General features: G+C 35.7%; 1 protein-coding gene across 3 annotated transcripts; it reads right to left on the reverse strand.

Moving 5' to 3' along the window:
* Positions 1–33,165: 33,165 nt before the first annotated feature.
* On the reverse strand, positions 33,166–88,327 carry LOC111056676. 3 transcript variants are annotated; one of them, XM_022344065.2, is made up of 7 exons: positions 88,148–88,325; positions 87,255–87,389; positions 82,239–82,278; positions 78,251–78,376; positions 62,928–62,997; positions 51,629–51,774; positions 33,166–33,592 (listed from the first exon to the last, which is right to left on the reverse strand). In XM_022344065.2, exons 2-7 carry the CDS (start codon positions 87,363–87,365, stop codon positions 33,531–33,533), a joined length of 555 nt encoding a protein of 184 aa, XP_022199757.1. In that variant the 5' UTR covers positions 87,366–87,389; positions 88,148–88,325; the 3' UTR covers positions 33,166–33,530. The 3 variants fall into 3 exon arrangements, with proteins under 3 accessions (XP_022199757.1, XP_039288743.1, XP_039288744.1); XM_039432809.1 differs by having other exon boundaries at positions 33,236–33,592; positions 51,602–51,774; positions 88,148–88,327; XM_039432810.1 differs by having other exon boundaries at positions 33,236–33,592; positions 51,602–51,774; positions 88,228–88,314.
* Between the last annotated feature and the right edge of the window lie 16,741 nt (positions 88,328–105,068).

Raw genomic sequence — 105,068 nt, forward strand, 5'->3', positions numbered from 1 at the left:
TCTCTCAACAGACAACAGAAGCTGAAGAAATTAGTCGCATTTCTATCACCTCACAATAAACATCAATTCAACTACCATTTATGTTTGGAGAGATCGATTTTGAATTTATTTTTCTATCATCCGGTCACTCTCTGTACCTATTCTTCGAGATGTTCCATGAATACTGCAATGTTTGAAAAAAATATCTCTAAGGGCCGTTTGCACAGTCAAAGCTTAAACTGGATTGATCAGCTGGTGGCTTAAACTCAAAATTAAACACATCATAACAAACGAAACTTGATACGGATTTAATCCAGTTTAAAATGAAATTTAGTTTAAACTGTCACTGTGCAAACCGCCCTTAATTTGGTAACTCAACTACAGCTATCATAATCTTTTTCACTTGCACACACTTTCTTTCTCAAGTTTTCAACAGAGTATGGAAACTTTTTTCTTTCCTTGCCCTATTACCATAGGTAAGAAAATTATTGCTTTCCGAAAAAATTAAGATATCCCAATTTCTAAATTTCTATACGTTTCAAGGTCCTCTGAGTCCAAAAAAGTGGTTTTTCGGTATTGGTCTGTATGTGTGTGTGTGTGTTGTGTGTGTGTGTGTGTGTGTGTGTGTGTGTGTGTGTGTGTGTTTGAGTGTATGTGCGTCTGTGTACACGAAATCTATCTCCTAATCAACAGAATGACTTGAAATTTGGAACTTAAGGTCCTTCCCCTATAAGGATCTAACAAGAACAATTTCGATCAAATGCAATTCAAGATGGCGGCTAAAATGGCAAAAATGATGCCAAAAACAGGGTTTTTCGCGATTTTCTCGAAAACGGCTCCAACGATTTAGATCAAATTTATACCTAGAATAGTCATTGATAAGCTCTATCAACTGTCACAAGTCTCATATCTGTAAAAATTCCAGGAGCATCAATTCACATAAAGGCAAGGAAAGTTGTGTGAGTGCGCCACACCAGATTTTTTTGATCAGCTGCTACTTGAGGGACCGAAAATCCTTTCTGAAAGAGCTTCAGCGATTTTTCCCAGAGTTGAGACCTGTTCCAAAATATTTTTTTATCGCAAACGTACTCTACTCCTGATTAATTAAAAAAATGTTAGAGGCGTTTTCGAGATCCGTCAGACATATACGCAAACTCACATATTAAAACATAAATTGTTCGCTTAGTATAATTGACTTCAATGATTATGATTTCATTCAATGAGAGCTCATTTCAGATAATAATAGCAATGGGTATAAAAAGCGAAAATGTCAAACTTAATTGAAATCGAAACAAATAACAGCTGGCATGAAAAGCAAAATTGGCAATTTTAATTATTTTGAAATCGAAACAGTGAATAAATAAATAAATAAATACAATTTTATTGTCAGCCAGCCAAAAAAGCACAAGACAAAGTCACACAAATAGAGCATGAAATAAACAGTCACACATTAAGAGACACATTAATTGTAACTATTTCATTCCTATTTAGATTACATTTCCAAATATTACAAATAACAAAGACAATATTACAAAATTAAGCAGCTGGTTCATACGTGCTAACGATAAGAATTAAGGTATGATGATTCTGCTCTCGTAAAATTCACTTAATTTATAAAAAGGATTTTTGCTAGTTAATCGTGCATCTTTAATTTGAACAGTTTTAGGGGTGTTTGTTGGAGGTGTAGCGGTAACTTATTATACATCTTTTGCCCACTGTTTCAAAACTGTTTAAAGATTTAGACAATCTTTGGTATTGAATATAGATGTGTCTATTGTTTCTGGTATTAACAGAGTGAACAGTATTTCTTAATTGATAACGATGCAGATTCTCCTTGGTGTATAACAAAACAATATATGTACTGATTTATTACTGTCAGAATTTTATTATTTATGAATAAATGCCTACAGTGGTCTAAATAAGATGATTTCGTGATTATTCGCACGGCTTTTTTTGTAGCAGGAGATCTATCTCTTAGCTATCTCCAGCAGGAGTAGCTATTATCTTATCTCCATCTGATCCAATGTAAACAATTATAGTAAGATTCACATCAATGTGTCAGCATTATTAATGAGGTATACTGACAGTATTAAGAGAATATCAACGAACTGTTATGCATATTCTCCAATAATTTTATCGAAAGCTACCTTCTATTTTCTTTGGTAACACAACTAATGTTTGGGAATAGGCTAATTGATTCATGGGAAAAGCGCCTTACTTCTATGGAAGATATTTTTACAATAGGAAAAGCAACAATAGCTATTTGGCCGTTTTAATAAAATAATAGCCTAACTTCTTTATTCGTCAAGTTAAATTCTGGCCGAATTTCCTCATTCTTTGCACACAGATTCCACAACGGACACTTCTGAAGTCTTAAAAATACCCTCCATTCATCATACTGAATAATTAAAATTTCATCGAAATTGTTTAAGCTGACAGATATACAAACAAAATTAGTCTTGATAGAATAGGATCAATTGATAGAACTCTCGTCATAAAAGTTTGTTTTATGAAACATAAAAATTATCTATACTCCCAGGAATAGAAATGAAAATATTTATTCTTATATTCATATTCTAATATTTCTAAATCTGATTACCCTTTTAAAAATTATTCAACACGACATGTTTTGCCTATAAATAATGCCATTATCAAGTGAATAGAAAATGAATAATAATACAATATTCTCAGGAATAGCTCTGATTGAAGTAGCAATGCCCAATCAATTTTTCCGCGATAATAAATTAATGCATTTTAATCTTCAACTTGGTGCCAACCTAATAAAGTCAACTCAACTTAATGCCAACCTGGCAAAATTATTAATTTTGTTACCAGTTAACAACTGTTTCAAAGAGGTACTCTCTCTAGATTATAGTTCTATATTAACATATGGTATGGACATTTCAATCATAATTAAGAGATTGGGAGAAGAAGAATATACATGCTGAAAGACGAACTTTAAACCCTTAAAAACCACCCTTAGAGTTAAAATATCGCCAAAAGATTCCTTGGTGAGCACCTAGGACTTATAAGGAAGCTATATTCCAAGTTTTGTTGCAATCCGTCCAGTAGTTTTCCAGAAATCGTGATCAGTGAATCAGTGAGATAAGAATTTTATAAGTATAGATAACAGAACATGTCATTGCACCAATAAATATTAGCGAAAATAATTCTGTATGTAAATAATTTCACGAGATATCATGTCCGCATACAGGACCATCAGAAAAGAGGAAAATATCTTAAAAACAAATACAATATACTATGTTTTGGAAATTGATTTTCAAATCAAAATAAAATAGAAACAACCCTCGAGAATATTTTTTCAAACAGATTCAATAGGATATTTTATAAGATCCCATAATACTAACCAATTGAATTGAATATACTATATTCAATTCTATTTATATACTATATTCAATAGTCGGTTTTATTGTTTCACTGGAAAAATTTAGACTTATAGAACTTAAATAAATGTATAAATTATAAGAGTAGATTATATTATAGGGTAGAGTGGGGCAAAACCGACTGTGCGGGTCAAACCAATACCTACTATTACTTCAGGCCCCACAACTGATCTCTAATAAACTATGACGTCATCACATGTAGATCCATGATCTACTGGCGGCAAGCAAGCGAAATAAGAGCGCTGATGCTTGTTATCACATCTGATATGGTAATCAACAAAATTGGAATTACAAATTCAATTTTCACAGTCTTCCATTTAAATGAATATGGTTTGTTCATCATTCTTCTAATATTCGTTAGTGAAAAGTAATAATGAATTTGGGATTTTGAATCATGGAATACTGTTGTGTAATTAATTAACGCGGGAATTATAACAAGACTTCAAAAGTTTCCGTACGGTATTTTCTTTTTCGAAAGATGAAACTTTGAAACGAAAATGGATACGAGCGATAATAAGAAAGAACTTCAATATTATACAAAACAACGGTTTACATGAAGCGTAGAAGAACAGTGTAAATAGAGTGTGAATTTAATTAAGGCGTGAAAGAACAGTGTAAATAAAGTGTGAAATAACAGTGTAATATTAGAGTGAGCAAGAACAGTGTAAATAAAGTGTGTGAAAGAGCTTTTCAACTAATAAATTAAAAAGTAAATGCAAAGTGTTGGAAGTATCCATAACATCATAATATTAAAGGTTTTACCTAACTAAAAAACATTCCTGTGGGCTTCTTGTACCACAGATTTATTGTGATCAAGTTTGTGGGAGCCTCTTTCTTAAAAAAGAGTTAAGCCTACATATAATTTGGTTTATCTTTGATTTACCTCTCCTTCGATTCTGATACAGGATATTATTAAGTATTTTTGGTTAAGATGAATTTATCAATAGCTCTATCACTGAATCGAGTAGACCTATGTCTATCAAACTGAAAGTATGGATACATTATTGCATTTGTGGAATAAAGTGTTTTTGTTTAAATAAAATTTCTATTTAATTAAATTCAAATGTCTTTAATCTGAAATTTAGATAGGATTCCATCCAATAAAAAAACGATACAGTAACAAAAGTTACATTTTATAAGCTAGTAGAAACTACTATGATCTAGGAAGAATTAATTTACATGTTATGACGTCATTAATTAGTTGTGGGGCCTGAAGTAATAGTAGGTTTTGGTCTAACCGACCCCCGCGATTTCTCCTGGTTGGCACAACTGACAAACGTGTATGAGCAGCACTGGCGAGCAACAGCTCTAGCTATTTCACATAATACAGGCGAACCTCTCTATAACGAACCTCTATTTGACGAAATACTCTACACAACGAATTCTTACCTGGTCCCATGACATTTTGGAGATTTTGGAGATTTAACTCTATTTAACGAATTTCGGTCATCTCAACAACAAAAGTTTTCTCTACTTCAACATACAAACTGTAGTGTGTATTGGAAGCAGGCGATCATTTTCAAGGAATTGTTTAGTTTCAGCAAAAAGGTCAATAAACTAAAAATAATGGCAATCCAGGTAGGAAGAAGATGAGTGGAGGACAGTCAATAGAGGTTGAAAGACATGTCGGAAATTGAATGCAAGTTACACTAAATTGGATTTCAAGAACTTGTTATTTGTAGGCCAGGCAGGTGAACGACTGGACTTTCTAAATCTTGCTTTTGTCACACATTTCAATTCTTTGAACTGACTAAGATGATGATGGTTGTGACGAACTTGAGAAGAAGAATCCGTCAGATCAAGAAGTTCTAGAAGCTATCAAAATTATCAGGCAAAGATTAAATCTGAAAAATAGTGTACCAGCCTTTTTATGTTCGACTGTTTGAATAGATGTGAGTCGTTTATTGGACATGATGTTTTATTCAAATGCAAAATTCAACCGAAAATTACTCACTTTCTCAAATAAAACATTAAAGAATAGGGAAGTTAAGTTATTGAAGTATTTATAGTGAAGTTATTGACAAAATTACCGTATTTTTCGTTAAATGTAATACAGTAGTACGGTAGTGTAAAAAGTACTGAAAAATCATTGGTGAAGGAAGTTGAAAAATATTGTTACGGAGTATATACTTTGATTAAACTCCACTAATAGTACAAATCAGGCTCTCTAGAAATAAATTGGTGAGTTTACTTACCTATTACATTCTATGAATATTCAAAAAACAACTTTTTTCGTATTTTAAACAGCCTGAATTTTCAAATTTCCATATTAATATTGGAGTAATAGGTACCCTACCTACGTTCGCGATGATATATTTTATGTACCATATTCATTTTATTTTCGCCACACTGCACAGAAAGCAGCTGTTTTCCAGTCCCTACGTAGATCTGAGAGACATTGATTGCAGACGACTCTCGTCTGACGTCAGAACAGCCTAGGCCTAGGCCGGAAAGAGTACCCTTTCCAGCCGCTAACATGGATGGAACTGAGAAAAGTGATCAAAAAACAACTGATCAAAAAACTTTTCATTATTTGTGTCCATTATTCAATAATTGAAACATTTATGATAATATCATGTTATTGTCATTTGAAAGAATAAAAAAGTATAAACTCAACCTCCCACATAACTGAACATCATCTTTTAGGTTATTTAGACAAATCAGAATGAAAAATGAAACTACTTGAACAATTTCCTGATATTCGGATTACCTCAGATTTGCTAGAGCTATCACCTTTCACTTCTGCTTTCGGAAGTGCTTAGTAAACAACTATTCTAATATATATAATGTTTATTTTTGTGTGTGGCGAAAAATAGCGTTCACACCACGGGCAAAAAATTTTTTCCGGCCTTTAAATCTTTAGGTCTACGGCCTCGGACTTGGAAACCGATTTCGAGCCGGAAAAATCTCATTTTCTGCTCTAGGTGCGGAATATACTATTACCGCCGTGATACCATATTATTACAAGATCCATAGGATCGTGGCAGTTTTTTTGACAGAACAACCGCTCAATAACGAATACCTTTCAGCAGCGAATTTTTTCTTGGGATAATCGACTTCGTTATAAAGAGGTTTGACTGTATTTTCAAACTTGTCTTGTGTTATATGATAGAAATAACCATATGTGGGAGTAATTCTTATTTGAAAAATACGGAATGTGAAAGACTCAAATCTCATTCAAATTGCGCTGGAGTTTTGCCATCTTTTCGAATCATAATGAGCGGTCTCAATTATTGACTAGCTATTGAAGAGTATTGAAAACTTATTGAAGATTTGAAACCTATTGACATTACTTATTTATCTCAAGTTGGTTTCCTATTAACGAACCTCTAAATATAGATGATTTCTCTTATGTTTGAGTTGTTGAATATTCTGAAAAGTTATAATAATAATTATACAGAATAGCTCTGTATATTGATCATGGAGATCAATGTATTACATATTCACCATTGTACAATGATTATGTCAAGTCGCTTATTTCTTGAGTTCAATTCAGCTTCAAAATCGATGGAGAACAATAATGAAATATCAAGCTGAAGAGAATTCAATGAAACAATGAATTCTGCTAGGTTTCTTGCAATTTTCTGTAGACGTTGACAGAATCCAAGTTCAGGGCAGTGGACTATGAATGATAGTTGTTATTAATATCTACAAATAGATCTTTGAATTCTGTGCATAAAAATACTGATAGCTTGAAGTGTGGTAAGTACGCCAATAAAAGACCAAATGAGTCAACAAGATAAGATTTAATAATAATAAAATAATAATAGGCAGATGGCCACATACAAAAACAATTGTAGGTAGATTGAGTCGAAAGATCTTGGGATAATTACAACATGTGATGAAAAACGTTAGAGAAATACAAAATTTAAATGAAATTAGGTCAATGACATTAATGACCATTGAAGCCTGACAATAATCGAAAAGGTAATATTAATGATACCTGAATTGCGAATATAAATTGAGTGCTATAATGAAAAGTTATTGCTGCAAATTTCAATCTTAATGATTTACAGAAGGAATAATAATAAATGACAATAAGCTATAGATAGTGCTCAACAAATAGAATACATTAAAATATAGGCGGCATAGGCCTTCAGTAAATTAAATGTCAAGTTAGACATCAATTGACAAAAGGAATAATAATAAATGACAATAAGCTGTAGATAGTGCTCAACAAATAGAATACATTAAAATATAGGCGGCATAGGCCTTCAGTAAATTAAATGTCAAGTTAGACATCAATTGAACAATTAACAGGCGTCGGTGGCTTCAGTGAATTGAATGTCAAGATAGACATCAATAGAACAATTAATAAGCGTCGGTGGCCTCAGTGAATTGAATGTCAAGATAGACATCAATAGATAATTAATAGGCGTCAGTGGCCTTAAAATATCACTTGTACAGCCAAGGGTAGCTGTCAAATCCAATGAAAATAGTTGTTAATATTGAGTACAATTATATAGGCGGCATAGGCCTTCAGTGATTTGAATGTCAAGATAGACATCAACAAAACAATTAATAGGCGTCAGTGGCCTCAGAATATCACTTGTAAAGCCAAGGGTAGCTGTCAAATCCAATGAAAATAGTTGTTAATATTGAGTACAATTATATAGGCGGCATAGGCCTTCAGTGATTTGAATGTCAAGATAGACATCAACAAAACAATTAATAGGCGTCAGTGGCCTCAGAATATCACTTGTAAAGCCAAGGGTAGCTGTCAAATCCAATGAAAATAGTTGTTAATATTGAGTACAATTATATAGGCGGCATAGGCCTTTAGTGATTTGAATGTCAAGATAGACATCAACAAAACAATTAATAGGCGTCAGTGGCCTCAATGAATTGAATGACAAGATAGACATCAATAGAACAATTAATAGGCGTCGGTGGCCTCAATGAATTGAATGTCAAGATAGACATCAATAAAACAATTATGTAATACATACGTAAATGAAAATTGAATAGAACGATTTACGTAACCTGAATAAAATTTTGAAGAGGAGATGCAGCCAGGCAGACAGGCAAGGAATCCGCAATACCCAAAGGAACAGGACATCAGCAAGCGACGATGTGATCTGGCCATGCGATGACAAGAATGGAAGCGTCCACCACAGCAGGCAAATCCCCCAGTGGAAATGTAAGCAGGAGCATGTAGAATTCCAAACGAATAATCCGACTTTCAAGTTGTGGAATTTTTAGATTGATTTCCATACGGTAGAGATGATGAACTTGAAAGTTTGAGTTACACGAGGTGAAGCCAATTGTTAGACGAATGGCAATTGAAGCCCACACGATGTTGTGAACTTGACAAAGTTTATCAGCATAAATATGCGAAGAAATCGATGAATAATTGAATCACAATTGAAGAATAGAATAAACGAATTAATTTGAAAGAATAATTCACTTTAAAAACGTTCCGTAGATCAGATAAATAGCGATAAACGCCCACATGAGGTTGCAATTTTGACAAAGTTTATCAGAGTAAATAAGTGAAGAAATCGATGAATAATTGAATCACAATTGAAGAATAGAATAAACGAATTAATTTGAAGGGGTAATTCACACTTTAAAAATGTTCTGTAGATCAGATAAATAGCGATAAACGCCCACACGAGGTTGCAATTTTGACAAAGTTTATCAGAGTATATCAATAGTGCTATCAATAAAGATGATGAGAGAGCATGCAGTCTCATATGAATGATAGGATGAGGGTGATAACGATAACTGCCAGCAAAAAACTTCGAAAATAAGGGGTAAGAAGAATAAGATGAATTTGAATGTGCGAATAAAGAAAAATGAATGTGTAAAAAGTGATATTTTTCATAAAGATAGAAATATTAGCGAAAATTATGGCTGCTGATTAGAAATTCAGTTATTCTGATTCTCTCTCAGAAGCATCGTTATTGTGCGCTTGAAACTTAAATTAATGGGCCATCAGAAAACACGTCCACCCCACAGCCAAGTCCATTCAACAATCTTGGCATGTGGTTAAGGGGGGAAAAATATGCATTAACTGTTCTACACCTCTGTACTGCGAATAGGGAATGTCATATTCGCCTGAGAGTGGGCACGGCGAATGCAATTCTTCCCAGGAGATAAGAAGAATCAAACCTCATTCGTTAGTATCTTACAGAGAAGAATTAAAGATGATACCTCTCTCCTGTGCTTAAGAGCATCAACTTCGAACAATGATTTTAGTCGACGTGTAGGAAAACCCCTCTCACAGGAATGCCCGAATATTTTGAAGAAAAGGAATCTTGGAAATTTTTTTTGCATTCTCTCAAGTTTTATTACATCTGATCCAGACCGGCGCTGCATACTCAAGCTGGCTTCGAATCAAAGACTTGAACAAGTATAAAATGGGCTCCCACCTCACGAAGCTTGAGCATGTTCCAAAAACAAAGCCCGTCATCTGATTGCACATTGATAACAGGTGTTCAATATGCTTATCAAAATCCATATGAGCATCCATAATTACTCCCAGATCCCTATACTCTTGCGAATGGTCCAACATAATTTCACCAATATTGTAGTTATAATAGAAAGGTTTCCTCTGTCTGGTAAACTACACCACCTTACATTTTGCCACATTCAGTGTGAGTCTTGATTCCAAACACCACTTCTGCAGTGCATCAATATCTTTTTGAAGCAATGAACAGTCATCAACAGACCTAAGCTGTCTAAATATCTTGGTATCGTCTGCAAACATGAGGCACTCCGAGCTATTAAGCACACTAGGAAGGTCATTCACATATAACAAAAATAACAAGGGACCAAGATTGGAACCCTGTGGTACCCCTGAAGTGCAACAGTGGGGCTCGAATTGACAATGATTGAAGCGAACAAATTGAACTCTATTTGAAAGGTAACTCCTCAAAAAGACCAAAGCACCCTCATCAAACCCGAGACACTCCATTCTATCGAGTAGAATACCGTGATCCAAAGTATAAAAGGCCTTAGAGAAGTCCATATATATCACATCAACACGACCCCCAACATCCAAAACCCCGACACCTTGTCAACAAATTCTAGAAGGTTCGTTACTGTTGAAAGACCAGGAAGGAAACCGTGTTGGGATTGAACAATCTTGGGTTGTACATATGAAAATATTTGCTTGTAGAGGATCCTCTCAAAAATCTTTGCAAAAACATTCAAAATTGCAATTGGTTAATCACTCGCGAAAGACCTGTTTCCAGACTTGAACACTGGTGTCACCCGTGAGCACTTCCTGACCCCCGGAAATTCAGATTTATGAACGCACAAATTGAAAATGTAATTCATTGGGCCACACAAAAGTTCCCAGCAACCCTTGACAACAAAATCGGGTAATTTATCAGGGCCTCCAGTAGCACGAGAGTTGAGCAACTTAATTGCATCAACCACATCCTCCCATGAGATGTAGGTGAGACTGAAGGGATCACAAGGAGTCTGTCCGGCAATCCTCCCAGAGTCCACCAAGGACTCAGCATCCATTGCTGAAGCATTGGACGAAAACTGATCAGCAAAAGCATTAGCAGTATCAGCACCCTTGTATATCCCATCATTATGCTTGATAAATTCTCCGTTTAGATGAGAGAAACGCTTGTTGTTCACATATTTCCAGAACTCCCTTAGGTCACAACCAACCCTCTCTTCAACAGATCTTACATAGCTCGAGTAGGCTGTTGCTATCTTAGCTTTGACTCGGGATCGCACAAGTTTGAACTGCTCATCATAGTACCTGGAGTAGCTCCGCTTCCTACTCAACCTATTTTTAAGCTTTAGATCACTCACTATGTCCCGAGAGAACCAAGGAGGGTATTTTGAGTGCTTGTATTGACTGACCACAGGAACATTAGCATCCAAACACATATATAGGATCTTATAAAATTCCTCTACAGCAATTTCAACCTCCTGACTATTATAAACAGGATCCCAGGACATGGAACTCAGAGTGCGATAGATATTCAAGAAGTCAGCACGCTTAAAGTTATAGTTTGCCACACCTGCATCCGACCGACAACTCCCCTTCGCCCTCTCTGGCAGAGAAAGCGATATAGAAAGAGCCAGGTGATGGGCATCCTCGTTCACCAATGGCAGTTCGTCTCTCACGATTCTCAACGGTAAGAGATATTTGCCAATACAAGATCATATGTTCTATTGTTATGGTTTGAGACAGCATTATAGGATACCAAGTCGAAAAATCCCATAAAAGTCGCCAATGACCTAGCAATTGCAGTTCCAGTCTCCAGCCGATAATTCATATAGCATATTTCCCTTATATTATAGTCGCCCAACAGAATACATTTATCAAGACCCAATAAACGAGCAGAGGATTCAATGAATTCAAAATAATCTTCATAATCTGCAAGCCAGAAGCTGGTGGAATGTACAACACAATAAAAAAAATAGCTTGGTTAAATCACCCGACCGGTCACATCAAAAAATCTGATAACGGGAATCGAACAGCTCAGAATTCCCAATGCTTCCACAGAGCCACGTCTCAGTAAGAGCAATGATATCATAATCACATATACTCAGAGACACATAAAAATCATTGACTTTGGTGTGCAAGCCCCTCACGTTCTGATAATATATATGAAATTCAGAAGCACTAGTCATGGCATGGAAGATATGAATATTGAACGACAGGAATGATGATGAGAGGAGTTGATGAAAAATTGTGACTTATATAATGATGAAATACAATATAATATAGAAATAAAAATTAATTATTATTACACCACCAGCCGCGCCTAGCAGCTCACAAAATGCATTATAAGTCCTTGATAATCACCACACTACTCCAGACTGCAAACATGACAAATTATTTTCATCAAGACACCCAGATCTTCTCCATTTTTAAAATATAGAAATAAACACATTAAAATAAGAGCATTAATAGTGGGTAATTGGGTAACCATGAGTTGAAATTGATAAATGCAAATGAATCAACTATAATAGCTATTATTAAGTTAAACAGTATTGCAAGAGAAAAAATATATTGATTTGAATAGCCATCTTATAACCTTACTATGATAGAATAAAGTTTACTTCACTATCATAGTGATAATTTACAGTAGAAATCTAGATTCAATTAAATCACAGAATAAAGAACTGAGTACATAAAGACCTATTATTGAATGACTAACCAATTAAGCATAGGCATCCAATTGAGCATGATACAAGGCTTCTCAATTACCCAACATCCCCTTAGGAGAATGCTCTTCATACTTAAGAAAAAAAACTGAAAATTTCACAAGTAAGAAACCCATCAGACTGCTATGGCATGATAATAATCCACAAAATTGAAAATGCGGCTTCCTAATCTAGATTATGGGTGGACGCTATTTTAGAGAATTGATAAACGTCGACTTTTTGATGAAAATTTATCATTAATCTAGCCAACTTGCGAAGAATTAGACACATACTCATACGTACTACTCCTTCACACTTATCTAAAAAAAAAAATGTCAATGCTCTTTGCAACTCGTATTATTTTCCTCGTACATAAAAATAATTAATGCAGTTGAAGAAATAATTGAACAGTAGATAATGGCTCAAGCAGCAACGTAAACTCATTCACATACATAGTTCAAATGATCCGTTTTCAGAAAAAAAAGATGAGCTTTTAAACAGTGTTATCAGTACGATTAGTGCACTTATCAGAGTTATTCATATCGGTGTCAACTGACTGGGAATTACACAAATCCTCATCAGAGTTGATAGTGTAGATTGTATCACCTTCTTTTCTCCTTATCTTCATCTTGCCAGCGTTATCGACCCAAACATATCGGAAGTCCTTATCTCGCTGTAGCTTCTTGGCCTTGGCAAACAGCACACTCAGCTTCTCAGTGAGCGACCTATTGATGTAGACGGGCGTCGCCTCCCCTGCTATGCCAATGTGTTGAGTATTTAGATTGCGTTTGATTCTGCGTTTCTGAAGCAAGGCTTCCGCGTCACCTCTGTGCACAAATTTCACAATTATTCCAGCAGAGGGACGGTTATTCCTTTTTTTGAGTCTGTGACACGCATCAATGGATTGCCTTGAAATATCCAAACCCACAGATTCACATACATTAATAACAGCACCTGTCACATCTTCGTTAGGAATGGAAGGAGTGCCAGAAACCTCTAGAGTATTCCTTCTTGAGTACTGTTCAAGATTATCCACCTGCAATGGAACATCATCCAGTCTTCTACAAAGAATCTTGTTTTCACTCGTCAGTTCATCAATAATCCTTTTCTGGCCTTGGATAAGTTCAGCCTGCTCGGACAAGGACTGATAGTTTTTATCTATTTTCGCAGTGCACTCACGAATGGAACGAGGAATATCCTCTTGTAATTTCCGATTACTTGTGATAATGTGAGTTTTTAGTCCATCTAGTGAAGTATGCAAAGTTTCTCGCGTAATAAAAGAGCTATCTCCCATGTTAATAGTACAACTACTTTGTACCGGTGTTGAATCACTTTTGCTACATTCCACCCTGAATTTATCAAGACAAATATTACACTTCCATCCTGCAGGTCACCTCTTCAAGTTTCACACACTTTCCATGGAAGTAGGAGTTACATTGCCCACAAACGATCTTATCCCTACTATTCCTATTCACTGACAGCTCACAAACATCACATGTATTCATACTTGCTTAGAGTAGGATAGAATGAAACTCAAAAGCTCGCAGGTCCTATTAAAACTCTTTAAACCTTGAATATAATGCAAATCGACCACGTAAACAAATGAGGCGCGGCTGAAGGACAGTAGAATGTCAGTCCATTGCTTGCAGGATTTCACAGAATACCGATAACATTTGAGCACAACACAAATCAACTGCTTCCTTCAGCGGCTGAGTGCTAACTCATCTGAGCGCTAATTTTTGATTTCCTTACTGGTATTCTTCAATATCTTCAAGACAGCAGCAGTAAAAATTGTTAACTATCAGCTACTTGAACCCATGGTGGTTTATTATGGTGAAAATATACATCTATCACTGAGCTAAAGCCGTGGTCAGAACCCCAATTATTTTGCGAGCCGGACGGCCTCAACTTTTTGCAAATTCATTCCCAAGCTAGGGATGATAGCAACAATACTGGTAGACCCAAAAAGTATCATCATAAAAATGGCACCTCGAAGGCATGATGAAAATGCTTACCTACTCAACTATACTATCAATCCTGAATAAAATCATTAATAAAACTGAAAGCAGCAAGAAGTATAATCAGAAGTTAATCCAACAAAGTATATTTGATGATTTATTGCAAGTTGCTGGCTTACATTATTAAGCTGCTCATTAATTTGAAATCTTCCAAGCTGCATGAATACAGACAAACTGTATCACTCGAGATTGATAAAATAATTCTCAATGATAGAGGAAAGTTGTATGGAAATTTCCATGATATTTATCATAAAATTATCGATCTAGATTTAAAAATCTTAATATTGTATGCTGACCAGGGATATAGGCTTTTTTAAATATAAGATTTTTATTGATATTAAGGAAGATAAGACCCTACATGAAATTTTAAAAACTACATTAATAGTGATTCTCCCTATGTTTGCTGCCATATCTGAATCACATTGATGGTCTTTATATCTGTATTTTATGTTCATGACACTTGACGTTCTTAGCACTACACAATTTTTGTCCAAAATAGGCACTGTCAATATGTTCATTTCCGTATTCCTTACAGTCCAGTTATATACTTGGTGATTTATTCGAAGTATCCCATATCATCTCATCATCATGAGCAAGTCTCCAGCTAACTCACAGATTTCCTACTTGAGCGACCATCCCCAAAACCCTCCAAACATGACCTCAGCAGATCAGCACCCTCAGGGCAATGTAACAGAGACACCACGGGAGAGAGAAGGATGCAGTGTATGCTCAGCCAATTTCCACCCCCAGAACTTAGCACAACTGTCTTCTACTGGGATCGAGAATGCTGCTGATGCCTTGGTTACAGATGAGAGTCCAGCTGGTGAAGACGTGAGAGTTAGGGCGCCCAGCATGTCGCCGACTGCACTGCAGATTGCCCCAGATGCAGAGGAGGTAGCAAAAGAGCCCATTGCCCGGTCGCCGCCCGATGCATCCAGCCAACTGCCATCACCAATCTAGAAAAGTGCAATATCACATTAGATCCCTCAGTTGGTCATGTTACCTATTATAGGATGAATATCACCCCCAGCGAATTTAAACTCATGCTCAACCAAGCCATGGCAGGGCTGATGAAAGAAATAAGGGAAGAGATAAAAGGAAGCCAGGATAAAGTGACAGAAAATATCAAAATTGTCAAAGAAGATATCAAAACTGTCCAAGGAGGTGTTGAAAAGATGGAAGAGAAAGTTGATGAAAAATTTTCTGAATTCCAAGACGAGACGAAAAATAGGATGAACATTAGAATAGGCATGCAATCTACTGCCATAAACGACCTAGAAACTCACATTCATGATGTCAGTTAAACGATCAGCTGTATGAAGTGCCCAAAGAAATTGAAAAGCAAGTAGGCATATTGGGTAAGGAGCTGGGTACTTCTATCATGAGAAAGTAATGGAGAAGGTATTAGAAACTAAACACGAGATGTAATTAAAGATGGAGGAAAATACTAAGAAAGTGAAGAGAATAACTGAAGAGCAAAGTGACATGCAGACACGTATAGCAAACATATCAGATGGAGCAATTAAATCAAGGAAGAGATACAATACATAAGAGAATGCCATAGGTGGACTATATGCTATATGATGAAATGAACGAGAGTAAAAAAGATATGAACAGTAAGTGGGCCACAAATGTGGAAAGAGTCTCCAGAATAGAGACATGTGTGGAAAATATCACAGCTGGCCAAATACATTGTACACCGACCGAGCTAACAGGTGGAGTTCATCTTCTCCAAAGCCTTGGAAAATTTGATTACTCAAACCGGCACATGCAACCCAGGCCATTTGTGGATCTGATAAGAGCTGTTCAGGAGTTGGTACCTACCCCTTGGTTAGTATGGCACTTCCGCTTGTCCAGTCTTCTACTCGGTGAGCCGCTGATGTTTTTTCAGAGCCAGATGCAGGATCTTAAGAGCCTAGATGACTTCCTCTCTCAGTTCTTGCAACAGAATTGGAGCAAGCATAAACAGTTGGATGCACTATCAGAGATTATTTCATGCACTTATGATAGTAGAAGTGGACAATCTTATACTGAGTTTGTGACAAATTTAATGTATGAAAACTCTCAGTTGGACGAATCTCTAGCCAACTCATCGCTGGCTCACATATTATTTGAAAAACTTCCTTTTCATGTTTGCATGACATTAGCTGTGTCACCTATCTCCAGTTGCAAAGAGTTAATAGAACTTTTCCATTGCATTCAATCAGTTACTCCTGAGCCAAATCACATAAATGATTGAGCGAGAAACTTTAATCATTCTCAACAAAATCATAATAATGAAAATCATATAGAAAATGGCAGAGCAAATGCACCGAATGTTTGATATGCTGGAAACACAAGTAGAGGTCAGACATTTGATTATAATTACAGAAATAGGTTTCAATATAAAAACAGTAAACAGTATTTCAAAGGAGCAAATTATGAAATTATGATAGCAGAGATCGTTTGAATAGAAATAATAAACAGGATGTAAATTCCAGAAAACAGGACGAACATAATCAAAATCACAATAAAGTAAACACATCAGATACAGTGGCACATGCAATAAAAACAAATCAACACCAACATGCAACAAACCAACAACCAGAATGAATCCACTACCGCAACAGCCCACCACCAAATAAAGTAATCAAACATGCATCAAAACCAGCCCCCAAAAAGCAACCCATATTAAGCCTACTATTCCCTCCCGAAGATCTACCACTAGCAACCATCCCACTACCAAAAACAATCTATAGCATTAACACAGATATAATTAAGGAGTTGCCAATAATAAAATCAGAGAATGATGTACCACATTCATTCACTGAACCTGTGCACCAACGGTCAATTCCCCCACAGCATCCAAAGTTTAAGCAGCCATATGCCCCACCTACGCCCAAGCATTGTTGGATCCACCTGCGGCACATTGCAGCCAAAGAGCAAACCGCCACCAAGGAAAGCAGAGCGTGTGACTGGCAGGACGACATCAGATTGGAACATAGGATCCAACACAGGAAGGCCAATAGGAGGGAGCAATGAGGAATGCCCCGCAAAGGAGGATATTGTCCCTATGCCCGGTTCAAACACCACAAGAAAGATGCACAGGAACCAGATGGCAGTTGGAGGGCAGCATGCAGAGAAGACGAACAACACCAGAATGTAGTGAGAAAGGGGACTAACATGCACCCAAAGCATACACAGTATAAATGCAAGCAGCTTACCGTTGTGACTGCAACATGCTTAAAATCAATGGAAAATTAATAACAGATTCGGGCCTAGATAATGATGAAAGGAATTATTATTTGAAATTGATGGAGGATGGAATGTGTGCAATAAAATTGAGAAAAATAGGGAGTTGTTTATTGATGGTGAAAGTAATTGTTTGTTGTTTACTGAGAGGTTGTGTTGTGGAGAGTGTGATAGATATTTTGATCTACTGTATTGTGATTATTAGTATGGCTGTGACATGGATTGAAGAATGTGTTATTTATATAATGAGGAATGAGGGCATGCCGTATATGGAGAATATTAAATTCTGGAATTTACAAAAATACATTGACACCCAGGAAAGTTTAAGATGCACAAAGTGGAGATCCCAAGTTATCCCAGATATTAGAGCTAATGGAAAACCAGTCATCTGAACTACCAGATTATCTACAGCAGTATACATGTTATCAAAGTTCAAATGTCTATAACCTTCGGCCGTATTATCACTCTACTTAGAGATAAGGAATGTAAACAAAAATATCGTACCCGTACTGGCAAAACTCACCAAGTCAAAAACTACAGTTTTGAGTTATAGGCACATAACACTTGGTGAGTTTTGCCTGACTACCAAACAGCAAATATTGCTCACCATTTCCTGAAATTTAGGGAATAAATCAATAATGTTATCACTATCCATTAATAATTAGTTTGTGGGAAGCAAAACTCACAAAATATGCTTAGTGAATTATTATGCTTGATGAAGCTCTGTATTCATGAGGATGAAAACTTATTAATGATGGTTAGTGAAAATTGCTAGGCGATTCCTTGAAAACTAAAGGACTTTGGTGAATTTTGCCAGACAAGAAAAATGTGTCTAGCAGCTTAGTGAGATCTAATAAAGTGGAAAAATAGAAATAGTAATAAAAGATATGACTTGGTGAGTTCTGCCTACTCAAAGAACTACATTTTTTTAACCTATCGAAATACATTACTGAAAATGAGCATTTCTGTAGTTTGTGAGTTTTGCCAGAACGGGGACGATATTATGATTGAATTGCCTACTATCACCACCAGATAGGGAGAATACATACCCATTTCGGGCACAGCAAAACATTTATGTTCAACCGACGAGTTACTCACTTCAATCAGCTACATCAACACCTGATACATGAGAAATAGAAAATTAAGAAGCCATCTATACACTCTTCATCATTTTCAAACCCATTAAATAAAATTTTTTTTAATTAAAAGCTAGCTTACCTAACAAATAAGAAATCACAAGATGGCGACAGATGGGAGCAATAGGAATCCAATAGAGCCGATTGTTCACCATCATTGTCATGAACACCAACATCAAGTGCCAAATAGATCATGACATTCCCAGACCCACCATTTTTTAAATATTCAAGTGTCATAAGTGTGAAGAATATTATAAGAATTATATTATCACTATTTTATATATTATAGCAATATAATTGAATTGTTCCCTAAGCTGTATCAAGCCAAGCTTCAATGTGCTATGATGATTAGGAATCTCTTGGAGATTAACAACCAAAGACTAGATGTTAAGATTATTTATTATATGAAAAGGCTATAAAGCCCAAAATTAATTAGGATGGAAAAGTTTAAATATACAAATTACGTTTTGAAAGTTGCAATGGAAAAGTTGATGTTTTTTACAAGCCTGAGAATTATTGTGTTGTTAGGTTGGCAATGTTTTTTGAACCAACATTTAAAATACTTGAGGCACATCACCGCATGGAACATCGTTGGGGGGAAGGATTGTTTTAAAAATGTTATTATGTTTGTCTGTTGTGGAGGAGATTATTTGTATTGAAATATTGTATGTAGTAGGAGGTTAGCTGATATATGGCTTAAATATTTGAGTTGAATTTATTTGTTGTTATTCTTATTGTTGAACTTTCAGAAGACAAATTCCTCACTAACTTTTATCAACACGCTTTGTAATTTGTATGATTCCTGATCCAAAACCACTAGAATCGTAAAACTATATATTTCCATATAATTATTTTGTATCAGAAATCAAGGGGCAAATTATGTGACAAACCATTTGACATAATAAAATAATTCAGAAAAAACAAACTATCTTAGATAGAATTATGAAACTGAAAGAACAGTTAGCCTAGTCAAGGTAGCATTCTAATAAAATTGAATCTTCTTTTTGATAAGAAGCAGTTGTACTATTGATAAAGAGATGAGAGAACCATGGAAAATATAATTATGCACCAGTATGAATTCTTTGCCAGGAGTAAAATATCATAAAACAACTTAGTTTATTTATGGACAGATCATAAAATATTCGCATGTTTTGAGGTTAAAATTCTTGTTGTGATTTAGCATGTTACATGATCTCAGATCATCTGACAATTTATTGATTTATCATGCGAGCAAATCAGCTGACTGACCACTCAACTATTATGAATCAAATATATTTTATTTAGATAATTATTAAATATTAATATTTGTTCAATAAAGGTTGAGATAATGGAAAAGCAATGATTATAATATTATTTTGAATATCTAAAATGTATGAAAAAACAAGAGTGTGCAAAGCTCACATAAAAAGTAAATGTATTCATTATTATATTAGCATATTTATATTGAGTTTCATCTAATTGGAATGCTCACGGTCTATTATATAATTCATTCAAGTAAAGAAGAACTTGGTATTCCTGGCGTGGTCCATGATCAAGCTTCCATTTGTCTTTATGCGGATGATTCAAATATAATTTTCTCTGGGAAATCAGTTGAGGAGGTGGAGCTCTCATCCGCTATATGCCTATCTGCGATTAATGATTACCTGAATGGCTATAATCTTGTCCTGAATACAAGCAAATCTATGGTTGTTCCATTTTCAACAAGACAGAGTAAGAACCAGTCAGTGTGTCCAAATGTAGCTATATAGATCATCTCTTCATCTCACTTCCCAAAAACGTCTTTGTTCACTCTTCAATACTAAAGACAGACATAACTGATCACTACATCACAACTCAAATAAAAACTACTATAAGAAAATAAACTGGCCAAATATAACAGATTCCCTTAAAAACAAAACCTGGCAAAGAGTATTAGAATCAACTGAGGTAGATACTGCTTCTATCAATTTCAATAGCATTATACTGGAAATATTGGAGGAAAATACAACAATTCATGTTTACAAAGCAAAAAGCAGAAAGTTGAAGCCTTGGATTATGGGTGTTCTTCTGTCATCCATACGCCGCCGTGACAAACTAGCTAAAGAGGCCAGAGCAAACCAACAAAATGTGTTACTCAATTCAAAATATAAACGATATAGAGATACATTGAAGTCATCAATCAAACGCGTGGAATTTGATTATTAAGAAATTGAAATACAAGAATCAAATGGGGACCCTAGGAAATTCTGGGACATTGTTAACGATGTTGCGGGACGGCCTACAGGCAAATCTAAATTTCCCTTGAATGCTTTTGAGGGAGATAGTAACACTGCACTCCCCTCTTCCGAAGATATAAAACAAATAAAACAAATAGGTAATGAGTTTATTAGGTATTATGTATCAGTCGGTCGCAGGCTGGCTGAGGCTCTCGACCCCGCCGGTCCACTTGTGGTGGACGATGCTGACCACACCGCTGATTCTCTGTTCCGGCTGCGACCAGTTACATGGCAGGAGCTTATTGAGGTGTTAGGGAGCATTAAAAGCAACTCTGCGCCGGGCTGGGATAATATACCATCAAAATTTATTAAAAACAATATTGCCACTTTGATTACTCTCTTGCTTCATATAGTTAACCTCAGCTTCAACACAAATAAATTTCCAAAACCATGTAAGCCAAAGTGGTACCAATCTATAAATCAGGTCAAAAAAACTTAACGTCTAATTGCAGACCGATTTCACTGCTTTGCACCTTATCTAAGATCATTGAAAAATGTGTTAAATTACAGCTTGCTGATTACTTGGAGCGTGAGAAAATAATATCAGATCTCCAGTTCGGTTTTAGAAAGGACAGGAGCACGTCTTATGCATTTTTTGAGTTTTCTAAAAACACAGCTAAGGAGATTGGAGATAGGAGACGTGTCCTGGTTACTTTCCTGGACCTAGATGAAGCATTCAACTTCATAGATCGACATAAGTTAATTACAAGATTGCATTACATAGGTGTTAAATCGTTGGAGTGGTTCATAAGCTACCTGGAGAACCACATCCAATACGTTTGTATGAATGGCATTAACAGTGAAAAGGCTAGAATCGACTATGGAGTGGTTCAGGGAAGTACACTGGGGCCACTTTTGTTCCTGATATACATCAATAATTTGGAGAAGGTTTCTACGGGTGGCAGGTTGTTCCTTTTCGCTGATGACGCGGCGGTTGACGTGTCGTCCGGCTGCACGTGGGATGAAGCTTACGAACAGGCAGAAGCAGACTTGGTCAAAATCAAACGCTGGTTGGAGCAGAATACCTTAACATTAAATATAGAAAAAACCAAGCATCTGCCAATATTTTTTAGAATTGACAGTGACCCTGCTCCGAGACGGCTGGCCCTCCACTCCTGTGGTGACCTGCAGTCGGTGGACTGCGGCTGCAATGTCATAGAGCGTGTGGAACAATACAAATATTTAGGTGTAATAATTGATCATAAATTATCCTGGGTTCCACACATTCAGGGAGTTAAGAACAGGCTTAGAAAACTGATTTACGCCTTTTCGCAGCTTGGAGGGGTGCTGACTGTGGGTCAGTGTAGGACAGTTTACTTTGCCTACGTGCAGTCGTGCAGTCGTTGCTCAGGTATTATTGAGGTGGTAGGGAGCATTAAAAGCAACTCTGCGCCGGGCTAGGATAATATACCATCAAAATTTATTAAAAACAATATTGCCACTTTGATTACTCTCTTGCTTCATATAGTTAACCTCAGCTTCAACACAAATAAATTTCCAAAACCATGTAGTCTAAGCCAAAGTGGTACCAATCTATAAATCAGGTCAAAAAAACTTAACGTCTAATTGCAGACCGACTTCACTGCTTTGCACCTTATCTAAGATCATTGAAAAATGTGTTAAATTACAGCTTGCTGATTACTTGGAGCGTGAGAAAATAATATCAGGTCTCCAGTTCGGTTTTAGAAAGGACAGGAGCACGTCTCATGCATTTTTTGAGTTTTCTAAAAACACAGCTAAGGAGATTGGAGATAGGAGACGTGTCCTGGCTACTTTCCTGGACCTAGCTGAAGCATTCAACTTCATAGATCGACATAAGTTAATTACAAGATTGCATTACATAGGTGTTAAATCGTTGGAGTGATTCATAAGCTACCTGGAGAACCACATCCAATACGTTTGTATAAATGGCATTAACAGTGAAAAGGCTAGAATCGACTATGGAGTGGTTCAGGGAAGTACACTGTGGCCGCTTTTGTTCCTGATATACATCAATAATTTGGAGAAGGTTTCTACGGGTGGCAGGTTGTTCCTTTTCGCTGATGACGCGGCGGTGGTGTCGTCCGGCTGCACGTGGGATGAAGCTTACGAACAGGCAGAAGCAGACTTGGTCAAAATCAAACGCTGGTTGGAGCAGAATACCTTAACATTAAATATAGAAAAAACCAAGCATCTGCCAATATTTTTTAGAATTGACAGTGACCCTGCTCCGAGACGGCTGGCCCTCCACTCCTGTGGTGACCTGCAGTCGGTGGAGGTGATGACCTGTCCTGGCGTGGGAGGGAGTCTCGGCCGCCGCGTTGCATCCACTAGCTGTCACACAGAGATCACTCATCAAAATAATTCTAAATAAAAATATCCGATTTCCTACTGAACAACTCTACACCGAATTTCCTGTTTTTCACATGAGACAAATCTACATTAAAACTCTTCTTATTTCTATCAAATCGTACAGAACAGAAATTTTTACACAGCTAAACCATAACTACCCCACTAGACATATGCTGAATTTTGGATTTAATACACCTGGAGCTACCTTTACATCGGTCAATAACAACCCATTTCGTATTGCTCACCTACTTCATTGCAATCTTCCAATCACAATAAAAGAGGCTGAGGGATGCAGTGTTGCTAACTACAAAAATAAGATAGTCACATGGTGGCTTGGTATTGGTCGGGAGGCATCAGACGCCCTCATGAACTCGCTTTATATGTAGATTTTGATTCAAACTCTGTTAACTCTGATACTGTGATGCAGCACTCTGAACATTATAATAAGTAATTTGAAAACTTTAGGAGATAGGTACTCCAACATAATACTAAGTCTTCGATAAAAGAAACCCACGACATCATGCTCTGTTTATTAAAAAAAGAAACTATTGATGATTTATATTTATTTTTCTTTATATAACATATTTCAGATATTGTAATAGTTGAGTGAGAATAATATTAAGGTAGAATTCTGCAGAATTTTCTATTTTACAGTAAGTTATTATAGATAGGAATTCTTCCCCCACACACGGACCAATAGTCTATGTGGGGGAATATTTATTTCCTGAAAATATTTATTATTGAATTGTAATGTAAATGTTTTATTGATGTATTTTTTTGATGGAAATAAATTGATTTGAATTGAATTTTTAAAAAAGCTTTAATTCCCATTTTAATGTAATTTAATCTATATTCTTTCTGTTTTTAAAAGTTATTCTAAAGTTCCTATAGTAATCTGTGATATTAATTTTTGCAAATTCATTTGAAGAGTCCCTAAAATTCTAATAGTGAGGTCTCATTTATGATTTCGTCACGCGTGAAGGATCCAGCCAGCACGAAATATTCTACGGCCAAATATAATTATTTCGGATACCAAAACCGAAACAAAGGTCTACGTAAGTTTTTCATACATATAAAAGGGGATCCCTGCTATTCTACGAAAATTATACAGCGTATAAATTCATCAATTTGGGGAAAAGTCATGACTATAGATTCAAGGGTACCAAATTATAATAAATTATTTTTATTTCAATAAGTCAAATTTAATTTGACTTACCCTGTACTTAGCTGAAAGGTCTATTTCCTTAGGCAAACCCTCACCCTGGAATCTTTTATTAGAAATTTTATTTGATTATCAAATTGTAATTTTGTACTAGCCTACTTGGCCTATTTTGTTTTGCATATCTTATGACCCTTTCCAAGGGCTATCACCTACCTCAATTCAATCAATTTGATATTATCACAATCCCATACAGTATCTATTATTTGCAGATTCAATTATATTATCATTTAATATTTAGCCATTATCAGTTTTTAACTATATTTTGTATAATTTGTTTATCTATCAATTCGATTTTTTGCCATTTGGTTATTTCTTCTACAATATATTTATATTATCTATTCACCTCTCTGGATTTATTTCATTACACCTCCAGGTTCATTCTTTCTCAACTGACTCATATCGATCGTGCAAGACACGACCTGCTTTGCAGTAGTCATATATTGTTGAGTATCATAAATAGTATTAGAACATTATTTCTTTTGGTGTTAGATAGTAGTTGATATTCATATCAAGTAATAAAATATTTTATTGGAGATATCCTCCCGAAGCAAATAAGATCGACTGCTGTCAACCTACCACATCGAGGTGTTTTGGATACAGCATCAACAACCAGTTAATGCCTCAAGGAGAGATAATTGATCGCATAGACAGCATCAAAATATTAAACTCGGTACTCGAAGCATTTACTATTTCGGTTTGGCACATTGCAATCTTACAACCCATATTATTTGTCAGAGACCCGGTTCGCATGGATTTGCCATTTTGTTTGTTGTCTTATGCGGTCAAATATCTCTTTCAACTGTAAAACAGGTATTAGAATTCAAGTATACTGGTTATTATTTGGAGAGTGAACTCACTCAGAAGTTTAAATCTCTGTCTGATCCTAGCGACAGCATTGATCACTGCCGCAGCAGGTTGCAGCATTTTGGAGAGGAAACTCGTATAGGCTCCATAGTGAGTGGGTAAGAATATTGTGGTATTATTATTTCATCAGAGGCAAATATATAAATTCCCCGAGTTTCAATTGCTATATATCGACTGAAACTAGCTGGGCTCGTACAAGTCAAAATACGACTTGAGAATACTCTATCTGAAGAGTGGGGAGGGTGTGTTATGGCTAGATACTTTGACAATGAATGTGAAGTAGGCTATATGGTAAAGACTGCAAACCTACCTGAGTTCAGATTTCTCATTTTTGTACATGCAAATCAAACTAAATTTATTTATTGGGTGAATGATTTGAGAAGTCTTGCTGTCATTTAGAAAAATATTATATGCTGCGCTAAGGTGTGATAATGAATTTTCCTTTTCTAACATTGATAGCTTTCAACACATAGAGATAGAATATTGATAAGAATTTGTCCGAAATAATAAAATTGTAGAATGGATTCAGGAGTCAGCTTATCAAAAAATTGATCTGATGTAATACAGATAAACTAGCAGCTCTGGCTGATGGCATGTGCCATGTCAATTGAATTTTTGTTATTGCTTTGGGATTGTAATTGTGCTTTTTGTTATGATTATCAAAATATACCAAATGTACCCCCTCCCGACAATACCACTACTCAATCCAATCAATTCATCTCTCTGCGATATTTTTTTTTCTTCTTTTTTTAATGAATTTGAGGTTGACCTTGACTTGTTGGGTGACCTTGGGGTGTTACTTTGTAATAAAGGGGGAGTTTGACGCAGGATGCACCAAACTCCCCCTTTCACTCTGCTTATTCCCGCTAGTGAGTCTACTTTCCAAACAAAAGAAAAAAAAATTGGTGATTGATGTTAATTCATAATATAGTCTAGTATATGAACTTCTATTATTGAAGACAGTTTCTTTTGAAATGAACATTTGTTTTCATGTATTGTAATTCTGAGACCAAATTAAGGTTTAATTCCTGCATTCATTCATATTGTTTCCTGAACTGGACGATATGGATGTCAACAATATTTGGCTCAATGAATAGGGTGCAATGTGTAAGACAGCGCACAAAAAAATTGACGATTTTCAGACAAGTTTATTCCGTGCAGAGGCGAAGACAACTGGCCACTAAAATCGTGTGATATGACCCGCTTATACGCTAAACTCCTTCTTGTGAGGCTATACCAAGTCACAGGTCTATTGACCTGTGAAGTTTTCACCTTGTAGAAATAAAAAAAACACCAATAAGCCTTCGACCATCGATGCTTAAGTCAACTCTACCGAAGCCGTCTATGAGATTCAGCCCCATTTCTGTGCCAAATTTATGAAAATTTTGACTTTGAGGATTTCCGCCATCCCGCAAAGCTGAGAGGGTCATCCGAACTTCTATAATATCATTCCATGAATATTAACATTATTGGCCGGTTTCCGAGCTCGAGATTTAGTCAAGTTCTAGACTTTAAACAGCTGAAATCAGAAAATTGGATTTCTGAGACAGGGCTTAGTCGCATTTTTTATGATAATATTTATTTTCTTGTTTCTATAATTGGAAACTTTTTTCCTTGATGAAATGAAACATTCCTAAAAAATTCAAAATAGCTGAAACTTTACACTACTTTTCTCTTTATTTTATTTTGTGTTCAATTTCTAAGTTTTTTGAAATATCTTTTAAACGTGGACTGAATTAGACTGCAACTATACGCCCTGTTTCGGAAAGCCAATTTTCTGACTCCAGCTGTTTAAAGACTAGAACTTAGCTAAATCCCGAGCTCGGAAACCGGCTTTTAGGGCTATTACATCATTAATTTGTTCCGGCTTTTAGGGCCCGATTCCGAGCTCGGGATTTAGCTGGGTTTTCGACTTTAAACAGATGGAGTCAAAAAATTGGCTCTCTGAAATGGGGCATAATTGTAGTTCACGTTTAAATTGAATTTCGAAAAACTGAAAAATTGAACACAAAATAAAATAAAGAGAAAATAGTGTAAGGTTTCAGTAATTTTGAATTATTCGGGAATGTCTGATTTCATCAAGGGTAAACGTTTCCAATTGAAGAAATAAAAAAGTATCATAAAAACTATAACTATGTACGCCCAGTTTTGGAAAGCCAATTTTCTGTCTCGAACTGTTTAAAGTCTAGAATTTAAGTTTAAAGTCTAGCTAAATCCCGAGCTTGGTAACCGGCCCTAATAGGTCTTCTAAACAAGGAAAATATTGTCAATATCTCATGAAAAACTCGTTTAATTTAATTTCATAGATATTGAGTGCTCAATGAAAATCTCTATTATATTATAAGACTAGCCGTCAGGCTCGCTTCGCTCGCCATATCCGTGTAGCCAGGGGGCTCCGCCCCCTGGACCCCCGACTGGATCGTCCAAGAATGAGATCAGCAGGCTCGCTTCGCTCGCCTGCACTTTTCATTTGAGCATATTTATCATATGTTAGGACATCCAGTCGGGGGTCCAGACTAAACGTCTGGCTAAACGGATATGGCGAGCGAAGCGAGCCTGACGGCTAGTAATATAATATTCCAGGATTGAAGTAGCAGTGCTCAATCAATTTTTCCGCGATAAATGCATTTAAATCTTCAACTTGGTGCCAACCTAACAAAGTCAAATCAACTTAATGCCAACCTGACAAAATATTAATTTAGTTACCAGTTAACAACTGTTTCGAAGAGGTACTCTATCTAGATTATAGTTCTATAGTAACATATGATATGGAAATTTCAATTATAATTAAGAGATTGGGAGAAGAAGAATATACATGCTAAAAGACGAACTTTAAACCCTTAAAAACAACCCTTAGGCCCATGTTATACGGACAGAAAAAACGCGACAGATTTTTCGCCACGTAGACGCCAAGCCTACCGAGCAATGGACGTCACTGTGTGCAAGTTATACGAACGTTTTATCTGTCGCGTCGGACCCTGTAAACCAAGCGTCAGCGTCGACAACGCGACCGGACCGGTAAAATTGGCAGAAAAAACGCGATAGAAATGACGCGAGTACTGTTATACGGGCAGCTTTTACGCGGCAGATCCGTGCTTCTCTTATCTTAGTGTAATTACCAATCTTTCTACTGGTTGAATACTCTGCTTCATATTGGTCTCCTTTTTTTGGATTTCCCCACACACAAGGCCAAGCAGCTCATCAAAGGAAGAAACAGACATCCTGTAGTATTGAAAAAACTTGTCTTCGTACTGCCTGTGTAGTGCGAATGTAGTGTGAAATGTCCCAGTAGTCAATCGGCTACTTAACACAGGGTGTGTGCTCCAACGCCTCTTCTTCCTTTTTGTACCATCAACGTAAATTACCATTAACTGGTGAAAACCTACACAACCTATTCGCACTGCATCCATATTTTGTGCTGTAGCAGACTACAAGAGACACTGATCGGGAGTGGATATTGGCTCCCTCGGAGCCTGCCGCGGCGTTATTGCTGCTCGTATAACAGCACTGAATTGTTAGTTCAGCGTCGGCGTTTTATCTGTCGCGTTTTTTCTGTCCGTATAACAAGGCCCTTAGAGTTAAAATATTGCCAAAAGATTTCTTAGTGCGCCTCTAAATGGCCAACTGAACATACCTACCAAATTTGAACGTTTTTGGTCCGGTAGATTTTTAGTTATGCGAGTGAGTGAGTGAGTGAGTGAGTGAGTGAGTCAGTCAGTCAGTCAGTCAGTCAGTGAGTGCCATTTCGCTTTTATATATATAGATGAATGTATGAGAATGTAATTTTAAAAAGTACCTACAATCTTTTATCAATATAATATTCTATTTCGAGATAGATTAATATGATTTATTACTAGCAGGTAACCCTTGCTGCGCAAGGGTTTGATTGGAAATTTGACGTACTGAAATCTGGAAGAATATTCGAAATAGGCATTCAGCCATCCTCGGTAAATTGAAAGTCTAATCTATACGCAATGTTTCAAGTTAATCAGTTTAGTAGTTGAGATGTGATGATGCGCGTTTCTTGAATTTTCCATTCCGTACGTGTATAAGCCAGTTTTTCCCTCTATTATTATAGACTTGCAGGTAACCCATGTTCTCCGAAAGGGTCTTATCAAAAACTTGAACTGGAAACTTGAAGAATTTGAAATAGGTCAATAACCATCCTCGGTGAATTGAAAATCTTCATATGCAAGATTTCAAGTTGATAAGTTAAATAGTTCAAACGTGATGATGTCATTCATGAGTTTCCTATTAGTCCAGTCAATATAGAAATAAAAAAGGGGGTGTGCTTGCAATTTATATTGTGGTTCTGATTTTCCAATATATTATTTGGTTACATGAGAGAAGCTCAGAACCAATTTCTTGATGCAAAATTTCCTAGTGCTAGATACAGAGTAGCCCAAAAACCTCGTATTTTCGGCTCATTTTCCAGTTTTAAGCTATTTCTGCCAAATCTCGTGATCGGACAGAACAATTTGCTCTTGTCTTTTTTTGAGATCATAGAATTTCGAATAAAATGAGATCATTTAGAGCTCTTTGTCTCCAATGGGAACTGAGTTATGATTTTTCAAAAATGAGTAAAATTTGAAGGAAAAATCAATTTTGATGAATTTCAGTTTTTGATCAACAATATCTTCCGATTGTTAACGTTTAGATGTATTATTCAAAATCCCTCTGGGCGTATTTTTGTGCTCTACAATCTGAAGATCAGGGAGAGCGCTCTATCTCAAATAGATTTCCAGGTACACCTGACAACAATGCTCCTTGTATTGTGAAAAACACCCAATTTTCAGCTTCAACCATCATCACCATTTTCCTCACATTGATATTCCGCACAATGACATAGGTTAATAAGATCATGTTCTATGAGAATCACCCGTTAGATGCACTTCATTTCAGTATTTCCAAGTGGAGAGGCACGCTTATAAGGACACCTCAAGGATCAAAATTTCAAACACTTATATAACTTTTGGCACAATGCTCAGATTTAATCGTACTACACTTTAATCTTCTCGGCTCGTCAAGGCGGTCCAGAATCTTGCATCATAAGTCAAATTCGGTCGAAAAATGAGAAATTTATGGTTGAGTGTACTTGAGCCTATATTCCAATACACAAAAAATGGCCGATTTCTATATTCAAAGTATCTCTGTAACCTCTTATTATAAAAATCATTACCTGATCTTGAAATGTGCGATAGCATTTTTTCTTCCATCTGCTGTAAACCATTCATGGAAAAATTTGTTCGTGAAGTGAGATTTGATTGTTGAAAAAAGTTAGGAAATTGTGGATATTTTTCTCATATTAACAGTTATGGCAGTTCTATGATATGCCAGAGTGATCCAAGATGGATTCTAGGCAGCTCAGCTTGTAGAGGATGAATTTATCTACAATTTGGAATCAATCGTGAGTCTTTATAATGTATCAGACTCGTTTTAGAATCTCTTGATCAACAGTAAAATCACGAATAAAATTTAAAAACTGGATTCGCCATTTTCGAAATTATTATTCATTAGAATGGGTAGAGGGGGACAATTTAACATTCTCACTAGATTCGGAAATTTTATCAGAAGTATTTCACAAGACATGCAGCTTTGAATATAGAAATTGGCCATTTTTTGTGTATTTGAATATGGGCTCAAGTACACTCAAAAATAAATTTCTCATTTTTCGACCGAATTTGTCTTTTCATGCATTATTTTGGACCGCCGTGACGAGCCGAGAAGATTGAAGTGTAGTACGATGGAATCTGAGCATTGTCTCGAAAGTTATAAGTGTTTGAAATGTTGATCCTTGAGGTGTCCTTAAGCGCACCTCTCCACTAGGAAATACTAAAATGAAGTGCATCTAGCGAGTGATTCTCATAGAACATGATCTCATGATCTTATGTCATTGTGCGAAATATCAATGTGAAGACAATGTAGTTGATGATGATGGTTGAAGCTGAGAAGCATTGTTGTCAAGTGTACCTGGAGATCTATTTGAGATAGAGCGCTCTTCCTGATCTCAGATTATGGAGCACAAAAATACGCCCAGAGGGATTTTGAATTGTACATCTAAATGTTAACAATCGGAAGATATTGTTGTTCAAAAACTGAAATTTATCGAAATTGATTTTTCCTTCAAATTTTACTCATTTTTGAAAAATCATAACTCAGTTCTCATTGGAGATGAAGAGTTCCAAATGATCTCATTCTATTCAAAATTTCATGATTTCAACAAAAGGCAAGAACAAATTTTTCTGTCCGATTACGAGATTTGGCAGGAATAGTTGAAAACTGGAAAATGAGCCGAAAATACGTGGTTTTTGAGCCACTCTGTATCTAGCACAAGGAAATTTTGCATGGAGAAATTGGTTTTGAACTTGTCTTATGTACCCAAATAATATATTAAAGAATCAGAACTACAATATAAATTGCATGCACCAATGTATATATAGTGACTGGACTATATACAGTATAGCCCTACATGTATAAGCCGATTCTTTCCTTTACTATATTATAGATAATAATAATATCCTGGATATTCTACATTTTGCCATTGAAAGTATTTACTGAGATAATCTACATATAGCCTACTGACCCACCCTCTATCCGGTTATCATTGGTATCAAAAAATGTGAAATTATCAACATCCAATAAATTTAATATTCAAGCATTATTTCGACTGTACTTGAAAATCGACTTATATGAGTCGATACATATGGTATGTTCAAAAATTTGGTGTGGCGCACTCACACAACAAATTTCCTTGCCGTTATGAAAATTGATCACCTGACGCTAGTTTCACGCGCATCTCAAATCTACTATTCTAAGATCTGAGCCAGCTGGTAACAGTACTTTAACGCTGGAGACACACGAGGTCTGCTATCTCTTCATAGTGAATGATTTAATAGAATCAACAGTTTTTGCCAACAGTTTGCAATTGAAGTATTAACATGTTCTCGAATTTCGAGCTTATTTTAAATTTTAGATGAAAATGTCACTGAACATTAATTGTAGAAATTTTCATGCTTAGTCTCTCCCATTGGAATTTTTCGTTGAAATTGTATCTGAAGCCTGATAATTTGGAATCTAAAATCTAAATTTGATCAAAATCGTTGGGGCCGTTTCTGGTAAAATCGCGAAAGACCCTGTTTTTGACAACATTTTCGCCATTTTATCCGCCATCTTGAATTGCATTAGATCGAAATTGTTCGTGTTGGATCCTTATATTGTATATAAGGACCTTAAGTTCCAAATTTCAAGTCATTCTGTTAATTGGGAGATGAGATATCGCGTACACAGACGCATACACTCCTTTATGCATGGTAATAGGGCAAGGAAAGTAAAAATGACAAATGAACGAAAGGGAACCAATGTGTAGTGAGATCCAAATTTTGGAATCAGCAACTGACAAAAAATATTTGTTCAATTATTATAAGTCATTATAATGCAAAACTCCCATATATGTCCCAAATCATTTGGAAAAATATTTTATATTTGAAATTATCAGTTTTCATTATTCTCCTTTTATGAATGGATATAAAGAATTCAGATATCCACATAGTTTAGTATTATAAGTGTTTAAAGATAGTAAATGAAATGATAAATATTATGAAAAAATTCAATCATATTAAATCATTTTATTCATTATAACACAGGAGAGGTTCAACACATTATATTTTCATAACATTCAGCTTTAACGAGTTTATTCAAGGAGATTAAGACACACAACACGATATTGCATAGCAGTGAAATATTTGAAGAGATAAGATTGAATTTCGATTTGATTATTCGCTAAAAAAATCCCACACAAAAAAGTATTCGAGATATATGTGGTAGGCGAAAACTATGAATACTTATTTATTTATTTTGTTAATTGAAAAACGAAAAAAAAATGTTTCTTTTTCTTCCTATCCCTCAACAAATAAGCCTCTCATCCTGTTCCATCTACTTCTGCCATCATTGTATTCCAATTCCACTTCCCATCAACTTCGTCCAGGAATATTACTCTGGGTTCTAACACCTTGCACGATTATATCTCCCAAAGCTGTAGAAAGAATAAAAAACAATTGTTGCAATGTTATCAAATGGAGCTTAAATATTATAAAACGTGTATCGTACTCATAATATTACCAAACAGAAGCTTGGGAAACAATCTCCATTTATATTTTTTTCATCTCTACTTTAGGTTAAGGAGTATATGGTTTATGATATTCAGAAGAGCCCAGTGTTAAGTGTTACGGTACTATCCTTCTCATAAAGGGTCCAAAGCAATGGCCAAAACCAATAAGGTAAGCCACTCTAGTAAGATCTAGGTCATACAAGCTGCACCTAATTGACATCGGTTAGCTATACTTGACAGTCATACACCAATGTCGGTGACTATATCCTTTCCCAACTCCACACTATTACAAAATTGGTTGAAATAAAATATAAACTATACTAGAACATTTCAATTAAATTACAAATAATTATTATTAAATTATGAAAATATATTTTTGTTGTTTCGTTCGTTTGTTCCCGTGTCCAGGTCAGACTTAAAATTAAGTAATTTTCAAAAATTATATCATAAAGTGGATTTCCAGTGATCAGCCGCCATTCCAAATTCGTCATCAGCCAATATCATCAAGTCCTTCAAGAGTAAATGTTTCTTGGATTATCTTGGAAGTCAATGTGCTGAGGTGCCTGCCTGATATTCGTGCAAAAGAGGCTTACTTTGTTCAGTTGGACTTGAAAATGCAGTCAGTTCGACATCCCCTTGGAATGTTCCTTGATCATGAAACTTGCTTCACTAATGAAACAAAATCATAATGTTTTTCTGGGGATGGTACTACCTCTCTGAGTCTTTGATCCAACTGCTCTTGGAAGCCTGGTCAGGTTACCTTTTTGAAATTGAACCTTCTCCAGGCAGTCCGGTTACTTAAGGAATATCGTGGGCACTTCGTGAAGATGAGAACAGACCTAAAAATTCTGATTCTAGGGTATCTCAGGATATCCGAACCACTTGATGCGCACTTGGGGGTCGCGACTGGGCCGCGTAATGGCCGATTTAAAATGGCGGATCTAGCATTAATTAAAACTGTCATAGAATGGTTACCATCGATAATAGAGACCTCTGGTTAAAGCAAATCCAATCACAATGAACTATTCTACAAAGTTTGTGATCACACATTCCCAACTAAAACATGATTTTAACCTACAAAATGGACTTTTTCAAAAACATTTCATTTTTCACGAGGATTTTTGCTGAATAACTACTTTCAATGACAATTTTTTGATATAAAGTGCCGAACAAAACTTATTTGAAATAAAATTTATGATCTATTCCTGTTCGATTCAAGCTTTTATCACCTTTTGTTGTGGAGTTATGATTTTTCCATGATGTCATTCTAGCCGCTGAGCCAATTAACTATCATTAAAACTGAACTATAAAATCGATTTTTTCACGACTACTTCATGATAAAGACTTGAAAATGGCCTCAATCTCTCTGTTACAACCAGCTAAATAAGAATATTGATGAAAAAGCAACAAATATATTTTTCATAATTGATAAATTAAAGATGGCGGTCATAACTGATAAATTCTATGATATCGATTTTTATTCAGTTAAAGTGAGAGATATCGGATCGACTCTACCACCAAAGTATTTATAACTACCAAAAATATAATGTTCTGGATATTAATCCCATTTCAATTTCTCTTTCCATGATTAATTTATTTTATTTAGTTTCAAAAACTTGGAACATACAAATTTTTCGGGGATGAAATTTCACTTTCCACTCTGTAAATGTATTCACAGTGAACATAACCTACTATTACTGAAACTACGTTGTAGAATATACCCAATGCTTCGAAATTACATCTAGTTGATTGCTGTACGTCCATTTGTCACTTCTGTAGTGTCATTGGAAAAAGAGAGAAAAGTATGGTTTGCAGCCAAAGTTTAATTTTTCCTTCAATATTAGGTCTATGCTAAACCTGACAATTAGAAAACAGAGTATTTCAATAATATTTGCAGGTGCAGACTTGGGAATGGTATCAATCTCTTTGTCATCATGTCTAGAAAGAGTATATTCATAATGGCAATCTTAAAAATAGTTGTCATCATGAAAAAACAAGATGGCTGCAAAAATTTGTTTGATTCCCTTTGATTCAAGAAATCGCTTGTAATTCTATTCATATTGAGGTATCAGATCAATCCCGCCATCTGGTAGTTTAAAGCAATCATACAACAATATTTGAGATTCTTCTCATTTAAACTACGCATCCACGCATTTCATTTAAGATTTAACTATAATTAAACTTGGAGTCTGATTTTTTTCTGGACTTGATTTTATTCGAGATCGAGACCCTGTTAATGTCGTAGCAGTGAACAAAAACGAATATTATTGGCACAGTGTTGAAGACTATTCCATGGAATTTCAAATGACGTCCAGTTGAAGACTGGTCAATCTTTGATGCCTGGAGCGGCACGAGAAGAAAAAAAATTACAGCTTGAGGAGGAAAATCAAGAATTTTCCAACATACATCAAAACTAACAAGTGAAAAAATTGTATCTCACGACTCCTTCAAGGTACAGACTTGAATATAGTATCAATTTGTAATCTTGTAGAGAGAGAACTTTGAAATCACTTGTAGAGAGAGAGAGAGAGTGAGAGAGAGAGAATATTTATGATCAAGTTCGCAAATGTTTTTGTCTTCATTGAAAAACAAGATGGCGGCAGAATTTTATAGACTTTTACAATAATTATTCAGCTTAGTAATTCACGTTATATATAATATAAACCAGAAACTATTCATTCAATTCTATAGTAGATTCCATTCTGAACAATTCTGTGGGAAAAAGTTCCGGTATCATTAGCATTTCCATATTTACAGGCAGTGTTGTAAAAATCTACAAATCTCTGCAGCCATCTTGTTTTTCATGATGACAACTATTTTCAAGATTGCCATCATGGATATGAAATCAATCCCATAAACCAGTTAAGATTGATACGATTTCGAAGTCAGTACCTTCAAGGATTCAAATCAAAAAATTTATTTGCCATACAATAAATATATATTCAAAACAGATAAAAGAGAAAACATAATTTTATAATTAAAAGTATAAAATGATAAAATAGAAAGTAAGCATTATTAGATACGCCTATTCCACCCCCTAGGTTATCTAATATTCGCGAAGTATTGCTACGATGCGGAACAGCTACAACCGGGTATGGGTCGGGGTCAGTGTCCGTACTGGCTGGTGGAGATACCGGACCTACACTTCTCACCCTATCTTGGTTCTTTACCCTCTGTTTCTGTCGGGAGGTATTAACCTTGGAGGGGAGATCGTGTGTCTGTGTGCCGTTGCTGGCCGATTCGGCCCTCGGCTCTTGGAATTCAGGTTGGGTGTTAAGGAAGATTGAGGTAACCCTAGCCAAGGAGACGGATCCGGATTTCTGATCCCTATAGATAATTATAATTATAAAGGTAGTACGCAATCTGAACCAACTGCGAGCTAACGGCGGACAGACTTGATCTGCGAGCCCGGGAAGAGGTTTTACTATAGGATTGAGAGTGAGGGCTATGAGGTAAAAGTATGTCGGAACTATTAGGATGTTAGTGGTATTCAATAATTCAGGATTTGTTAAGTAGTACGCAATCTGAACCAACTGCGAGTTGACGGCGAGCAGAGCTATACCTGCAAGCCCGGGATAAAGGTTATAGAAGGGAGAATCCAGGGTGGAGTTCAATAAGGAACGGTATGGAATTTTGTTAGGATTTTCTTAATTTGTAACTGCATGCTGTCGGTGTGCAGACTGGATCTGCGAGCCCGGGAAGAGGTTTTACTATAGGATTGAGAGTGAGGGCTATGAGGTAAAAGTATGTCGGAACTATTAGGATGTTAGTGGTATTCAATAATTCAGGATTTGTTAAGTAGTACGCAATCTGAACCAACTGCGAGCTAACGGCGGACAGACTGGATCTGCGAGCCCGGGAAGAGGTTTTACTATAGGATTGAGAGTGAGGGCTATGAGGTAAAAGTATGTCGGAACTATTAGGATGTTAGTGGTATTCAATAATTCAGGATTTGTTAAGTAGTACGCAATCTGAACCAACTGCGAGTTGACGGCGAGCAGAGCTATACCTGCAAGCCCGGGATAAAGGTTATAGAAGGGAGAATCCAGGGTGGAGTTCAATAAGGAACGGTATGGAATTTTGTTAGGATTTTCTTAATTTGTAACTGCATGCTGTCGGTGTGCAGACTGGATCCGCGCACCCGGTATTGGATTAATATTATTGGTAAAGTGTATGCAGTATATAGTACAGGATACAGAGTATAGAGTTTCAGATGAAGAGAATATTTTTTTGGGTCTGGGAGATAGAGATTTATTAGTGGAGTTTTTCTTCCCTATAACTAACGGGAACTTGTTCAATATTTCGCAATCTGAGAATCGCGATCCAGCTCTCAGCAAGCTTGACCTGCTAGCTAAATATGGGGTATAAATTTCAACTATGGGAAAATCAAAGTTCAGAGGATAGGGTTTTAGGTATGGGACTTCTGAATCGCGAGCCTGTAGCTGCGAAAGGATCTTCAGAAATTCTGAAAACTGCTAGAATGGATTTCCGCGACAGTCTAGCAACTGCACGCGGGTTATTAAGGGCTAATCTGTGACAGCCATTAAGGGAATGGGAATCACTCTCAATCGTCCAAAACGCTTTTAAATTGATAGTCAGTATGTCGACTATTATGAGAGAATAGGAAAGGATCTACAAGGATTTTCCCAGAAATAATATCTAGTCTAATACTCCTAATTTAGGAAAAGCTATAAGGGAGTTTTCCCTAAATTTCTCGCCGGGATGAGGACCGCGACTGGAACGATCTCTAGTCTGCATCTGAGATCCTGATTTAAATAGGGTTTTCCTGAACTTCTCGCTGGTCTGAGGACCGCGATGGGGTCGATCTCTAATCTTTGACTGAAATCCAAATTTAACAGGGAAAATTAGGAGAGAGTAGGAGGAAGTTCGTCACAGTCCGATGACTTCGACTTGGGAGTCCTCAAGCTGTACCTGAGAGCTGGAAGGATTTTAGAAAAGGAAAAATTAGGAGAGAGTAGGAGGAAGTTTGTCGCAGTCTGATGACTTCGAGCTGGGAGTCCTTAAGCTGTACCTGAGAGCTGGAATGATTTTAGAATAGGAAAAGTTGAGAGAAAGTAAGAGGAAGTTCGTCGCAGTCTGATGACTTCGACTTGGGGGTCCTCAAGCTGTACCTGAGAGCTGGATGGATTTTAGAAAAGGAAAAATTAGGAGAGAGTAGGAGGAAGTTTGTCGCAGTCTGATGACTTCGACCAGGAAGTCCTCAAGCAGTACCTGAGAGCTGGAAGGATTTTAGAATAGGGAAAATTAGGAGAGAGTGGGAGGAAGTTTGTCGCAGTCTGATGACTTCGACCGGGAGGTCCTCAAGCTGTACCTGAGAGCTGGAAGGATTTTAGAATAGGAGAAGTTAAGAGAGAGGAAGAGGGAGGACGTCACAGTCTGATGACTGCGACCAGGGAGTCCTTGAGCTACACCTGAGAGCTGGAAAGATTTTAGAATAGGGAAAGTTGAGAGAGGAAGAGTAAGGACATCGCTTTCTGATGACTTCAACCAGGACAAACTCAAGCTGCACCTGAGTTCTCTAGGAAAAGGATTGGGATTTCCCCACTAGGAATTATAGCTAATCTGAAACTGTTAATCAGAGATACATACAGGAGCCACTCTACAGTATGGAAACTAAGCAAGGAGAATACAATCTTTAAGTTTAAGGCCACCTTACTACAGAGAAGGAAACGCATATAAGCGACTAGTCCTAACATACTGATGTAGGCTAGCCCTAAGTGGATATCATGTGAGCATGGTTGTCAAGGTGACTGTTTCAGCAATGAACGTTTACAAGACTTGTAAATAACTTACTTAGTAAATAACTTGTAAGAGTTTTAAGTTTCATGAGAGATGTTAAAAGATTATCTTGCTCAAAAATGTAAACTTTTAATGAATAAAGTGTCAGTTACAAAAGCACATTTACAACATTGGTGTCGGAAGTGAGATTGAATCCATAAAAAAAAGAATTGTTCTAAAAATTAGTTACACAAAAAAAAGTTTCACTTAAAAACAATAGCAAGGTCAAAAACGGAGATGGAAGCATTCAACGAGATGGTGAATTCGATAAAAGAAGGTATGCTAGAATTTGTATCTGATATGGGACAAAATTTGCAACAGGAAATTGGGGAAAGTTTTAAAACCGTTTGAGATTATTTTTTTAGTGTTGATGGCGAAAAAGAGAAGATTCTGGATGACTTTTGGGAGAATCATTGCCATTGGTATGCTCTGGACTTCAATTGGCATTTCAGGTTGGCTCTGAGATTTATGAATTACATTTTCAGTGTGCCAAAAGTTATTGTGATCCACTGGGGAATCTGATCTCTTGATGAGGCTTACAAGAGATACAGACGATTGGAGTCAATGTTCTTGTAACCTGATCTGACTGATTCGAAAATTTTATAACAAGATTTTATGATTTCAAATTCCTTTCTAATAAAGAAGGATTTTAGAAAAGGAAAAATTAGGAGAGAGTAGGAGGAAGTTTGTCGCAGTCTGATGACTTCGACCAGGAAGTCCTCAAGCAGTACCTGAGAGCTGGAAGGATTTTAGAATAGGGAAAATTAGGAGAGAGTGGGAGGAAGTTTGTCGCAGTCTGATGACTTCGACCGGGAGGTCCTCAAGCTGTACCTGAGAGCTGGAAGGATTTTAGAATAGGAGAAGTTAAGAGAGAGGAAGAGGAAGGACGTCACAGTCTGATGACTGCGACCAGGGAGTCCTTGAGCTACACCTGAGAGCTGGAGAGATTTTAGAATAGGAAAAGTTGAGAGAAAGTAAGAGGAAGTTCGTCGCAGTCTGATGACTTCGACTTGGGGGTCCTCAAGCTGTACCTGAGAGCTGGAAGGATTTTAGAATAGGGAAAATTAGGAGAGAGTGGGAGGTAGTTTGTCGCAGTCTGATGACTTCGACCGGGAGGTCCTCAAGCTGTACCTGAGAGCTGGAAGGATTTTAGAATAGGAGAAGTTAAGAGAGAGGAAGAGGAAGGACGTCACAGTCTGATGACTGCGACCAGGGAGTCCTTGAGCTACACCTGAGAGCTGGAAAGATTTTAGAATAGGAAAAGTTGAGAGTGGAAGAGTAAGGACATCGCTTTCTGATGACTTCAACCGGGACAAACTCAAGCTGCACCTGAGTTCTCTAGGAAAAGGATTGGGATTTTCCCACTAGGAATTATAGCTAATCTGAAACTGTTAATCAGAGATACATACAGGAGCCACTCTACAGTATGGAAACTAAGCAAGGAGAATACAATCTTTAAGTTTAAGGCCACCTTACTACAGAGAAGGAAACGCATATAAGCGACCAGTCCTAACATACTGATGTAGGCTAGCCCTAAGTGGATATCATGTGAGCATGGTTGTCAAGGTGTTTCAGCAATGAACGTTTACAAGACTTGTAAATAACTTACTTGGTAAATAACTTGTAAGAGTTTTAAGTTTCATGAGAGATGTTAAAAGATTATCTTGCTCAAAAATGTAAACTTTTAATGAATAAAGTGTCAGTTACAAAAGCACATTTACAACATTGGTGTCGGAAGTGAGATTGAATCCATAAAAGAAAGAATTGTACTAAAAATTAGTTACACAAAAAAGACTTTTCAAAGACAATCAACACTTTTTTTAGTGTTGATGGCGAAAAAGAGAAGATTCTGGATGACTTTTGGGAGAATCATTGCCATTGGTATGCTCTGGACTTCAATTAGCATTTCAGGTTGGCTCTGAGATTTATGAATTACATTTTCAGTGTGCCAAAAGTTATTGTGATCCACTGGGGAATCTAATCTCTTGATGAGGCTTACAAGAGATACAGACGATTGGAGTCAATGTTCTTGTAACCTGATCTGACTGATTCGAAAATTTTATAACAAGATTTCATGATTTTAAATTTCTTTCTGATAAAGGATGATTTTATTCAAATAGATGAATTGAGAATGATCTGACTGATTGTGAAATGGTTTCAGATATTAAAAGTTATTCAATGACAATTCCAAGATAAGAAGGGTATATCTATCTCTCGACCTAGAGTATCAGATAAATAGTTGGAAGCAACAGACCGTCGGAAGCAACATTGTTTGGTGCCCTAAGGAAGTGACACATAGGATGTGTGGTTACGACATGCATAAGTGAGAAAACAGTCTGAGCAATTGAGGATGTCACTAGCTCGAATAGAACTGCTCAGTCCTCAGCATGTAGCTGAGAGGAAGCACATCTGTCCGGAACTGCAGGAGCATGGCTGTCTGGCGGGGAGTGAGTGTGTATGTCCTGAGGTTTGGATGAGCAGAGTATTGTCCGATTTAGAGGTTTGAGACATCGTTGGTGGGGACGCGATAAAGCTCACAAGGTTGAGGATCACATGCTGCTATACCTAATTGTTCAAGTTTCGTTGGATATCAGGAGAATCCAAATTGTTTGATATTTGCATGAATTGAATTTGGCAATTTTGAAAAACTTTTGCTCAAAATAAGATAGAGAGAGCAAGGGAAAGCATGTACTACATTGTAAGGAGGATAATTATTGAGGAGATAATTACAGGATTGGGAAAACTGGATGAAGAACCAAATCAAAGGTTGTACACACAATCATCTACCACCATATCAAGGGAATCTGGATATTGGAGGCCAATATCTCTAAGGGGAGGATAGTGATGTAGGCTAGCCCTGAGTGGATATCATGTGAGCACGGTTGTCAAGGTGACTGGTTTAGCAACGGACGTTTACAAGTAAATAGTTGGTAAGAGTTTTAAGTTGGAGTTTCATGAGAGATGTTAGAAGATGATGTTTTATTATATTTATTATATTATATTTTATTTCATTATCTTGCTCAAAAACGTAAACTTTTAATGAATAGAGTGTTGATTACAAAAGCACATTCACAATAATACAGTTACCTGAATCGCTGCAGATCCAAATACGGAGAATTGCGAACTGATTCCCAATTCCCGTATTATAGTTAAAAATGTCGTGAAGCGACAGAGTAGAACGATGCGGAACTTACCATTATCAAAACAAATAGAGCCTATAGTGAGGTCCACGTTATAATACCAGTATTTGATCAACTTTGGTTTTGATATCATTGTCTATCATTCGACAAAGCCGGTGGTAATATCCATTTCTAGGCCACAACGATTCCAATTATGTTTTTGACAGTGTAGAAATATAATTAATAAATTCAGATAATCGCTATTTTTCTATCTTAATCCACTGTCATTATGACGTGGACCTTACTATAGTTAAACTCCTCACTTAACTATTTGTAGCACAAACTTAAGATCCCTCCAGGTTTTTGAACTAAGGATAACTCGCTCACCCCCAGTGATACGAGTTTGGGAGGAATAACTATCAAGAAGGAAAATCCCCAGGAAGATCCAACTTCAAGTTGTTTGGAACTTGTCCTACAATATGAATAAATGAATAAATGAATAAATGAATAAATGAATATGAATAATGAATAAATGAATAAATGAATAAATGATAAATGAATAATGAATAAATGAATAAATGAATAAATGAATAATGAATAAATGAATAAATGATAAATGAATAATGAATAAATGAATAAATGAATAAATGAATAAATGAATAAATGAATAATGATAAATGAATAATGAATAAATGAATAAATGATAAATGAATAAATGATAAATGGATAAATGAATAAATGAATAATGAATAATGAATAAATGAATAAATGAATGAATGATGAATGAATGAATGAATGAATAATGAATAAATGAATAAATGAATAAATGAATAAATGAATGAATGAATAATGAATGAATGAATAATGAATAAATGAATAAATGAATAAATGAATTCATTTTATTCATTTATTCATTTATTCATTTATTCATTCATTCATTTATTCATTCATTCATTTATTCATTTATTCATTTATTCATTTATTCATTTATTCATTTATTCATTCATTCATTTATTCATTTATTCTTTATTCATTTATTCATTTATTCATTATTCATTTATTCATTTATCCATTTATTCATTTATCCATTTATTCATTATTCATTTATTCATTTATTCATTTATTCATTTATTCATTTATTCATTTATTCATTTATTCATTTATTCATTTATTCATTTATTCATTTATTCATTTATTCATTTATTCATTTATTCATTTATTCATTTATTCATTTATTCATTTATTCATTTTTCATTTATTCATTTATTCATTTATTCATTATTCATTTATTCATTTATTCATTTATTCATTTATTCATTTATTCATTTATTCATTTATTCATATTGTAGGACAAGTTCCAAACAACTTGAAGTTGGATCTTCCTTGGGGATTTTCCTTCTTGATAGTTATTCCTCCCAAACTCGTATCACTGGGGGTGAGCGAGTTATCCTTAGTTCAAAAACCTGGAGGGATCTTAAGTTTGTGCTACAAATAGTTAAGTGAGGAGTTTAACTATAGTAAGGTCCACGTCATAATGACAGTGGATTAAGATAGAAAAATAGCGATTATCTGAATTTATTAATTATATTTCTACACTGTCAAAAACATAATTGGAATCGTTGTGGCCTAGAAATGGATATTACCACCGGCTTTGTCGAATGATAGACAATGATATCAAAACCAAAGTTCATCAAATACTGGTATTATAACGTGGACCTCACTATAGGCTCTATTTGTTTTGATAATGGTAAGTTCCGCATCGTTCTACTCTGTCGCTTCACGACATTTTTAACTATAATACGGGAATTGGGAATCAGTTCGCAATTCTCCGTATTTGGATCTGCAGCGATTCAGGTATTATTGTGAATGTGCTTTTGTAATCAACACGCTATTCATTAAAAGTTTACGTTTTTTGAGCAAGATAATAAAATAAAAATTTAATATTTTTATTTTATTATCTTGCTCAAAACGTAAACTTTTAATGAATAGCGTGTTGATTACAAAAGCACATTCACAATAATACAGTTACCTGAATCGCTGCAGATCCAAATACGGAGAATTGCGAACTGATTCCCAATTCCCGTATTATAGTTAAAAATGTCGTGAAGCGACAGAGTAGAACGATGCGGAACTTACCATTATCAAAACAAATAGAGCCTATAGTGAGGTCCACGTTATAATACCAGTATTTGATCAACTTTGGTTTTGATATCCTTGTCTATCATTCGACAAAGCCGGTGGTAATATCCATTTCTAGGTCCACAACGATTCCAATTATGTTTTTGACAGTGTAGAAATATAATTAATTAATTCAGATAATCGCTATTTTTCTATCCTTATCCACTGTCATTATGACGTGGACCTTACTATAGTTAAACTCTTCACTTAACTATTTGTAGCACAAACTTAAGATCCCTCCAGGTTTTTGAACCAAGGATAACTCGCTCACCCCCAGTGATACGAGTTTGGGAGGAATAACTATCAAGAAAGAAAATCCCCAAGAAAGATCCAACTTCAAGTTGTTTGGAACTTGTCCTACAATATTCTATTCTAACACAAAAAATAGAATAACTTCCCAGTGATGAACTGGTACCGGGAACGCCATGAGAAGAGGAGATCGCGACCAGTCTACATGCTGGACTACCGAGCAACTAACTCTCTCCCGGGTCTCCTCGAAGCAGTACAGGGTTGCCGAAAATTAGGAGGCCAGGGGAAAAGAGATTACTGACCAATAGGAGTCTCACGCCGCCGATCATGTGACAGGTCATGATTTAGATCATCTTGATGCTAAGGGTTCATCTATTATGACCATACTGCTAATTACTATAATAAATCAGGCCGGTGAGCAATCTTTCCATTCCAGAAATTTCATGAAAGAAAGATACCTTCTCAACTCGGTAGCCGCTTATCGCTCTAATGATTCAACTGCTGTTACTGCAATGTTAGATACCAGAACGCTCAAACTAGTAAACAAGATCTGGAAATTTCCGGTTCAGATGATTCTGCTGCTGATAATTTACAGGGGGTTGTCGGCAATGATGATGATGTACACACTCGACTCCAAGTTCAACAAAATAAATCCAACTGTTGACCCTATTCCTCTACTAAGAATGAAGAAAATTCGCTAAATTATATGCTGAATGACGATTCTCCATTCGTCACAAAATTTCACTTTGTGACAGCATAAATGATACCAGAATCATAATTAGATACTTTTCATGTGTAATTTGGCATCACCAGCAAAAGGAATTAAGCCTTGCCCACTGGTGAGAGTTGCAATCAGTTAGTTATGCTTGAATAAATTTGTTACATTAGTTGTTTTCTTGTTTTATACAACAATAGAGAAGAAAAATAATCCATGCTTTAAAATATGTTTTCAAAAATGAAATAATTCTTTCAATTATTAAAAAGAAATAGTTTTCTATTATCCAGTTTTTTAGAATTTTGTGATTAATTCTTGCTTCCATTATTATTATTGTACATAAATGAATAAGAATAAATGAATAAATGAAAAATGAATAAATGAATAAATGAATAAATGAATAAATGAATAAATGAATAAATGAATAAATGAATAAATGAATAAATGATAAAGAATAAATGAATAAATGAATAAATGAATAAATGAATAAATGAATAAATGAATAAATGAATAAATGAATAAGAATAAATGAATAAATGAATAAATGAATAATGAATAAATGAATAAATGAATAAATGAATAATGAATAAATGAATAAATGAATAAATGAATAAATGAATAAATGAATAAATGAATAAATGAATAAATGAATAAATGAATAAATGAATAATGAATAAATGATAATGAATAAATGAATAAATGAATAAATGAATAAATGAATAAATGAATAAATGAATAAATGAATAAATGAAAAATGAATAAATGAAAAATGAATAATGAATGAATGAATTAATGAATTTATCTCCTTCTCAAATTACAAATTACAAAAGTAGAAATTAAATAGTATCTTGGAAATTATACTGATCACGTATCCAGTTGTGTGATCAGATAATAAAAGTATAATTAACAAGGTTAAAACATAATCAACTCAAATGATAAATGATAAAAATAAAAATAAATTGTATGAAAAAAAAATAAAAATAAAAGCTGTGAGTCTAGTCTAGGTGATTAAGATTGCTAAAACAATACTGAAACTACTACTGCCTGTAGCGCATGATATAAAAAAACAAATAAATTGAAACAACCAGAAAACCAAAAACTGGAATATATGAAATGCATTGAAATGTAATAATTAATGTAATTGATATAATACCGTACATGCCTTAGTGGAATAGTGATTCAATTGAATAATAATATTTTTATGAGAATGGTGCCGTTAAACAATGCTAGCTCAACCTGCACCATTATCTAACAACATTTCTAACCATCCAAACGTCGTTCACTGTAAATAACCAGCTCTTTGCTCTCTCACAAAGATAATATAGGAATCACACCTTCTCAATTCAATTGGCAATTATTGTAAATACAAGGTCCTAAGTACATAAACGAGTGCCTAAAAATTTCCCTGCTCACCTTTGGTGTCCTACATGGTAGCTGGTTAATATTCTATTCTAACACAAAAAATCTGGTGTGGCGCACTCACACAACTTTCCTTGCCAATATGATTTGATCACCTGACGCTAGTGTTCTCTTGCATATCAAGTCTATTATAAACAAAGATCCAAGCCAGCTGTTGACAGGACAATAACGTGGAGACATACGAGGTCTGCTATCTCTTCATAGTGAATCATTTAATAGAATCAACAGAGTTGCCAACAGTTTGCAATAATTGGATAATCACATTTTCTCGAATTTCGAGCTTATTTTAATTTTAGGTTAAAATGTTACTGGACATTAATTGTAGAGATGCTCATGCTTAATCTTTTCCACTCGAAATTTTTTGTTTAAATTGTATCTGAAGCCTGATAATTGGGAATCTGAAATCAAACTTTGCATGGATGGGGCGAAGCTCCTGAAATTTTTACAGATATGAGACTCGAGGCAGTTGATAGAGCTTATCAATGACTATTCTAGCTATAAATTCAATTAAAATCTTTGGAGCCGTTTCGAGAAAATCGCGTAAAACCCTGTTTTCGACAACATTTTCGTCACTTCAGCCGCCATCTTGATTTGCATTTGATCGATATTGTTCGTGTCGGATCCTTCTATTGTAAGGAGCTTACGTTCCAAATTTCAAGTCATTCCGTTAATTGGGAGATAAGATATCGTGTACACAGACGCACATACACTCATACACACACACACACACCACACACACACACCACACACACACACACACACACACACACACACACACACACACACACACCACACACACAACACACACACACACACACACACACACACACACCACACACACACACAACACACACACACACACACACCACACACACACACACACACACACACATACATACAGACCAATACCAAAAACCACTTTTTTGGACTTAGGGGACCTTGAAACGTATAGAAATTTACAAATTGGGGTACCTTAATTTTTTTTGGAAAGCAATACTTTCCTTACCTATGGTAATAGGGCAAGGAAAGTAAAAATAGAATAACTTCCCAGTGATAAACTTGTACCGGGAACGCCATGAGGAGAGGAGATCATGACCAGTCCACATGCTGGACTACCGAACAACTAACTCTCTCCCGGGTCTCCTCGAAGCAGTACAGGGTTGCCGAAAATTAGGAGGCCAGGGGGAAAGAGATTACTGACCAATAGGAGTCTCAGGAGACGATCACGCCGCCGATCATGTGACAGGTCATGATTTAGATCATCTTGATGCTAAGGGTTCATCTATTATGACCATACTGCTAATTACTATAATAAATCAGGCCGGTGAGCAATCTTTCCATTCCAGAAATTTCATGAAAGAAAGATACCTTCTCAACTCGGTAGCCGCTTATCGCTCTAATGATTCAGCTGCTGTTGCTGCAATGTTAGATACCAGAACGCTCAAACTAGTAAACAAGATCTGCAATTTCCGGTTCAGATGATTCTGCTGCTGATAATTTACAGGGGTTGTCGGCAATGATGATGATGTACACACTCGACTCTAAGTTCAACAAAATAAATCCAACTGTTGATCCTATTCCTCTACTAAAAATGAAGAAAATACGCTAATGATAAATATATGATAATTATATTATATGATACCAAAATCATAATAATTAGATACTTTTCATGTGTAATTTGGCATCACCAGCAAAAGGAATTAAGCCTTGCCCACTGGTGAGAGTTGCAATCAGTTAGTTATGCTTGAATAAATTTGTTACATTGGTTGTTTTCTGTTTTATACAACAATAGAGAAAAAAAATAATCTACGCTTCAAAATATTTTTTTTTAAATAAGATAATGCTTTCAATTATTAAGAAGAAATGGTTTTTTATTATCCATTTTTTTAGTATTTTGTAATTAATTCTTGCTTCCAGATCAAAAGGCAATTCATTATTAATATTGTACATAATGAATAAGCTGTCTTCTAACTACTGTAAGTTTTGTTTCAAAAATGTTGTATTTGGCCTAAAATCATATTGAACTATATCATTTGATGAAAATCATTATTGGGATACACGGTTTTCTAATTGTCGGGTTTAGCATAGGCCTAATATGGAAGGAAAAATGTAACTTTGGCTGCAAACCATACTTTTCTCTCATCTCCCAATGACCCTCCAGAAGTGAAAAATGGACTTACAGCCCTCAGCAAGATTTAATTTTAAAGCTTTGGGAATATTCTACAACGAAGTTCCAGTAATAGTAGGCTATGTTCACTGTGAATACATTTACAGAGTGGAAAGTGAAATTTCGTCCCCAAAGAATTGTATGTTCCAAGTTTTTGAAACTAAATCAATCATGGAAAGAGTAATTAAAATCAGATTAATATCTAGAACATTATATGTTGGGTATTTATAAACACTTTGGTGGAAGAATCGATCCGATATCTCTCACTATAACTGAATAGAAATCGATATAATAGAATTTATCAGTTATGACCGCCATCTTGAATTTATCAATAATTATGAAGAATGTATTTGTTGCTTTTTCATCAATATTCTTATTTGGCTGGTTGTAACGGAGATATTGAGGCCATTTTCAAGTCTTTATCATGAAGTAATCGTGAGAAAATCGATTTTATAGTTCAGATTTAATGATAGTTAATTGGCTCAGCGGCTAGAATGACATCATGGAAAAAATCTTAACTCCACAACAAAAGGTGATAAAAGCTTGAATCGAACGGGAATAGATCATAAATTTCATTTCAAATAAGTTTTGTTCGGCACTTTGTATCAAAAAACTGTCATTGAAAGTAGTTTAATCAGAAGAAATTCTCGTGAAAAATTAAATGTTTTTGAAAAAGTGCATTTTTGTAGGTTAAAATCATGTTTTAGGTGGAAATGTGTGACTACAAACTAGGTAGAATAGTTCATTGTGATAAGATTCGCGTTCACTAGAGGTCTCTATCATGGATGGTAACCATTTTTTATTCTATGACCGTTCCAATTAATGCTGTTTCAATCAATTCCGCCATTTTGAATCGGCCATTACGCGGCCCAGTCGCGACCCCCAAATGCGCATCAAGTGGTTCGGATATCCTGAGGTACCCTGGAATCGGAATATTCGGGTCTGTTTCCATCTCCACGAACTTCCCACGAAACCCTGTTTTTAAGCCATAAGAAGCCGGACTGTGAAAGACACTTACTCTGATTTTGAAACTGCACTGACACACTGACACAAAAGATCTATCTATGTTGAGTGTGTGAGATTGGGTGATTAACAGATTCAGTGCACTGGACTGCTAGCTAACCTACTGTTCACAAAGATGTTGTCAGGGTTGTAACTCCTCCTCCATCGGCCACTATTGAATGATGATGGAAATTTTGGGTCATGATATGATTGAATTTCTCCAGTTCAAGCCCCTGTGCCCAATTATATACCATTCTGATCGGACTGTTACTAACTCTAAGCTTCACTATGACAGTTAAAATCACTCAAAAACCTAATTTATTTGATATTATGTTATGAGAAATTGTCAGGCTCAGTGGAGCATAAACATGCTTGTGATGGCTTGTGTATACTGAGGTGATTGGAAACTGTGCTGTTTGAACTGTAAGAATTTCCACATTGTTCAACTCTGTCAATGCAGTAGATGTTATTCTGAGTCCCTCTCTCACAAAGATTGCACCACCGTATTAAATATGTGGTCCATCAATCATAAGTTTCATCCCCTGAATCACAGGTCTGCAGACAGCCTCACCAATAACCAATAATAAGAATCATTAATAAATAAGTTTTCATGCCTCTCACAATATCCACCAGTAAATACTTATCCAATTAGGAAAGCTATCAATATTGATTGAGATTTTGTCACCAAGGTTGGTCCTGAAAGGGACCTATCCCCTTTACTCGGACTATCAACTAGTCCTCGTACGCAAATTGTACCCTCCTTGCAGTATATGTTTGCTTTTTAAAAAAAAAATATCAATATTCATTTCATGCAGATCATTAACAATCTCCAATCAATGCCAATAGACCAAATCCTTGTGGCACATAATGTTAGGTTTGAAAAACCTAGATGTAATCAGAAGATGTAATCTGGAAAGATGAAAGATAGTTGAACAACAAAACAGGGAGGAGAAATAAACCTAAGTAGAAGCATGGGGAAGAAAGGATAAACGAATAAAAACCAGAGGAACATAAAAATTACAAAAATGAATATATCCTTCTGGCAGTTGTTCTACCGGTAGGCTACAGTAATATTAGAATGGTGGAGTATGTGTCTGGGAGGGAATGTGCTAGAGCAGAGATTTGAGTAAAGACTATTGTCTAGAGATTGTAGACTATATGGGAGAGTGAGGATGTGGAATAGGATTGAGAATAACTGAGGGAGTGAGGATAGTTACTGGGAGTTGGCAGATGACAAGGTGGAGGAGTATGGAAGGCGAAGATGCCATCCCATCATTTCCACTGACCCCATAACATAAAGACCTCGAGTTTACCTCGAGTTGAAGCCCGGCTGCTACCATCAGATACACCCAGCGACTCAGCAAGGTGGTCGACGACCTTGGGCTCAGCAATTCGTCTCAAGTCGTCTTTCGTCCACCCACTGGGAGGTGCACAAATTTCTAGTCCAGCTCTCATCAGTCTGCAAATTGATAGTAATTGCTATCAGCTGGTCATCCAAACAATAATTGAGTTCCAATAGGTCTGTTCATTGACCGAGCGAAGTGAGCTGTAAGATTCAAGTCGACGGTTATGCATTCCTCTTTCTGTTTATATGTTTATATTAATAATCACTTTGATCAATAATTTACGACATAGCAGTCAGGTATTTATATAAATGAAAGCTATTAGCTTCTACTTACATTAGTGTAGCGCTTTCGGACACTAGTTCCTTCATCAACACTGGCTGTCACTTCCGTTGTTGAATACATATGGTTAGTAAGCAGCGTGGGTTGTGGGAGTGGCGGGAATTTTTGAATTTGTGGATTATTGGAGTAGGAGGTTGAAGAGGCTGTGTGATTTGAAGTTTGTTTGCTCATTAAGAATGTTGTGGGGGTCTCTTTTAGGGGGATCTCTTTTATATATTTCAAATTGTTCCAAGGTGTTTAGTTCAGGCCCTTTGCTCCTGATAAGTAGAATTTCTAAATTTGTAGCTTTGTCTGTGTAGGTGTGATTGTTTCCTATTAAGTGGGTAGCAAATGCTGATGCGGGGTTGTTGATGTGTTCTTCGAATCTTTCTTCAAATGAACGGCCACTGTGCCCAAGGTAGTATTTTTGGCAATTTGAACATTTGAGTTCATATACCCCTGGGTTTTCGTATAAGTTTTGTTTCTGTTCTCTTGTGATTAGTAGGTTTTTGATCTTGTTTTTGGTTTGGAATTCTATATTGAATCCTGCCTTTTTGAAATTCTTTGCTAATCTGTTGGACTTTGAGTTTATGTATGTTGGTGTTATGAATTTGCTATGTTCAGTGCTGGGTTTTTGAGTTTTTCTTTTCATTTTCTGTTGGATTCTGTCTATGAGTAGTGGATCATAGCCATTAGTATGGGCCAAGAATTTCATTGTGTTGAGCTCTTTACTGTAATCTTCTGTTGATAAGGGGATGGTGTTTAGTCTATGGATCATTGTTTTGAAAACAGCATGTTTCTGTTAAGTGGGGTGATTGGAGGTCTGGTGGATAAGGGTGTCTGATGTAGTGGTTTCCTGTATTATATGATATTATATTATATTATATTTCCTGTATTATATATTTCCCCAACACGGCAACACTGAATTTTCTCTGATGGGTTGATTGGATTGGCGTATCGACGGCAGTCAGACCTGATAACAGCGCTCACACTCACATTCCGGGACGACAAGTCACGGTACGATAGGACAGGAAGTTCTATGTTTATTTAGGATTTTTTCTATTCATTTTAAATTGATAAACTATTTATCAATTTTTGAGAAAACATAAGAACAGTTCATTGTAACTTACTGTTCACAGAGCTACTAGTATTCAGGAATTCAACCTCAATTTAAAAAACATCCCTTCAATATCTGGTCAAAAACCATTACAAAATTTCAACACCTCAGTATCAGTGTACATGTTTGCTCCAATAGGCACATCATCCCCCCCTGAGTATCTTATGGAGCTATCCATACTCACTCTGTGCGTCTGGGTATGAATTAGAACTCATGTGGATAGTAATTGATAGAACGTAGTGAGGTCTATGTTTTAAGTCGGATTCTCTTTTGTCCGTCTGTATGTAACGCAATTACGGCCAAACGCGTTGATAAGATTCTATGAGATTTGGCAGAAATATTCCTTTTTTAACTGCGCGTCGATGTATAAGCAAGTTTTTTTTTAAATTTTGCATTTTAAGGATAATATGAGAAAAAGGAATTCTTCCATAATCCAATAATCCAATATCACTACTCCAACATCATATATATATCAAGGTATATTGATATATATATCAAGGTACCTAGAATAGAAGGTACTGGCCTCGCGCATCTCGATCTTTTAATGATCAGAGTCAGATTGATCGGTGTGACGTCAGTGGTGCTCTAAAAGTCTATTCTTCCCATCTTTTCAATGTTAAATTAAGCAACTTTGTAAGTCTTTTTCGCAAAAAGTAAAAAACTTTCAAGTCCCATCGACATCTCCTACAATTCATACAATATTATTTATCTTCAATTTTTCTAGAAATTTAATACTTTTGGACGGCTGAATCTTTCAGAATGATCGATTTTGCAAGAGCCTGCACATCGAATACCTATTGCTCTCTTATTAAAAATTAACATGCTTTCCCTGGCTCTTTTGTAATTCAATTACTCAATGCTAATAAATTTGATAAATCGATCATTGAATAAGGAATTAAAAACGTGAAAACATTGATTGTACTATAGTATTATTACTCTCACAATCCTTCATCTTGTCCGTGTACTGTATATTATATGTAGAATCAATAGAACATCTTGCCCAATCCCTTTGGAGAATCTCTTTTTTCAGGAAAATTATGGCTTTCACATACTTCATCAGGAAATAGTTTTCTGGTTGAATCTCTCTAATTGGAAACTACAACTAAATATGAGGGCGAATATATTAAAGCATTATACGGCGTTGGGAATTCTCAATGCTTGAGAATTGTATTGAATACTTGCTCTCGTATTGTGAAACACATAAATATTCCTCATTTATTATTTGTAAGAGGAATTCTTAATTGATACTTGTTCTCTTATTGTGAAACTCTCATTTTTACTTTCCTTGCCCTATTACCATAGGTAAGGGAAGTATTGCTTTCCGAAAAAAATTAAGATACCCCAATTTCTAAATTTCTATACGTTTCAAGGTCCCCTGAGTCCAAAAAAGTGTTTTTTGGGTATTGGTCTGTATGTGTGTGTGTGTGGTGTGTGTGTGTGTGTGTGTGTGGTGTGTGTGTGTGTGTGTGTGGTGTGTGTGTGTGTGTGTGTGTGGTGTGTGTGTGTGTGTGTGTGTGTGTGTGTGTGTGTGTGTGTGTGTGTGTGGTGTGTGTGTGTGTGTGTGTGTGTGTGTGTATGAGTGTATGTGCGTCTGTGTACACGATATCTCATCTCCCAATCAACGGAATGACTTGAAATTTGGAACTTAAGGTCCTTACACTATAAGGATCCGACACGACCAATTTCGATCGAATACAATTCAAGATGGCGGCAAAAATGGCAAAAATGTTGTCAAAAACAGGGTTTTTCGCGATTTTCTCGAAAACGTCTCCAACGATTTTGATCAAATTCATACCTAGAAAATTCATTGATAAGCTCTATCAACTGCCACAAGTCTAATATCGGAAAAATTTCAGAAGCACTGCACCATCAATGCAAAGTTTGATTTTAGACTCTCAATTATCAGGCTTGAGATACAATTTGAACAAAAAATTTCAAGTGGGAAAGATTGATCATAAAAATCTCTACAATTAATGTTCAGTAGCATTTTCACCTAAAATTGAAAATAAGCTCGAAATTAGAGAAAAAAAAGATTATTCAATTGCAAACTGTTGGCAACTGTTGATTCTATCAAATTATTCACTATGAAGAGATAGCAGACTTCATTTGTCTGCAGCGCTATTGTCCTGTCACCAGCTGGCTCAGATCTTAGAAAAGTAGACTTGAGATGCGCGGGAACACTAGCGTCAGTTGATCAATTTTCATAACGGCAAGGAAAGTTGTGAGAGTGCACCACACCAGATTTTTTATTTATTTGTGAAAGGGAAAATGAATTCTTCATGATCCAATAATGATGTTTCTTTTTTTTCTTTAGCACTACAGCCCAATATGAGCTTTGGCCGCCTCCACTACAGCTCTCCACGCTTCTCGGTCCTCTGTTAATTGTCTCCATCCTCTATATCCCATTTTTTGGAGATCGTCTCTCACTTCATCTTCCCATCTTATTCTCGGCCTTCCTATCCTTCTTCTTGAATGTAGCCTCTCCTTGAATATTATTTCAGGTATTTTATTTTAGGCATACAGATATGTCCAAACCATCTAAGCCGCTGTGCCTTTATGAATTTTACAATATTTCGGCCTTTCATCAATGCCTCGAGCTCTGAATTAGTTCTTCTCCTCCACTCCTATCCTTCTTTAACTGGACCATAAATCATTCTTAGGATTTTCCTTTCAAAATGCCTAAATGGTTTTTGTCTTCTTTTGTTAACGTCCAAGATTCACTGCCGTACGTTACAACAGGTCAAATTAGGCTCTCATATATTTTAAGTTTCGTGTTTCTACATATGAGCCTATTCTTCAAAAGTTTCATGTTACTGAAGTATGCTCTATTTCCAGCCAATACTCTTTGCTTTATGCTGTAACCCATCTTGTTCTTGTTATTCAGTTCAACCCCCAAGTAGCTGAAGTTCCTTACACCTTGAAAGATTTTATTTCCAATTTGGAGGTTTCGTGGAATTCTTCTTGCTCGACTACTTGATATTTTCATATACCTCGTTCTTCTTTCCTTCACTATCAAGCCAATCTCATTCGCCTCTCTTTCTAACAACAAATACGTTCCTTGTAGGACATCTTTCCTTCTTGCAATTATTGCTACATCGTCCGCATATGCACATACCTGATACATTCGGTGGAATATATTTCACCTGTCTAATCCTTCCATAGCTCTATGCAATGCAATATTGAATAGCATTGCAGATAGTCCATCGCCTTGTTTGACACCTGTGTTAAATTCAAAAGTGCTGCTCCTTTTATTACCAATTTTGACCATTGCTGCAGTCCTACTCATTGTCATATTTGCTAGACTAATGAGCTTTTTTGGTAAGGCGTATTGCTCCAATGTTTCCCACAGCTCACTTCTCAATACGCTATCAAAGGCTTGCTTGAAGTCAATAAATAAGATATGTAAATCCAGGTCATGCTCATGAAACTTTTCTGCGATTTGCCGGATTGCAGAGATTTGATCTGCTGTTGCCCTTTCTGGCCGGAATCCGCATTGATATTCTCCAAGCACTTGTTCTGTGTAGGCCTTAATTCTATTGTTAAGAATACTCTTGATAAGACTTTATAAACTACACTGAGAAGAGTTATTCCACGATAGTTATTACAGTCCAGTCTATCGCATTTTTCAAAAATTGGACATATTATACCTATGTTCCAATTTTGAGGCATAGTTTCATCTCTCCATATCATACTTATCAGCTCATATGTATTCTCTTGACTGTGTCATCACCACCATACTTTATCATTTCTGCCGATATATTATCTTGGCCACCTGCCTTTCTTTAGGTGCTTTACAGCCATTTCTGTCTCCTCTAATGTTGGCCCTGCAACAAACTCCGCTTCATTACTAAGTGGCTCCCCTGTTCCTTCATGTACATTCTCCTCATTGATATCTGTTACTGTTAACAGTTCTCTGAAATGCTCTGCCCATCTCTCCATGATATTATCCTCTCCATTCACAACTCTCCCTCTTTTGTCTTTGCATGAAATAATTCTTGGTCTATATTCTTCATTTACTTTTTCCATCGCTCTATAGAACTTTTTCGTCTCATTCTGTTTATATAAGCTTTCAATTTCTTCTAACAGTTTGTTCAAAGCTTCTCTTTATTTGTCCTGCATGTTCTATTGGCAATTCTTCGTTTCTCCTTGTAATCTTCTTAATTTCTCCCTGTTTCTCGTTGTATCATTCGAGATCTGGCTTCATTCATCTCTCTAATTGCTTCCCTGCACTCATCATCGTACCATCCCTCATTCCTTTTCCATCTTTTCTTACCAATTGCTTCATTTGCTGCTTCCTTCAGGCCATTGGCTAGCTTTGTCAATACTTCTTCAAAACCATCTGTTTCTGAAGAGCTCAAAGTTTTTTCCTGTATTAATCTGAGGTATTCACTACGGACTCTTTCACTCTTTAGCTTTTCAACATCCCATCTTATAGGCATAACCATTTGTTCATCCGCCATTGACAGTCTCTGTCTCACTACTACCTTCACAATGAAATGGTCAGAGTCACAATTAGGTCCCTACAGCTTCTTACATCAATGATGCATTACGGGAATCAACTATCACGTGATCAATCTGATTGAATGTTGTTACAGCTGGTGATTTCCAAGTTCCAAGATGAAAACTCTCATGTTGGAATTGAGTGCTCCTAATTTGCATGTCATTTCTGATGGTAAACTGACCAAGAAGAAACCCATTCTCATTTGTTTTTCCATGCAGAGTATACTTCCCTGCCACTTGCTGTAAGTAACTTTCCTTTTAAAACTGGGGATTGAAATCTTCCATAACAATCAATTGATAATATTTAGATATTTCAGCACATACATCTTCCAATTGTTCATAGAATACTTCTTTTTCAGCAATATTTTTCTCGTTCGTGGGAGCGTGGACTGAAAGAACAGAAACATTTCTGAATTTTCCCTTAAGACGTACTCGACACATTCTCTCATTTAATGCTTTGAACTCCATCAGGAAGTTCCGAACATCCCAGTTCGTTGCTCTCGACCACTATACAGGAGAGAGTAGTTGCTTTTACCAATTCTTCCTTGGCCTTTCCATCATACCTCTTGCAATGCAACCAAATCAAATTTATATTTCAATATTTCTTCAGCAATTTCATTCATTTTTCCCTGCTCTCAACATTGTCCTCACATTCCATGTTCCAAATACCAAATAATTACGTTTCTTCGCTTGCCGTTTTGTTTTTCCTGAAATCCGATCCGTCCGAGGCTGCTGTGTAGGTTTCCTAACAATGAGTTTTTACGGTGGAGCAGTTAACACTTCGCCCAACCCCCAACCTGGAGGACCAGGGATTTGTTTAGAGTTACCTTCTCCTAGACAGCTTGCCTTCACCACGGCTTACGAGTGCTGTCTACCCTTGATTGTTTCGCTTCGGTTGACTTACTCCGTACCCTTCATGGGAGTAAGTGTTAGCCAGCCGCACCAACATGGAGGCGCACATCTTCGGGTTGCTATAGATGGTAACGATGTTCTTAAAGGGTTTCTCTCCGAAGATGTCGAAACAGAGCGGCACCAATAATAATGTATTTAATGAAAATGAATCATACATTGGAAAGTATGGGTATGAATATGGATTCATACTATAAGTATCATACAATATATTTATTCTAATAAACTTGATAATTCTATAAGACAAGTGATCGGTTGCATGCCTGTTTGAAAGACCACGAAAGGACAATCTTTTCAACCAACTCGGAGAGCATTTCTATTCTAGAAATCATAATTGAACTCTCATACACTTAAAACAGGATGATGTGTGGTAAATTCCAATATTCTTATCAATCTTTACATTCTTCTCCTATAACCAGAGTTGGGCATATTTAAAGATATTTTTTCAAATTGTAATTTACTCAGTTCATAATGCATTTATGATGTGAGTGTTGTACTATCACCCCATACACTCTCTTTTGTTCCTTTTTGGGGATTTCTTCCAGATAGAGTGTGAGTGATGTATATGTGATGAAAAGTATGTTTCTAGATTGTGCCTTGGTCACTGAGTAGTAATAATTTTGAATCCAGAGTTCTTTATCGAAAATTCATTCGAAATTTAATTGTTGATCGATCCAATTGATTGTTTATAACAAACAAAATCATCAAATATCATAAGGAAGGAAAGTGGCGCGCTTACCATCTTCATCCATTGATCATCCACATTTTCCTTCCAAATCACTGTTAAAATGCCCTGCACTAACAGCCTTTATTCTCTGCAACCGCTCTTGAACTTTTATCAAATTAATATTCGCTTTTCCTTTATATGACTTCTGCATTGAGATTGGTATTAGAATCAATTTTGAAAGGATAGATATTGGTTGAGATTGCAGAAGAATATCACAATGAACAAAGGAAACAGCTCGAATGTGTACATCGTAATGAATAACGAGAAAGTTCAAGATAGCTATTGAAGTATTCAAGCCAACCCTAACTATTATGATGATAAAACAGTGATTGAAAAAATATAGGCCTATATTATCATTCAAATTATTACTAGGAGAAATAGGCTACATTCAGTACATTTTTTTCAACTTTATAATTGTTGGGATATTAAAACTTTGAATAAAAAAACTCCAGTAGAAAACTTCTGAAGCCATTCATCTTTTAAAATTTTGCCAAATTAAATCTATTCATTCTAGATTATCCCTTCTCGTAGTATAAAATGAGAGTTCTGTATCTCCAAACCGGTAGGCCCTTACATTATCGAGCATTATGGGAGATTCTAGGAGTTCAAAAGTGATGAATTTATAAAAATAATTGAAGATAAATATTTTATAAATCGTAGGAGATGTCGATGGGACTTGAAAGTTATGTACTTTTTATAAAATGACTTACAAAGTTGCTGAAAATAAATATGAATATTTTATATGACCGTAGCACACAACCATCGCCTGGTTAAAGTATGTGGATATGTGTACATCATTTTTTGGAATAAAATTAAGAGTGCATTCTTTAAGGATTGAAGATGTTCAACCGGCAAGATGTTCTATTCTACTGATTCTATGTAATATACAGTAGGCTACACAGACAAGATATCAAGGATTTTGAGAGAAATAATATTATATTCTAATAATGTTTTACTCTAGTAATGTTTTCACGTTTTTCTTATTTTATGATCGATTTATCAAATTCATCACTTGAGTAATTGAATTACAAAAGAGCCAGGGAAAGCATGTTAATTTTCAATAAGAGAGCAACAGGTATTCAATGTGCAGGCTCTTACAATATCGAACATTCTGAAAGATCCAGCCGTCCAAAAGTATTGAATTTCTAAAAAAATTGTAGATAAATATTTTATAAATCGTAGGGAATGTCGATAGGACATGAAAGTTATGTTTTTTTCGGGAAAAACATTCACAAAGTTGCTCAATTTAACATTGAAAAGATAGGAAGTATAGAATTTTAGAGCACCACTGACGTGACACCGACCAGCTGGTTTGGATTTGTTACTGCGCATCTTTATGTGGCTACTACCTTGTATTCTAGGTACATTGTATATTATGTACTAGCCGTCAGGCTCGCTTCGCTCGCCATATCCGTCTAGCCAGGGGGCTCCGCCCGATCGGCTCCGACTGGTTCGTCCGAAAATGAGATCAGCGGGCTCGCATCGCTCGCCTAAATGAATCGAACACAATTTTTTAAAATGATTGGGGAAGTACTAACAGGCACAGCCCAAAACTGTTTCTTTCCTGAATTTTGATTTATACTCTATAAATAGACCAGAAAGTAGGTTATGTTCCATACACTAGAATTCAGGTTCAATTTCCTTTTCAAACATTTGAAAACAAAAAAATATAATTTAGATTATTTACAAACCAAATTGAATAACAAAATAACACTCACTAATTACTTGAAATTGTCAAAGAAAAATTATCAACTTTGAAAATAATGATATACTCCAGCTTTAGGAGGATTATCATGTCATGTCAACAAATCAGATTATGTTGATCAAATCGATTAAATTGTCTAGCTAGATAAAATTTCTTGCTGATTGATTAGCCTATGATTACAAAGCTGGAAATAATATCGACTCTCTCCCAAACAGGCACACGCATCTTCTGTTATCGAGAGACGACGAAATTAATTATCATCTGTTCTCCAAGGATGAATTATCCTTTATGTCGTTCAGCGAGTTTTCCAAAAAATGAGACCTATTGCAATCGAATATATCATGAACCTACAATGTTCCAAATTTCGTAAAAGTCGTTAGAGCCGTTTTCGAGATCCGTAAAACATAAATAACCAGATATGAAAATAGCCAGATAGAAAAATGACCAGATATTTATATAAATACAGAATTGCTCGCTTGATATAATATGGGATAGTTTCAATCAAAGACCTTTGATGCATAATATAGGCTACATCTTTAAGGTTTTTGGTTTCAATATTTTGTTTTGCAGTCATGGTATTATTATGCTCTATCACTATCAATATTCTTACATTTGAAAGAACTAATTTTTAATAGTTGATTAAAAATAATCAAATAAGCTGAATAATGCTGAAGAAATTATAATATTTTTGATTGTGAAAAAAATTAATTTTCATCAGATGAAAAGATTATCACCGAAGTGGATAAATTACATCATATGGAACACAAATTCAAACGTGAACTGAGTTTGTTAGCATTTAAAACAGCAGGTGACATCAGATACTTGTGGATGAGAATACTGCGTGAGTTCTACTGTTCACAGAACTACTAGTGTAAGTAACAGACAAATATACTGATACTGAACCGGGAATCCAGCTTTAGTGGTGATTTTTTTTTCAACCACAAAATAATTATTCGTTAATTTCCATAGGTATCGATAGCTTGCGAGTCCTTAGGAAACATACAAACATACACTAGGCCTAATACTCATTCATATACAGGTTCAGACCCAATATTGATTGAGTTCATTGGAGGTTGCGGTGCATGTACGGACGGCTTCGACCAATTGACAAGTAAACATGAAGCAAGTGACTGGTGCCAATACCTACTATTACTTAAGTAATAGTAGGTATTGCTGGTGCACCACTACTTGCTCCCACCGAACGCATATGGAACTGGTTTAGAGTTTTTGGCGTGCACTTTTGAAATTAATCGTATACAGAGTCCATTTTTTAAAATATTCATCTCAATTATTATTTATTCATACTTTGAAGAAATTTATATATTCTAATTTATAATACAAGCTTGTCCAAGCCAATATTATTTTTATCTAGGTTGCAACAGACATTAGCAAAAATGTAATGTTGACTACATCAGGTGAATAGCATTTTTTTAGACCTATGTTGAATTTTCACAACAAATCTGGAATATTGATTAGTTTGTTCTTATAAAAGCCCTAATTTTTTTCCCGATCAAGTTTTTTTTAATTTAAATGGCTCGTGCTGTTAACAATGAAATCAATTTCGAAGAGTAGGGAGAAATAGAAGTCGATAACCATGATAATTATGTAAACGTGAACGTTTTGGAGACAACATAACTGGCCTAACAGCAGACGACCAATGCTCTAACCACGGAATAAGGAAACCATGAGTGTTTAAGCCGGAATAAGGAAGCCATAAGTGTTTAAGCCGGAATAAGGGAACCATTATAAGTGTTCTTTACTCCGTGCTCTAACTCTCGACCAATAGGACGGCTTTGATCCTGGTTACCAGTTTGTGTTGCATACTTTTCGAGCGGTTCATGTGATCATATACCACTCCACTCTGATCCAAGATGGCGACCGGTTACTGAACTGTCAGAAGCTCCCACCGAACGCATCCCACTGTCATTGGTCGAAGTCGTGCATGCACTGCAACCTCCCATAAACGCACATATTGTCTAATTAATCTTACCTCTCTTCTGATATCAATTTGTTACGTAATTGCGCAAGAGTAGCAGGTGTTTGCAATTCATTTAGGAGTGCTACAACAATGAGAAATACACTGTGATGAGAATTAATTGCTATTGGTAATTCGCTATTGATCCAATCTAAACATTTTTCAAAGGCAAAATTATCTCTCTTCATTCAATAATTGAATTGTTCAGTCCAGAACTGTGTGGTTATGAACTGACTGAATTTGATAATATTATATTAGATATATATAGAGTGGTAGAATGATCGAGTGATAATTATAGTCTTGTACAATCTATAGCAATTGAAACAGCGAAAATAGATTCAAACACCATCATTTAGAACTAACACAAATCATTCCAGCAATGGGACAGTGAATAACAATTTTTCTTTCTCCCATAAACTTGATTTTCAGATGATAGCAGAGTACTGAAAGTATACATACAAATGAATGTATGGGAATGACTGATGTCTTCCAACGCTATGACACGTGATATACTCTTATCTTGCACTCCATAGGACAATCTGAATTCATTCTATGGAATTATATAGATTAAGCTATCTTCTTGACTAGTTGTTTCAAGTTCTGCTTTCAATATCTGTTATTTTATATTGATAACTTTTCAAAAAAGAGTACTATGATGTTATTCCATAATCGTAGATTAAGCTATATACTTTTATTGTAAAATGAGTGCATAAAATTGGATCTACTCCAGAATGAAAACGTTTGAGAGTAGCTTATGTTTGTAGGTAGAATAGAGTAATTAAAAATTTCGAATTCGATCGGAAGAACACATTGATGGATTGACAACCGGAAGTATTTTTTTTTCTTTTTGAATAAATATTGATAAGCCGATAGTTGAGGTGAATAAGATCATGGTCTCCATTCTCTTGTATAATTATTTATTCTTCGATCAATTTCGAGAATGGATTTCCATTGGACCACCATCAAAAGCGAGCATTAGTCTTCAGAAGAAGAATCTGCTGTGGCGCACTCACACAACTTCCCTTGCCGTTATGAAAATTTTTCAATTAAATTTAGGTTGAAAATTGGAAAAAGAATCATATTGGATATCAAAAATCAATAATCATTATCTTTTCATATGAATAAGCTTATGAATAATCCTCCTGACTGGAATATTGTAGGTATATTTTTGATGTTACTCTTTGCACATTGAAAATGGCGACTTATCCTGTAGATGAGATAACAGAATGATAAAGTTCAAGATAACTTTGAAATATCTCAACAATGGTTATTCACACAAATTTCTCAATTATTTACACTGAACATTATCTGTGTGAAAAGCAAAAAAAAAATACTACAATTTTACACAAACAACAAACATTTGATGAACTATTGGACATTTTCACCCCTAATTGATCAGTTTTCACGGCGCATCTAAGCAGTGCGAGAGCACGGCGCGACCAAGCAGTTCTACTCCAATAGGATCGAGCCGAGAACATGCGACAGCATGTACCCGGTGTTTGGGGATATATGTATATTGCATACCCTTCTCATCATCACCCTCCCCCTTCCTTCCCATTTCTTTCACCCCTTCCCTCAGTAGGAACAGTGTGTAGGAACTAGTGAGGGAATTGATTTTAGAGCTAGTTTTGAAGACGCTCGGTAATCTCATCAAAAGATCTCGTAGTTCAACGAGCGAGACAGGCACTGAGCTACTACTCAACTATGCCGCGCACCCTTACCCCCTCACACTCGGCTGCCGAGGGAGGCTTGCCGAGTAGCAGAGAAGAACAGTCTAGGACAGACAGTCGGTTGAGAACTATTGAAGAAGGCAGCACACAGCCAGAGAGTGAGTACAGCTCGTGACCAGAGTCTACTCCTACTCCTTTGAATACTTCGAATTGCGCCTTCTATTTACTGGAGATAATAGGAGACACTGGAAGCTCCAAGAAACAACACTCGCAGGAAGGCAAGTATTGTACGACCACTTCTGCAACCTCTAGCAGCCAGCTTGCCTGATTCGACCAGTAGCGACAAGTTGGTTTTGGGCTAAAACCTGACTGGACCCAGAAACTTCACGAAGAGGACCAGGAAAAGCAAGAGGACCTCAAGTAAGGCTTAAGAAGGCCTTTCTCGACCCCGAGAGACCGATCCTGGCCGCAGGAGATAGCCGGTTCCCAAGGTGGAGGACCCGGTGACCAGCCGTGACGCCCGGTTCCAGGGCTATACTACCTTGCTACTTCCATTGGAAATAGCAAGAGGACCTCGAGTAATGCTTGTGAAGGCCTTTCTCGACCCCAAGACACCGATCCTGGCCACAGGAGACAGCCGGTTCCCCTGGTGAGGGACCCGGTGACCAGCCGTGACGCCCGGCTCCTGGGCTCTTCTACCTTGCTACTTCCATCGGGAATAGCAAGAGGACCTCGAGTAAAGCTTGAAAAGCCCTTTCCCGACCCCGAGACATCGATCCTGGTCTCAGGAGAAACCGGTGACCAAGCTGTTGGACTCGGCGACCGCAAGTGACGCCCGGTTCCAGGGCTCTTCTACCTTGCAACTTCCATCGGGAATAGCAAGAGGACATCCAGTGACGATTGGGAACGCTTTTCCCGTCCCGGAGACCATACTCATGGAAGACACCAGATTGTGTATATAATAATCCAGATACATCTTATGACACCTTATCAACTCTGAGACAACATATACAAAATAATATCAAGCAGCATCGGCGGCAAAAGAAGTACAAACCCATCAAACCATGGATCACAAGAGGTATAGTAGCAGCAATAAGAACCAGAAATCTACTCAACAAAAGAAGAAAGGAAGACCCAAACAACATTAACTCAACCAACTTCTATCGTCGATATAGGAATACACTCACAGCTTCAATTCATGGAAAAAAGGACCAATACTAAAGAGAGAAACTGTATGAAGCTGGAAAGGATAATAAAAAAATTTGGAAAGTGATCAAAGATGCTATTGACTCTAAATCAAAAACAAAAATGAAATTGAGTGCTATTAAAGAAGATGATAGGATTTTGAATCTAAAGGAAAATCCAGGAACTGTGCTCAACCACATGAATAACTTTTTCACAAATGTAGGTGAAGAAATGGTGGAGACAATAATAGATTTCTTGAGAAAACCACTAGACCAAATCATATCCCAATATAAACCTGTCACAAGAACTCTACACTCCATCTACTTTCACCCAGTAACTGAAGATGACCTTCTTGAAGCTATTAGTAGTTTGCGAAATGACAGTGCTCCAGGACTTGATAGAATCAATAATAGAACATTGAAGTCGATAAAAAATGAAATTGTAAAACCATTAATCCACATAAATATTTAATTTAAGTCTGTCAAAGAGAATTTTTCCAAAAGCTATGAAAGAGACATGTGTTAGACCATTACATAAAGGAGGCGATGAAACAAATACCACCAATTACAGGCCTATTTCACTTATAAGCAATATTTCTAAGATTTTGGAAAAACTGATAAAGAAACGTCTCGTGAATTTCATGGGAATGAAAAAAAATTACTATCTAGGAATCAATTTGTCTTTCATGAGGGGAGGAGTACAGAAGATGCGGTATTAGAATTATCAAATTTTGTCACAGATAAGCTGGAAAATAACAAAAAATGTGCAGCAGTGTTCCTGGACCTAGCTAAAGCTTTTGACCCTGTTAATAACAGTTTGCTGCTGGAGAAATTAGAAGCCATGGGAATTAGAGAAGTTCCTCTAGAATGGTTTAGATCATTCCTCTGTAACCGGCGTCAGAAAGTCAAGGTTGGAGAACATCTCAGTTCAGAGCAAACGATGAAGTTTGGGATTCCCCAAGGAACAGTTTTTGGGCCAATTCTGTATTTGGCATATGCAAATGAGCTATGTTCAATTGAGATAAGAGGAAGAGTAATAGCTTTTGCTGATGATACGTGTATGCTATTTGAAGGAAACACCTGGGAGGAAGTTTTTAATCTGGCACAGGAAGAAGTGATGAAAGTCGATAAATGGTTGAGAGAAAATTTGCTCACAGTAAATACAACAAAAACGAAATTTTTAGCCTTTTCTCTGACAGAACGGACGAGACCACCGGATTCCTCAATAATCCTGCATCACTGTGGAAGCACCAACAACCCGTGTGATTGCCCTTCAATTCAACAAGTCAATGAAATAATATATCTAGGAACAATAGTGGACAACAAATTCAAATGGGACAAGCACATTAATCTATCAATTACCCGGATCAGGAAGCTTCTCTACAAATTCTATCAACTCCGTAAAATCCTCAACTATTGGACATTAAAAACTGTTTATTTTTCTTTAGTGCAATAAATTTCAAGATACGTCATAATTATCTGGGAAGCTACGAATTTTATACATGTTGAACCTCTCTATAAACTTCAAAAACGAATACTAAAAATAATAGGCTTCAAGGACAATCAATTCCTCACGAACATTCTTTTCAAGGACAGTAAAGTACTGAGTGTAAGACAACTCTACATCCAGGCTATCATCACGCGAATGAGGAGAAACAACGAACACATGAGACTGGCAGATCATAACCATCAAGCAAGGCAGAGAAACACGAATTTGATAGTACCAAGGATGAACACTACATTTGGGCAAAGAAACTACATATATTTGTGACCAAAAATTCACAATTCAATACCAAGTTACATTAGGGAAGAATTCAATAGACACAGGTTCAAGAAAAGTTTATTTTCCTGGTTGTTTGATATTGGAGTGGAAAATTGTGAAAATTTAGTTAGACTGTAAATATTGGAACTATTCATTCTTCATTTTTCTCTTTACTGTTTTTTATTTTCTAAAAATTAGCTCTCTTATTATTATCCTTAATAGAACATCAATATTCATCTACCAATTTCATAATTTTGTTTGTATTATAAATTTTTACTAATTTTATAATAAAAAACTTTAATCCCAAATCAGTGAATGAAGTTTGTAAATAGTAATTATAACACGCAATAAGCAACTAATAACTTATACCCCAACACATATATTTATAGTGGGGTGTATATTTATTCATTGAAATTATCATTTATTCATTGTTGAAACACTGCCAATTTACGTAGTTACATTACAAAACTATATTATCAATATTCTTATGTTGCATTCAATCTTCATTGTAATTAATAAGTTTTCATAATATGTGAAATTTGTTGCATAATTAGCTGCTACACTGTAATTGATTGTGAATTCGTGTATAAACCAGAATATATTGTACCTGTAACTTACTTGAATAAATAATTCTAATTCTAGAAGAAAACTTCTTGAAAGATTTCCATCTACAAAACTTGTATAATTTTATCGATACTTTCTTGAAGTGAAATACTAGGATCAATAATTCTAACTAATATATAGGATTTATTCAATAATGCAAATATTCATTCATAAAAATAGAATAGATTACTACATTTTCCAAGTAATAAAATCATAAACTTGACTTTTGAGCCATCAGCTGAAAATATTCGTGTACTAATAATTAATCATCAACTGTCGTATAACTTAACAGAAGTGAATTTATATGATTATAATGTAGCAGTATATATAATTTCATAATGATTTTATAAATCCAATGTTCAATAATAAATACACTAACCAGATTTTTTAATGACGAAGAGCTGATTAATAAAAACCAATTTTCTGTTCCCACTCCTATCACTCCCCGCCCAACCCTGTTACGCAGTGCGAATGCACGACCCCTCTTTTCTAAAAGAGGGAATCACTTCAACAAGGTGCTCAAGGCCCTGTTCCAACCCCCGACTCGAACGAGGGTGGTTGACGGACACCACACTAAGCCTCCCGTCCCCTGCTACGGCCCACCCCAGACGCCGACTGAGTCTTGTCGGCCCAGAGCGACACTGGGAATTCTGGTAGAAGAAGGTGTGGGCAAAAATTCACTCAGAGACTAATACAAGAAATAGATGGAAATCACTGAGATATTGCAATTATTCAAATGCTAATCAACTAATTATTTTTATTAAACGAAAATCCAAATTAAATTCTGTAATTCACCCAAAGACTTCTGCTACTGCAAATATTGACATCAACGTAAACAGCTAGATGGAAATTCGATGAGCATAACTATTAAAATATTATTTGACAGCCCGGTAATCGAACCCAGTACCTCCCAATTGCCGGCCAGGAATGCTTACCCTTACTCCAAACTGACAATCTCTGGATAGCAGCGCTCATTTTATACGAAACCATAGGGTTCAGCCAGTCTACAGATGGAAATTACTGAGATATTGCAATTATTCAAATGCTAATGAATTATTATTATTGAACGAGAATCACCCTACGGGTGGCCCTGCTCTCGCACTGCCTTACTTCGCCATGCTTGCGCACTGCTATGGCCGGGCTTCCGCCCTGCGGGTGGCCGTGCTCTCGCACTGCCTTACTTCGCCGTGCTTGCGCACTGCTATGGCCGGGCTTCCGCCCTGCGGGTGGCCGTGCTCTCGCACTGCCTTACTTCGCCGTGCTTGCGCACTGCTATGGCCGGGATTCCGCCCTGCGGGTGGCTGTGCTCTCGCACTGCCTTACTTCGACGTGCTCGCGCACTGCTATGGCTGGGCTTCCGCCCTTCGGGTGGCCGTGCTCTCGCACTGCCTCACTTCGCCGTGCTTGCACACTGCTTGGCCGGACTTCCACCCTGCGGGTGGCTGTGCTCTCGCACTGCCTTACTTCCAGCATCAGGCAGCTGGGACGAATCCCCTACACGACCAGGAACTCGTCGTGGCCTCAACAATAGTCAGCTGGGATACAGCTCCAACAAACTCAGGAGCTCGTCTAGGAAGTAGACCCAAATTGAAGACCCCGTTCTCAAGGAGAAACGTGCTACACAACAGTGTAAGTAACACTTCACAGAAGGCAGAAGTTGATAGAGGTGGATTGGAGTCCAAGAAAATCAACAAGTGTCGGAGTGATGGATACCCACAGTTAATTCAGTGTATCAGCAGCTTAAGGTCACGATAAGAGATGAGAGATGACAATATGATGTGGAATACTGAATTTATATAGTTGACAAGAAGCGACCAGTTAAGATGTTGCTCGTTGCATCTCGATTTTATATCACAAGTACATTTGGTTGAAATAATATTAATTAATTTCGAACTGATACTGATTACAAACTTTTTACTATATCACAGTAATAAAATCGGACCTATGAATCTCAACTCCACATTCCACTTCTCACTGTTCATTTCAATAATGAAATCAATCACATGATTTACTTATCCAAAGTAACCATCCATTTGCTATAAATGACAGTGTGTTTATTATAACAGATAACATCTGCTAATTAATTCACAATCAGTGAACATTTATTGCTCAATCTCTCTTTCTCACTTCAAGATTTGTTTCATCCCGAAAAAAATCACAATTTAATTTTTCAAAGTAATTGTATATTCGACACAATAGCAGTTGAATGAATGACACTAAGTGAATATTGATTTTTCGAAAAATAATCACAACAATTATTAGCATAAATGTTAATGATTGAATGAATTGATACATGAATTGAATGAATTGATGGTAGGCTGAGTAAAATTAGATTCACTCTCGAGACGTGATCTAATTCCAAAATTAACAATAGCATGATCAATCTTAGACTGATTCTATGACAGCAGAATATTTGGAAAAATTGGAATTCTCATGAATTCAATTTTATGAATTTTTATTGAAAAGGAGAAATTGATTCTCTTCCACAGACTAGAAGCTTGGCGATAGCAGTTAGCCAGTCGAGATAATTTTTATCTTATCTTCACAACACAGCACAAGTAACTTTTCGATCCAACATGCTAGGTACTTCCAATTGAAATAATAATTATTTTATCCCAATTTAAAGTAAGTCCTCAAACTTCATTTTCAAGTGGAATATTAGAAAACTTAAATCATAATCTGAAGATAATAACCCCCGATTGTAGTACATCTCGACTCACAATCAAAAGCAATTTATTCATTCCACATGAATAATTAATTGCAATGTAATTCACTTTTATCCCACAGTATAATATCAGCTGTTAATTAACTGTATCGTAATACTTTACAACGGATTTACGACCAGCTTCTTTTAATGATTTCAATTATTATAACCATCTCCTCATGGTTAAAATATTATTCAGATCATACTGATCTATAATATTTTTTAATATTCTCTATATCCACTCATTTCGCCATCAACTATGTATGGCAAATAAAGAACAAGCTACTGCAAATTTCGTTTGTTAACCCGTGCTTGGTAATATCATAGTTCTTATAAATTCCAAAGTTGAATAATTGTGATTTCCTCCAGATTAAAAGAAACTAATTGATTTGTCAACAATAATATTTTTCCGTCTAATTCAGCCAATGCTTCATGACTGATTATATTAATTAAACTATAATGGTTGAGTTGTCATTTAGTTTAAGTAGAACTCTATTTTATTAGAAAAATTGAACGGAATATGCTGTTTCCTTCTCATCCTTTCAAACTTTCAATTTATCAATCAGAAATAGCTCTACAGCTGTGAACTTTTAAGCTATCCACCCTTCTCGCCTCTTACCTCCTTATTGGCGGTGACAGCTCTCTGGTGTCCCATCCTCCAGATAGGCAGCGAAACCTCTATGAGCGCGATCGGCCTCCTGCTGTTCATCCCCTCGAATTCCGTCCACCTTACCACAACTTCTCCATCTCAATCCTCTTCCTCATCCTCGGGAAGTTGTGGCTGGAGCTTGATGCCTTCGTGCACAGTAAACCTCTTACCGACACTCAACATTTTCTCGACGTCATAGAGGCTAGAAAATTCCGGCGCTAACTTCACGGCAAGCTGATTAGCACCCGAGGACAGGTGACACTCCTTCCTGTGGACCAGCTGACCAGAGTTGACCTTCATTGTCCTCTTTTTCCAATTATAATACCGGTTGGCATTATAATTCTCGATTCCAATATCTGAGAATACGTTGAATGTAGTTTCCAACACAGGCAGTCTCCTGGACTGCACTGCTTGACGATTATCTCCAGCTTCTTGCTGAAAATTATCCTCCTTCTTCCGCCTCCGGTACAGCTTTCCCGGACAGTTGAACCTCCAGTGCCCAGCTCATTTACAGTGCCAGCAAATGAACTTTCTACGGGCTGGAGAAATTTTCTAAGAAATAAATTCCTTTTTCCCAGTCTTCCACACAACTCCTACGTGTTTCTGGACTTGAGGAAATTTCTTCTTCTCCTTCTTCTTCAAAGGATTAATTACAGGCGGCTCCCTTGACCTCCACATGTCAGGCTGGGTCTTAATAGTAGCCAGCCTCGAGTTAACGGCTCCCTTCCCCACTTTTGGAGTGGAAATATTGTCTCCAATGTGAGCTTTGACGAGATGAGGATCCCATCCTACTGACCGGGAATCGGGATCTATTTTCACCTGGTGCTCACGAAGAAACTCCATACCAAGCAGAATATCTGGAGAAAGCCTTTCCATTATGGCGAGTGTTGTTGGTAAATTCCAGGTTGATTATAACACAACCAATTAGACGAGTGGCTGTTCCATCAGCCATAGCAGCGCTGCAATGCACAGGCTCTCGTATCACTGTTTCTAAACTATTAAAAGCTTTAGAGCTTATATGGTTAGACTCTGCTCCGGTGTCGAGGAGAGCCCTATACTGTCTGTCTCCTATTTCCACTGTAGTGGAGAGACGGCTGTCATCCTGGAGTTCCGGCTCCAACTGGATATATAGCCTCGTTTTAACTACAGCTGTTATATCAGAAGTCCTTTTCTGCTCTTTCTCACAGGAACAATATTTGGTCGTGGCTTCCCGCACTTTAAGCAGAGTGAAACCTCTGGACACTCTGATCTCCAGTGTCCCACCTTCTTGCACGGCCAACACGAGGGGCCTTCTGGAGGTTGTTCACTCCGACGCTGTGTAGTAGTCGTCTCCTTTTGAGGCTTGGTCTGCTTCCTCACCTCCTCCTGCTTCACAGCTCGTTGTCTCTGTTGAGCACTCTTCTCCTTGAACTTAATTCGTTCATATTGTCTCGCTAAGTGTAGCAAGTCGTCGATGGTGTACACTTCAGCCTCCCTAATGTAGAGCTTGTAGCGTGGTAAAAGATTTTTGTACAATCTCTGTACCTGGCTCCTCTCTGAGAAACCACCTTTTCTTCTCATCAGCATCAGCAGCTCCTCGACATAGTCATCTATCAGCTCGCCTTCTCTCTGCTGCTTGTCGAGAATTTTATTCTCAGGATCCTCCTCATGAGTAGGTGGATAGTAACGAGACCGAAAGTCTCTCAGGGAATCGTCCCAGTGTCTCCACTGTTCTCTCGTATTCCTCATCCATGAGGAGCATCTCCCCGCTAGCATTCCAGGTAATGCTGGAAATAACTGTCTGCCAGACAAGCCATATGCTAACTCCTCGAGCTGCTCCATGAAGCTTGGAGTATATCCACTCCCATCATATGGGAGCCGCCATCCTCGAACCTTGTCACACACGGCACCCGGGTCCATACAGGATGTAGCAGGCACCGCTGCTCTGGTAGGTGACCTCAATACATGCCAAGGCATGTTATTATGCCTCTCCGGTATTTCCGGCCTCATCAGCCCAGGCTCCACGTGGTATAGCGTCTCCGCAGTAGCCTCTTCCCTAACTGGTGCTGGCCTCCGCGCTCCTCGACAAAGCACCCATTCCCCATTATCCAAAACGGGGAGCATTTCAACAATTCGCTGTCGTTGCTCCAGTAGAGCCCTCCTCAGGCTCGTACTTGTGCCGTCTGTCAGCACTGAGTCAAGTAGTAGATCAATCAAGCCCTGATCGTGCACTCTGTACACCCAGCGGCTCCTGGAGACGCCATCAAACTCTGGAGACGTCTCCTTGGGTATTCTTTCCAGTCTGGAAGATGCAGTGGCCTCCGTGACTGGTGGCCACGGTGCTGCAGCTCCTTCCTCTTCCTGACATGTGCCAGCTCCACCACCGTTCCTGTTTAGACCGGCGGTCTCCACCATTGTCCTCAGGTGGTTTTCGACAAGAACTCTCCTGAGCTCTGCCATGGTTCTGGTTGTAGGTAGCCCTGCTGCGGCCGAGAATTCCACTGCTCCATCCTTGTGAAGCCTGTAGATTCAGGCAACTCTTGGATCACTGCTGTCGTCTCCTGTATCCTCCTTGTCCTCTCCACTGCGATTACACTTCTCTTCAGCACTCATCGCTGTTCTTCTCTTTCTACTTTCAGTCCCACGTCTGTATGTCAATCTTCTGAGTAGATTTTTGCCCACACCTTCTTCTATCAAAATTCCCAGTGTCTCTCTAGGCCGGCTAGACTCAGTCGGCGTCTGGGGTGGGCCACAGCAAGGGACGGGAGGCTTGGTGTGGTGCCCGTCAACCACCCTCGTTCGAGTCGGGGGGTTGGAACAGGGCCTTGAGCACCTTGTTGAAGTGATTCGCTCTTCTGGGAAAGAGGGGCCGTGCTTTCGCACTGCCCAACAGGGTTGGGCGTGGAGTGATAGGAGTAGGAACAATCTGGTGACTTCCGTGAGTATGGTCTCCGGGACAGGAAAAGCGTTACCAATCATCACTGGATGTCCCGATGGGAATAGCAAGGTAGAAGAGCCCTGGATCCGGGCGTCGCGGCTGGTCACCGAGTCGCTCAACTCGGGTACCGGGTGTTTCTGGCTATCGGGATCGGTGCCTCGGGGTCGAGAAAGGCCTTCCCAAGCCTCGAGGTCCGCTCGCTATTCCCGATGGAATCAGCAAGATGGAAGAGCCCTGGAACCAGGTGTCACTGGTCACCGAGTCCAACAGCTCGGTCACCGGCTGTCTCCTGAAATCAGGATCAATGTCTCGGGGTCGAGAAAGGCCTTCTCAAGCCTTACCCGAGGTCCTCTTGCTATTCCCGATGAAAGTAGCAAGGTAGAAGAGCCCTGGAACCGGGAGTCACGGCTGGTCACAGGGTCCCTCACTTCGGGAACCGGCCATCTCCTGCGGCCAGGATCGGTTTCTCGGGGTCAAGAGAGGCTTTCACAAGCCTTCCTCGAGGTCCTTGTGCTATTCCCGATGAAATTAGCAAGATAGAAGAGCCCTGGAACCGGGCGTCACGGCTGGTCACCGGGTCCTCCACCTTGGGAACCGGCTATCTCGTGGTCCTAAGGCTTTCCAAGCATTACTCGAGGTCCTCTTGCTCTTCCTGGTCCTCTTCGTGATGTTCCTGGGTCCAGTCAGGTCTTAGCCCAGAATCCAACTTGTCGCCACTGGTCGAATCAGGCAAGCTGGCTGCTAGAAGTTGCAGAAGTGGTTGTACAACACTCGCCTTCCTGCAAGTGTTGTATCTTGTAGCTTTCAGCGTCTCCTATTAACTCCAGTTGATAGAAGGCGCAATGCGAAGGAGTCGAAGGAGTAGGAGTAGACTCTGGTTACGAGCTGTACTCACTCTCTGGCTGCATGCTGCCTCCTTCAATAGTCTGTTCTCGACCGACTGACGGGGTAGACTGTTATTCACTGCTACTCGGCGACAAACCACTCTCTGTCTCAGACAGCACCGTATCGCGCATGCGTTAGCAACGGGTTTTTCCCGTTCCATTCAGTCAGTTCTTTGAATGTAACGTTCTTTGTGATGATGGTTACCGAGCACTGTAACTGGAGCCAATCATAACTCTATTTGATGAAGATATTACTATCCAATGATGATTTATCATTAAATTCAATATGATAATCAATATATTATCATTTTATTAAATAAAAGAAAGAGTACTTTCGGAACATAAAATTAATAGAATATAACAGTTGTTATTTAACTGATGTTAAAAAACACTATAACTAAGTCAGCATATTGTCATTTCAAAACAAAAACCGAACCCTCAACCTCCCCTTTTACATTTAAAACATCAATAAACAAAACTATTTGAAAAACCTCTAATCCCTTCCAGCAAATTGCAATTTCAAAGCAAAATCCTAACCTATCTTTCCACCTTTGAAATATCAAAAAGCATAATTCTACCTGGACCCTAGCCCTTTCTAGCATATTGCAATTTTAAAGCAAAAACCTAACCTAACCTTATGGAACATTATTAAATATAATAAAAAAAAAACCTAACCACTAACCCTTTACCCCTTCACAATTAATAATTTAGATTTCAAAGCAAAATCCTAACCCCCTAACCTATCTTTTCACATTTGAAACATCAAAAAACATAACTCTAACTGCACCCTAGCTCCTTCTAGCATATTGCAATTTTAAAGCAAAAACCTAACCTATCCTAATAACACATTATAAAAATATAACCTAACTGAAACCCCAACCTCTAACCCTTTCACATTTAATACTTTGGATTTATTCGTCATCTTTAGAACAAAACATAAACATGTGGTTCAAAGCAAAATCCCTACCCCCTAACCTATCCTTTTACCTTTGAAACATCGAAAAACATAACTCTACCTAGACCCTAGCCCCTTCTAGCATAATTATTGCAATTTTAAAGCAAGGATAGCAACACCATTGCAAATCGTACACTACCATTATAACGTGAACCTCACTATAGATACTCAAAGAATACTTTTGAATAACTATGTTATAACTGTGACTGTTGCTGGCCGTTACTCTGTTTCTGAGACAAAGAGAAGCTCCCTCGGTAGCCGAGTGTGAGGGGGTAAGGGTGCGTGGCATTGTTGAGCAGTAGCTCAGTGCCTCTCTCGCTCGTTGAACAATGAGATCTTAGCAGCTTCTCTTTGTCTCAGAAACAGAGTAACGGCCAGCAACAGTCACAGTTATAACATAGTTATTCAAAAGTATTCTTTGAGTATCTATAGTGAGGTCCACGTTATAATGGTAGTGTACGATATGCAATGGTGTTGCTATCCTTGTCTATCGTTCAACAAATGTGAAAGAGTTAGGTGTTAGTTTTTATTCAGGTTATATTTAATAATGTTTTATTAACATAGGTTAGGTTTTTGCTTTAAAATTGCAATATGCTAGAAGGTGCTAGGGTCTAGGTAGAGTTATGTTTTTCGATGTTTCAAAGGTAAAAGGATAGGTTAGGGGGTTAGGATTTTGCTTTGAACCACATGTTTGTGAACATGTTCATGAAATGAACCACATGTTTGTGAACATGTTCATGAAATGAACCACATGTTCATGTTTTGTTCTAGAGATGACGAATAAATCTAAAGTGAAAGGGTTAGAGGTTAGGTTATATTTAATAATGTGTTATTAGGATAGGTTAGGTTTTTGCTTTGAAATTGCAATATGCTAGAAGGGGCTAGGGTGCAGTTGGAGTTATGTTTTTTGATGTTTCAAATGTGAAAGGATAGGTTAGGGGGTTGGGATTTTGCTTTGAAATCTAAATTATTAAATGTGAAGGGGTTAGGGGTTAGTGGTTAGGTTTTTTGGATTATATTTAATAATGTTCCATAAGGTTAGATTAGGTTTTTGCTTTAAAATTGCAATATGCTAGAAAGGGCTAGGATCCAGGTAGAATTATGCTTTTTGATATTTCAAAGGTGGAAAGATAGGTTAGGATTTTGCTTTGAAATTGCAATATGCTGGAAGGGATTAGAGGGGTTTCAAATAGTTATGTTTATTGATGTTTTAAATGTAAAAGGGGAGGTTGAGAGTTCGGTTTTTGTTTTGAAATTACAATATGCTGACTTAGTTATAGTGTTTTTTAACATCAGTTAAATAACAACTGTTATATTTTATTAATTATATTTTTCTAAAGTACTCCTTCTTTTATTAAATGAAATGATGATATATTGATTATTCTATTGAATTAAATGATAAATCATCATTGGATAATAATATCTCCATCTAATAGAATGACGATTGGCTCCAGTTACAGTGCTCGGTAACCATCATCACAAAGAACGTTACATTCAAAGATCTGACTGAATGGAACAGGAAAAACCCGTTACTAACGCATGCGCGATACGGTGCTGTCTGAGACAGAGAGTGGTTTGTCGAGATCTTATGATGAGATTATCGAGCGTCTTCAAAACTAGCTCTAAAATCAATTCCCCTCACTAGTTAAGATATACATTGTGACAAGTCATAACTTATGATCACTGTATTACTGGTATATGAAACATATATGTAATGATTTCCTGTAATCTATATAACTTGTGTAAATACTGTATCTTGTGTGAATAAGTGTATCTCTTGTTCTGGTGTTTTTAACTGATGTATTGTATCAAAACATATAGGATTGTGCATAAATTAATGTAGAACAGCAGTAGATAAATAGATAAATGAATGAATAAATTAATAGATGAGTAACTGAATAAAGGAATGGATAAATAGATCAATGGATAAATAAATAGATGAAGTCGCGTTCCACGCTCTTAATACTTCAATACCCATTTCAATCCTCTTATGACTCACTTCCTACTTACCATTTCTTGAAAACCTGTCTGCCTCATTCATTTTATTCTGTAGGTGCTCTCTGGTCACGGGAATGATTGGTATGTTATTCAATGATTCTCGAGAGCCCTCTATGCCCCTTATGCATAAGTAGATTCCTGAGAAAATAATCATACTCAATGGTGGAAAGTGTCAAAGCATGTAGTATATAACCTCATGGGGGGGACATTTTGAGCTTACTCTTTCAAAGCTACTAGTAAATTCTATTAATAAAATATTTCTTTCACATTCAACAAATATACATGAATTTCTTATAGGTGGATTCTTGTACAAATAATTGTTTCTTCAAATAACCGCTAAGGTACGTAAAATAAGGTTAAAATATAATTTAGGGAATTTAATTAATTGAAACTTCCATCAGAGAATTGTATCAAAAAAGCCTGTTATTGTTCAAGTTAATAATTTTGATTGAGAATAGTACTTTTGATTTTATTAGTGATGGAAGATAATTTATTATATTTTTTGTCTAAAGAAGTACTGAAAGTAGAGAAGAAAGTTCTCAGTTATGTTACATTTGAGTTATTGTTTCTGAAGATATATTATTGTAGAGTATTGCTGAGAGTCAGTAAGATAGTCTTCAAATTGGAATGTAATTTTGAATATTATGTCAAGTTTGTGACTTTGTAAAGTTTTATATTTTTCCGACTGTGTTTTCCAATGGTGTTAAGGCTTTCAACTGAACGCTAATTATCAAATTATGACAGAACTTTTGAATTATTTGTGCAGGAAGATTCATCAATTCTGATATATAGTTTGAAGGTAGAAATCCATATCAAATGAGGATTTAAATAATCTGTAATGAATAGATAACTCCTGTTTTAGCTTTTGATGAATTGTAGGAAGAGTTAGAAATGTAGGAAGAGTTAGAAATTAATGCTGTTATACATTCATTTACAGCGGTTCATGTGTGACCCCAAACTAACTTCATGTTCCACCCCTTTAAAATCCAGCTTTAAGACACAACTTCATAGCATCATGGACTCCACGAGCAAGGCATGCTGTAAGAGGTCCCGAGGATGATACCTGACCAGAATTGACGTAAGGCCGTTTCGGGAGACGGAGGTTCCACATCGCAAGATGACTTCCCGACATCATCAACTCAACTCTTAGAAGAAAACGCCGAAATAACAAAATAACATCGAAAAGGAAACACGACGGAAACCATCAACAAAGGTTCAGTGAAACAAAGGGTCATACAAAAATATCAAACAAAGTGCGGATTTGAAATTTGTGTATGGGGTTATCGACGAAATTAGGGTTCTTTGGGTTTTTCTGTTTTGAGTTTTGTTCTGAAATTAACATTTGCAACTGATATTATTTGGTTTGGTGACGTATTAATATCTAACATAAGGATAGTAATGCGCCCCCAGATCAGAGAATAAAGGTAATGTAACGTGTTGAATCTATGATTATTTTTCTCATTCGTGTCAGTATTGTTGATATTTTGTTTGTTTCAAAATATTGCAGTTTTAAAATACTGAACGGCGATTAAGGCAAGCAAAAACTCATTGTAGTTTTCCTGACCGGTTTTCTAACCCGTTCGCCTGCATGAATTGAAATAGTATAGACTCAGATTCATTTTCTAGATGCGCTGGCCTACTTTAAAATTTTAAAAATTTTCTTCAAAATTATTTTTATTTTATTACCTTCATGAAGGTTGTCACGTGGTATTTTAGTACCATCAAATATTTTGAAATGAACCAATGAATTTCAATAGAATTATAAAATGGAAAAGAAAGTTAGACCTAGTCAAAGGATCAACCAACTTAAATCGAATATTATTAGCCATTAAGAGTAATAGTATTATCAAAAATGATAAGAAAACATGTATAATTGTGATTCAACAACTATGAGAATCCATTGGCAAAATTAAAAATTATGAAGCAGCTTACTTATTATTGGGGGATTATAAAAAATAAAAGTTTGCATGTACGTTGAGGTTAGAATTATTTGTTTACATTTTTGAAAAGAATCAGTCGATCTTGAATAAATCGATAATTATTTGAATCAATACTGACCGAATCAGCTGATCACTCGATCAACCAGTATAATAGGTTGAATTATAAAAACTTACTCACAAAAGATGTGTTATTATATATACTAAGGAAGGTCGATGTATAGAAATACGGACAACTATTATTATTGTATAAATATTTATTATAATCTAAAAAGCACGAAAATCCAGAGTATACAAAACTCATATAAAAAACTAAATGTATAGGCTATTGTTTATTAACATCGTATATTGAGATTTATTTATGAAATTATTTCAAGATAAACACTCCATATATTTGTATAAAAACTTTTTATTTAATTTTTTCTATTATAAAGTTGAGGAAGCCCTGATTCTGAGGCGACCAATTGTATTGAGTTTATTAAATTGAAGGCCAATCAGAAAGAAGCTTACAAAATTGTTCTAGGAAGAGAAAAATTTTTCTGAAAACCTCTTTCTTCTGGCTGAAGATCTTGACCTGAGAGGACGCACATAGAGTTTAGGGTTCTTTCTTCCTTTAAATTGTAAAAATTATCAAGCCAACCCCTTTTTTAAATGTGAAATATTCGTATTAAATGTTAAATTATCTGTGAACTCAGTGCTGTTAAAGAGTTTGTAATTGTAATCATTCCCTATAAATATGTCTTCAATTTAGGAAGAAATCTATAAGAAATCTGGACCACGCGTTAGCCCAGCAGAGACGAAAGGAGCCTGCCTAATTAATTATTGAAAATAATTAATTCAATCCACGAGACCGTCAAGAACTTCATGAATGTGAGTGATAAGTCAAACGAGCTCGTTTTAGGCTTTCTACATATAGTGGGGAAATCAATTAAAAGCGCTATTCAAATTGACTTAAATTGAAGAAAAAGTCACAACTTGTTGAGTACTATCACATAGTTCATATGAACATTTTATAAATTTATTTGATATATGTAGGAAGCTTACTTCCATGCATGGCCCGAACTCATATAAAACCCTGAGATCTCATGTTTGAATATTAATTGGTTAATTATTATTTTTGCTAATTGAACAAAGTATATCAAATGAGGATTTAAATAATCTGTAATCAATAGATAACTCCTGTTTTAGCTTTTGATGAATTGTAGGAAGAGTTAGAAATTAATGATGTTATACATTCATTTACAGCGGTTCATGTGTGACCCCAAACTAACTTCATGTTCCACCCCTTAAAAATCCAGCTTTAAGACACAACTTCATAGCATCATGGACTCCACGAGCAAGGCATGCTGTAAGAGGTCCCGAGGATGATACCTGACCAGAATTGACGTAATGCCGTTTCGGGAGACGGAGGTTCCACATCGCAAGATGACTTCCCGACATCATCAACTCAACTCTTAGAAGAAAACGCCGAAATAACAAAATAACATCGAAAGGAAACACGACGGAAACCATCAACAAAGGTTCAGTGAAACAAAGGGTCATACAAAAATATCAAACAAAGTGCGGATTTGAAATTTGTGTATGGGGTTATCGACGAAATTAGGGTTCTTTGGGGTTTTCTGTTTTGAGTTTTGTTCTGAAATTAACATTTGCAACTGATAATATTTGGTTTGGTGACGTATTAATATCTAACGTAAGGATAGTAATGCGCCCCCACATCAGAGAATAAAGGTAATGTAACATGTTGAATCTATGCTTATTTTTCTCATTCGTGTCAGTATTGTTGATATTTTGTTTGTTTTAAAATATTGCAGTTTTAAAATACTGAACGGCGATTAAATCAGGCAAGCAAAAACTTATTGTAGTTTTCCTGACTCCAACCCGTTCGCCTGCATGAATTGAAATAGTATAGACTCAGATTCATTTTCTAGATGTGCCGGCCTACTTAAAAATCCTAAAAATTTTCTTCAAAATTATTTTTATTTTATTACCTTCATAAAGGTTAGGCACAAATATGACTGGAAAATCACTACGGTATGTACTGGAAATTAAAGAGAACTCACCTGTTGCTATGTATTCCTCACTTCCAATATTCACTGAAAACTGCAATAAGAAAAGCTCAGTCACTTATGATTATATTTCACGAGCAGGTGCTTTGAAAGATGTACTCTGCAAGGTGTTTTGAAAACATAAGTGAATCAAATTTTGTTTTATACTATTGTCCCCCTGGGTTGGACTTTTCGCTTTGAACTGTTATGTAGTAAATTACTAATATTATTATTATATAATAATAATCGGTTTAATTGAATTGAAACTCATAATGAAAACTGAAAATTTGAATAAAATATTGAAAAAACCTTTTAAACAAACAACAGAATAATTACAGGATTTGCCTCTAATAGAAATCCTTGAATAACATATAATAATAATATTAGTAGCTTACTGAACCTGAAGAATGGTGTCTCCACACAGAGGGGTAGAGCCAGGCCCGATCATCTGCTTTAGATAGTTCCAGGTCCCGTCCTATCGTAACCGACTGCCAAGAGGCATACATTTTTCAGTCCAATTTTACTTGCCATGAATTTTTACTGAACCTGAAGAATGGTGTCTCCACACAGAGGGGTAGAGCCAGGCCCGATCATCTGCTTTAGATAGTTCCAGGTCCCGTCCTATCGTAACCGACTGCCAAGAGGCATACATTTTCAGTCCAATTTTACTTGCCATGAATTTTTACTGAACCTGAAGAATGGTGTCTCCACACAGAGGGGTAGAGCCAGGCCCGATCATCTGCTTTAGATAGTTCCAGGTCCCGTCCTATCGTAACCGACTGCCAAGAGGCATACATTTTTCAGTCCAATTTTACTTGCCATGAATTTTTACCGTCATCTACACTTTTAATTTTTAACCAATGGATGCTCTTCGATTGTGAAATTTCATGTCAAATAATGGGCTACATTACATTGGTCATTGTATTGATTTTCAAATCCGCAACATTTGTAATCATACAGAGTTGGTGAGAATTATCAGAGCAGCTGGATATTTCTTTCACAAAATTATATGACATTAAGATCCATGCTAATGGAAATCCTATTCGAATTAAAAAACAACTACTTAAGGCTAGTTACATACACATCGATTTTTTGTCGTACGATATTTTTACCGTCCTTATAAATTCTATTAGATTGAACAGATGATTTCAAACATATGATGTTTGCCAAGTTCCGTTTAATCTCATAGAATTCATAGTGACGACAAAATATCGTACGACCAAAAATCGATGTGTGTGTAACGAGCCTAACTGTCACTGAACTTTTGTCCACCATCTTGAATCCGTCATGTAAATCCAACTTCATTCTGAATCCAGCTTCATTTTGAATCCAACTTCATTTTGAATCCAACTTCATTTTTTAAAATGGGAATGTGGTCATTTGGAATATGATATTGATACACAATTTCAAGAGAAAATTGATGGCAAAACATGCATATCAATATCGCAAACTGTTCATCAATGATTTTCTCATTTGAAGATAAATCATACAAAAATGGAATAAATGAATAAATAAATGCTACATTAAAAATGAAGTGTTGGTGAACACCAATAACTACTTCTACTCACAAATTCAACACTTTAAACAAACAAATATTTTCGATCTGTAGTCGTATTTTTCCATTGTCATATGATTTACCAGTGAATATGAATATCTTTGAAACGGTTTGATATTGATGTGCGGTTCTTAAATTCATTTTCTCTTTAATTCTGTTTTCAAATCATGTATCAAAACCTTCCCATTCCGAAAAAGTTAAAATTCAATGTGGCGGATCAAAATTCTGAAGCTACAGAGAATTAGTTTTTTTTTTTTTTTAATTCGAATAGGATTTTCAATAAATCCTTCTGTCAAATCATATCTATGAGGAAGGAAAATTAATAGTAATTTATAAAATATATATAAAATTATAAAATATATAATATATAAAATTATAAGATGTTTCCATAATTTTTATCAACCATGTCGGCATATGTGATTCCATAGAACTCTATAGTGTACTCCGTATAAGTAAATGATTCAGAATCAAGATTCAAAATATCTAAGTTGATAATACCAACGTTGAAGCAACTACGCTATCACAAGTGGTATTATTATTTACGGTTTAAGCGTATGTTACAGACATACAATTGAATATACATGCAGAAAGACGTACGGTAAACGGTAGCGAGTTACAGTAATGTAAGAGTTGTAATTAAATAGGTATGTTTTATATAAATCAGCTGAAATCATATGTGTCCGCGTATAAAGGACTGTCTGTGTGATAACTCCCAAAAAACATAGGATTTCTCAAATGAATTGAAAGATCATTGAAATAGCATGCAATTGATACCAGCTGACTCAATGATAAACCACAATATTTTACTTTCCTTGCCCTACTACCATAGGTAAGGAAAGTATTGCTTTCCAAAAAAAATTAAGGTACCCCAATTTCAAGTTTTCTAAACGTTTCAAGGTCCCCTGAGTGTATGTGTGTGTGTGTATGTCTGTGAACACGATAACTCCATTCCTAATTAACCGATTGACTTGAAATTTCAAACTTAAGGTTCTTATATCATGAGGACCCGACAATAAGAAATTCAATAAAATTCAATTCAAGATGGCGGAAAAAATGGCGGATAATTACTAAAAAACCACGTTTTTCTCGAAAATGGCTCTAACGATTTTCTTCAAATTCATACCATGGATAGCTATAAGCCCTATCAACTAACATGAGTCTCATTTCTGGAAAAATTCCAGGAGCTCCGTAATATTATTGAGAAAAATGGCGGATAATCACTAAAAAACCATGTTTTTCACGGTTTTCTCGAAAACGACTCGAACGACTCTCTTAAAATTCATACCATGGATAGCTATTTATAAGCCCTATCAACTGACATGAGTCTCATTTCTGGAAAAATTCCAGGAGCTTCGTAATATTATTGTGAAAAATGGCGGATAATCACTAAAATACCATGTTTTTCACGGTTTTCTCGAAAACGACATGACCGATTTTTTTAAAATTCATACCCTGTATAGTTATTTATCGGCTCTATTAACTGGAATGAGTCTCCTTTCTGAGAAACTAATGGGGGGTCCACCCCATCATTGAGAAATGGACTTTGTAGCCTCCTTCTCGTGCATGAGGTAGGTAGGTAGAGCAGTTCATAAAAAGAATACATAGTCGAGATATTTCATCTGTAGAACAGCTAGTTTGACGACTTTTAAAAAATATCGAATTTCACAATTTACACAAAGGAAAAAGTACTCTGAAAACAACTAACTATACACATATACAGAAGTCTGATCGTAGTTTCAAATATATTGCCGCCAATCGTCATTATGTTATTCCCCTAAATCATTCTCTTTTAAGAATGAGGCTTTTAGTTCAATGAGCAAGGAAAGTTGTGTGAGTGTACTACACCATATTTTTTGTTATTATTATGCACTTTCAATGTTATTTATCCTGAAAAAAGACAGAGGAATGAGTAATTTTCTCCGTCCAACGAACTCTACATGTGAAAAGGTTCCATGAATACGTAGGCTATTTAAAATTTGAAGCTTTTTGATCAAATTGTTGGATGTTATTGCATAACATACAAACCCACAGACGGAAAACGACTTGGGCGTGGAGTCAAAAGTGAGAACTCCCTAACACATTTCCAATTAAAAGTATTGCTGATATTTGAAGTATCAACAACTGTAGTAATTCACAATGGAGAACTAATTGATTGGGCTTCTATCTTATGTTAATTTGTTATCACAAATACTATTAAATAAATTTGTTTTAATTTCAAAAACTATAATCAATAAATTGACTGATGAAAATGAAAATTTGCCTATAACGCTATCACCATATCCTCGATAAATGAAATAGTTATTTGTGCAACTAGTGCGCAAAGTGACAGTTTGCTGCACCGAAAGAAACGTTTACGCCCGAGCCGTAGGCGAGGGCGGAATGGTTTGTTGAGTGCAGCAGAGGAACTTTGCGCACGTATTTCACATTAAGTTTTTCCAACAGTTACCATTGAATATGAAAAGTGGGTAATTATGGGTAAAATTGCCTGAAATCCATCAAATGTTTTTCTGTGTAATTTTATTATTGATAAAAACCTTAATTTATTGTCAAATTGAATCAAAATGTTGTCCTTGGTTATAATATATAATTAATAAGTTGCTCGTTGTGCTTCGTTGCACCTCTGCTCACTATAGCAGCCCAGTCACTGTTACCAACTTCATTTTGATTTTGCTGCACTGTTGCTCCATATAACCTACTAAGTATTTTGCGTTGGCATGTTGCAAATCTGGAGTGCAGAAAAATTTTTCCCGCACTAGAGCGGAAAAGTGATTCTTTGCATTCTGTAATCAGTGCAGCAATGGCCACTTTTCAACGTAACTGTAGGAAAAATCTTTTTTCAAAATTACAAGTTAATCAGTTCAGTAGTTTAGGCGTGCTGATGATGCATCAAATATGTTATCCGTATCCCGTACATTTATAAGCCAATTTCTTCCTATATGTAGGTATAGGAGATAAAGTTCATCAAATTCCACAATAATGCACAAGAAGCATGTGAATAATAGTAATAAGGCTCCTGCATTTATTGTGTAAGGCTTTTTCATGCTTTTTCCACAGTAAATAAGTATACTACCTTTTTGAAACCTTGTACATTTAATAATTTTTCTACATACTTGCGAGATTTTTCTACGCATTTCACAAGTTAGTAGATTCGTAGAAAAAGCACGTGACTATGTAGAAGAATTTATTATTAAAAGTACTAGCTCAAATATACTTATATTTATCGGAATGAGAAAAACATTAAACCTCTGAAAAAAATGTGGAACTTACTTTTCACATGAGCTTATATGCAATTAATCAGTGTCAATTCAAGTTAGTACAGGTAACATTCAGTGTTACAAGTGGGCCCTATTCCAATGACTTATTATAAATGAGCCATTTCTTCAAAGTACCGGTAGCCCAATAATAATTGACTTTAGAGCTTATTAGAAATTATTAGAAATTATCTAAAATAAGTAGAATTATTTTTGAGCACTTACTCCACCTGAAGTTGCCTCAGCCGGGATTATAATAATTGATGTTGAACAAACAGTGATCATAATCACTGAGAAAAAAGACCTGAATTGCACTATTAGCATTTCACCAGTCATTTCTACAGTAGGTATGTAGGCTATCTGGAATATATTAAAACATTCTATAATGCGAAACTTCACAAGTTTCATTGGAGTTTCCTAATTTCGTCAAATGAAGAATATTATATTTTTCATTTATTTCCAATTTTCATAAATAAGAACTTACAATTTCAAGACAGAAAAATATTATAAGTATCAGTGGAAACGACTCCCACATTCATCTATATATTGCAGGAGAATACATCGTTATGAAATTACATACAACAGGTCATATTATTATAATCATCTTTATCACAATATAATCGGCCGCACCTTGCATTGTAAATTATAACATAGTTTTCCGTGAAAAATCGTTATCGAATCACATATTATACCAATGCTAGAAAATAAAGATAACGCATTCGATTAATCAATTGGAATAAGCATTTGAATGGTGAAGAATCGTTCAAAAACAGATATACCGAAAACCGGTGAAAACTCGATATCACTATGATGGAATGAGATAATTCAGGTGAGTTACTATTAGTCACCCGGCTCTCTGTAGGCTAGAAAACAATTTATAAGAAATCAATATTGTTGAAATTCAGGCTCAGTTTCATCTGCAAGTGGAAGATTGTCATTTAAATTAGATTAGGCACAGGTTCATCTGCAAGTGGAAGATTATTGTTTTCTAGATTAGATCGTTATCAAATCACATCTTACTAGAGAATCATAACACATAGACTATGACTAAGCTATTTTGATGGTAAAAAGGCAACTAACATAATCAGAGCAGGTTATAGTGAGTGGTGAGAGTTTACCTCAAACGTGGAAGGTGAAGAAGTGTTGTGAGAAGTTAGAGTATAATGTATATAAGCAAAGAATGTGAGGTTGATCTTACTAAAACTAAATCGCTGCTTTGGAACCCACTATGAAGGTAACAATTTCCAGTCCTCAAAAATCAGGCCATAAACAACTGAGCTGTGACGAGATAACTCTAGATTTCCATCCAATTCTCCCGTATTATATAGGTGACAGGATGAAAAGCGTTTCAAATGTTGTTTAATCAGTTGTTACATTTCTAGCAGCAGTTTTTCCATTAAATTTAATATTAGTGTCTATATTTCAACAATAGAATAGAATTTTACAGTTATACATATTAAAACAATATAAATTGAGTTTTCCACTTACTTGAATTTGTTCTTCTTTATACTTCATTTCAACGTAATACAAACAATAGAAAAAGAATTTTTCTCTTTTATGATTTTTTTTCAAATTATTTATTTCAATTCACTTTGTCATATGCGAATCAATTCAAGGTCAATAGCTAATTCGAGTTCTATAGGCTTTGAATAAACAAGCTCGATTAATTATCATCACGAGCTGTTCTGCTATTGGAAAATATTCAAGGTCAAAGATAAATAATGTACAGTACACTGACAACTTTTGAGCCAAGCTCTAATTGTCACAAGAAAACAATGCTTTTGTGAGTTCCACTTTGAACAGCTAATATTTTCCAAAAGTAACTTTGATGCTTTCCATTCAATCGATGGTGAAAGTTCAAATTGAATCTCATTATTGACCAATTGCATGTGATAATATTTTTTTTTTATGTACAGAACATGGATTAATACTTAGTCATGCTTTGCTTATATTCTGTAAACAAACTCATGTAGGCCTACCAGTGAGCAGCTATTACTTAGCACTAAGTAGACTACATGAAATCCAATATTAGGAATCAAGTTAATCTCTAATTTCAATGTTGGAACAATAATTGAAATTGCGTTGAAAAACCACAAAAAAATGAATAAAATAAATTAGTCCAGTCACTATATACATTGGTGCATGCAATTTATATTTTAGTTTCGACTTTTTAATATATTATTTGGGTACATAAGAGAAGTCCAGAACCAATTTCTTCATACAAAATTTCCTTGTGCTCGATACAGAATGGCCCAAAAACCTTGTATTTTCGGCTCATTTTCCATTTTTCAGCTATTTCTGCCAAATCTCGTAATCGGACAGAAAAATTTGCTCTGGCCTTTTTTTAGTTTATAAAATTCTAAATAAAATGAGATCTGAGAACTGATTTAGAAAATTCAATTATTTGAGTATACAATAAAGATTGGATCATGGAGCTTTTGTGAGTACTGACATAAATGCTTAGAAGCTTACATTTGGTTTTGATAAATTATAATAACTTAACAGGTTTTTGGTAAGGATTTCAATGTCAAAGATATTAAAAAATTATATATACATGATCTTGCAAAATGATAATCATGATAATATTATGTTGATCAAATATGAATAACTGCGAAAATTTGTAGAAAATGTCTCATACTTTTGCAAATAGAATAAATAAGAACATCTCATAACACTCGAAACATACAATGCTTAGAGCATTCAAAAAATAATATTTTGAGCTGTTGTTGAGCCTAGAATGCCAATCTCATGCCAATTCATTGATGAAAACAATCAATGGATTATCGAATGAATGTATCCATTCATCAGAAGACTGGAAGTGAGGAAAATAGTATGAAATAGAGTGAAGAGTTCAAAATATGATATAAAAATTATTATTCATTACAATAACTAAGTTATTATGATGTAAAACTTTTGTGGGTAGCCTGCTGTAAGGATATGTTGAGATATTTTTGAGCCTCGAATCCTCGAATGCCAAGATCAAGATTTTATTACTTCAGATTAAATCAAACACTCAATGGAGTTATCGAATGTGCATCCATTCATCAAGAGATTGAAAGTGAGTAAAACGTCTAAGTAGATAGAAAATACCAAAGGATAACACAATAGAAAAGGATCATGACTAATTACAATTAAATATAGTGAAGCAGAACTGTTGTAAATATTATTCACATGAAAATTAAAAATAATCAAGCCTATTCAGAAGAATGGATGTATGCAAAAAATACATGGAATGGTATTATACATAGGCCTACTGATTAATTTCATGTTGATCAAGTATAAATATTTATTAAAACATCATTCATTCTAATCTTATTCATTTATTTTTGTTTTGGAAATTTCTATTGATACTCGCTGCCAGCACTCAAACTTCGGTTTTGCAGGCAGCGCCTATGTGTTATTCAGATTATCGAAGTTACTTTTCGTGTGTAATTGCAACGTCACGTCTGAAACTGAGCTGTCACCTGTGAGCTGAGAAAACCGTAAATTATGATGAAAATGTACTAACTGCTGCATCATCAGTTCACTGAGGGTTCAAGGTCAGAGCAATAGCAGTTACTTCGAGCAGTGGAGGCAAAATAATCACACATTAAACCTACAGAACGAGGAGGTTTTTGTGTACACTTTCAACTTACTATCCGGAGAGGAATGGGATTTGAAGACAAATAATAATTATTTGTGCAACTAGTGCAAAAAGTGACAGTTTGCTGCACCGAAAGAAACGTTTACGCCCGAGCCGTAGGCGAGGTCGGAATGGCTTCTTGAGTGCATCAGAGGAACTTTGCGCACGTATTCCACATTAAATTTTTCCCACAGTTGATATTGAATATGAAAAGTGAATAATTATGGATAAAATGATGGCTGAAATCCATCAAATGTTTGTGTGTGTGTGATGCTGTTATTAATAACCTTAATTAATTTAAGAATTAATAATCCAATTGAAGTTGAAAATTCTCAGCCAAAGTTCTCATTTTTATTCATTCAAGAATCAGAAAAAGTACAGATAGAACAAAAAATTTGCATTCAAAATACACGCCTAGCATTTACCTTGCGGGAAGAATCGTACCTAAGTTTGTTTCATCCAGCTAAAAACTACTGAAACAGGATTCAGAAATTTAGACTTTTGCTCAAATTACCGAGAAAAATGCTCAAAGTAAACTGAAAAATATTAATAAAATAACATAGACAACAGAGAATATTTATTGTAGTATTCTTATGTTCTTTATTATTTTTATCTATATGGATATCGAACGGTAATCATTTAACCTCAAAATTCGAATTTTATAATGTTTATTTGCTACTTTTCTCATTGCTTGCAGTTGAAATAATAATTATCAATGGAAAAGAACTATTATTTATTATTAAATGATGGGAATTCGTAAATGATGATTATTTAATTATGATTTAGATGAACATTATTCTTCTTTTGGATTTCTAGATTGGGATTTTATCATAAATGTAAGGTAGCCATTGGAATGATTCTTATATCTAAATCTAACCACAGTCATTGTTACCAACTTAATTTTTGTTTTCGTGCACTAATCCTCCATATAACCCACCAACTATTTTGTGTTGCCATGTTGCAAATCTGGAGTACGCAAAGTAATACTTTGTGCACTAGAGCGGAGAAGTGATTCTTTGCGTTCTGTAATCAGTGCAGAAATGGCCACTTTTCAAGGTAGGAAAATAAATTTTTTGAACTTGATCAATTCATAGTTCCATGATTACCTTGCTAATGAGAGGCTAACACCAATGACCATGATACTATTTTTTATTATTAAGATTTATTGAAAATCAAGGAGAGGATTCTTCTATAGAATTTAGGACTAGATAAGTTCTACTTTCAATAACCAAAAAACAAAGCATGCGGAAACACTTGAAGATAAAATATTAGAATGAGTTATTATACTTTTTGAAATATCATAATTGGGCAGTTGTTGAACCTAAGTGTTTGGTAAGGCATCTAATTCTCGAGAAATTCATTAATCAATCACGACAAAATCTATATTTATTTTGCCTGAGGCTTTGTTTTGACATAAATGTCAATAGATTAGAAATTGAGATCAAATTTCGACTTCTTTCTGGGCGCTCTGTATTTCACTGTACTCAGAAACCGTTTTAAACTTATATCACATTAGACTCATCAAGGATGCCTCAATTGAATTAAGATCATTTCCAGCCCTCTCCCCATTTTCTATTCATGAAGATCGCCTCGCGACAGCAAATACTAAAAAATTGTACCACAAACCGCTACTCTAACCCCAACCATAGTCGAGGGAATCGACTGAAGAATGCATATTTAAAATATGAGCTGTGACCTAGATACCTTGTCACGTTATTTTTATAGTTAAATAACGATTAGCCTCCTGCTTGGTATCAATCGGTAGAGCATGAGAAATATTTCAATAATTACAAAATCTGATCGTGGTTTTACTAGGATATAGTCTCATAAAAATCTTGATCGGCCCAGATATGAGCTTCCACAATAATACTGATAATTTATAAAAAATATATATATATATATATATATATATATATATATATATATATATATATCCTATAGTAATGAGGAATAAAATGAATCATACACCATAAAAAATTTGATACATATATTAACAAATATCTCAAAAAAAAGTCAAAACAAAAATATATAGAGCGACAGAAATATATATAATCTTCTTCTTCTTCTTGCCTTCATGGATTAGGCTTTTGCCTGTTCCGACTCACAACAGCATTCTACAAAAAATCTAAATGTTTTTGAGGAATATATTATATCTAAAATTTATAGCTTATACAAGTATAAAATGTTATTAATTTTGAATTTCTTTATCAGCTTCTCCTATATTCTTATTTGATTTCCTCTATTGCCATCTTTTCCGAGGTCTACCAATGTCTCTTTTTCCTATCGGATGGTAATTTAAAATTTTTAAAGGAATTCTTTCCGTTGGCATTATTATAATATGTTCCCTCCACTCGTTTCGATGACATACAACTTTTTCATTCATGTTGAAGGCACCCAATTCTCTTCTTATTTCTTAATTTCTTATGTGGTCTCGTCTGTCACAGCCCTTCGTTCTGCGTAGGAATCTCATTTCTGCTGCCTGCAGCCTGCTCTCCTGTGATTTCGTGGTGATCCATGATTCACTTCCATACAGGAGAACAGGGGCAGCCATCACTCTGTAGAACTTCATTATAGTTTCTTTCCTCGCTTTCTTCCCTAAAGTTCTGCTGATGTTACCACATATCGATTGGAATTTTCCGATTTTCCTTTCAACATCTAAATCATCTTTGAAACTGATATCACAACCAAGATAGCAGTATTGTGACACTTGCTCTAATACCTTGTTATCAATAACTATCTTTGATCGTGTGGGATACTTGCCAGTGAATGCCATAATTTTGTCTTACTTTGAGAAATCCTGAAATTATAACCCTTGCATATTTCATTTAGTACATGGACTGACTTTTGGAGGCTATCTTCATTTTCTTGTATTATCCAAAGGTCATCCGTGAACAATAGTGCGTTCAGGTAAACGTCTTCACTTAATTTAATACCTAAATCTACTCTGTATTTCCATTCTCTGAAAATGTTGTCAATGTAAATGTTGAATAAAGTAGGCGATAAACTACACCCTTGTCTAACTCCTTCATTAACATTAATTTCTCTTAGTCTATTCTTACCTGTATTTATAATTATCTTTGTATCGCGGTATAAGGTTTTGACAATATTAACCAGGTGCCTTGGATATCCTCTCTTCCACAGAATCTCCCAAAGCCGAATCTGATCAACTCTATCGAACGCTTTCTCAAAGTCGATAAAAGCCATATGCGTTTCCAAATTATATTCACGCCTTTTCTCAATGATTCTCTTCACTGCAAAAACATTGTCTGAGCAAGATCTTCCTTTCCTGAATCCATTTTGCTCCTCATTCAGAATTGCTTCAGCTATTGTTTTTACACGGCAGTTGATTATTTTGGAATAAATTTTATATCCCACATTCAGAAGGCTAATTCCTCTATAGTTTTTACAGTCATTCCGACTTCCTTTTTTGAAAAGAGAAATAACCTCTGCTTTCCTCCACTCTTCTGGGATACAATACTTCCTCCAGCATTCATTCAACAGGTGTAGAAATCGTAATTCAAAGAACAAGCCTCCATATTTAAAGAGCTCTCCGTTTAATCCATCTAATCCAGCAGCCTTCCTGTTTTTATGCTTCTTAAGGCATACTGCAATTCCTCAGTTGTAATTGGGTCCACTGACTTATTGATGACTGGGTCGGCCTCGGCATCATAATTTGTTTGACTATTTTCATCGTACCATAGCGCCTTGTAGTGATGTAGCCATTCCTCATCCGATATAATGTTTAAAGGAGCATTGTCTCGCTCAACCTTATTCATTTGATATTATTCACTGTGATATTTTATTGATTTCATAAATATCAAAGATATAAAATATCACAGATTAATACTATTTTTTAGGTTCTATAGCACGAAATGTTACCATGTGCTTTCATTTCATGATCATAATATGCATCTATTTGCATGTAGCTTCGATATCAACTTGCTGATACTTGTCAACTTGGACGATTCTATTTCGTATATTGATTTCTTAAATAAGCAGGATAAATTGACAAACTAATAATCCAAATATATATATTAAATTCTACGGCTTCCAATAGATCTCTTTATAGGGTGAATGCACCAGTTACCGACCATTAACCAGTTACCGACCATTTGGAAAATAATTTGTGATTTTAAGAGATTCTAATTGAAATTCGCATATTTTTAATTTTTTCCTATTTCTTTAGGGTTTTTAAAAGAATTTGAAAATGCCTCCCGAATTTTCCCACCAGTTTTGTAGCCGCAGAATGTTTTTGTAGTTGGTACTACTGGCAAGATGGCTACTGAGCGGTGAAAGGATTTAGGAGCGTGGAAGGTAAGCAGCTCTTTCATTCTACCATAAATCTGTTATTTCTAATAATTTTACGGCGTGGTAACGTTTTTACATTGAGAAAAACAAGGGCTTTCAATTGGCATTACAAGTTTCCAAGTTTCAATTTATTTGCATATTTAATGAAAAAAATGACATGGTCGGCTACTGGAACCATAATGTTGGGGGTTTGCCAGTTACCGACCAACTGGTCGGGTATTGGGTATGACTGTACTTCTTTCTCTGTTGCTGTTATTGTACTGTATTTGATATAGAAAACATATTGGTTCCATTATGGCTTTATTATATAGCTTGGTTCCAATATCCGACCACTGGTTGGTTATTGGTACAAGATGCTGGTCGGGTACTAGTTCATTCAATCTATTATCAAAATATTATTGTTTTCAGATGCCCAAAAAATATACTCGTGATGATGTTGCAAATGCCATCAATGAGATACGGAATGGTGCCAGAATTCGAGAGACAGAAAGAAAATATAACATACCCCACGCAATAAATATTTATTTATCTCAGGGTGCGGGATTCGGCACCTGACGGAATAGATAGATCAATTCATCTAGTGAATCAGAGCTACATTATATTATCGCAAATTATATTGCAGAAATTAATGATCATATGAATATTGTATTAACAGCCTAGAACTTAGTATTCTTCGATTGATGGATCTTTTGATATATGGATTGATTCGTTACTATCTAATAAAATACCTTTTATACTATCTTTACTTGCACAAGTATTTTTACCAAATTCTTAATTTATAAAAAACCTTTCAACGAGCTAGCTTTGATTCTTATTTCATTTCAAAGCACTGAGGGCGCCCTATCACTATTTCAAATATTTTTCACTCACGTGCTGGAATTTTCTATGAGCTGCTGATGTCGATCCAAACTCCTCATTGTCCTGGATCATTTGTAGCCGGAGTCGTCTCTTCCAAGGGGTTAAAAAATTATTTAAAATGACTTCTGCTTTACATTAGCATCACAAAGTCTTATGAAAAGATTTAATAACTCTATAATTTTTGGTGACATCTCATGGTGGTCGTTGGCAGGCAAGTGGGGAAGTTCTCTCTTCTCTAATTCACAATTTTTCATTTTCGATTTCCAAATTTACATGAAATTTAAATACTCTGTTCCTCCGCCATTCATGGCTCAAATAGACCGTACCAAACTATTAAATTATTACTTATGTTACATCTTTAATAATTTATTTGCCTCCAGGCTGTATCCAAAACATGAACTGCACAATAATAATTTATAATTCTTATCATTTGTAGAAATATATACAAATACATTTGAATCGGCTCACTATTGCCGCCTATCAATTGCCACCATTTGATTGGTGCATGCAAATTATTATAGTATTCATGCGCCTAGTAACCTCCTACTCCTTCATACATTTAATTATTTTTGTTTGGGTTTTTTAATATGCTTTTTACATGCAAAGTAATTTCATAGATTGATTCTTATATTACAACAATTAGCCACGTGTAACCTTGGTTCCTCAAGTTGAATAATGTTTCGCTACAATAAGTTTCTGCCAAGGTGTTTGGTCAGATTCTACGTTATGCGACTCAGTCGATCATTAGGTGGCCAATCAGTAGATGTTTTACGCCTAACCTCAAATTTTCAATATTTTATATAATATTATACAGGTAGCAAAAATTATTTTCATTCCTATTCGGCTGTTGTACAATTTAGCCATGATGCCTGATATTATCTAATCTTTAACATTATCATCTTTGGCGATATTAGCCCATTATTTCACTTAGACCTATAAATTTCTTCAAATAGGAATTTTTATTTATCCATCCAATTTTCAATACGTTACAACCTATAAATATAAAACGATCAAGAATTGGTTCTTTTATTAGCCTACTGTTGTCCGTGGTTGATTTTTCAACATTTTAGACTTGACATCTCATTCAAACATCTATAGAACAAAATTGGTTGAGAACTCACAAAAAAGCTATGCATACAAGAAGAATCTCACATCTATTTTGCAGTTTTATGTAAACAAAAAAATTGAAGTACAAAATAGCAAAACCGATTAATTAAGTAGTTTCAATCACACATTAAGGTGAATCAAAATTCAAAATAATTTTATTGTTGAACATTGGCAAAATATTACAACAATGTCAGTTCACATATCGATATCAACAATAATTTAATAACACATAATCAAATCAAATAGATCTTTATTCACATGATGCACAAATGAAACAATTATAATAAGAAAATGAGAAGAAAATTCCTTGATAATCAGTTTTCAATAGTATAATTATGAAATTTTTACAATAATAAACGACTCATCTGAATAATTGTCCATTCATAATTATAATTAATATAATAATCCATTCAAAATGCTCCTCAAGAAGTGGAATCCACTAAAGAGTAGCTAAGAATTCAGTCATCCCAGAAAAACCATCATCATGTCCTGAACTAAGTCAACACAAAACTGACTGATCTCATCTGCAGTTGCAAAATTCTAGTCCAAATCACCTGATTTGCATCCACGGGAATCGATGAAACTTCAAGCAGCCCTACATGGATTTGCAGCCTCTGTTATAATATGAATAGCGCATTTGCATTTTTCTTAATAATTATCTCAATCTGTGTCTTCGGTATCCTCTTTTCAGCCTATTTGCAAGTTGCACTAGATTATACCTGGTTCCAGATGAATAATGCATTATCAATGATTCTCAAATGAGATATTTGTAAATGATAGTTCATCATATCCAATATCCAATCTCTCATTGGTTAAGCTCCGAACTATTCCTTTACTTGTGAACAGACTCTATTCTGGCCAAGATCGATTGAATTGAGGATTTGAAATGCCAGATTAATAAACCAGAACTGCCTGAAAGGTGCTTGTTTTCTAATTCAATGTATAATACAACCCCACTTACAGTTTGCGGACCAATTCTACAACTGACCATTTCTACAGTATTTGAATAAAACCTGGATACATGCACCAACTTATTTTATCCATCTTGACAAGGACAGGATTCATAGCATTTTATTTTCCTTGATTTCTATTCAAGATTAATATTGAATCTGGGATAAATAAACTGGGAATCTATAACGCTCTCCTGATTGATAAATAAGTTCTTTTTCTGAATAAAAAATGAGTAGTAAATATTTATTTGGTGTGTATAAATTCCTTTTGTGAATTTAACATGCGATTGATGGAGTCGCTATCCTTCCCCACGTTTATAAACTATTTCTATTCTAATTCATTGTTGGTTATGATTGTGACTAGTATATGTGAAACAATCCACAAACTGAAAATCCTAAATGAATAATTTGGCTTATTATAATTACACATTCATAACATTTGAATAAACATTCCACGTATCGATATAAGCTACTCAGTAGGCTACTGGGATTCAAGAAATTGCACGATTCACAGTGCATCCCAACTCTAAATTCCGGGGTGGTCCTCGACATTGCTGGTAGGTGAGGAGTACATAGAAACATTTTTTGGGAACCCTGGTCTACATTGCTATATTGCGCTTTTGCTATTTGTGCTTATTAAAAAAATAGAGATTCCGGAACTACTATACAATGAGCTTCCTGATAGTGATAGAGTACCGTACTCCATTCTATGTTTCATTGTTGAGAAACTTTCAGCTACCCAAATCAGATTATTTAATAATATGAACTAGAAGGACTCACTGCTCACACAAACCTGATTCCTCATTCTTCATTTTCTCCAAGAGGAATCATTCTGGAATGCCTTGACTCTTTGAGTAATAGCCTGCGCGGTCACCCTCCCTATCTGAGAACTAGTGACTACGATTCTTTTTGAGCGGGGTATGATTACTAAATTTTGTCTCCGGAACAACGTCTTTTCACTCGAAGTGAGCATGCCATACACAAGTAAAATATTCAATCTAAGGTTCACGAGACAGTTTTTGCAAGGATATTGACAGACACAGAAGGAAATGGCAATATGGAGAGAAAGAAAGAGACAAATCTCATTTTTTCTTAGCCTATCCTGATCTTTAGATACAATGTTAGGTTACCAACTTTTTAGTTTTCTATAAATCAAATGGTGAATTCTCAGAGAAGCCTGTTTGAGAATATCAATTTACTGACGTGCTATTCTTGAATCTTAACAAACCTCCCATTCCCATCATTCTAGCAATAGACCAACTTCAAAGCGGGAAATTGTGTTTTCAAGAGTCCATGTCTCAGTCACCATTCATTGTGATGACACAATTGTGTGTTATTTTTATATGAAAGTAACATATCTAAATGACATTAAACTTATACCAAAAGACTAAAGATGATGTTCAAAGTGACCTCCGTTGTTCTGAATGCATATTCAGAACACCTTCTCAGCATATTCAGTTCATACGTCTTCTCATCGATTGTCGGACCCGTTCGAATATTCCAGGAGTCTGCTCTATCATTTCTATTCCGTTCAAAATCGGAGTATTGTATACTAAGGTTTTCAAGTGTCCCCAAAGATAAAAATCCAAAGGATTTAAGTCTGGTGACCTAGCTGGCCATGGTACTGGCCCACCTCGGCCTATCCATTGATTTGGAAAGCTGTGATTCAGGTTTTCACGAACAGCAAAACTGAAGTGTGCTAGAGCTCCATCATGCATAAACCAAATGTTTTGGCGCAACTGAAGAGGTACATCTTCAAGTAAGATAAATAGCTCCTCTCTCAAAAAGTTTAAGTAGATTATGCCATTAAGTCTGGGAGGAAGCTCGAACAGAAGTAGATGATCTCCTATGATTCCTGCCCAAATGTTTACTGAAAACTAATGCTGTGGACGATTAGGATTGATGGCATATGAGGATTCTCATCTGCCCAAATATGTTGGTTGTGGACTTTAACGATAGCTGTTCTTGTAAAGTGTGCCTTGTCGGTAAATAAAACGGTTGTTAAAAAGTTTGGGTTGACAAGTTTTCCTAAAAACCATCGGCAAATACCAGCATGGGGAATACAGTCTCGTGGTAATAGTGTATGAACTTTCTGGAGGTGGTATGGATGTAATTGTTGCTCTTTTAGTATCCTCCAAATAATAGATTGATTGACATTGAACTGCACTGACAATTTTCTCGTGCTCTTCTCTGGTAACCATAAATTTAATTAAGAATCTGTTCTTCTAACTCAACAGTCATAGAGTAGATCGGGGTCTGCCTGCATAAATGTGCTCTCTGGATATCAAATAACCTGTTTCAGACAGACGTTAATGAATAGTGACAAAAATCCTTGAACTTGGATATACTCGGTTAGGAAAGTTCTCTCGATAAAAACGTCTTGCTTCAGTATTATTACAGTGTCCCATTCCATACATTAAATGCATGTCAGCTGACTCGGAGTATGAATAATGTCTAAAATTACCCGTCATTTTTTAAAAAGTTAACACTTAACAAAAAAGCAAAGTGAAATGGTTACAAATAACTTGTTAATAAATTAAACAAAGAACACAGCGCGGTTACAGTAGGCCTAACTTACAGTTTGTTGTTTTGTTCAACAGTGAGCTAAATATTTCTGAAAATAATTTTCAGCTGATAATTTCGTTATTAAAACAAAATAAATCAGCTGTTTTGGAACAGCTGTTATTTAAATTCATGTTTTATTTGCAACCAGCTACAACCTATGAGTTATTAGTTCTCTCCTGATAAAACAGCAAATTTTTGTGGTGTAATGTACTACATAAGAATACATTTTTCTAAATTCAGTTTACATTGCTTACATGATTCTTTTCAGAATGATTGAATTCTCCACTATTTTTATCGCGAAAAAAAATTTGTTTACTGGTCATTAAAGAAAGTTATTTGGCATCAAACATAGATGTCTGTGTTTTTCTACTTAGATTTTTTGCATATTTCGTCTTTTTCCTCAAAAAATACTCACACTACAGCTTCCAGACTAGTTTTATTCAAGTTTTCAGATTTTTTTCAAAATGAATCCAGCATAAGTTTTTCAAAAACCAGTCCCCAAACAATTCAGCATAGGTGTATTTCACCAGAGGAAATGAATTCCGGTCGAAATCATTCACCCTGTATAGCTCGCTGATGAAGCGTTTATGGATATGTGTTTATAAGAACTTTTTTCCTTATTTTTACCTCTACTATCACGTATTGAATTATTTTACCATAATTAAGAATCACCCTGTATACAATTATTTATACATATATGAAACTTGAAGAAGGTTCCTCACATGGGACAAGCCTGTGTGAGAGGAATTGGTCCTAATACTGAACCATAGGGCACTTCGTATATAATGTTTTAAAAGTTACTATTGTCACGTGGTATTTCAGCACCACAAAATATTTTTGAAATGAACTATTGAACTTTAATAGAATTATAAAATGGAAAGCGAAGATAACCTAGTCAAAGAACCACTCAAGTAAAATCGAATGTTGTTAGTGATAAAGAGTAATCGTATTATCTAAAGCGATAAGAAAAAACATGCATAATTGTAATTCAACAATAACGAGGATCCATTGGCAGAATTAAAAATTATGAAGCGGCTTATTTATTATTGGCAGATCATAAAAAATAAAAGTTTTCATGTACATTTGAGGTTAGAACTGTTTATTTACACTTTTAAATGAATCAATCGATCTAGGACAAATCAATAGTTATTTCAATCAACACCTAAAGAATCAGCTGATCGTTCGTTCAACCAGTATAAGTTGAATTATAAAGTCTACTCACAAAAGATGTATTATATATACTAAGGAAGGTTTATGTAAATAAATAGGGAGAACTATTATTGCCGCATAAATATTTATTACAATCTGAAAAAGCACGAAAATCAAGTGTATACAAAACTCGTATAAAAAATAAAATATAATGTTGCATGATAGCATCGTATATCACGATTTATTTATTAGAATAGTTTTAGACAATCACTCCATATAATTATATAAAAACTTTTTATTTATTTTTCTTTAATAAAGTTGACGAAACCCTGAATCTGAAGTAACCAATTTGTATTGAGTTTTGCTAAATTAAAAGCCAATCAGAAAGAGGCTTACAAATCGTTCAAGGAAGAGATAAAATTTTTTTGAAAACCACTTCTCTTTGGCTAGTGATCTCGTTCTGAAAGGATGCACGTGGAAAATTAGGGTCTTCCTTCTTGTTAAATTTTAAAAAATTATCAAATCAATCCCTTTTTTAAATGTGAACTTTTTGTAATTAATGTTTATTTATCTGTGAACTCAGTGTTGTTTAAGAGTTCTTAATTGTAATCAATTCCCATAAATATATCTTCAATATGGAAAGAAATCTATAAGAAATCTGGACCACGCGCGAGCCCAGCTGAGACGAAAAGGACCTGCATTATTAATTATTGGAAATAATTAATTTATTCTACAAGACCTCCAAGAACATCATTACTGTGAGTGTTTGTTCAAACGAGCTTGTTTTATAAAGGCCTTTTTTATTAGAGTTGGAGAATTAATCAAAGTGCTATATAAATAAAATCAGTCAAAGAAAAATTTGCAACGTGTTGAGTGCTATCATATAGTTTATAAGAACACTTTATGAATTTTATTTGATTTATGTAGGAAGCTTACTTCCATGCATGGCACGGACTCATTAAAAACCCTGAGATTTTTCAAATTTTAATTTCAATAATTGATATTCGCTAATTGATCAAATCATGTCCTATTAAATCTACAGACTGAACAGGTTTTAAATTGTAGAATTCTGAATTGACTTGAAGTCCATGTATCAGTATTAAATACAAATTTATAATTTTTAAAGCTCACAAATGTGAATGCTATTGAACCTTGTGATAATTGTTGAACCGTTAAAGAATTTATTTAAAGAAAATTATAGATATAAGAATATTTTATATATATATATATATATATATATATATATATATATATATATATATATATATATATATTGTTTTATGGGAATATATTTTGTGTTTTATGTCAGCATACAAAAATCATAGAAGTTTATTTTATCCAAATTCATCTCGTGATATACAGTTTGGGCTGTCTCAGTACCAAGAAAAATATTCTGCAGCATATAAAATTAGTGAATCAATTAATATTGATCTTATTAAGAGCATTCAGTACTTATCATCCTTTGATGATAGTCATACTAGTCCGCCAGAAAAAACACATTGATAATTATATGAATAAGGTTCCAGTTATTTCATATAAGGATCCAGAGAGCTTCAAGAACTGGCGTTGTAAGTTCTAAGGGATTTCAGAAGGATAAATTGGTGGATACCTGTATTTATGGCGAGCGTTTTAAGAATCAACTAGAAAAAACCCATAGTTGGTCTTTATTATCCTCAATTGGATACATGGTTACTGATAATCAGTCATCAACTATCTTTTTGATTTCCTTATTGGTATTCTTCAAGAACTTCACAGAAGCAGCAGTAAGAATTATTAATCACCAGTCATTGAACCTTGTGGTGATTAATTATATTTGGAAAATTCATGTATCTACCATTGAGCTAGAGCTGCAGTTTGAACCCAGCAATTTTGCAAGCCGGACAGCCTTAACTATTTGCAAATTTATCTGCAAAATAGGGATTTTAGCAACCACTCTTATAAACATCAAGAACACCATTTCATCTATGAAGGATTTACAATTTACCACTTTACACAATGGCTTCACAACGTGGGACTCTATCATAAGAGATAACCCCCCAGGAAGCACGTCTTTACACACAATGTCACACAACCAGTGGGGCAAAGGTTGGTGATACACCATTTTGTGTTTTACACAAAATGGCGCCCAATGTGGGGCATGATGAAAAGCTTACCTACTCAACCTTACTATCAATGTTGAATAAAATTATTTATAAAACTGGAAGCTGCAAGAAGTATAATCTGAAATTGATTCAACAGGATATACCTGATGTTTTATGTAAGTTTCTGGCTAAAATAATTGAGTTGCTCTTCAAGTTGAAATTTTTCAAGCTGCATAAATACAGACAAACTGTGTCACATGAGTTGGATAACATAATTCTCAATAATAGAGGAAAATTGGATGGAAATTTCCATAAAATTTTATAGCAAAATTTTGATCTTGATCTTTGAATCTAGATGTTGTATGCTGACCAGGGTTATAGGTTATTTGAAACATAAGAGCATTATTGTTATTAAGGAAAATAAGACCCTATCTAAAATTTTAAGAGCTATATTAATATAATTTCTCCATGTTGGTATTCATACCTGTATCACTAAGAAGGTCTTTGCGTAATACATGTACATGACACTTGAAACTTTTAAGTACAAACCATTCATGAATTTCTCATTGAACTTTTTGGAGGTTACACTTTTGTTTACAATGGATCAGATGTTTTGTAACAGCTCAGACACAGCTGACTGACTCAATATTATCAAAGTCATGCCAGGTCTTAATGCCAGCCATAATATTATTTCTAAAATTAAGAAATATTGAGAAAGGATAAAGAATTTTGATGAAAAAATAAAATGTATTCTTGTTAAAATTATTAATTACTCATGAAATTACATCATAATGTTGAATGTTGTAATGAACAACAATACAACTTCTCAGTCAGCCAGTCACATGCCAGCCCATAAAACGATATCAGGCCAGTTGTGACGACTTTCATCTGCAGATGCAACAATAAATAAAATAAGTTAGAAAACTTAATAAAATAAAATGGAAAACTCACAAAATGTTAAGCAAATAAAAACAAGGTCATAGCATGAATATTGTATCATTGATAAGAGCAGCAAAAATTAATTATAACAGTTTCGAATATAGTAAGAATTTTATAGAAATATTAAATTGTAAATTATTATTGTTTCAACTGAGTCACATGGTGGATGAATCTCTTTGGCAAGTCTAAGCCAATCATATGTCATAGAACTGGCACCAAAAGGGATGATCGTTTGAAAGCATCATAATTATAATAATCTGGTATCAGCCAGCAAACTTGCCTTATCATATATGCTAGTGCATGTACACTGGATAGGGGAACTGTATATAGAGAATTAAGCAATATACAAAGTTGTACAAATTAAGTTATTATTGTAATCAAAGGAATTATATTTCACTGCTTGCCACTGACGTCATGCCTACGTCATTATCATTCTACCAATGGCAAATTTTCATGCAAA

The sequence above is a fragment of the Nilaparvata lugens genome, chromosome 7 (genome assembly GCF_014356525.2).
Source record: "Nilaparvata lugens isolate BPH chromosome 7, ASM1435652v1, whole genome shotgun sequence".
Taxonomy (NCBI): Eukaryota; Metazoa; Arthropoda; class Insecta; order Hemiptera; family Delphacidae; genus Nilaparvata; species Nilaparvata lugens.

Bases quoted from the DNA above. Each gene is read 5' to 3' on its own strand.
- LOC111056676 (XM_039432809.1), bottom strand. From the start codon at position 87,365: ATGACTGGTGAAATGCTAATAGTGCAATTCAGGTCTTTTTTCTCAGTG. The intron at 82,279-87,254 runs GTAAGTGCTCAA...TTCTTATTGCAG, and splicing joins CTGAGGCAACTTCAGGTGGA to TTTTCAGTGAATATTGGAAG. The intron at 62,998-78,250 runs GTAAGTAGGAAG...TCATTGTTGTAG, and splicing joins AGACAGGTTTTCAAGAAATG to CACTCCTAAATGAATTGCAA.